The sequence below is a fragment of the Myotis myotis genome, unplaced genomic scaffold (genome assembly GCF_014108235.1).
Source record: "Myotis myotis isolate mMyoMyo1 unplaced genomic scaffold, mMyoMyo1.p scaffold_m19_p_1, whole genome shotgun sequence".
Lineage (NCBI taxonomy): Eukaryota > Metazoa > Chordata > Mammalia > Chiroptera > Vespertilionidae > Myotis > Myotis myotis.
In genome coordinates, this window is record NW_023416313.1 from 192,993,495 (window position 1) to 193,137,673 (window position 144,179).

General features: G+C 41.8%; 2 protein-coding genes across 4 annotated transcripts; one reads left to right on the forward strand and one right to left on the reverse strand.

Annotated features, from left to right (window-relative positions):
* Nucleotides 1–4,376: 4,376 nt before the first annotated feature.
* Nucleotides 4,377–13,161, reverse strand: TRMT5 (tRNA methyltransferase 5). Its single transcript, XM_036309224.1, has 5 exons — nucleotides 13,039–13,161; nucleotides 10,782–11,437; nucleotides 8,729–8,853; nucleotides 5,340–5,994; nucleotides 4,377–4,666 (listed from the first exon to the last, which is right to left on the reverse strand). The coding sequence occupies exons 1-5, from the start codon at nucleotides 13,128–13,130 to the stop codon at nucleotides 4,587–4,589; spliced, it is 1,608 nt and encodes a 535-aa protein (XP_036165117.1). The 5' UTR covers nucleotides 13,131–13,161; the 3' UTR covers nucleotides 4,377–4,586.
* A 44-nt stretch (nucleotides 13,162–13,205) lies between these two features.
* SLC38A6 (solute carrier family 38 member 6) lies at nucleotides 13,206–81,086 on the forward strand. Of its 3 annotated transcripts, none has more exons than XM_036309210.1 (17): nucleotides 13,206–13,324; nucleotides 14,719–14,849; nucleotides 16,457–16,530; nucleotides 31,444–31,496; nucleotides 36,415–36,454; nucleotides 36,615–36,662; nucleotides 53,304–53,382; nucleotides 63,859–63,941; nucleotides 64,417–64,475; nucleotides 68,652–68,717; nucleotides 68,954–69,007; nucleotides 71,075–71,154; nucleotides 71,502–71,602; nucleotides 77,759–77,883; nucleotides 79,052–79,196; nucleotides 79,303–79,397; nucleotides 79,578–81,086. In XM_036309210.1, exons 2-17 carry the CDS (start codon nucleotides 14,776–14,778, stop codon nucleotides 79,659–79,661), a joined length of 1,260 nt encoding a protein of 419 aa, XP_036165103.1. In that variant the 5' UTR covers nucleotides 13,206–13,324; nucleotides 14,719–14,775; the 3' UTR covers nucleotides 79,662–81,086. The 3 variants fall into 3 exon arrangements, with proteins under 3 accessions (XP_036165103.1, XP_036165083.1, XP_036165093.1); XM_036309190.1 differs by having other exon boundaries at nucleotides 13,251–13,394; XM_036309200.1 differs by lacking the exon at nucleotides 36,615–36,662 and having other exon boundaries at nucleotides 13,251–13,394.
* The last annotated feature ends 63,093 nt before the right edge of the window (nucleotides 81,087–144,179 follow it).

The window sequence follows — 144,179 nt, forward strand, 5'->3', positions numbered from 1 at the left end:
ACTAGGTATGGGACATAGTTTCTCAAGCAAATTAAGGGATTTCCTATCAAATCCCCATTATAGCAGATGTTAATTTTATGAGTGGGAAGTTGTGTGAAATATCCTTATGTAACAACTCCATCTTACTTGACTAAGCAAGTATTAATTTCAGGAGTACATCTTTATCTTTACAGTACTTCTAACCATCTTTGATGGTGAACACCAAGGCATCAAATAATTGAGTAGGGCAAGATCATATACACAGGTTAGTAAAAAGCCAGAATTAGAAAACAGGTTTTTTGTTTTGAAGTCTAGTTTTATCTATACTCTATGAGGCTGCATCCTGTTTCTCTTATCAGTAATCCCCAACTGAGAATTAGCATTTTCGATAAAATCTATAAATCTATTCAAAGAACAGTGAGAACTTTGGACCTATAGTTAAGGCTTTGCTCTGTCGACTCTGCTGACAAAGCTAGGTATTGTCTTTCAAAAAGAAGCACTATTACTAGTTCTCAGTACCTTGCATCATGTATTTAAATGGAATTAACTAATAGAACATTTCAAAAACTTTTGGAACTTTTTTTGAGCCTATCTTATTATTGTGGGAATTGCCTGCACTTGATTTGGCAAATAAATTCCAAAACTTCTGTGTCTTTCTAAATATTTTGCCCTTACTATTGCCATGTTTTGTTCAATAGGCAGAATGTAGGAGTTGTTAAATGATCCTATTAGATCAAAGGGAATGGTGAAAGCTAACCTAATGACAATAATTCACTAAATAACAGAAATATTCTAAATTGATTGTTATTCCCTATCCTTCCAGTGATTTCCTCTTGGAGACAAAAGGTTGTATAAGTCTTTTATCTACATGAATTACTTCTTTTTTTAAAAAAAATGTTTTTATTTATTTTTAGAGAGGGAGAGATAGAAACATTGATGAGGGAGAAACATCATCCATCTGCTGCCTCCTGCACGCCCCCTACTGGGGATCAAGCCAGCAACCTGGGCATGTGCCCTGACTGGAATCAAACCAGTGACCTCTTTGTTCATGGGTAGATGCTCAACCATTGGCATGAATTACTACTTTTAACATTTTACTAGCACAGAAGTAATAGCTAACAACTACTGAGCATGTGCCAAGTATGATGCTTCCTGCTTTGTGCATTTTCTAATCCTTAGAAAGGGCAAATAACTTCACAAAGGTCAACACAACCTAAAAGTAGCAGAATTTGGATTTGAATCCAAGTGGTCAAACTCCAGAGTCCATGCTCTTGAGATGACTGTCAGGTTCAAACTTACAAACAACAGCTGTGTAAAATTATCTGAGTAGAAATCTTCTTAAGATTTCAAAGAAATTTTATATATCAAGTACCTAGTTTTTTTATGAGATATAAATGACATAATCTAAATAACCTTCTTGATATCCTGAGAGAAGTTAAGAAATTCATGACATAGAATATGATTGACCATTAATTACTCTCCTCCTTTTAAGCAGATATTAGTGGTATTGAATACATTTATATCATAGTTGGGATGCATTATTCCTTAATTTCATTCAATAAATATTTGATCTATGCTTTTTTTAGAAGTTATCTTTAGGCTGTCAACAGGTGATGAGATAATCATTTCAATTTAAGGTGGCACAAAACTTGTCAAAAATTAACAAAATTAAAAATTTTATCTAATGAGCTGTCAGTTTCTAGTGGATTCATCAAGAGTTTAGTTATTATCAGCCATCACCATCAGAAAGTTTAGGGAGGGCCTAGATTTAAATAATGAAATAATCACACATTCATTTATCCATGCTGAGGGAAAAGGGCAGGGGGTGTTAAAATGTTAATAGAAGCATTTAAGGATTATGTTTTCTTTACAACTACATACTGCATATTTTGTCTAAGGCATGACTAAATGGAGGCAGGAATCTTACCTCTTTACATGTACAAATAACATCATTTTTACCCATATTTAATATTCATAACTAGCACATACAATACTAGAAAATTTTATTCCTACTTGCAATTAATTTTCTTCACCTAGACTAGATCAAGAGGAGGCGAACTATTGACCCCTGGCCAAATCCAACTACTGCCTGCTTTTGTATGCTCTGTAAGCTAAGATTGGTATCTACATTCTTTTCAAGTTTGAAAAATGCCTAAAGATTAATATACTTTTTAATACATGGGAAGCATATGAAAGTCAAATTTCAGTGTCCATAAATAGAGTTTTTTGGGAACACAGTGTTTATGTATTGTCTATGGCTACGTTTGGGCTACTATGGCAGAGTTGAGAAGCTACAGACCTTATTATGACTTATAAAGCCTAAAATACTATCTGGCCCATTATAGAAAGTTTGCTGACCCCTGACCTACATACTTCTCCCTGGGAGGAAAAGGAGGGTAATAAAATTAGAAGTCCCAAACTAGTAATCCCTGGCTGAATTAGCCCTCAAGTTCTTGCTTGAGGTTGGGTTGAGTTTCAAAATGATTTTTTAAAGTGCCATTAGATAAGGAAAAAAGGCTCCAATTCATTACTTTTCTACACTTCTTATCATTGATTGTCTTCATCTACTTATATTACCTGTCTGGCTTCTGAAGGCATTTGAGTTTGTAATTAATGACTTGGATCAGGGGTCCTCAAAGCTTTTTCTGTAGGGCTAGATTGTAAATATATTAGGCTTTGTGGACTAAGCAAAATTGAGGACATTAAAGTAGGTACTTATATAACAATAGATAAATTGGCACAATTTTTTAATTAACAAAATTCCAGATATAATTATTTTTTGTAATGCCTTTTTTGGGAGGAATAACATTTCCTTTAATGGGAATTCTAAGTGTTTCTTATCATTAAAATCAATTGTAAATGATCACCTGTTAATGGTTATCTGTAATGAGATTTTATACATTTCACCTTTAAAACAAAACGTCTTTTTGTTATAGAATAGTAAAAAGCTAGGAAAGCTCCAGGACAAACGGAATAGGGAAACTTAAAGATAGTTAGAACAGCAGCTTGCAGCCACCTAGTAAGTCCTATCTTCCCCAAACAAAGGGTACTAAGGGTAAGTGATTTGCACTTCTCTCCAACCAGAGGGTTAATAGCTTACATCACCCTACTCAGGGAGACATAACAGAAATCTAATTAAGTGCCATTTGCCAACCACACCCAAGGACAGACAGTAAGAGAATTAATCTCATTTTGGTACATTAACATAAAGCTGATGAATATTCTTTTGATCTGCCCCTAAGACCTCCTCCCCTAAATGCCCAGCCTTTAAAAACCCTTAAAAATGAAGGTCCCAGTGCACTCTCTCTCCAAGGAGTATACCTGTGCCATTCCCTTCCTCCAACTGCATGCATCCCCTAACCTAAGAGATCCCTTGAGACTTCCAACTTAGGGTGCAATGGGCAGCTTCAGCTCATCCCAGGATAACCCCGGAACCTGTCTCCAAGGTCTCCTTTTCTCTGACTTCTGAGTGAGCCAAAGCAGCCCAGCCTAGGCTCTCCTGTTGCTTCTTCTCTGCCCTTCCTTGTTTCACTGCCCCAAGAATGTTTTTGCTGCAGTCAATAAATTCTTGCTTGCTTCTCTACATTTTGTCTCTTGATTGAAATCCTTCCCTCTAGAAAATAAGAGCTGAGGTCTCATCTCTTCGGTAACATTTTCACACAGATAGAGGCTGCCTAATACAGATAGCAATCCAGAAGCATATGATTCTGAGCATATTCATCACTTGGAAGGCATTTGTAAGACTCTATTAGATTCTTCCCTTGATATCTGCCTTTTAGTATGTCATTACACAGCACATTATTCACTTTCAATTGAAGATTAGGTGGAAGCTCAATTGTAGTTAAATGGATTTTGAAAGACAGAAATTTCCTTTGCATTTGCACCAAGGACCCAAAAATGCTGAACTCTGAAAATATCTACTGCTAATCTGTGTGTGAAGGGAAATCTTGTTTTAACTTTTTTAAAACATGTTTTCTTTTATTATTATTTTTTTTAGAGAGAGAGAGGAAGGGAGAAACATCAATTTGTTGTTCTACTTATGTATGCATTCATTGGTTGATTCTTGTATGTGCCCCTCCACTTCGCATCTGTGTCCCCCCAAATCTTATTATTTTGATTATTTATCAACCATTTTAAAATGTAAGAACCATTCTCAAATTACTTGCCATACAAAAACTGGTGGCAGGCCAGATTTGGCTGCCAGACATGGGTTGCATATTCCTGATCTAAATAATCTCATTTTTATTACTTTAAGTGATAGTATAAGAGTACTATAAAAAACTTAGCAACAGTCTTCAGCTAAGGATGTCTGCAAAGTGGTATTAGTGCTTTCCCAGTTAGTATGCAAGAGACAGACATATTTAAATGTATTTAAATAATTTAGATAATAAACTTATATAGTATAATTTAGGTAATAAAATGTTTAATAGACATTTCATTTTCATTTAAACTTTTGATAATCCTCAATTTACAATACAACATGGGCAAAATATAACAGTTTAATACTAAAGTAACTAAATGCCAAAATTTTATGAAATCATACAAATTATATTTCACTACGTAACAATCTAGTGGGGAGATGGAGAAAATAGTTCCAATTAAGTCATTTAAGCAATTGTTGTTTTTTCTTCTGAGAAGGCTTTATCAGTCCTCTGGCGTTTAAGAGGTGGAGGATCTTCATGATTCTCTGTAACAGATCCAGAAAACTTATATTAGATAATAAAAGGCTAATAATATGCAAATCGACCAAACAGCAGAATGATTGGTCGCTATAACAGGCACTGACCACCAGGGTGCAGACGCTCAACACAGGAGCTGCCTCCTATTGGTCAGTGTGCCAGAAGCTGGGCTCATGGCTGGCAACTGCAGCAGCGGTGAAGGGAGCCTTTACTGCCTCCACAACAGTGCTAAGTATGCCCCCGGGGAGTAGGCCTAAGCTGTCAGTTGGACATCCCCCGAGGGCTCCCAGACTGGGAGAGGTCACAGGCCAGACTGAGGGAAGCCCCTCTGAGTGCACACATTGTGTGCACCGGGCCTCTAGTATTAGATAAGATACTTAACATTTGAAAATATGTTTAAAAGGCAAATAATATAGGCTTTTTAATCTATTCAACTTATATGAATTCCTGTGGAGTTATTATTTAATGAAATAGCCTTCTACTATATTGAACAGTGTGACTTAATAAAATTTGTTAAATTGGGAGAAACCAATCACAAATGACAAGGGGACTTAAACTGAAATATCTAACTAGAATTAGTTTAACCCACTCCAAATTTAATAAATAATATGAAATATATAGTCTAAGAAAACTACATGAAAAGTATAATAGCTTACATTTAATTTCCCAGAAATTGCTCACCTAGATCAAGGGTCTGGTTCTTGTAGAGTATAACAGCAGGAATCCGAAAGGTGATGCATAACATTTCCTTGTTAGGGGCCACGTTTCTTACTAGATGAACTGAACTGCGTGGATCCAAGGAAATGCCTAACACAGCTTCAGCTTGTTGCTGAACATCCTTAGCAGGATTAGCATCTTTGGAAAAGCTGTAACAGTGTACTATGGGAAGGAGCTCACTGCCACATGGCTGCCCATCCAAAAGAGACTTGAAAGCACTGAGAAACTCAATTGCCTTTGCTGGTAAGTTCATGACAATGTGCACAGCGTGCTTGCTTTCTTTTGACAGTGGCCCCAGCTGCTGCATTAATTCTTCTCTGACTGGTCCTTGGAGGAAGTCTTTCCCATCCAAGTTAAAGACTTTTACTTTATTGTCCACTTTATTTAATTTACAGTTGTGCAATAGCCATTTATAGGATTCAGGATTGAGATCATTGGCAAATACAGTGCAGTTTTTCTTTGCTGCTGGAATGGCAAAGGGCCCAACCCCAGCAAAAACATCAAATAGAACATCTCCAGGTTTGAGAAGTTCTGTGATACGGCTGTGTTCTGTAGAGAGACGGGGATTCCAATAGACTTTTGAAAAATCAAATTCATAGGTATAGTTGTTTTCCCGAACCTGAAAAAGGTATTAAGTTTTTGGTTAATTTGCTTAGTCTTGAATTTCAGTTATTGATATGGATAGATGCACCCATGCACATATACATATTTCAGTATACTACTACTAGGAGCAAATAGCAGTGCATTTAAAGGCATTTTGATTAGAATTCTGGTGTTCATGCTAAACTTGAGACCAGTTAAAATCCTGCTTTAGACTTTTTCATGAGAAATGATCTCTTCAAAGTCAAATGGCTCCCTATCTCATTCATCATAAAGGGCCATAAAATGGTTCTCAAACCACATGGGGAATTTTTCAGATAGACCAATTGACTGGCTGACCTGATAGAGGGAAAAAAAAAATCTATAATCTGAAACAACACACTACCTGTATCTTCATGGTGAGTAGCTAAGTTGCAAACAGCACTTCCACATAGCACTTCCCTCCTTACTTAGTTTTCAGTTTGTAGGAGGAAGGCATGATAAGTCATGTGTTATTCATGTTCAAGTATTTTGCTATGTTTGTAGATAGTTACTTGGACTTTGCAAGCTTCATATTTATAAATTAGAACTGGTGTATAGAACAAATCATTCTATTTTCTTCTTTCCCAATTTGAATTCATAAAGAATCAAAGGCCAGAAAGTTCTATAAATCTGATAGAGATATGTCTTTTATATACTGCTTTCATGGGCTTTACTTCCAAATTTGTACATATTTTTTCCCCTCACAACCACATCAAATGCTCTGGCTATATTAGTAAGGTTCCAGAGTTGGAAATATTTCTTCATGATTCTGCCCAATTAAAAGCCTTTCTGGGTATACAACCTGGAAGGTTTAACTATGTCTATGACTACTTTTCCTGAAATCTCCTTTCTACTCCTCCTTTTCAGTTCTTAATGTGAGGCACAGATCTAGTTTAAAAATTAGATTCTAAATATCCCTCTGGTTTTCTTCATGCTGCCTTTGATACCTCACTCCCTTAGTCAGCATTAATTTCAGTCAAATTCACTCTCAGGAATCTTTTTACTTAAAATATACACACATAGTACTTAAATGTTGTATGAACTCCTAAAGTTTATCTTAAATGTGACTCTTTTGGAGCACAGAAATTATACTGACTTTTAACATATATTTTATGGTAAAAGTATTAGGTATAACATATGGCCTAAGAACAAACTTCATGAATTAGGAAATCAATTACAAAGCATTTATTACATTACAGAAGTTTCTTAGAACGTTTAGATCTCTTGAGAAGGATGATGTTGTTACCTGTTACCCTAAGAGTCAGTACCAAGTGAAGAACATGCACAATGTTCAATTAAGTGTATGCCTTAATTTCGACTGAAATAAACACTGTTATTATCAAAGGATTCACATTCAGATTTTACTTGCCATAACAGACCTCATACATTATACACAAGTAGTAGGCAGTGGAGGTTTGCTGTACAGGGAAAGACCATGCATGGCCTCTGGAGTCAGAAGCCTGGCTCCAAACACCCTGCTCAGTCATTCCTTGTTACTTTACCTGCATAAAGAACATATTAATAACCATCATTATCTTGTGGGCTTCTTAGGATTTGCTACATTTCAAGCATTTAACTCAGGGCCCAACAGTAAGTGTGTAGTAAATGGTATTTTAATATTCTGATATTAAATTATGGAGAGATAATATTATACTTAAAATAATATTCACCTAAGATTATGTGTCCTAGAATCTTAAAAAATAATTATTTTGCACAAATTCTGTCCTGAGTTTTATAAAGTCCTGTTTGAAAAATATGTTTAACATTTTAAGAGTGGCCTCTGTTATTAAAATTTTTGTCAACTTATAGAGTTTAGCCTATTTTCTAGCTTGGGTACAAAATTTCACATTAACATATCATACTGTAAGACTTTTGGACAAAAATAGTTTATTACATCCAGCACTCCTGAGGATTTTGGGGGTGGAGAATTATAAATTATTTTATATCAGGAATCTATTCCTACATATTTTAAATTATGTTTTTCTTTGAAATAGATTTTTCTTATAAAAGAAATATTTGGGCAGTAGAAAAGTATAAAGATGATAACAAAGGTCACCAATAACACATAAAAAATATGCCCCCTGTTAAACATTCTGATATATGTGCATATTTACATAGATATTTAGTTAAAATTGAACTAACTATGTTATATACTTGCTTCACCTGTCAGTGGGCAATTTATTTTAATAAGTATGGAGCTAAATAACCTTTAATGATGGAATATTCCATTGTATTGTTATACCAGAATTTAATGAGTACTCTACTGATGAACATTCAGGTTGTCCTCATTCATTTACTTACTTTGTTACTATAAAAATAACGATGAAGAACCTAGTGCATACATCATTATAATTTTGTTTACTTACACCCTTGGAATAACTTCCTATAAATGGAATGCCAGGTCAAAAGACATACCTATTCAAAATTGCTATACAGTGTGAGGCAAAAGTAGGTTTATAATTGTGATTATGTGAAGCACAGTTTATTCTTGTATTTTTATTTATTAATTATTGTATTATTTTCTGTATAAACAACTATAATCCTACTTTTGCCCCACCCTGTGTATTATCATACACTTGTCCTGAATGTATCAAATTTGGACTCCCATCAATAGTATATGGAAATGCTCACATTCTCACATACTCATACTGAGTATTAAAAATATTTTAATTTTTTCCATCTCTCATTCTAAACATTAAATTTTATATAACACAACACTACGACAGAAATACCTTGGTCATCATGTTCTCCTCTCCATATAGCACTTCCATTTGGAAATTTCGGTAAGTGTTATCTATATGGTTGACTTTATTTACTGCTGAGGTGATTCCTGGATTTTTGTCAATCATAACTTGGCCTAAGAGAAAAGATTAAAATTCATAAGAAATGTTGCCTATTGAATTAAAAAAAGAAAAACTAAAACTGCATGAAATGGAAATGAAATGTATTTTCTTTGGTTTTATAGATAAAAACTGCATATAATGTGTGTGAAGTGACATGCAATTCTAAAAATTCAACAGATTACTAAAAATTAACACCCAGCAGCCTCCAATATAAACACACAATAACTGTATGGGTACATTTTTAAGGAAACAATTTTGAAGAGTTTGGGTCTACCTACTATTTTTCTATGTTTTTTGCTAAATCTCAAATGTACCAATACTGCAATAACTAAAAAGGTAGATCATAGGGAATTTGTAAAGTATAGAAAAAAGAGATGTAAGGCCTGAGGCAACATCTCAGAAAACACCAGCCCTGTAGCCATTGGCCTCAAATCAAATGTTTGTTTTACTGTATATTTGAAATACATGCCTCCACTTTGGAAATATATACCAGCAAAATAATGTTTTCAAATAAAGGAAACAGATTCTTCAGTCTCAGCTAAATAAAATTTTCATTTAAATTGTTCCTTTTGTCAAATATTTGCTACAGCAGAAAAAGCTACCAAAATACATAAAATTCACCAGAAATGTATATTGATACCCTTTAATCAAAGCCTACTTTTTTTTTGTCAGCAGTTAAGAAATTTATAAGAATCTGCATTCTATCTCATTGCATAAGGAAAAATAATTTGATTTTTAAGTTAGTTAAAAGTACTCAATAATACAAATATGCTGAAATACAATCAGAATTTGTCCAGTTTCTCTCTGATAACTAGATACCTGATTTTGAATATGATAATATCAATAAATTCTAGTCAATCACTGTTCTTATCCTGTTCTGCTTCAGGTATCAGAACTCAATCATAGGAAAGCCTGGACTTGACATTTGCACCCAGTCATAATTATAAGGGTCTACTTAAGTATTTATTATGCTATTATTATGCATTATCAGCCCTTTTCATCAGAAAAACAAAGGAAGTGCATAACAGCATATTTCTCAAATCCTACCCATGCAAAATACCAAGCACTATATTTTAAAGATGAAAATAATTCCCGGAAGTTCTGACTATTATTCTACATTAAAATAATCTGGAGAATGCATGGGCATCAAATACTCATATAATGACAAGTGCAAAAGTAACATACACAAGCCATATATATACATATACATATATATATATGTATATATATATATATATATATTTTTTCTTCTTTTTTTTTTGAGAAGGAGGAGGGGATGGGAGGCAGCTAGGGAAGGAAGGGGAAGGAGGAGGCAGAGGGCCGGTGCTTCACGTGAAGCCAGTGGGCATGGGAGCGCGAGTGACCCGAATGTGCAAAAATGTGCACTGCTGGCCAGCCCCCCCTCCCAGTTCCCCACTTCTCCCCCCCTCTTCCTCCCTCCCCCCCTCCTGGCCCCCATCTCCAGCCTCTCGCCCACATTTCTAAAAGACTAGGAGCACTAAAAACCAAAGTATGATGCTGACATACAGAAGAGGCTCAATTAGTTGAATCCATGAAAGTATGAGTAAATAGTGTTTTGCAATTGTGACTATAAAAATACTCAATTTCATGAAAACTAGCATTCAACACAGTCCCAAGGCCTACTAAAGCCTGTGTACCAAAGTGATGAGTTGCCAAAGAATTCTGCCAAAGCAAGTCATATAAGTGTTATCTAAGCTTATGTACTATGTACACAAAAGCTTGAACTGATATTTAAAGCTTGCTATGACTCTGGAATGGGGATTCCAAATTGGCCCTCAAAAGAGAATGTAGTTTAAGATCCAGATGAAAATTAAAAAGATAAAATGGCTTGCTTCTGCAATTTGGCATTTAAAAAAATAATTTATAAAATTAGAACTTTGTAATTGTTTTCTAGCACAGGAATATTCTTAGACATACCTACCAATTAAATGCTTGAAAGGTAGTTGATGATCTCGAAGGTTCAGGTGCGCAATATGTCCAACTCTGCTAAACCCTGAAGTCACATCTTGACCTTCAGGAAGCACAGCTCTCAAGATTTCTTCTGACTTAAAGTTTTCATAAGTTAGTTCCAAATTATATTTAGATATCTGTGGACTGACATTAAGCTGCTTTAAAATACTGAGTTCTGCTTCCTCAAAGGAATCATTAGTCAATATTTTATAGGGATCCAACATAATTAGCCTACTTTCTTCATCTTCTGGATCTTCAATCACACGTTTTATGCCTGGTCGCTGCAGTGCTGCCCTTTTAAGGGATCGCATCAATTTATTGACAATTTCTTTCCTCACTTTAAGCACTGGGATAGTGACTATCTTGTTAAAAGCTGTTCTATCAAGTGTTGTCATTCCTCGAACATCAGAGGGTGGTGAAAACAATTCTGAGTCACTTTGACTTGTTTCTATTTCAGGCATGGTTGAGAATCTTTTTCTTTGATCCAGCAAGAAAATACCAGGTGCTTTGCTAAGTTTCTGTATCAGTGATGTCCAAGCTAATGGGATCAATGATTCTGATTCAGTTATTCTACAGCTTTCCACTTTGAGAAGTCGTCTTAAGAATCCAAATGGCCTCCAGAAGATCCTAAAAAAGTATTCATTTAAAAATCATAAAGCTACAAACCAACTTACATGTGCACAATAGATTTTCAGAATGAAAATCTAAATTCTGTTTTACATAACCTGCTAAATGCTATTAATTAAAACTTTTAGTGGTGTGTGAGTATATGTACCATCTTTTCCAGGGAAGAATGACTTTTATTAGTGGTAAATAACAAATTTGCACCTTCACCCCACCTGTTGCCAGGATGAGGGCTTAGTGATCTATCCACCTCCTATACTTAATGAACCTCTCCACCCACAGTTTGCTACAGAATAGATTTAAGACTGAGATTTGAATTAAGGAATCATCTCTAAATGAAATGGTCATTATATTCATGGCTTTACCAATAGCAATATTTCCTAGGATATTATTGTGATTGCTTATTGTGTCAGATGCTAAGCTAAATGCTTTACACACATCAAACTTGGGAGGCTTGTGGTATTGCATCTTCATTTTTTAAAAAGTACGTTTTATTGATTTTTTACAGAGAGGAAGGGAGAGGGATAGAGAGAAACATCAATGAAAGAGAAACATCGATCAGCTGCCTCCTGCACACCTCCTACCGGGAATGTGCCCGCAACCAAGGTACATGCCTTTGACCGGAATGGAACTTGGGACCCTTTAGTCCGCAGGCCAACGCTCTGTCCACCGAGCCAAACTGGTTAGGGCGTGCATTTTCATTTTATAAATGAGTAAACTAAAGCTCAGAAGTAGGTTAATTCACTCAGGTTCCTTGTCGGTAAATGGCTGAGCAAGGATTAAAACCCAGGTCTGAGTTTAGTGCCTGTTATTAATATACTGCAATGTTACTTTTGATGCTTTATTGCCCCAAGCCCTGCCTATAACGAGGTTTTGGTATTTTGAGGACAGGGTTCTTTACTGAGTGTTACATACACATGCCATTAAGAGTATGGGTTACTGTCATGCGTGGAGTGGCTCAGTGGTTGAATGCTGACCAATGAGTCAGGAGGTCACACAGTTGATTCCCGGTCAGGGCACACGATGGCTCCATCCCCAGTGTGGGGCATGCCTGAGGCAGCTGATCAACGATTCTCTCTCATCACTGATGTTTCTATCTCTTTCTCCCCTTCCCTTCCTCTCTGAAATCATATATATATATGATATATATATATATATAGATTTTTTTTTTTCCACTTTGCCTTCTTGAATACTAAAGAAGTAATTGTAAGAGGAACGGGTCCTGCCCCCAACCCTGTAAAGCAAATGTCAGACTTCACAGCCAGGGTTCAAATTGGGTTGATCCGGCAGTTAACCAGCTGTGTGGTCCTGCGTCAATTACTTAATAAGTCTGGCTTCCCCTATATAAAATGTGGCTACAGGGCCTATCAGAAAGCTTTTGAAAAGAATAAACCGTTCCTCACTACCCGGCACTCGAACCTGGGCTCAGCACTAGGGCTGAAAATGGGTGACCTCGCGACGTTTAGGCGCCCGGCAGACAGGTACCGCAGGCGGACCCTCAGCCCCTAAGAACTAAAAAAGGTCCCGCGGCGGCCACCTCCCCAAGGTCACCACCTAATTCGTGGTGTCGCTCCGCATCTGGCTCCGCGACCCAGGTCCCTCACCTCATGCTCTGGTGCAGCTCGGAAATGGGTCGCGGGTGGGTGGGTTGGCTCTGGATGACATCATCACAGCGCGCCGCGAGGAGAAACGTCATCAGATCGCGCCGATTCCCTCCTATCTCGGGGGCCTTGTGGAGGTCCGGGAACCCGGAAGGGCCGGGCCTAAAGCTCCGCCTCTGGCGCGACTGACGACGGCAGGGCAGGGGTAGTAGCTCCCAGATGGACCTGGTCGTTGGCCAGCGAACATCATGGAGGCGCCCTGGGGAGTCATCAACGTCCAGCCGGGCTGGTACGTCTCTTCCCAGCAGCCCGAGGAGGCGGAGGCGCAGGCAGAAGAGTTGAGCCCGTTGCTAAGCAACGTAAGTTGGCTCCGCTACCCTCTTGGCGCTGCCTGCCACCCGGCTCCCCTGAAGTGCCGGCCAAATAAGACCGGGAAAAGAAGGGGGTTTGCACGGGGAGAGGGGCGTGGGCCGTGGGGCCAGAGGCAGAAGTAGAGATTCAGATTGGGCGGGGTGCATCCACGTGAGAGCACCCTAAGTGCCCTGGAAGAAAAGCTGACTCCAGGCGCAGGTGGGACAGGTACCGCGGGATACGCGACCGCAGGAGCAGCCCTTGGGTTAGGCAGCTCACTGCTGTTCCTGGTTGTCTTTGTCAGCTTCCCGTTTCCCCCACCAGTCTTGTGAGGTTTTTGCAAGAGTCACAAGATTTTTCTTTTTTTGACTTAGTCATTGGTGGCCTGTAAACATCTTAATACAGAGATCCTTAACTGTAAAGGAGTGGAGGCGGTCCGGTAATAAGTACCTAACACTTTCCTGACCCTGAGGCCTGTGCCATGGGTACTCGGCATTTTAACTCAAGTCCCTGAATTAACAGATTCTAGGACTTTGTTCCCAAAGGCTATTTTGGGGGTGGGTGTTTTCAGAAATATCCTCAAGAGCAAAATGAATTGCTGATTCTACCGTCATTGCAAGGTATTCTTGACCATACTTCCAGTTGGGTGGACTTCATTCATTAAGCAATACAAATAAAAATTAGCCCTAGCCGGTTTGGCTCACGGGGTAGAACGTCAGCCTGCGGACTGAAGGAAGGGTCGCAGGTTAGATTAGGGTCAAGGGCTCCTACTTGGTTGGAGGCTCTATCCCCAACTCTGTTCAGGGCGCATGCGGGAGGCAACCAATCGATGTGTCTCTGATGTTTCTTTTCTCTCTTTCTTCTCTCTTCCACTCTCTCTAAAAAAAAATCAATGAAAAATATCCTCTTGTGAGGATTAACAAAACAAAACAGAACTTAGTGTTGCCCTGCTAGTAATTGGGGAACAACAGTTGTGTACAGCAGCCTCAAGACTCAGGAAGTCTTCAGTAATCACGAGCTAAGGCCATCAGCCTGCTCTCCCTCCCCGCTCGATTCCAATCCTATCGCAATCTTTTGCAATCAGATTAATCACGCTCTTCCTGAAGCCTACCTGGCTTCTGTAGCGGTGGAGATGATTCTCCCAGGAAACTAGATTCCTGGAGCTGCTGGTGGGAGGTGAGAAGGGAAGGAAAGGAAAGCAACTAGTCCTGACGCGGCAGCTAGTGTGTCACACAATGCTTGTGGTCCTGCAGATAACCTGTCAGTCATTTCTCGATGAAACTTGAATTCACCATGCAAACATTTAACACTATTAAATTTGGGTGCTTACAGGAACTTCACAGACAAGGATCCCCAGGTGTTTCATATGGTTTCTCAGTGTTTAATTTGATGAATGCCATCATGGGAAGTGGCATCCTTGGCTTAGCTTTTGTTATGGCTCATACTGGTATCCTTGGATTTAGGTGAGTTTTTTCTTATTTTACCATTACTTTCCCCACCCTTCCCCCTCCATTTGGATAGTACAGTAAGACAAATGAGATAGACTCCAGAAGCTGGTGTTATCCAATTTCTAATTAAGTTATTTCTGGGATTTTAGCATTTGTTGTTGTTGTTAGTCTGTAGCTTGGAGGAATGCTATATAATTTGCATTTTTTAAATCCAAAAGTGTGGCTAATTTAAAAAAATGGGAGACTTGATCTACACTAATTTATGACCTTAAGAAGTGAATTATTTGTTGTGTCATGTTGGCCAAAGTGAATCAAGATTTATCAGCCATGCAGATTACTTATAAATAGCAATTTTGTGAGTGTAAGTAAAGCACATAATCTTTTCATTGCTGTCTAACTCCTCCGTCCTCCCACTGTTAAGTAGTTTTTTTTCCTTTCCGAGGCCAGATGTGGTCTGTGCCTATTTCTTTTCATCTTTCAAGACTCTGCTCATACGCCAGTTTGCCCAAAATAAAAGACATTCATAGCTTTTCTGTGCTCCCATAGTACTTTGTATATTCATTTTGTTATTATCATTTAATACAATGATTTGTTTGCAAATTAGTTTCACCACTAAACTCTTAAATCCTGTAGAACTGAACCTTATCTTTAGCATCTAGCACCAGGGTTGGTAGAATGAACATACTTGTCAGTAGAAGATCTATTTTACTAGTAAATTTAAAATATTCAGTGTCATTTAGGTGTTTTAAATTATTTTTTATTTCATTTTTTATTTTTCAAATAATAAAAGTAAGTTTATTTAGCCCAGCCAGTGTAGCTCAGTGTTTGAATGTTGACCTATGCACCAGGAGGTCATCGTTTGATTCCTGGTTGGGCACGTGCCCAGTGTGGGAGTGTAGGAGACAGCTGATCAATGATTCTCTCTCATCATTAATGTTTCTATCTCTCTCTCCCTCTCCCTTCCTCTCTGAAATCAATATATATATATATATATATATATATATATATATATGTATGTATATATATAAAAGAAAGTTACAGAGGAAGAAGTAGTGAGCCAGATGGGCTGTGTAGGCTCAGGAAACAAGTTACAGAGACAAAAGAGGGCCCCTTGGAGCTTAGGAGAGAGAAAGGCAAAGGTAATGCACCCGGGGAAAGAAGAGGGGAAGAAAACCCCTCCTCCCCGAGTGTTCCCTAGGTTATTTTTATTTTGAATTTCTTGATAAGCAAACCAACTTTTAAGTAACTCAACTTGTTTTTATTATGGGAAGTATTCATCGCAAACTTTATAACTTTAAAACTTCAAAATAGGAAAAATAGTCATAAAAGGGAAATATTAAAAGATTATTGAGTGGCTGCACCATCCGTCAGTAAACAAGAGTGCTAAAATAGGAAATTTGTTTTTACTTTAAATAAAGCTTGTTTCTTTCTGATTTTTTTCATAGTTTAAAAGCAGTATATTTTCACTTAAATAAAATTTGGTAAATACAGAAAAGTATCTTCTTACTTTCTTCAGTGACCATAACCCAACTACTCAAAGATAGTCTCTGTGAGACTTAAAAAAAAATTATTGTTGTAAGAGATACGGTAAAAAACCTTTTTTGTACCCTTTTGTATTTTAGTTTTTTGCTGCTGATAGTTGCTCTTCTGGCTTCTTTCTCAGTTCATCTCCTGCTTAGTATGTGTATTCAGACAGGTGAGTAAAAACATTATGCTGATCCATTTGATGAAGCAGCCCTTGAGATTGTATTCACGTATAAGATTTGCTGTCTCACATCTAATTTCCACTGGGCATACATTATGGAGGATTTCAAAAGGCCAGGATATATAGAGACAGTTCTGTTGGGCAATATCCAAGGACAGGATGGGAGGAGGAAACTAGCATTCTTACCTGCCTTTCACCACAACACAACATAGTTTTCTGGGTTAGAGGACATTGTGGGAAGGACCACAAATGAGTTCAAAGGATCCAAACCTCATGCTAGTGGGGAAGCAATAGACAAGGGTTCATTCTGATCACATTTCTAGGGTGATCATTTCCTCAAGGAGCACACCTTTCAGATCTACTACTGCCTTCCCTGCCTCCTCTCTGTCTGCCGGAATTAAGATTGTAGGAGAAAAGGTCACTAAGCTTTGGATTTATTTACATGGTTTGTATTTTTACTTGCAGTCTAGAATAAGGTAGTTTTTATAAGTGACAGCTGCATATGCAATTAATACAATATGTTTATGTGTGTTTTTTCCATTTAGAGAACTTTATCATGCAATTCAGTATTGAATGAGTTATTTTAAGTTGTAATAAAAAATACAGTAAATGAATTACAGAACTTCTTTTATAAGATTTTTCTTTTGGCCTTAACAGATATTCTATGCTCATCAATCCTGGTCTTTTTATCTGTCTAGTCTCTTTGTCTTTGGATTAGGTCAATTATGATGCCAAAATCATGAGTTTAATATCTATGTGGGTGAGTTCACTTTGTTCTAGCTGGTCTTGTAGTTTTCAGATTTTAAGGAGCATAAGAGATACATAAAGTAAATAAAAATGGAATTATTCTGACTGGAATATGTGAGAACTACCCAAAGGTATTTTGTGAGAATTTTAAGACTCTTTAGAACACAGTTCTAAACCCATAGCTCTAGCCTATTTTCCTAAAATCTGTCAATGCCTCAGACACACCTGCAGATCTTTGTATAAACAGACATTTCTAAGAATCTGAGGTGGATTTCAGAAGTACATTTTTAAGAAGTTCTCCAGGTAATTCTTATGCAAAACTGGTTCAGGATCCATAGTTCATAGCAGTAACTGTGCCAATGCCTTTGACCATCCAGCCTACAAGTGTACAAGGGGATTGGGCAAAAGTACACACAGATAAAAAGGCTAGGAAACAATGCAAATGTTAATTTCAAAGTAACAAGTTGTTCATAACAGCATCTCAAATTCAGGCATAATAGCATTAAAAGAAGTATATTTGTAAATCCTCCTGCAACCTGACTAGAATTTTAATGACTTATTTTGAAATTGTTATTCTTCTTCTGAAAAACTTATTTTTACTTGATTGTGGTAGTTACCTAATACCTTCATATTTTATTATGGATTGTACTAAAAGAAGAATACCTTTAAAAATATATTTTTATTGATTTCAGAGAGGATGGGAGAGGGAGAGAGATAGAAACATCAATAATGAAAGAGAATCATTGATTGGCTGCCTCCTGTCCACACCCTACTGGGGATCGAGCCTGCAGCCCAGGCATGTGCCCTGACTGGGAATTGAACCATGACCTCCTGGTTCATAGGTCAACGCTCAACCACTGAGCCAGACCAGCTGGGCAAAGATAAGTATCTTAATCAACTATCTGACAATTATGTTTTCACTAACTAAAATTTTTTGTTTTATTAATTTCACTTACTTGGGAGTAATATTCAGTTTATGAAGATTTCCAAGTAAGGCTAAATATGCTGTTAATCAATATTTAACTTTAAAATTCTGATACTGTTCTTTTCTATAACTTTGGGGCATATAAAGTGAAAACCTCTGTTTTTCTTTCTTTTTCTTTGATTTTTTTGTAGCTTTCTTGGTCTGTGAACTAACTTCATGGTTCTTCATATACACTGATGCACCTTGCACCTGTCTTCTGTTGATTGAATTCCTTCAGTCATTGTAAAATTCTCTGTGGAGGTAGGCTTTAAAAATATATACATATATACTAGAGAATAACATGTAGATAAATTTTCCCCTCAGTTTACTATAAAGGAGTATTGTGCTTAGATAGAACTCATTGGTCAGAGAAAGCATTATGGTAAGTCTTTACAAAATAACTTCTTTATGTATTTGCATGGAGGTAAAAGGTGAAGAGAAATTTTTATCTTTACAAAAGTAAAGGACTCCTTCATATGAAATTCTGCTATTTTAGGTTTTATATAAGGTTTGGGTTCCATCAGGACTTTTCTTGTGAGCTAAGGTAGCAGCATATAAGACACTTTAATCTCTTTAGCCTTAGTTTGTCATCTATAAAATGGTAATGATAAAACTTTCCTCTTGGGATTATTGTGAGAATGAAATAAAATGACATATATAAAATGCCAGGTCCTTGGTAAATACTAACTTTTATTATTACTATTATTATTATTATTATTTATTTTATTTTATTTTTTTATTGCTTAAAGTATTACAAAGAGTATTACATATGTCTCCTTTTTTTTCCCCCCCACCCTTGACAATCCCCTGGCCTCCCCTACCCCCCAGTGTCTTATGTCCATTGGTTATGCTTATATGCATGCATACAAGTCCTTCAGTTGATCTCTTACCCCCCCCCCCCTCCTGCCCTCCCACCCTCCCTGGCCTTCCTGCTGTAGTTTGACAATCTGTTTGAGGCAGCTCTGCCTCTGTATCTATTTTTGTTCATAAGTTTATAATGGTCTTTATTATCCAGAAATGAGTGAGATCATGTGGTATTTTCCTTCATTGACTGGCTTATTTCACTTAGCATAATGCTCTCCAGTTCCATCCATGCTGTTGCAAATGGTAAGAGTTCCTTCTTTTTTACAGCAGCATAGTATTCCATTGTGTAGATGTACCACAGTTTTCTAATCCACTCATCTGCTGATGGACACTTAGGCTGTTTCCAGATCTTAGTTATGGTGAATTGTGCTGCTATGAACATAGGGGTGCATACATCCTTTCTGACTGGTGTTTCTGATTTCTTAGGATATATTCCTAGAAGTGGGATCACAGGGTCAAATGGGAGTTCCATTTTTAGTTTTTTGAGGAAACTCCATACTGTCTTCCATATTGGCTGCACCAGTCTGCATTCCCACCAGCAGTGCACAAGTGTTCCTTTTTCTCCACATCCTCTCCAGCACTTGTCGTTTGTTGAATTGTTGATGATAGCCATTCTGACAGGTGTGAGATGGTACCTCATTGTTGTTTTGATTTGCATCTCTCGGATGATTAGCGACTTTGAGCATGTTTTCATATGTCTCTTGGCTTTCTGAATGTCCTCTTTTGAAAGGTGTCTATTTAGGTCCTTTGCCCATTTTTTGATTGGATTGTTTATCTTCCTTTTGTTGAGTTGTATGAGTTCCCTATAAATGTTGGAGGTTAAACCCTTATCGGTGATAGCATTGGCAAATATGTTCTCCCATGTAGTGGGCTTTCTTGTTGTTTTGTTGATGGTTTCTTTTGCTGTGCAGAAGCTTTTTATTTTGATGTAGTCCCATTTGTTTATTTTCTCTTTAGTTTCCAATGCCCTAGTATCTGTATTGGTGAAGAAATTGCTTCGGCATATGTCTGAGATTTTGTTGCCTTTGGATTCTTCTAGTATTTTTATGGTTTCCACACTCCTCTATCACTTCCTTGCGCTCTCACACTCTCTCCCTCCCTACCTTCCTGCTGGTCGCCATTTTTACCAGTTCCTAACTTTTATTATTATGAGTTCTCATTGGAGCAGAACCCTTAAGGATTTTTAACTGTGCTGAGAAACAGTTGGCTTATTGTGATTCTTTGGAAAATTTCTATGCTCTGGGAATAAACTCATAGTCCCCCCTCTTCTGGCTTCCATATCCTTATCACCTGCAGGGAATGAGAGTTTTAGAACTCTGCAAGCTTTTGGTCAAATCCCTACTCCCTAGTCCTCAATCCCCACTATTCATTTAATTATTACCAATATTTGCCTTGACATCATTTGGATAATTACCTTATACCATTTATCTCAATTTCTAATCAGTCACCACAAGAATCCTAGGTTAGCCTGGCCGATGTGCCTCAGTGGTTGAGCATCAACCCATGAACCAGGAGGTCATGGTTTGATTCCCAGTCAGGATTTGATTCCCAGTCAGGGCACATGCCTGGTTTGCTGCTCTATGCCCAGTTGGGGGTGTACAGAAGGCAGCTGATTGATAATTCTCTCTCCCTCTCCCTTCCTCTCTCTGAATCAATAAAAACACATTTTTAAAAAAAGAATCCTAGTTTATCCTTCATTTCCCAGACTAATCCCATATGGCTCTGTTAACCATATTCTAACCTCATCTCCCACTCCTCCCAAACTCCTGAAACCCTTCCACTTTGCTCTCAAGAATTCATGATCAGTCAGCAGCAAAACTGTGTTCTCAGTTTTTCTCTAAACATTTCCTTCACTTTCTTACTCTGAGAGGACCTAAGTCTTTTTTGAGGACACTGTAGTTCTCTCAGGTAGCCACTCTCTTCTCTCCCATGTCCCTCATACTAACCTGGAGATGACCCTCCAAAATCTTGGGGAAAATGATTTCATTATAGAATTCTGTACCCAGCCAAATTATTATTTAAATATGATGATAGAATAATGACATTTTTTATACGTGAAAGGACTCAAAAATTATCTATCACGCATCCTTACTTAGTGAGCAATGAAAGATGCCATTTACCAAAGTTAGGGAATAAAAAAGAAACGGAATCTAGCACAGGAGAGAAGTAAAGGTAATTTCCAGGACAACAATTGAACAGCACATCTAAGAGCCACCCCCAGATGGGAGTAGTTCTTTTTACATAGGCACCGTCAGCTCTCCAGGCTTGCCTTCAGGATGTGTTCAGGATAGAAACCCTTTTATTTTTCGTCTTCCTGAAGGGAATGCCCTTCTCATTTATCTGCCTAGCTCCAATTTGGCTCACAGTACCTGAGTAAGTTAACTTCAGGCCTGACCATTTCAAAGGAGTGAGAATCAAATAGTGGGAGATAGAGACAAGGTATCAGGAATAAAAGAAAGAAGCGGGCTAAGCAATGTGGGAGTTAGAATTGAGAGGAGCTGAAGTTTGACTGAATGTGGAAAGTAATGGAGAAAGAGATGTCTAAGGATATCTCTCAGATTTCTGGCATGGGCCACTGGCTCATTTATAGTATCATTTATGAAGATAAGAACTCAGCAGAAGGTGTTGGTTCAAAATAAAAATGAATTCCATTTTGGATATGTGGACTTTGAAGTATATCTAGATGGACATTTCCTAGAACATAAGCTCAGCATAGAGGTTAATTTATTCATTCAATACTCTTATCTACAGAGGTAAATAAGACTCACTTCCCTGTAAAAGCTCATCTAGAATAATAAAAGTGTAATATGGTAATTAGACCAGACGTCCTTCTAGACGACCTTCCGGATGAAGCCAGGGCTACGAGGGCAAATTTTGTGCATTGGGCCTACTAGAGTAGTCTTATAATAGGGGAGACAAATGCTTATAGTCTAATAATAGGGGAACAAATAATTTATAATGTAGTATGATAAATGTAACAATTCAACTATGTGCACAGTGCAGTGATAACTCAGAGGAGGGAGTGATCTGCCTTGTCAGGTGGGGAGTGAGGGTCAGTAAATATTACTGGAGGACTGAGCTAACAAGGAATTTGAATTGGCAGACAAGGCAAGAGAGAATACAAAGGTACAAAGGCATATACTGCATATTTTACTTAAGGTACAAAAAATAGCTTACTATTATTCATGCATAAAGTACACAGAAGAAAATGAAACTGAAGAGACAGGCAAGTGTCAGATCCTAAAGAATTTGGAGTTGTAGTTGAGGCAGTGAGAAGGCACTGAGGTTAAAAGAGTCAAGGTAGTCCTGCCGGGGGGGCTCAGTGGTTGAGTGTTGACCTATGAACCAGGAGGTCATGGTTTGATTCCTGGTTGGGGCACATGCCTGGGTTGTGGGCTTGATCCCCAGTGTGGGGCGTGCAGGAGGCAGCCAATCAATGATTCTCATCATTGGTGTTTCTATTTCTCTTTCCCTCTCCCTTCCTCTCTGAAATCAATAAAAATATATAAATTTAAAAAAGAAAAGAGTCAAAGAATAAAATGGTCCCTTATGCTCTGGATATTGTTTTTTTACTTACCCCCTCTAGAACAGTAATTCTCAATATCATCCATTACAACCCTCTCCCCTTTTATACATAAAAAAATTCTAGATGCTCCCTTTACTATCTGAAATGAAATTCCTAGAGGTACTATGACCTACCTGTGATGGGCTGTATAATGGTTCCCCCAAATATGTCTATATCCTAATCCTTGGAACCTGTGAGTGTTAATTTAAATGGCAAAAAGGACTTTGCAGATGTGATTAAGTTAAGAATATTGAGATGGGTAGATTATCCTGGTGGACATGTGTCATGGAGGCAATGAGGTACCATCTCACACCTGTCAGAATGGCTGTCGTCAACAAACCAACAAAGGACAAATGCTGGAGAGGATGCAGAGAAAAAGGAACCCTCGTGCACTGCTGGTGGGAATGCAGATTGGTGCAGCCACTGTGGAGAACAGTATGGAGTTTTCTCAAAAAACTAAAAATGGAACTCCCATTTGACCCAGTGATCCCACTTCTAGGAATATATCCCAAGAAACTAGAAACACCAATCAGAAAGGATATGTGCACCCCTTTGTTCATAGCAGCTCAATTCACCATAGCGAAGATCTGGAAACAGCCTAAAAAACTGTGGTACATCTACACAATGGAATAATATGCTGCGGTAAAAAAGAAGGAATTCTTACCATTTGCAACAGCATGGATGGAACTGGAGAGCATTATGCTAAGTGAAATAAGCCAGTCAGAGAAAAATAAATGCCACATGATCTCACTCATTTATGGGATATAATGAGCAACATAAACTGATGAACAAAAACAGATCCGGAGACAGAAGCATCGATCAGACTGTCAAACCGCAGAGGAAAGGTACGGGAGGGGAGGGGTAAGGGGGAGAGATCAACCAAAGAACTTGTATGCAGGCATATAAGCCTAACCAATGGACACAGACACCAGGGGGATCAGGGCATAAGTGGGGAGGGTAGGGGGGAATGGAGCGATAAGGACACATAGGTAAAACCTTAATTAATAAAGGAAAAAAATTAACTGTAAGGTTTTACAGACATTCTATACGAAAATATAAAATAAAAGAATGAATGAATGAACGAACGAATGAATGAATGAATGAATGAATGAATAAATAAATAAATAAATAAATAAATAAATAAATAAATAAATATGTCGTGGAGGGAGACTGCAGACAGAAGAGAAGAAGGCATTGTGACCACAGAGGCAGAGATATGGCCACAGGTTAAGGCAGGCTAGCAGCCACCAGAAACTGGAAAAGGCAAGGAGTGGGTTCTCTCTGGAGCCTCTGAGGGACCATGGCCCTGTTGACACTTTTGATTTTGACCCACTGACACTAGGCCTCCAGAATTGTTAGTTAATTTCTGTTGTTTGTGACAATATGTTCCAGCAGTCCTGGGAAACTAAATCTACTTATACATAAATAATATTGTACAGTAGAAAAAAGGAGACCCAAAACCAAAGTAAATGCTGTTGGTTATATGATTTTTCTAAATGGTGAACAATTTTTGACAAAGTTCCAAACAAAACAAAATATACATGTACATGGTAGTTACATTCCTTGAAAATTTAGTGTATATTTAAACAACCATTGTTTTCTTAGCATCTACCAAACTGTGCTTGACACACAGGGTATTTAATAAAAGCTGGATGCATGGGCTATGAATGGATGGATGTATTAGAGCTACAGAGAGATTCTGTTTTAAAAGTTCCTAAATAGCCCTAACTGGTTTGGCTCAGTGGATAGAGCATCATTCTGTGGACTGAAAGGTCCCAGGTTCAATTCCGGTCAAGGGCATGTACCTTGGTTGCGGCACATCCCCAGTAGGGAGTGTGCAGGAGGCAGCTGAATCGATGTTTCTCTCTCATTGATGTTTCTAACTCTCTATCCCTCTCCCCTCCTCTCTGTAAAAAAATCAATAAAAATATATTAAAAAAAAAACACAAAAAAATAATTTAAAAAAATGTTTTTAAAAAGTTCCTAAATAAATAAATAAATGTTCCAAATTCAACACACAAGGCAAAAATTATGTATAGTCAAAATTACCTTTGAAAGTTTCTTATATAGGCCCTGGCTGGTTTCTCAGTGGTTAGAGCTTTAGCCCAAGGACCAAAGGGTCTCAAGTTCGATTCTTGGTTAAGGGCATGTAACTTGGTTGCAGGTTCCACAGCCCCAGTAAGAGCTGGTGCGGAAGGCAACCAGTTGATCTCTCTCTCTCTCACATTGACGTTTCTCTCGCTCTCTTTCCCCCTCCTACTTCCCTTCCACTCTTTCTAGAAATCAATGGAAAAAATATCCTCGGGTGAGGATTAAAAATTTTTTTCCCCTACATAGTTTATAAAATAGTGTTCAACATTTACATGACCTGTTGGATGTCACTAACATACCATTTCTCAATAAAGCTGAGAGCCTTTTTAAATTTTTTTTATTTTTATTTTTATTTTTTTGGTCAAGCCTTAGTCTGGGCACCATATAAATGATACGATTGCTTCACGGTCATGATGAATCTCATTCAGCCCTACAAGATGCTCTCACTGAGAGCACACAAGAACGGAACTGATCAAAAGAATATAGAATCCTTTTACATCTCATGTGCAATATGAGCACTTTTCATCTCTGTTTCTTCTTGTTATTAGTGAGCATGGTTCAGTAGACCCACAATTAATTAAGTGGGCTGATTATGTGACCCCATCTTCAGTGGACTGGTGTTCTTGTCACATCCTTTTGCTAATGAGTAGTTCTCAGTTGAGCTTGATTTTTCTCTTCCAAGTGCATTTGGCAGTCTAGACACATTTCTGGTTGTCACAGGTCCACTGGCAGCTAGAGGATAAAGGCCAAGGATGCTGCTGACCATCCCACAACGCACAGGACAGCCCTGCACTACAAAGAATGATCCAATCCAAAAATGTTAGTAGTGGCAAGGCTGAGAAACCTGGGGTCAGGTTATGTGTGTGCTTTGCTCATGGAGTGACTCCTTCATACTGTTGGCCTTGACGTTAGAGAAGTGCTTCCTTGAGCAGAAATTGAACATGATGTTATTGAACTACAGGGAATGGGTGAGTGTGAATCTCTGTAGGTTAAACATATTTTTAAAGTAACCTGCTATTTTATTTAATCAAAAGTAATCTCTAGGCACACACGTATGCATAAATGTGTACGTGTGTGTGTACTTGTGCAGGAGGGTGTGGAGCATTTCCCATCTATTCTCTCCACTTCTAGTCTCATTTCCCAGCGCTAGCAATGTAAAACGTTTTTGTTTTTAATTCTTTCGGTGTTATCTTCCTAAGTCTAAATAATATTCTTCTACTTTTGTTTATTGATTTAACAGAGTATCTGTTGACACTTCATTACTAAAGGTCAGGATTTAGCTTGAGTATACTAATTCTGCTTTCTCCTTTCTAATTTTCATTTGTTTGTATTTAATTTCATTGATTATTTTGTAATTCTAAATAATACATTTAAATCTTTATTTTTCTTCCATGTTCTTGAGATCGTACCTCTCGATGCTCTGCTATATGTGGTTATGAGTGCTCCCATCATTTCTTTCACCTGTCTTCCTATTTTCCACAGTCTTTCTGCTGTACTCTTACACTGACAAGGTCTCTATTCTCTAATCATATGTAAGTTGTTCTTGTTTTATCTATAAGTTGAGTCTGAAACTTGAAAACTAATGAATAATATTTATAGGATCTGATTATATAAATATTGTTCACTTCAGAGCCAAGCAGTAGATTGGGATCCCAGAACCCCTTATGTATGAGTTATCACGGCCTCTGTGCCATTTGAAAGGAGGACATTCCTAGTAGTCCAGTATTCTTTTTCTTTTTTCTACATTGAGTTCTCTAAAAATATGCCACATTTAGCTGATAAACTAACATTTAAGTACCTATTAAGAAAGATGAAAAGTGGCAATATAATTGCATAATAGACATTCAATAAATGAATGACCTGCATGACACTCTTAGCGAGAAAAAAGGTGAGAGAAAAATGATGGAAAACACAAGAAAGAAAAGAATTTCGAAAAAATAAGAGTGCATTCCAAATGGCCAACTTTCTGAGAGTTGAACTGTATTTGACTAACTCATGCCCCTCAGTCCAGATCCAAAGATAATATTGCTGCTGCTGAAGCTTGGGCTTTGTACTGTAACCACAGTTTATTAATTGTCCTGTTTCATTGAGGGGAAAATGCAAAGCAGACAGAACACTGGAGTAACTAGCTGGAAATATTCCACTACTTCATGGGAAGCAGCTTTCCAAACGATTCCTGTAGAGGCCAAAGTCTTGGTCTAGCCAAAATAGCATTAAAGTGTACCTTGATGGTACATTAAAGAAGAAATTTTCCTCCAATTTACTTCATTAGGATTTATAGCCTTTCTGCCGCCTCAAAAGCATAACATTGATTTCTTAAATATAAAAAAATTATTTCCTAAAATAGATCGCTATGACTGCTTTCAGTTATTTATTTAAGGGGAATTGTGCCAGGTATTGCTTATATGAATTCCTGTAAAAGACTGAATTCATTTCATAATTTTCATAATTAATGTTATTCCTAATCTGTAGGAATATGCTATTAATGTGATTGATCATTACCACATCTTATTCTAATATCAAAACATCTTTCACTTTAAGATATTAAAACGATCATGTGAACGAGCAGCAAAAGTATCCCTTATTAGTAGACAAACTGATACTTAAATTACTAAACACCAGAGAAATTAAAAACTGCAGCTTAAATAAGCCCTATCAGATATTTGGTGGAGGAAACCAAACTGTTCAAGTGATATTGTTTTTAAAAGTAAAGTTTTACCACTCTGTTATACTCATTATAGAGTATTTGAATCCCCCCCTAAAAAAAGGAAGACAAAGAAGACTACATAATTGTTTGTTTATAATCTATTCCACTGTTTTTGTGTTTTGCTTTATAAATCATATTTGAATCCTATTTCTTTACTTTATATTGACATTTTTATGTTATTATAAACATAGTTTTTAATAGCTACATATTATTTAATCAGATATACCTATCATAATTTACTTAAATACCTTACCATTGTTTAGCACTTAAGTAGTTTTTTATTGTCAATATAAATAATGCATGATGAGCATCTTTGCATATAATGATTTCTCTGGTTTTTGTCTTGTTTCCTCAAGATGCATGCTCCTAGTGGTCAAATGTTATAAATATTTTAAAGGCTCCTTGTTCAAATTGAAGTCCAAAAATCAGTACCAATTGATACTGTTTCCAGTATCTTAAGTGTCCAAATGACAGAATTTTAAAAGTATTTCACTGGTGTTGATTTGGTTTTTATGTTGAGATGATTCAGAAAACCATTAAAAAGTGAATATGTAGAGATAAAGCATTTGACTGACTGTACATATTTTGGTTCAGCCTCATTGTTAAACCAGAAGCCATTGTTCATATTCACAATGTCTCAGATGTGGAAAAGGGTGTCTGATTTTTGCAACATAGAAGTATGATGCCAGGGACAGAACTGAATGACTAGCCAGACATGCTGAGTTGAAAGATAGAGTTAGGATTTGAACATTGTACTCAGTCTCCACTTTATAGTCAAAGCCCTTTTCACTGTAAATTTGGGAGTGTGCTGCATTTAGAGATATTTTCATAAAACTAGAAAAGAGAGAAATATGAGGTTGCTAAAATGTATGCCACTATTGTCAGAAGTTGCAGTTACAGCTGTCTTATTGTGCTGTTTTTTTAAATTATATTTTCTGCAATAATAAAGGTTGTGTTCTAATTAAAAAATTAAGAATATACCTTTCATTTACTTAAATTTTGATAGCTGAAATACAAGTTCTTTTGGGATCTTTTAAGATGATTTTTGCTTTGGGGAAAGTTATTTGCTTTTTATGTTTATTAAATCTATAATCTATACTTGTTTATGCTGTTTAAAAATAAATAAAATAAACCCTACTTAAACTTTTTGATGAGTATTATCTTTTTTTAAAATACGTTTTTAGTGCTTTCAGAGAGAGAAAGGGAGAGGGAGAGACAGAGACATTCATGAGAGAGACATTGCACGCCTCCTGCTGGGTATCCAGCCTGCAACCAGGGTATGTGCCCTGATCGGGAATCGAACCCAGGACCTCCTGGTGCATGAGTCAATGCTCAACTACTGAGCCACACTGGCCGGGTATAATGAGTATTATCTTGATAACATGCTCACCAACTGAGAAACTGATGCAAAGTAGGTCATCTTAAAAGCAAGTTATTTGAACAAAACAGAAATAGACTCATAGATACAAATAACAAACTGGTGGTTGCCAGAGGAGTGGAGAATGGCAGGGTGGGTGAAACAGGTGAAGGAGAATAAGAGGTAGAAACTTCAGTTATAAAATAAATAAGTCATGGGGATGTAACGTACAGCATGAGAAATGTTGACAATAATATTGTAATAACTTTATATGGTGACAGATGGAAACTAGACATACCGTAGTGATAATTTTGTAATGTACAAAAATAGTGAATCGCTGCATTGTATACCTGAAACTAATATAATAGTGGATGTCAACTCTAATTTAATCAAAATAAATTGCATTAAATATAAAAATAAAACTAAGCTATTTGATATAACACTGAAAATTCTTCTTGCTTAAAATTCTTGGAAGGAAAGTTTTTCTTAAGAAAGACTATATTTAATTATACTATAAAAGAAGGATGTTGCCCTGGCCAGGTGGTGCAATTGGTCAGAGTCTTCTGGTATAGCAAAAGGTTGTGGATTCGATTCCCTGTCAGGGCATGTATGGAAGGCAACAGATCAATGTTTCTCTCTCACATCGATGTCTGTCTCTCTCTCCCGCCCCTCCTCCCCACTTCCTCTCTTTAAAAAAACAAACAATAAAACATCCTTGGGTGAGGATTTTTAAAAAAGGATATAAAAAATAAGCAATGATGTTTCTTTAATCTCATGCCTTGTAGTGACAGATCAGAGATCTTCTGGACACTTGGATCACATACACATATTATATAATAAAACTAGAGGCCCGGTGCACGACATTTGTGCACTCGGTGGTGGGGGATGGTCCCTCAACCCAGCCTGCATCCTCTCACAGTCCAGGAGTCCTTGGGGGATGTCCGACTGATGGTTTAGGCATGCAGCGAGTGGCCTAAGCCGGCAGTCGGACATCCTTAGCATTGCTGCGGAGTCAGGAGAGGATCCTGCCACCACCACTGCACTCCCCAGCTGTAAGCCCGGCTTCTGACTGAGTGGCGCTCTCCCGTTCAAGGGCTAACTGTATAGTACTTAAAATCAACCCCTGTAAAATGATTACTGAAGTCTTTCCTTGTTAAAGCATGAAGTTTCCTACTTAAAATCAACTTATATATCCCCAATTCAAAACTAATTTGTCTTTGCCTGTTATGTTTGGTAGGATGTAAATAGCTGTACCATCTAAAAAGTTTGTAAATTCTTTGATCAACTCTGATAATAAAGTTAAAATCTTAAATGTATACTTGGCAAGAAAGGTTAGTATTTTTGTTCTTAATTATTAAAACTTACTTTTTTCAGCATTTCACTGTTTTCTCTTAGACCAGTGATGGCGAACCTTTTGAGCTCGGCCTGTCAGCATTTTGAAAAACCCTAACTTAACTCTGGTGTCGTGTCACATATAGAAATTTTTTGATATTTGCAACCATAGTAAAACAAAGACTTATATTTTTGATATTTATTTTATATATTTAAATGCCATTTAACAAAGAAAAATCAACCAAAACAATGAGTTCGCGTGTCACCTCTGACACACGCGTCATAGGTTCGCCATCACTGTCTTAGACCATGTTGTTATAACATGTAGAGGCCATAGATGGTATTTAAAGTCCTTATTTTTACATACCTGGAAGTCTTACTTATGAAATAATAGAAGAATTTTTTTTGCTAATTTAGTGGCAATTTAAAGAAAACCCATATATAGCTTGAGGGGATGTATGAAAACTTGCTTTAAGAAATGATGAGCCATATCTCTGACTCAATAGGAGATGTGTGTTCCCACCAAGCCTTGGGATTTGGTAGTGTGCTCCTTTTTAGTATAAGAAGTATGAGGTTAAGCACTTGTCCACACTGTAGGATTATACAAATGTTTTTACTTTTCTTATTTTTACCAGTGGTGTCACTAGTTAGCTATATGGGTTGAGGAAAAATGTAGTGCTTTCATGAGCCATTGAATTTTCATCTGTGTTCACATTTTTTGAACATATGAAATGAGAATGTATGAAATGAGATGAGAGTAATTTTATACTCTTTTATGATGAAAAAAGAAAATATATGCCTTACTAATTGTGGGATAAGGGTATTATTTTTTTCTATCATGAACACAGTGTCATTATCCTAGGTAGCTGGAAAAGTAAATGTTTCTGAAAGTATGATACAACTTTCATACTTGAACTTTATTTACATATGCAGTTTTCAGAAACTTGCCAACAAAAACTTACATTTGGACGGTGCAGTAGGCAAGTAACTGTTTAGTGAGAAATGGGGTTTGTTCTTGAGTAATTATTCCATTTGGATTAATGCAGCCTGGGTGGTGGTTAGACAACCTTGGGGTTTGCTAAGCTCTACTTCTAAGAGGACTCTATCCTTGAAGACCATAAGTCTTCAAAAGTGTCCCAAAAAGTGGTTACTTCTACTTTAAATTTAGTGTGACCATCCAATAGCTATAAGGTCGTAGTGGAACAATTTTCTTCCCTTTAAGACTTGGCACACAAATAGTTTTGTGTAAAAATGAAAATTACAATTTCTCTTAACAGCTGTGACATCTTATGAAGACCTTGGACTCTTTGCATTTGGATTATGTGGAAAGGTAAGTTTTTCTTCTTGCTATGTCCAAAATCCAGAGAGGCATATTTTCCTTCTCTTTCCAGTTAGAAAAGACAAGAATATATCAGGGAAAGAAATTAGAGAGATAAAAGGAAATTAAAGTAAAGACAGAATGATGGGAACAGGAAGTGGAAGAAAAGAAATCTCTTTATGCCCTTTCTAAAAATGCATCAATAAATTTAATTTAACACTTAAATCTTTTAGTACTTTTCACCCTAATGAAGGACAGCAATGACTTGGATAATTTTAAAATAGTAGCAGTGGTCTATTTTAAGTTTTCCTTATTAATTTTGATTATATTCTCTGAGTATATCCCCCAAAAGACAGGAGAGTAGAGAAGCATTGGATTAAAATTATACCATAACTAGCACTAGCCAGTTTTGCTCAGTGTATAGAGTGTCAGCCTGTGGACTGAAGGGTCCTGGGTTCAATTCTGGTCAAGGGCACATGCCTGGGTTGCGGGCTCAATCCCCAGTAGGGGGCGTGCAGGAGGCAACGGTCAATGATTCTCATCATTGATGTTTCTATCTCTCCCTCTCCCTTCCTCTCTGAAATTAATCCTATCTAGTAAAAGAGAAACATGCTAATTAGCGTATGACCGCCACCCTTCCCATTGGCTAATCAGGGCAATATGCACATTAACTGCCAGCCAAGATGGCGGCCAGCAGCCAGGAAGCTTCAAGCTAACATGGGGCTTGCTTGCTTCAGTGATGGAGGACTCCAACGTTCCCCGCCTGCCTTGCTGGTCTCTGAGCTTGCAGTTTGAAACATTGTAACAAATATAGAAGCTAAACAAAACCCCAGAAACCTGCTTTCAGTGAGCTGGGATCTCAGAGCTGGAGTTATACATTGTTTCGATTATAGAACCCAAACAAACCAGATACCTGCTTTCAGCAGCAGAGGCCTCAGAGCTGGAGCCAGAGCTAAAGCTGGCCTAGAATAAAAAAAGAAAAAAGAAAAAAAGGAGCGGTTGGGAGCTTCAGTCACCCGCCAGCCTGAAAAGAGCCCTCAGCCCCTCACCCAGACTGGCCAGGCACCCCAGTGGGGACCCCCAACCTGAAGGGTGTGTGATCAGCTGCAAACAGCCATCATCCCCTCACTCAGGCTGGCCAGGCACCCCAGTGGGGATCCCCACCCTGATCCAGGACACCCTTCAGGGCAAACCAGCCAGCCCCACCCATGCACCAGGCCTCTATCCTATATAGTAAAAGGGTAATATGCCTCCCAGCACCGGGATCAGCGGAGCCGAGAGGCCTCCTGGCACCGGGATCAGCGTGATAGGGAGCAGCGCCCAAACCCCCTGATCGCCCTGCTGCTCTGTGTGTGACAGGGGGCGGGGCCACAACCTCCCTATCCGCCTTGCTCTGTTCATGACAGGGGAAGGCGCCCCAACCTCCTGATCAGCCCTGCTCTGTGCCTGATACGGGGGAGCTCCCCAACCCCCTGATCGCCCTGCGGCTCTGTGTGTGACAGGGTGCGGCGCCCCATCCCCCTGATCGGCCCTGCTCTGTGTGTGATGGGGTAGAGCCATAACCTCCCCATCGGCCCTGCCCTGAGTGTGACAGGGGCGGCGCCCCAACCCCCGATCGGCCCTGCTCTGTGGGTGATAGAGGGTGGCACCCCAACCCCCTGATCTGCCCTGCTCTGTGTGTGACAAGGGGGAGCTCCCCAACCCCCTGATGGACCCTGCTCTGTGCATGACAGGGGGCGGCACCTCAACGCCCCAATCGGCCCTGCTCTGAGCCCGACCAGGGGCTGCACCTAGGGATTGGGCCTGCCCTCTGCCACCCGGGAGCAGGCCTAAGCCAGCAGGGCGTTATCTCCCAAGGGGTCCCAGACTGCGAGAGGGCACAGGCCGGGCTGAGGGACCCCCTCTTCCCCCCCAACCCCCGAGTGTACAAATTTTTGTGCACCGGGCCTCTAGTAAAAATATATAACTTTAAAAAGTTATACCATGACTATTTACAAAACGGCTAATTAGAAGATCATATTATTTAAGAGCTTAACAGTGCTGCAAGATTTTGTAGCTATCTCCTCATTTATAGGTGAGGAAATTAAGACCCAGAGAAATAGAGGGGCCTATTTGTCCACAGTTACTTAAAGGACTCTAGACTCTAACTGCTTTTTTTCTCCTCAGAATAAGGGAACTAACAGCAATATTTGTTGGGCATTCATTTGTGATAGGCATACTAAACTAATTTAGCAGGTAGGGGAAACACTGTCTTCTTCCACAGGTGATCAGGAGGTAAATATTGTTAGTGCCATAGTACTTTTTTTTTTTTTAATTTCTCAAGAGCTATCATACTTATAAAACCTATTTTCATATTGATTTCAAACAGGCCTTTTTCTTTTTATTTGTAAATCTGTTTTTTATGGTTTTGCTTGTTTATTTTGTTTTTAAATCTAAAAGAATACTATATTTTTAGATGGCTGAACTAATTTCTAAGGCAAGTCTGGAAGGAAAAAGATCTGTGTAATAGGAAAAACACTTATATTTACATTCAAATTTACTTGGTTGTTAAAGTACTAAAGGGATAAAGTACAAAAGTGCAAAATGGAGAATAGTTACTTAAGGGTAAAGGGTTTTGTTACTACCCCAGTAACAGTTTCTCTTTCCTAAAGGTCAGAATGTTCGGTAGAATCATGGTCAGTTTCCTGCATTCAGTTTAACCAAGGAGGAAGAAAATGTTACTTACATAAGAAAACTCTCCAATTAATTGAATATGTTCTATAACATGACTCTAAGTATCATCAGTGTTATTTCCCATTAGTATTTCCTGAATTCCTTGTATAGCAGGAGGGTCCAAATGAGGAGCATGGATTATTGAATCCCCTTTCCTAGAACTCTAGAATAGTTGCATTATCATTTTAATGTATGCACCTGATATGTAGTAGGCAGGTACACAGATAGAGGGCACTCCAAATAGGAGTTGTTTGTCTGCCTTTTAAATATTTCCTCTTCATTTTCACAATTGGGTTGAAACTGTTCTGTTACCTGCTTTCCAGATATAATATGGATAGTGATATTATATATGATAGGATAACATTGTTCTGAGAATTAAAGAATATTTTTGAAATGTTTTTTGAAAATTTTAAGGAAGATTTTTTGAATTGTCTCTAAATTGATTTATTTACTAACCAAACAAATATGTCTTGAGCAAATACCACATCATGCACTGTGGTAGATAAGAAGATAGATAGATAGATAGATAGATAGATAGATAGATAGATAGCCTTTCTAGATCTTAAATGTTAAAAAAAAGAAAACAACAGAAAAAATAATCACCAATAAGTTGATATTATTACTTTTTGCAAGATATTAATAGAAAAAAAAATCCATTATTATATATGACTGAAAAGAAATCCAGTTATGTATGACTGATGAAAGGTAGTGTTAAAAAAAAGTTCAAAATAGTCTTTTCACAAATAACTGAATTTTGAAACTAATTTTTAAATGGGTTGATATGCAAAGTTTTTTATTTTTATTTTCTGGAAAATGTTAGAGAGACGATGACCACATTTTCAAAGACGTGTCTAAATTTTCCTGTCATTAGTCCTGCTCTGGAGACTCCAAGGCCTCTAGGCCTCAGTAACTTAGATTGTTCCCAGGATCGGTAAATGCTGTGCCACTGATGGGATTCCTGGAAGGGTGATCTGTTTCCAATCTGTGTAAGACTGCATGACCCTAGGTAGTTAGTCAGCTCCAACATACATTGGGGGTGCAGATCCACCAAGATTTGTTTGAGTGATCGGAATGCCCAAGTGGAAGGAGAATGTCTTTCTTCCTAGAACATCTGGTTACCAAGAATGGATCAACTGCTGTCTTGAGTTTCCCAGGAGTCTCATCAAAGATCACAAGCTAGCAGCCTGCAGGCTGAACTTAGTCCTCAAGCATATTTTGTTCAGTTCAAATCCTTTTTATTTTTAACTGATTGCTAACTAAGAGTTACGAAATTTTAAAGAATTCAATTTTTGACTTTCACGAACTGGAAGATCTAGCAGCATTGGGTCCAAATGCCCATATGCCAGCAACTAACCAGAGCTGAGTAGCAGCTGCCCCATTTTGAGAGGGGAGGAGTTCACCAATTCTATATATTACCGATTCCAGAGAGGAAGGGAGAGAGAGACAGACAGAAACATCAATGATGAGAGAATCATTGATCAGCTGCTTCCTGCATACCCCCCACTGGGGATCGAGCTTGCAACCCAGGCATGACCGGAATCTAACCTGGGATCCTTCAGTCCACAGGCCGACGCTCTATCCACTGTGTCAAACCAGCCAGGGCAGATACTACAGTCTTTGTAACCTCCCATTGTCTTACACTCAGCCCACTGCATATTATTAAGTTTGAAATGTCGCTAAATTTTCAGGTTTGAGGATATATGGATTCTAAAGTTTCCTGCTCTAGATTATTATTCCCTGGGACAAGAGATGTAGAAAGCCTTGATGTATGAGGGGTAATATATTCAGAGGACTATATCATTTCCTTTTAGATAGTACAGCATTGGCAGAGCACACCTCAAGCTGTCTCAGTCTACCTACTAAAGCAGTGTGGTAAACCAGTAAAAATGGAGAATGAGACCAGATAGATCCAATTTCATTTTTTTGGTACTTTGATAACCACTGATTACTAGCTTTTTAACACTTTTAACTGTTAAAAATGACTGCCAAGAAAACTTTCAAAAGTGTTCTTTATAGTAACCATGGAACTATTAAAGAAAGGCTTTTTATGTAATGATTATTAGTTTTATGTATTACAAATGGCTGGCAAAGTTTATTCTTTCCAATTTTTCTGGATTTCTGCATCTGTTTTTTAGTAGTAGTTATTGGATTTTAATAAAATACCAATTTTTTATATTATTTCCTCTTTCATCTTCTAAATACATTTGTTCTTTTATAGGTGGTGGTGGCAGGCACCATAATAATCCAGAATATTGGAGGTAAGCAGTGGAAAGTACATGGTTTATGTATAGATGTGATGGAAATGATTTCCTCTTTTGGTTTCTTGCCGTACCACAGATCTAGCTGGAACCTGAACCCCTTTAGACACAGGTATCCTCAGAAACCTTGTGTGTTGTCCTCATTACTCTTTTTTTGTAGGTTTTTTTAAGCAGCCCTCCTGGACAATAACTTCTAAATCAGTTCCAGGTAAACCCTTGATTTCAGTCTTGCTATTAGGCCCACAACACACCTCTAAAACATTTGCGTTCTGTAGTTGTGATAGTGGTGAGGTATTATTTAGAACAGCGGTTGCCAACCGGTGGTCTGTGGACCACTGATGGTCCATGAGGTCCAAAAGGTTGGCGACCGCTGCTTTAGAAAACTCTCCAGGTGATTCTGAAATACTTCCCCTCCACTTTTGTCCTACTCACCCCCATTAGTGGGGACTGCTTTAGTGGGAGTGATAGTCTATGAGCTGTGAACATTCAGGTGTAGATAAACAGTGTCCTCTTATAGCAGAGAAAAATGACCAAGTGGTTTAAAAAATAGACCTGAGAAAAACATTGTCACATTTATCTGTTATCATGTTCCCATCAAAAAATCCCATTATCAAGAACCAAAATTAGTGTTAATTAGAGATAGCTACACATTTAAATACAAAATATGGGAATTATATATGTTGTAAAGAAGTTACATAGTGCTGAATATGTTTTCTGCATTGACTGGAGTATTAAGTTAATGCTATTAGTTTAAAAGCAGCAATTTTCAACCTGTACGCTGTGTTTAAATTCTTGAATTTAAAAATTCAGGAATTTTTAAAGCATGCAGTACCTGGCTATTTAGTCAGGGCACTGACCTCTTTTCCCTTAAATTGTCAACTTAAAAAAAAAATGACAACAGTCAACACAATAGCTGTCCAGTGTGAATGAATCAAAATTATACCTATTTTTTGTCAGATCAGCAAAAATTATATTTTTTGGTGTGCCTCAGAATTTTAGTAATTAGTTTGTGTGTGCCATGAGATAAAAAAAAAAGGCTGAAAATGGCTGGTTTAAAGGAATATACACAGAGAAGGTTGACATGCACTTTGGGTCTTACACAAGATTGTATAGTCAAAGGAAATTTTAATCTTATATGTAACAGTTCAAAATAATTGAAAGATGACAGTTTTAATAAAGTTCAATTCTGATACTCAAGATCTGAACTATTGCACTTTAAGTATTATTCAACTGAAGTCTATCTTTAATGGGTTTCTTGGTCAAGGAAAATGTTAACATTCCCTTGGCTACATTTAGTGAGAGCTAAGCAAATTACCCAGGTTATCTTATCCTCCCCCGAACTCTTTATTATTCCATTTTACTGATGTGGTAACTGAGAGTTAGAAGAGATAAACCAAAGAAATTATGTGCTTACTAGAGGCCTGGTGCACAGATTCATGCACCGATGGGGTCCCTCAGCCTGGCCTGTGCCCTCTCGCAATCCAGGACCCATTGGGGGATTTCAGACTGCTGGTTTCGACCTGATCCCCATGGGCCGAAACCGGCAGTCCGACATCTCCTGAGGGATGTAGTAGTGGCAGGCGGCTGGGGAGGAGTCTGAGCCTGGCACTGAGCCGCTCCCACACATCCCGGCCCTGCTGCTCCTGCAGCCACTGCCACTCAATAGCACTGCTGTGGAGGCGGGAGAGGCTTGCGCCCCCACAGCTGCGCTTGCCAGCGTGAGCCTGACGCCTGGCACCCGTTGGTCAGCTGAGCAGCACTCCTGCAGTGGGAGTGCACTGACCACCGGGGGGCAACTCCTGTGTTTAGCGTCTGCCCCCTGGTGGTCAGTGCACGTCATAGTGACTGCTTATTTGGCCGTTCGGTCGCTTAGGCTTTTATATATATAGATATGCATAACCCATAGACACAGTAGTGTGGTGTAGGCCTGGCAGGGGGTGGAGGAATGGGGAGGGAGAGGGGCTGAGTGCAGAGGGTAAAAGGGGGGGGGAATATCTGTAATATCAACAATAAAAAATATATTTTCAAAAGAGTTAGTGGCATCGAAGAACTTGTTCATGATCCACATAGCTAAGTGGTAGAGCTAAAGATTTGAATTGAGCTGAAGAGCCCAGTATTTCATCTCAGCTCTATATGATCAGGAGTCTTGCTTCTACTTATCCTTTGTAACTAATTTTAAGTCATTCCTTGAGGCACATTATTTTCTCACTCCAAATCTTAGTTTCCCCGCCCATTCAAAAGGAGGCTTGGTCCAGTTGAGTTCCAAGAGAATCTTGGAGGGAATGGCTGAGCCTATGAAGACCAGGCATTTGGGTATGTTGGAGGAATTGCCTTTTCCAACCTAATTTTGTATTTGTGGCTTATTTTTGTGACTGTCTGGATCAGACAGCGACTCTCCATTGCCCTACAAATAAAATACTTCACTATGGCTTAAAAAAATATTAACATTCCAACAATAAATTATAGTTGCCATTGCTCTGGAAATCCTGAACATTCATGTTTTTATTCTTTCAATGTTCATGGAAACAGATATTATTGAATGAGAGGAATGCTTTCTTGGATGTCATACAAAATAATTTCTGTCTAACAAACACTACTCTTCAGACTAGAATTCATTAAAATAAGTCTCTTCCTTTAGGAATCTATATAACGTCATTGATTTTAAGATCTTCTTTGGAATAATTTATTTTATTTTAGCAAATACTTATTGCTTAACTGTACACTTGGTCTCTAATATGAATGTATACTTTGTTATTTTCAGTCCATCATTTTCCTCTCTATGTAATTAGTAAGCACCATCACATTTTTTCTTAGATTAGGTTGAGCTATTTTTTTTAAAAATCATTTTATGTAGAATTTCATTCCAGGAATTTGGATCCAATTTTGTGACCCCGGCACAATGCCTGCCTGCTGTTGTATTCTCTATATCCTTTACCCTAATCCCTGTTCTCTAATCTTGTATGTAACTGTTATTGAACAGGATTCTATTTTAGCCCTTGCTGTTATTAAAGTTATCTCTGTATGTGCTTTTCTCCCCCACTACATTTAAGCTCTTCCAGGGCAAGGATTATGTCTCATTTCTCTTTGTATTCCCAGAACCTAGCACAATACCTGAGGCTTGATGAACCTTTGTTGAACTGATTGGAGCTGGATATGATTTTTATGGGCTATTTCCAAGTACTTTTAAGTGTTTTAGGTATATTTATCAAGAAGAGAAAAGGGGCCAAGCTGGTATTGCTCAGTGGTTGAGTGTCAACCTATGAACCAGGAGGTCATGGTTTCATTCCCAGTCAGGGCACATGCTTGGGTTTCGGGCTTGATCCCCAGTGTGGGGTATGCAGGAGGCAGCCGATCAATGATTCTTTCATCATTGATGCCTCTCTCTCTCTCTCTCTCTCTCTCTCTCTCTCCCCCCCTTCCTTTTTGAAATCAGTAAAAAATATGTATTAAAAAAAAAAGAGAAAAGGGGATTGCTAGACTGATTGCTCATTTTAAATATATGAAAAGCTGAACATGAAAAAAAATAAAAAGATGCTATACTAATTCAGTATTGTTCCAGAGAGCAGAGCTGGTCCACAGTGAAGCTAGTTTGGGTGCATTTGGAATACCTTTGTAAGTAAGCTGTGTAATAATGGGAACGACCCACACTCTTTGAAAATGCTCCTTATCCCTGAAAACATTCAAACAGAGCTGGTTGGTCAAATGTCCGAATGTTCTAGGAAGGATTCCTCCATTAGGTGGCAGATAAATAATCAGTTCTCCCAACTCCAAGTTTGTTGATTTGCTTGCTTGCTTTGTTTTAGAACCTTTAAAAAAATGACTTAGAAGCAATCACAGCAACTTTTAATGTCCCCCAAATTCAGAAAAGCAGGTGAGGCTTACTTAGTTTTAAAAGAATGTCTCTATGATTTTCTTTACATTGGTTAAAAGTTTATTTATTGACAGTTCACTAAGTAATAATTGAAACACATTGGAGAGCTTTTTGTCTTAGCCAGGTATACACAAATCATTCCCTAATTTCAATTGAATTGGAAGCTTGTTCTTGTGAGCAGAACACTGGACTGGAAGTTACACACCTTGAGTTCTATCTACTCCAGTCTTTGTCATTGGGTAGCCATGTGTCTTAAGGAAGTCCCTCCCTCACTCTCTTTGCCTCAGTTTTCTCTTTGTTAAATTGCTGAGGGTAGGATGGGAGGCAGGGAGCTTAAGGTAACTTCTTACCTCAAAATTCGATTTCTACTTTGGTACTTTGGGAGACATATTAATTCTTTCAGAACATTAAAATATTTTTATTATAGGAAAGTTCAGTGGGAGGGTTATGCTTGGTTTAAAAGATGATTTGGTGCCCTAGCCAGTTTGGCTCAGTGGATAGAGCATCAGCCTGGGGACTGAAGCGCCTGGGTTCGGTTCCTGTCAAGGGCACATGCCCAGGTTGCGGGCTTGATCCCTAGTAGGAGGCGTGCAGGAGGCAGCTGATCAATGATTCTTTCTCATCATTGATGTTTCTATCTTTCTCTATACCTCTCCCTTCTTCTCTGAAATCAATTTATATATATAAAATTTGGGAAGGAGACAACCAAGATGGCGGCATAGGTAAACACCTGAATTTGCTGCCACACACAACCACATTAAAACTACAACTAAAAGACAAAACGAGTATCATCCAGAACTATGGGAAGGCTGGCTGAGTGAAATTCTACAACTAGAAGGAAAGAGAAAAGCGCATTGAGTCCGGTAGGAGGTGCAGAGGTGTGGAAGTGCGGAGGTATGGAGGCGCGCGCGTACACTGGCAGCTGGGTACACTGTTGTCTTTTTCAACTGGGAGGGAGATATAAGCTCCCGACTGCTCTGAACTCCAGTTCCGGGCGAGAATTTGGGGACCCAGACTCATACAGAGAGAAACTGGACTGTCTGGCATCGGGCCGGAACGTGAGGGCGGCTTTCTCTCAGAGGTGCTTGCAGCATTCACTGTTCCTGCACAGGGCTGCTGGACACAGACCCCGGGACTGCTCTGAGGCAGAGCAGACTGGCAGCCATTGTGGTTTGCTCCACCCTGGTGATTCCCTGAGACCCCAACCAATTTACAACCCCACCCAAGCTGTGTGCAGAGGCTTGTGCATATGAATGGCCTGGCCTTTCTCTGCCTAAAAACCTGGGCAGACTCAGTGAGCGCCAAAGCCCCACTGAAGCAAGTCCTGCCCCATAAGGATGTCTCCAGCAGAGAAGTTCTCCCATTGCAGACACAACTGGTCCTCACAGCCAACTGGCCTGGAGGTCAATTCCTCCTAGAGATACCAAAAGCAGTCAAGGCTTAACTACAACAGGACTGTGCACAAAGCCCACAAAGGTGTGCACCAAGAGTGTCCACCTCAGGTAATTAACACATTGTATGCGGGAAACGTATTTATACGTTTTACGTATTTATACATTCTACCAGTGTAGTAGAGCGCGGGACACGTATTAATATGTTTTTTATAGACTAGCGGTAGAATGTGGGTAACGTATAAATACGTAAACTAAAGTTATCATAATTTTACTGAACATTGCCATTTGTGCAAAAAATTAGCAAAAATGGCCCACGCCACCTGTTAGCACGTGATAAAAACTACCCGCAAACAATGTGTTAAGAAGGCTGAGCCACTGGGCCTTATAGGACACCTAGCACACAAAGCCATTCTATTAACACAGGGAAGCAGCCAAAATGCAGAGACAAAGAAACAGGTCACAAATGAAAGAAATGGAGGAAAGCAAACTACTGGATATAGAGTTCAAAACCACGGTTATAAGGTTACTCAAGAATCTTCTAGAAACCTCCGAGAAATATAGTGAGACCCTCAAGGGTATGAAAAAGGACCAATTAGAAATTAAGCATACACTGACTGAAATAAAGAATAATATACAGAGATCCAACAGCATACGAGAGGATCCAAAGAATCAGTCAAAGATTTGAAATACGAAGCAGCAGAAAACACCCAACTGGAAAAGCAAAAGGCAAAAAGAATACAAAAGTATGAAAATAGAGCTAGGAGCCTCTGGGACAATTTCAAGCATACCAACATCTGAATTATAGGGATGCCAGAAGAAGAGAGAGAGCAAGATATTGAAAACCTATTTGAAGAAATAATGACAGAAAACTTCCTCTCCCTGGTGAAAGAAGTAGACTTACAAGTCCAGGAAGCGCAGAGAACCCCAAACAAAAGGAACCAAAGAGGACCACACCAAGACACATCATAATTAAAATGCCAAGAGCAAAAGACAAAGAGAGCAGCAAGAGAAAAACAGTTACCTACAAGGGAGTACCCATACGACTGTTAGCTGATTTCTCAACAAAAATTATGCAGGCCAGAAGGGAGTGGCAAGAAATATTCAAAGTAATGAATAGCAAGAACCTACAACCAAGATTACTCTACCCAGCAAAGCTATCATTTAGAATTGAAGGTCAGATAAAGAGATTCACAGATAAGAAAAAGCTAAAGGAGTTCATCACTGCCAAACCAGTATTGTATGAAATGCTGAAGGGTATTCTTTAAGAAGAGTGTGCTGAGCCAGCTCAGCCAAGGGTTCCAGAAGCCTGAGTGAGGGCAATGAAGGATGGAGAAATGACAAAGAGAATTAAGCTGGGTCTAGGTGGATCTTCCTGTGCCTGGCTGAGGCCACAGAGAGCGATCCAGAGGCAAGCTGAGCCTTTATTTTATAGCCAGAGGTAAACAAGGTAGTAGTCACCATAGTTAGATGTTCTTGTGAGTTTCACTTGTTTTGGCAGCACTTGCTGCACCTCCCGGAGCCCATTAGCTACCTAGGAAGGACGGAGGGAGCATCATAAGGTCAAGCCTAATTATGCTAAGAGGACTGTGCCCTCTAAGCTGGGACTTGTTTGTGGCTTTGCCAACAGGTCAGTCCCAGGCTTAACCCTATAGCCGCGCCCTACAGAAGAGGAAGAAGAAGAGAAAGGTAAAGATAAAAATTATGAACAATGCTGGGGTCCAACCCCAGCTGGTCCAGGGGTCCCCAAAGGTGTGGACGGAGTTGGCGAAGAAGGAAGGACACGGAGACAGCGTTCAGCTGATCAGCAGCCCATCCAGGATCTCCAGCCAGGATCTCCAGCCAAGTTCTGGTCTGGATCTCCAGAGAGGTTCTGCCTAGGATCTCCAGCCAGGTTCTGTGTCCATGTTCTCTTGCTAGGTTCTCCAGCCAGGTTCTGTCCAGGTTCTCCAGCCAGGTTCAGTCACCAGGTTCTAGTCAGGTTCTCTTGCCAATTTCTGTAGTCAGGTTCAGTCCAGGATCTTTTGCCATGTTCTCTCACTAGGTTCTGTCTCTAGGTTCTGAGGCCAGTTTCTGTCCAGGAACTTTTGCCATGTTCTCTCCAGCGAAGTTCTTCTGTCTCTAGAGAATGTTCTGTGTAGGTTCTGTGCCTAGGTTCCGTCTCTCTTGGTTCTGTCTGCTAAGTTCTGTGTTCTAAGTTCTGTGTTCTAAGTTCTGTGTCTTGCTGTCTTATTACATCTGTATTTATACCAGTTGATTCAATCCTATCAATCTCTATTACAAAGGTTAGGGCGTTTCTTATCTCCATTCCAGGGAGTAAAGATTATGTAGCTTAAGCATGATTGTTCATAGTTAAAGTGATTAATTACCCGCCTGGCACTTAGTTAAGAGGTTTTATTCCCTCCCTAACTTCAGGGGAAAATCCCTACCTGGGGAAACACCCTTTCTCAGAGACCTTGGTTAAAACACATAGTGCCAAGAAGGTGAGCAAACATATTAAGAACGGTATGCCATATATGCCAGGTCCCTTGAAACAGCAAGGATGGACTGGCTCCCGGCAGAACAACAAAGTGACAATAAATACATGACTATCAACAAGTGAATCTAAAAATCAAGTGAATAAAAAATCTGACGAACAGAATAAACTGGTGAATATAATAGAATCAGGGACATAGAAAGGGAGTGGACTGACAATTCTCAGGGGGAAGGGGGTGTGGGGGGGTGCGGGAAGAGACTGGACAAAAATCATATACCTATGGATGAGGACAGTGAAGGGGTAAGGGCAGGGGATGGGGTGGGAACCAGGTGGAGGGGAGCTATGGGGGAAAAAAAGAGGAACAACTGTAATAATCTGAACAATAAAGATTTATTTTAAAAAATAATAAATAAAAGAAAAAAAAAGATTCTTTAAAAAAATAAGTTGGTGTTTTGTTAGGTATCTTTAACAAATCAGCAACTATTGGTCTAAAACAGGGGTGGGCAAACTTTTTGACTCGAGGGCCACAATGGGTTCTTAAACTGGACCAGAGGACTGGAACAAAAGCATGGATGGAATGTTTGTGTGAACTAATATAAATTCAAAGTAAACATTACATAAAAGGGTACGGTCTTTTTTTTTTTTTAGTTTTATTCATTTCAAACGGGCCGGATCCGGCCCGCGGGCCATAGTTTGCCCATGGCTGGTCTAAAAGCTTTCATAGATGCTATTTCTTGTCAGAAAAGGGGAATCTCAGTTCTTGGAACTTTAGGGGAGCCATTGAGCCTTGGAGGTTAATGACTAGGAGCTCCAGCTTTAAGAAGTAGTTCCTTGATTGATATACTCTGGGTCTTTGTAAGTCCTCAGCAGCTAGACTAGGGGTCCTCAAACTACGGCCCGTGGGCCACATGCGGCCTGCCGAAAACATTTATCTGGCCCGCCGGGTGTTTTTGCCGCTGCTGCCTGTTGCTTAGCAGCCGACTTGTCCCGGGCCGCAGTGCACATGTGTGGAATGTGCGCCACACTCTACGACTCCCCTCCTTCTCTCTGTCTCTTGACTCCTCCTCTCAGTCTCGGGTGTGATCGGACGAGTCACGAGCTTGCCTGTGCAGAGCCTGCTGCTGCCTGAGGACCGAGGTAAGAACAAGTTAGGATTTATTTTTTTTTGAAGTTGGGAGGTCTATTTTTTTTTATTTTGCAGTTAGTAGGGCCTTTTTTTTTGAAGTTTTGTTTTTTTTACTTCAAAATAAGATATGTGCAGTGTGCACAGGAATTTGTTCATAGTTTTTTTTTAAACTATAGTCCAGCCCTCCAACGGTCTGAGGGACAGTGAACTGGCCCCCTGTTTAAAAAGTTTGAGGACCCCTGAGCTAGACCATATATGCATGAGAAGAAACACTTATTTAGGAGGATCTTTAATATGTTGTGCATATGACTTATTTAATGTTATTTCTACAAAGTGGATTTTTTGTTATTAATTAGAAATTCATTGGATACTTACAAAGTGTGTAGCATCAGATTGAATTTGTATACTTCTTCCATGCCTATCGGCATATAATATAATTCAGATAGCATTTTTTTTGAAAGATAGGATGTTCTGTTATAGCCTGTTAGTGTAAATGGTCTGAGTTTTTGCAGTGATTGTTTAGAACTGAAAAATAATATAATAGCTTCTACCTCGGTCAAGCGTTCCACTAGTCACTTTAATTATACTTACCGCAACTCTTCAAGGTAGATGATCTGATCCTTGTTTTATAGAGGCAGAGATCAGTGCTCAGGGGGTATAAGTAACTTGCTTACCTTTACCCCTTAATCAAGCCAGGACTCAAACGCCATTCTGTCTGTCTATTCTAAAGCCTTAATTCTTTCTGCTATGATATAGTAAATGTTTGAAAAGCTGTGAAAAGATTAAATGTCGAGGATTTTAAAATCTCCTTGGGGACAGGAACTATGTGTTTTCATAACCTGACCTAGTTTCTGGTAAAGGAACTCAATAAATAATATTTGTTGAGTGAATGAGACAGTTAAAAAAAAAGTTCTACTTAAAAGCCTAAGATTTTGCCTCAAAGAGACAATTTTATATATTATATAAATGATATAAAGAGACCTGAAAGCCCGTTGAATGATTTGTAATTTAGAATTATTTAAACATTAAAAGGTCAAATGTATTGAGGAGAGTTAGCTCTTATGTGAAATAGAAAATAAGGTATTTTGAAATCTGTTTTCAGATTAGGTAATTATGTCTTAGGTTAATGCTGCCTGACTCTTTTATTCTTTGTAACATTTAAACATGTCTCAGTTTTCTTGGGATTCTATGCCCCGGATGAATCTATGAGGTAAATGGAACAAAAAGACCCTTACCAGCAAAATGAAGACCCAGTTTATTCCCTACATCTCCAGATTCCATAACTCTAGGTAACTTGCTCATTGACTTACATCCTTAGTATCTAGCACATAGTAGGCATTTAGTAAGTAAGACTCATTATAGGAAGAAAGGAAGGCATAAGACATGGAGGACAAGAAGGAAAAGTCATTGACCTGGCGTGATACTCCTTTAGGAGGAAAAGAGTGTTGATCAACTGGGAAGAGAAGACCACAGAATATATTAGTGAACATATAGTTTCTTTAGGAAAGAATCTACTTTCAGAACTTCACAGAAAATCTTGTTTCCCCCAAGATCAATCAGGCACCAAGTATGTTATTGGGCACTAATGTGTCCTAACAAATTTTGTGGAAAAAATCTGTTTTTGAATAATCTCTAAACTTTATGATAGAAAAAAATGTGACTCACTAAACTTAGGGCTTTTATTCTAAGGTTATTGGAACCCTTGCCTTTGGAAAATGGAGAGCCATATAGTAAAATACTACTGAAAAGCAATTCCTGATCTCTTTTTAATATTAATGAATTAGGGGCCTGAAATAGGCTAGAGCCAGAGATAGCGCCCCCAGCTGCCCATTTCCTCAGGAGCCTGAGTGGTGTTTGCCGAGAGTCATTGCTGTTGGGACACAAAGTCAGAAAAGCGTCTGGAAGTTTTCATATTTAATGCTGTTATGGGCAAGAGAACTCTGGCTTAGAGTTTGAATTTAGTATACTACTAGTAAAAGGATTAAGAACTGTAATAGCAAATAAGTATAGGTACTTTCCACATAGTTCCTCTAACTGTGTTGCATAATGAAGTTCTTTTCTTAAGAACCAAGGTAAGTAGTTACATGGTTTCAATTCATTTGAACTCCTGAGATAGACCACCCGGAAGGCTAAAATATCCCTGCAAATCAAACGGTAAACCCCAAATCATCGTTAGTCAAGCTAGAGAAAGTCTATTAACTATGAACTCTTACAAGTACGTGATAAAAGTTAATTGATGTTATTACTGGTTTCATACCTTGCCCAACTCAAAATGTGGAAAGGTGAGTGGCTCCTAGGCGTATGTTAAATTCTTATTTTGCTCTTAAAAATGTGAAGGACCACTATGGATAGCATATTCTTTCCTTAGTTCTCTAAAGCCCCAAACCTTTAAAGGAGATTAAAGGTTGAATTGCTGCTACATATTGTGAAAGGAAAACGCTAAGCATTCGTAATCTTACCGAGACCTCCGGAAATAGGTAGAGTGACCCAGCTTCTCTAGTCTGGCACGAATCCCACTAACCTTATTCTAGCGGCCTCAATTAACACCTCAGTTTGGGAATCTAAGTTTTAAGAGAAACTCAGCAGCCCTTTTATTCCTCAGGCAGCCTAGTTCCTAAATCTCATTCATAAACAGAAAGGTATAAATAAGGTCATTTTCAGTCAAGAACTATAAACGCTTTAAATTCTCAGTGTTTTTCAAATTTATGATTTAATATTAGATAATTCTGAAACTATTTGGTCTTTTTTTTCCTTTTCTTTTTTTCTTTTGGTAAGATAGTGAAGTTTTTTAGATGTACTAGTTTGTATTGTCTCATGGGAAACAAGGATTGGGTGCGCTGTTACAATGCCATCTGCTGGTAACATCATCTGTAGTCAAACTGCAGCTTTATTGAGCCTCAATATTGTTCAGAAATTCTAGGAAGCACTTAGGGGAAGAGAGGAAATTTGGAAGGAGTCTTTTGCACAAGTACTTCCTGTAGCAATATTTACTGGTAACATGTCACTTTAAAAAGGTTTAATAATAATGCATTTCTTAGTACTAATTTTTATTTATAGGGGTTTCGAATAGTGAATATTCCGGTCACTTTTTATTCAAATTTAAGATCTTGATAATGGTAAAACAAAGTTATAAATTTTTTAGGGTTATGGGGGGAAAAGTTCCTCCATATATTGTGATTTTCATTTGTACACAAATTAGGGAAATGACATTGCTGTCAGGGTTTAAAAAAAAATAAAAAATCCTTGCCTTGGCTGATTTGGCTCAGTTGGTTGAGCGTCAGGAGTCTTGTGCACTGAAGGGTCACTGGTCTGACTCCCAGTCAGGGCACATACCAGGTTGCAGGTTCCATCCCCATCAGGGTGCATGCGCAGAAGGCAACTGATTGATATTTCTCTCTCACATAGATGTTTCTCTCTCTCTCCCTCTCCCTTCTTCTCTCTAAAATCAATTAAAAATATTTTAAAAAAACAATTGAGGAAAGATACATCATCAGCATTTTTTAAAAAGTCCTTTTTAAAAAAGAGATTGTGTTTGTGTACTATTTTGAGTAGGGATAGATTTTCAGTGGTATTTGAACATTTAATAGAAACACCTGGTTAATAAGAAAGACATGTTGAATATAATAAACTAGTTGCAATCTGTGACTAAAAACATGTTTGAAGTAAAAATTGAACCTCTTTTAGACATAAGCAAAGTTATTATTTCCTCCCATAGTACATCTGTTTAGGGCTGGCTGACTAATCCTTTAAGAAGTTGCTGAACTTCCTCCAAGCTGAAAACCTAATTCTGTTTTAAAAATAGCTATGTGTAATTTTATCTTCATATGTGTATTTTAAGTGTTTAACAAAAAGGTAATTATTTTTGTAAACTAATGATTTCTTAGACCCAAACTCCAACTGAGGCCTTTTGTGTGTGTGTGTGTGTGTGTGTGTGTGTGTGTGTATATATATATATATATATATATATATATATATATATATATATATATATATAAAGGAGTCCTGGGAAAAATAGTCCATAAGAGTACAAAGTTTGCGGGAAGAGGGGTTGGTTTTCATTTTAATTTTTTTAAATTTCAGTATAGTGTTAATAGTGTTTATATCTCAGACATGTGAAATAGGAAACTTCCTTTTCTGAACTATAACAATAGTTGTTGATACAGTAGAATCATAGTGGCAGAGTCCTATCCATAGTGTCCTATTAGGTAGAGTCCTACCATGAAACTCATTAGCTTGTCTGAGGAATCTTGTACTAATTACTTCACTAAACCAGCTCACAAAAATGAAATGAATTATGCTGAAAATACATTTCAATGTGAAATGAACATTATAAGTGATCTTACTAGTAAAGTTCTAATTAATTTTCTATGCTGTTTAAATTCTTTAATTTCTTTGAACCCAAATGTTAAACACAACATTCAGACACAATTTATTGTAAGTGCTGATGATAAAAGAAAAAAGAACAGCCCTGGGGAGTGGTTCTCTTGATAGACTTTCTTTTTCTTTGCTGTGGTGGATTTCTTCACTTGGTGCCCGCACTTTCCCATAGCAGAGTAGTTAAGTGCAAGTTTCTCAAGCCAGACTGGCTTCTCTCACCATCCCTAGCTTGGGCAAGTTACTCCTTTGTGCCTTCATTTCTTCGTCTGTGAAATAAATAATATCTGCGTTTCAGGTCTGTGGTGAAGGTTAAGCAAGGAAATAACTTAGAGATCACTGAGAACACAGTCAGGCATACACTAGGCACCCCAAACCAAAAGTGTCTGCTGTTCTCACACTTCTCCCTTCCCCCTTCCCTCTGTTTCGGACGTCGCTCCCCTCCACCTCCATGCTGCCAACTCATGTGTTTCTCTTTATGATTAGACAACCAATATTAATACCTTCCCACTTGCTATGGCCTAATCAAATTTTACCCTATTTTAGTCATTTCTTAATATAAGAGTTGCTTTTCCCACATGGTTTTTAAAGAATACTTTCAACTTCTGTGTTTTGATTAGGTTCACAGATTTTTTGAATTTTCTTCCCAGGATAGTTTCCATGAAATGAATTCTATTAGTTATGTTTAAAATGAATGAGAAAAGAATACCTATTTAGTTAATGTGGTGAAACGAAATGATTTGTAATGGTTGAATACCTGTCATCAAGGTATGTCTTCTAGCACTAATTCTGGCTTTGGTAGTGTGTAGGCCAGAACCACTTAACTATAACCATGGCACTTATGGATGACCCTGTTTCAGCTATTAATTTAGATTACAATATTGGTGTGTCTTGTATTAGGAGTGTATGCTATGTATCAGTGTCAGCAAATATCACTTACAAATTCTTGCTTATGACCTGTCTCTAAGATGTCTTTAAACACTTCCTTATGCCATTAATAGAAGACATGAGACAAAAGGTGTGACAGGCAGCTTTTTGATCGAGTGAACCTTTTGGTTAAAAATCAATGGATATGTGAACTTTCTTATTGATATCATATCTTTACTAGTAAAATTTTTTCCAGTTTACTTTACTGAGCTGATTGTTCTTTTCATGTGAATCTAATGAAGATGTATTTCCTAACTTAATGTATATTCTTGTTTCCTTTCTGTATTATATATAATATATTAAGGTGCTAGTCCTTGCATGAAAGTTTACTTGTAGTTAAAAAAAATAATTTAGTGGAAACTATAGTGTCTTTCTTTGTTTTACTTGCTTAGTCATGAGTTCTGTGGTTCTGTAGCTCTTAAAACAAGCACCAGCAGTCTCTAAGAAGCAGTATTTTGCTTGTCTTATCATATATTTATATCTTGTATGCTGAGATATTTTTTGAGAGAGAAATGTTTATATTTCTTGAAATATACATGATTCTTCAGACTGGATTCTAATGAAATAGGACACCCATTTGAAAACCAAAGAGTTAAAGCTACAACAGAGGATAAAAGTGATCAAATGATTAGCCAGAGGCTAGTAGAAATTCTGGGAAGAATGACAGATTGTATATTAGAAAGAAATATGATCTCATATTCATTGAAGCTTTTTACAGCTAAAGATCTAAAAGAAATAAAAGAAAATTACTGAAATAGATGAATGTCTGAAACTTTAGAAATCCATAGAGTGTTGGATTAATCCAAGCAAGAAAGACTGATGGGCAGATAATAAATTACATTGTGTAGGAAGTCTGCATTCCTTGTTTTCAAGGTTGTTTTTTTTTTTTTTTTTTTCCTGGCAAGATATATTTAAGTAGCTCTAGGCCAGTTTCAGAAAATTCCGTTCATGATTTTTATTATCACACCATATGTGTATGATTTTTTGGAATAGATAAAGTATTATAAACAGAGCCCTCAAATCCTTGAGTGGAAAAAATTAAACCTTCCTTCAGTACCAGATTAATAGCAAGTGTATCCTTATGAGAGTGTAAGCAATATAGAACACTTTTTCTTATACAATCTCATAAGTAAAGGAGAGTTTGAAGAAATGTACTGTACTGCTGCCTGGAAAAAGCTGTACTTCAACAGCTGTCCTTCTGCTGGAGAAAACAAATGGTCATAAACTGGGAAAAGGTGTATATGTACATTTTCATTACAAAGAAGTGGTTACTTACTTAACTGTTCCAAATTTTACTTTGCCATAGGTACATGTTATTTTACTTAAAAAATTGAGTGTATGTTTGTGTGTGTAATTATTGCCTATTTCATATAAATTTATACACAAAGTAGTATAGAGTCTTTTTTTTCTCTCCAGGGTTAAGTGATCACACAGCATTATAATAATTGTTCAGGAGTTCAGCTACTTTTAAATATGTTGATTGAGAAATATATATTCTTCCTTTTAATCAATTTCGCCCCTGATTTTTGCCATGAAGGCCTGGCATTCATTTGTGTTCTCAGTTTTTGTAGGTTTAGGGAGAAAGTGAAGTGTTTCCTGAAATAGCTATATTATAAAAGGCCAGGGGCCTTAACGCTGTAACGACCAAACGACCAGTCATCAGAAGGTGCATGGTGCACCTCTCGGGCCCTCCCTCCACGCTGTCCCCCGCATACCCCACCCCCGGGTGCCAGCAGCGTCGGCAGAGCATTGGGGGGGCCCTGGCAGTGTCCATGGAGCTTCGCGGGGCACCAGCAGCATCTGCAGAGTCGCGGGGCAGCGGACATGGCCCTGATGGCAGGCGAGGCCTAGGGGACCCTACACATGCACGATTTAATCATGCACTGGGCCTCTAGTATATAAATAATAAAATTAATGTACACTCTTTATTCTTCATGGACATATTCTTATTGGCTCTTTTTTCTTCCTTTCTTTTCTTTTTTTTCTTTTCTTTTCTTTTTTTTTTTGGTTAATCCTTACCTGAAGATATCTTTTCCATTTTTTTTTTTTTTTTTTTTTTTTATGAGCAAGTGGAAGGGAGGGAGGAAGAGAAAGAGAGAGAAACATCAATGTGAGGGAGACACATCGATTGGTTGACTCCCGCACCCACCCAACCAGGGCTGGGATCCTGCAATCCAGGTACATGCCCTTGACCTGGAATCGAACCCATGACCCTTCAGTGCGCGGACTGACACTTCAACCACTGAGGCACACTGGTCAGGGCTCTTTCTCAATATATACTTAACCTATGGGGGAAAGAGATTATTTCTCTGTGAAACTAATTTTGACTCCAGATCACCTGGGTTTCTATGTACTTAAGCATTTAAGCTTAATTATTTGCCTTGAACTTGAAATATAAGCAAAGGATACTTAATGAATTTACAATTATTATTCTCTACAGAGTTATTTATCTGCATTCCCAGTATGTAGATCTCTTTCTCCATATGTGTGTGTGTGTGTGTGTGTGTGTGTGTGTCTGTGTGTGTCTGTGTGTCTGTCTGTGTATCTTTGAGGACAGTGCAGTATAAGTTAATCTTCCACATAGCCCTAATAGATACCTGTGTTTCTGGATACATTCTTCTTTAAGTGATAGAATCTTAAAGATGATAGAATTCTAACAGGAATTCTTTTTGTTCTTTTTGCAGCTATGTCATCTTATCTTTTAATTATTAAGACAGAGCTTCCTGCAACTATTTCAGAATTTTTGTCTGGAGACTATAGTGGGTAAGAAAAAATACTTCACATGTGTCCACTTATTTACTAGTTCAGTAAGTATTTATTAAGCTAGTGGGAAGTAAAACAAATGTAGTCCCTGCCCACAAGACACTTACAGATTAGGCAGGGGCAGAGCAGTCATGGAGGAGAAAACACTCAGCAGACGTTCATTGGTGATCCATTATGTATGAAGCACTGAGCCATGAGCCCTTTGAAAGGCCAGATGTAACCCTTACAGTCTGTGAGGGTGGGATAGGGCAGGACAGGTTTGAGCTAGATCTGAGAGAAGGGTAAAGGAGAAATTTCTGGGGATATGCAAGATTGTGATGGGGGAATGGAGAAAAAGACTAAAAGTACTGATAGTAAAGGCCAGCAAAGAATGGAGTGGATAAAACCACTGTCACTTTTCAGCCAGCTATCATGATAAAGATAAATCATATTGATAAAGTTACAGCCATACTTATGTGAGATTCCTATTATAAAGCATGATTTAAAAAATTATTTTCAAAGATTGTTTTTTAACGGTGTTATAAACAGTACTAAACTACATCATACCCCCTTTCTCCTTATTTTAAAAACAGTGCTCTAAAGACTGTTGACTCATTTCTTTTTATAGGGGAAAAAACAAATTAATTATACTTTTCCTTTCACTACATAGAACAAGAAATTTTGAGAAAGATAAACTTAAAAAAGACAGAATACATTGTTTTGCCATCAAGTTATTTTACATAATTTATAAACAACAACAACAACCTGTCAGACTTTTAGATTTAAGTATTTGGTTGTTTTGCTCTAATATATGAACTTGATCTGGATTAAAGAGCAAGTTTTCAAAATGTAGTTTTTAGCTTTTACAACTTGGCTTATATGAAAGAATTCTTAGATAACTGTAAATACGTATTTATAAGGAAAGCATGCTTTATTTTTTCATCAAATTTATTGGGGTAACATTGGTTAATAAAAAGTATGGTATATTTTACATCTAACTAAGAACTGTCAAGAAAATGTGGTTGAAAAAAGTCCTTAATGATGTTTCATTATCAGAAATATTATGCCTTAATATAGTACTTTATTAGTTCACAAGGTTTCCTCATTCATTATCACATTTGATGCTCACCAGTACCTTTTTTTATCTACAGCTTTATACAGTTACTTTTAATTTTTATGATCTTACTTTGATAAATAATTCCCATAATAAATAGCTATGTGGAAATCACTTTTGTACTTGCAGTAAAAATATTGCAGACAACTTTTATTACTCAAAAAGTACTATGTGATAAATTTCTTTTATAATTCAGGGCTAAGAACTCTAGGCAATATGAGGTACAATGAAGAATGTTAAACCAAGAATAAGGAGGTGTGTGTCCTGCCCATTTCATATTAAGAAGCCTCAGGAAATTACTTTAACTTCTTTTCACCATAAAAGACTTAGGTTTCTTCATTTGCTATAATACTGGCAGTACTATATTGCCTTCTTAAAAAAGTTGTTGGGAAAATCAAATAAAATATTGTACGTATATGTGCTTTTGTAAGTTGATAGCATAGTGTAAATATGCAGAATTAGAAGAAAAGAAATTTCAATAGTGACTATATTAAAGATGATTTTTTCCTTATTTGCTCTGCTTGCCAGGGAGGTCAGAGTCAAATTTGAATGTTAATCCTGATAGTTGTCATACATGTGTTTTCTTTCTTTTCCTTGGTCCTGAATTGGGTCACTTCTATACACATTTTAAAAAATGTTTTTTATTGATTTCAGAGAGAGAGAGATATAAATATCAATGATGAGAGAGAATCATTGATTGGCTGCCTTCTACATGCCTCCTACTGGGAATTGAGCCTGCAACTCGGGTATGTGCCCTGACTGGGAATCAAACTGGGACCTCCTGGTTTATAGGCTGAAGCTCAACCACTAAGCCAAACCAGCCAGGTATATTCACAGTTTTTTATTGTTATATGTGTTTGTGCAAAGAGGAAGAATAAAAATACGTATAAAATTAAGGTAGTATATGACAGAACTGATATTAAAACGTAGGTCTTCTTTCTCTAAAAGTGGTACTTATACCATAGCTTCAGTTTAAATCAGTTGCCATTTAATTTTTTTTTCTGGCTTGTTTAAAAAAATAAAAATTAACTCCCATCTCACTTATATTAATAGAAAATTGATAAAAATGTTACTTTTACATGTCAGACATGAACTTTTAAAATTATATACTTCAAAATACTGTGTCCAATTTTCATAATCTCTGTTATGATGTTTTAAAATTGCATATTTAACAGCTTTAATGTTTAAAATCTAATATATATTTGCTTATTTTGGATTTCAAATTTTTGAAAAAATTAATACAACTAATTATATTGGTTAGCATGCAGATAAATCATTAGTCTTTAAAGCTTAAAGCTGTAAGTAATTAAGAAACAAATGATATGGTAACTTAACTATCTAGGGTAGTTTATTTCTGGATAGAGTTACATAGCACTATTTCTTCTATGAGATCAATATGATATTGACATGCTTTTATTTTAGAGTTTGACTTACAGTGACTTGCAGTTAAGATCTTTTAAGTGAGCTTATTTTCTGGGTTGTCTGTGAGATGTGATGTACCTTGGTGAAACATAAACCTTTACAAAGATGTTATTAAAAAGAAACTTTATGTTCATAATATTCCACTTTCAAAAATTACTTTTAGAAGTCAAAAGCTATAATACTTATACCAAACTATTATGAGACATCTATATTTTTCATAGAATAGTTTCTATTTTAAAAATCTATGTCTGTTAAAATGTGGAAGCTCTCTGTTAACATTTAATGATCTTGTCAGGGGAATATGATTGACACAATTAAGTTGTCTTGCATTTGAGTTACAAAATTGATATGGGATGTGAGTCAGATCCTAATTCAGAACATATGATACTCTTGTTCCATTCCATTCGAGAATGAAATTAAAGCAACTTATAAATAAATCTGGTTTTCATTAAAATATGGGGGAAAAAAGTCTGCATGCCAAAGCATTTGAAATATAGTTTAGGATTTATACTCTATATTTCATAGTTGGAACATTTTTATCATACAGGATTAAATCCACAGATCAAACAAGTTTTCCAGGAGGTATAAAACTTTTTACTCTAATTCTGTTAGCTTAAAGAGAAAGTATATTTATATATCACAGTAGGAAAACAGGAGTTCTGTTAGATAATTCTTTGTTCTCCCTCTCAGATTTAAGATTGGGTAAATCTAAAATCTTGATTTATAAAATATATTTATTTAATGTGTGCTTTTTGAGATTTCTTTTCACTGGTTTGTATTTTATAAGTTTAATCACTTCTGTTCTTTGGCAATATCCCTTGGAAAGAAAATTCAGTTGACTGACATGCATGTAAAATGTAAACTAACTTTACTGAGCATTACTGTATTGCCTTTATTGTTAGCATTATTAATATAACTTAATAAGGGTAAGAAATAATTAATAACCAGCAGCCAAGCAGGGATAGAGAAATTATATTTTGAATACAGTTTTTTACATTAGGAATTTGAAGTCAATCTGGTAAAGAGGTGAATAAAGGAAGCACAATGTTGAGAAGAATGAAGCAATATCTGGAAAATACAATAAACTCACAGTGACTCCTCAAGAGTAGGGAGTATTTCCATTACTCTATCCCTAAGATCAGCATCATCCGTTTGCTGATTCTAATGACATATGAGATGAAGTTGTTGAGCCAGGTGATCTGTGAGGTGCTGTGACTGATTCTGAGTTACTGCTGGGAGGGGTGAAGTTATCTCAGACCTCAGTTCAGTGCTGTGGGCAGTCATGTGGCTTCTATGATGAGTGAAATTGTGATTTGAAATAGTATAACATTATACAGTATAATATAATGGTATAAATTATAAAGTTCAGGATTCCAAAGTGCTCCTTTATGCAACAGAACAGAGTCTGGTCCTGAGGATTAAGGTGCTCCCTTCGCTGCTCTGCCCTCCTGACGGCAGGGGCCGCAGGACTAACCGCGGGATCTGCCTTGGTGCTGCTCTGGCCTCTCCTCCTGGCGCTGCCGCTGTCGGGGCCTGATTGAGTCCCAGACGAAGGAGATTTCAGGCCCAGAGCCCTGGGCTCTTTGCCAGCTTAAGAAGTTCAGTTGCCAGGTGTTCTTCAGTGAGGGATATTTTGAAGTTTCCACTCTGATACTACCTATTTAAGAGTGGCGAGAAGATGAATGTGCCAAGTATCATTTGTATTGTTAATATGTGTCCTCTCTTGGGACCTCCTGCATACCAGGAATTGAGGGGCATGTGAATGAAAATGCAGAGAGCACAGCTTCAAGTCCATTAGACATAGAAATACGTGTACATAGGCTTTAGTTTCTGGCACTTGCATTTTCTAAAGACATGAATTAGGGTGGAGAAGGGAAAATTATGTTCACAGTGCTATTTTTTATTTTTATTAATTTCAGAGAGGCAGGGAGAAGGAGAGAGATAGAAACATCAATGATGAGAGGGAATCATCAATTGGCTGCTTCCTGCACACCTCCCCCCCCCCCACACACACACTGGGGATCAAGCCTGAAACCCAGGCATGTGCCCTGATCAGGAATCAGACTGGGACCCGCTAGTTCATAGGTCGTCAAACCACTGAGCCACACTGGCCAGGCTTCACAGTGTTATTTCTGCTATTGCTCCTTTTCCAGTCCTATTAAAGAGGAAGTTGTCAGCACCCAACAGTACCCATTAAAGATACATAGAGAGGACTTCCTCATAAATCAGGGTGTAAAAAGAGACACAGTGAATGAATCATGAAGTCCATGTTAGAAGCTAGGGGTTGAAACCATGCAGAGGAACACCTTTTCTCCTATTTTCTTTCTTTCATTGATTCATTCTTAATTGAGATAAATTGATATATAACATTGTGTAAGTTTAAAGTATACAGTGTGTTGATTTGATACAATTATATATTGCAAGTAGAGGCCCGGTGCATGAATTCGTGCATGGGTGGAGTCCCTCTGGGTGGCCTGGAGGGATCAGGCTGAAACCCTCAGTCCAACGCTGCCTGCAGCTCCTACTGCCATTCCCGCTCATCCTGGCCCCACTGTGCCTGCCGCAGGCTCGTGCCCAATCAGTCCCGATTGTGAGAGGCTCACACTGCGGCAGCAGCGCTCACCAGCCATGAGCCTTGCACCTGACACCCTCCTAAGGGGAGTGGCGTGTGGGATCAGGCTGAAACCGGCTCTCCAACATCCCCTGAGGGGTCCTGGATTGCGAGAGGGTGCAGGTCAGGCTGAAGGACCTCACCGGTGCACGATCGAGCCAGGGAGGGACCATGGGAGGGCTCCAGGGCATGTCAGGCCCATCTCACTCAGTTCCGATAGGCCGGACCCCAGCAGCAAGTTAACCTACTGGTCAGAGCATCTGCCCCCTGGTGATCAGTGCACGTCATAGCAACTGGTCGACCAATTGACTTTCTGCCCCCTAGTGGTCAGAGCACATCATAGCAAGTGGTTGAGCAGCCTTAGCATATTACGCTTTGATTGGTTGTTTGGTCTCTTTGCATATTACCCTTTTATTATATAGGACTAGAGGCCCGGTGCATGAAATTTGTGCACAGTTGGGGTCCCTTAGCTCAGCCTGCACCCTCTCCAATCTGGGACCCCTGTTTAAACCAGCAGTCAGACATCCCTCTCACAACTCAGGACCTCTGGTTCCTAACCACTCACCTGCCTGCCTGCCTGATCGCCCTTAACCGCCTCTGCCTGCCTGCCTGATTGCCCCTAACTGCCCTCCCCTGCCGGCCTTGTCGCCACCAACTACCCTCCCCTGCCAGCCTGGTTGCCCCCAGCTGCCCTCCCCTGGTGGCCTGGTCACCTCCAACTGCCCTCCTCTGCCAGCCTGGTGCCCCCAACTGCCCTCCCCTGCCGGTCTGGTTGCCCCTAACTTTTCTCCACTGCTGGCATGATTGCTCCTAACTGCCTCTGCCTCGGCACCCGCCACCATGGCTTTGTCCAGAAGGATGTCCGGTCTAATTAGCATATTACCCTTTTATTAGTATAGACTAGAGGCCCAGTGCACAAAAATTTGTGCACTTGGGGGGGAGGAGGGGGTCCCTCAGCCCGGCCTGTGCCCTCTCGCAGTCTGGGACCCCTTGGGAGATAACGACCTGCTGGCTTAGGCCTGCTCCTGGGTGGCAGAGGGCAGGCCCAATCCCTAGGTGCAGCCCCTGGTTGGGCTCAGAGCAGGGCCGATTGGGGAGTTGGGGCGCCGCCCCCTGCCATGCACAGAGCAGGGTGGATTGGGAGGTTGCGATGCCACCCTCAGTCACGCTCAGGGTAGGGCCGATTGGGGGATTGGGGCACCTCCCCCTGTCACACTCAAGGCAGAGTCAATGGGGAGGTTGTGGCGCCACCCCGTCACGCACAGAGCAGGGCCAATCAGGGGGTTGGGACGCTGCCCCCTGTCACGCACAGAGCAGGGTCAATCAGGGTTGGGGAGCTCCCCCCTGTCACGCACAGAGCAGGGCCCATCAGGGGGTTGGGGAGCTCCCTCCTCTCATGCACAGAGCAGGGCCCATCAGGGGGTTGAGGAGCTCCCCCCGTCACTCACAGAGTAGGGCCTATAGGGGAGTTGGTGCACCGCCCCTTGTCACACACAGAGCAGGGCGGATCAGGGGGTTGGGGCGCCGCCCTCTATCACCCACAGAGCAGGGCCGATCAGGGGGTTGGGGTGCCGCCACTCTCACACTCAGGGCAGGGCCGATGGGGAGGTTATGGCTCTACCCCATCACACACAGAGCAGGGCCCGTGGGGTGAGGGGGTTGGGGTGCCGCACCCTGTCACACACAGAGCCACAGTGTGATCAGGGGTTTGGGGAGCTTCCCCCTATCAGGCACAGAGCGGGGCCGATCAGGGGGTTGGGGCGCCTTCACCTGTCACGAACAGAGCAGGGCCTATAAGGAGGTTGTGGCCCCGCCCCCTGTCACAGAGCTGCAGGGTGATCAGGGGGTTTGGGCGCTGCCCCCTGTCACGCTGATCCCGGTGCCAGGAGGCCTCTCAGCTCCGCTGATCCCAGTGCTGGGAGGCATATTACCCTTTTACTATATAGAATAGAGGCCTGGTGCATGGGTGGGGGCTGGCTGGTTTGCCCTGAAGGGTGTCCTGGATCAGGGTGGGGGTCCCCACTGGGGTGCCTGGCCAGCCTAGATGAGGGGATGATGGCTGTTTGCAGCTGGTCACACACCCTTCAGGGTGGGGGTCCCCACTGGGGTGCCTGGCCAGTCTGGGTGAGGGGCTGAGGGCTGTTTTCAGGCTGGGACTGAAGCTCCCAACCACTCCTTTTTTTCTTTTTCTTTTTTATTCTGGGCCAGCTTTAGCTCTGAGGCTCCAGCTCTTAGGCCTCCGCTGCTGAAAGCAGGTATCTGGTTTGTTTTGGTTCTATAATCGAAACTCTGTATCAACTCCAGCTCTGAGATCCCGGGCTCACTGAAAGCTGGTTTCTGGGGTTTTGTTTATCGTCTATATTTGTTACAATGTTTGAAACTGCAGGCTCAAAGGCCTGCAGCGGCAGGTGGGGAACGTTGGAGTCCTCCGTCACTGAAGCAAGCAAGCCTCATGTTAGTTTCAAGCTGCCTGGCTGCCGGCCGCCATCTTGGCTGGCAGTTAATTTGCATATCTCGCTGATTAGCCAATGGGAAGGGTAGCGGTCGTACACCAATTACCATGTTTCTCTTTTATTAGATAGGATATGATTACCACAGTGGTGTTATTTAATGCCTCCATCATGTCACATCATTATCATTGTGTTTTGTGGTGAGAGCATTTAAGAGTTAGCCTCTTAGCAGCTTTCAAGTACATAATGCAGTACTGTTAACTGTAATCATAGTGTTGTGCATTAGACCCCCAGAACTTACTCATCTCTAACTGCAAGTTTGTACCCTTGACCAACATCTCCTTGGTTCCCCTAACCCCCAGCCTCTAGGAATCACCATTCTTCTCTGTTTCTATGAGTTTAGGATGTTTTAGATTCCACATATAAGTGATATACAATATTTGTCTTTTTCTTTCTTACTCATCTTAGTATAATGTCCCTAAGGTCCATCCATGTTGTCACAAATAATAGGTTTCCTTCTTTCTCCTGGCTCAATAATATTTCATTATATATATCACATCTTCTTTATCCATCATCCATTGACAGACACTTAGGCTGTTTCCATATCTTGGCTATTGTGAATAATGCTGCAATAAACATGGGAGTGCAGATATCTTTTCATTTCCTTTGGATATATGCCCAGAAGTGGGATTGTGGGATCATATGGTAGTTCAATTTTTAGTTTTTTGAGGAGCTTCCATATTATTTTCCATAGTGGCTGAACCAATTTACAATCCCACCAACAGTACACAGGGTCCCTTTTCTCCACATCCTGGCCAACAATTATCTCTTGTCTTTTTGATGATTCCTATTCTAACAGGTGTGAAGTGTTGTCTTATTGTTTTGATTCTTATTTCCCTGATGATTAGTGATGTTGAACACCTTTTTATGTACCCATTGGCTATTGGTATGTCTTTGGAAAAATGTTCATTTTTTTCTGCCCATTTTTAAATCAGATTGTTTTTTATTTTTATTTTTGTAATTGAATTGTGTGACTTCTTTATATATTTTGGATATTAATTCCTTGTCAGATATATGGTTTGCAAATATTTTCTCCCATTCTGTAGGTCGCTCTTCATTTTGTTGTTTCTTTTGCTATATAGGTTTTTAGTTCTATGTATTCCCACTTAATTTTGCTTTTGTTGTTTGTGCTTCTGGTGTCATATCCAAAAAATTGTTGCTAAGACATCAAGGAGCTTTCCTTCTATGTTTTCTTCTAGAAGTTTTATGGTTTCAGATCTTACACTTAAGTCATTAATCTATTTTGAGTTAATTTTTGTGAGTGGGAATTGAACTGTCACCTCCTGATTCATAGGTTGATGTTCAACCATTGAGCAGCCACATCGGCCGGGCTACTAAATTGTCTTTTTAAAAAAGCTGCTTAATATCCCATTGAGTATGCTGTTATCGATATGTTTCTATTGTTGGATATATAGGATTTCCCCCAGCTTTTTAATACTATAATGATGTATTCATAGCTTCATGCACATAGAATTCTCTATATTTAAGATTATTTTTGAGAATAAATTAGCACATTTGCTTTGTTCTTGCTACATATTATCAATGTTTTTCCAGGAGATAGTACTAGATTGACAAAGTCACTGGCAACATATGAAGGACCAATTATGCTACATCCTCAAATTTTATGTTTACAATAATTTTAGTGCCCAGCCAGTGTGGCTCAGTGGTAGAGCATTCATCTATGAACCTGGAGGTCACAGTTCGAGTCCTGGCCAGACCACATGCCTAGGTTGTGAGTTTAATCCCAGTGTGGGGTGTGCAGGAGACAGCCAATTTTCTCTCATTGTTGTTTCTATCTCTCTCTCTCTTCCTCCCTGAAATCAATAAAAATACATTTTAAAAATAAATAAAAAATAAATTTACTAGTTTAATTTCAACAGCCTCATTATTTCTTTAATTGCATTGGATTTTTCTTCATGTGTATTTACTAGGTGTACTTCTTTCATAAGTTGTTTGTCCTTTACATATTAAAGTCTCTAGTAATAAAGTCTTGGGAAATTCGTTCTAACTTTTTAAAACTTCTATAAGACATTTTATATTGAAAAAGTAAAAGAACATATATGCAAACAAGGAGAAAATAAAATTGCTCATATTGTTACCACACAGAAATATCTACTTTTTTATTTTGAGTATGTCCTTCTGATTTTTAAAAAATGTGCATCCACTTTTAAAAATAATTAAATATACCATTCCACTTTTTAACCTACCTTTTCTAATTCAACATTCTAATGACTTAATATGAAAATTTTAATACTTTTTTTCTGGTAATCCATGTCCTTTCCTGAAATTTTGAAAAATATAAACTATAAAGAAGAAAAATTACTCATTTTTCTACCGCCTAGAGATAATGTCTATTGATTTATTGCAATTCCTTTCCATTTTTAATGAATCTGTATTTTTCCTCAAAATTATAATCATGCTGTAAATATTTATTATGTTTACTGAATATTCATTATATTATTATATCTATGAAGTCATCTTTTATGAGTATCCCATAGTTCCATAATTTATTTTTAAATTGTCATGGTATTAGGTGTTTGTTTCCAATATTTATTATTATTTTCACCAGTTTTGTACACTCATTACTCCTCACCAACATTTCCTATCTTATTTTTTTTAATTATTTGCTAATTTGGTACTTTGAAATGGCATCTCATTATTTTGATACATTTCTTAATGTAAATTCATTAATAATAATATTAGGATCCCACAAGAACATATCTTAACAAAAGGAAGTAGGCTTTTTGTAAGTGTGTGTGTGTGTGTGTGTGTGTGTGTGTGTGTGTACACAAACACTGGAGTACTGCGCCTAAAATAGAACTATTTTTTTTTTCTAATAGGTCTTGGTATCTTGATGAACAAACACTACTAATAATCATTTGTGTTGTCATTGTGTTTCCTCTTGCTCTTCTTCCTAAAATAGGTAAGTCTTTGTTGAAGAGAACATTATTTATTTAAAATAAAGTAAAAAGAAATAAAATAATATTAAGGGGCTTTGGAAGTTCACAGTACCACATTTTTAGCAGAAGGGTGGTGGCTGTGCATAGTTTTGAACTTGGACTTATTTTAGGTTGTTCAGCCTTCAGCCCTGTCTAGTTAACCTTTTACTTGGTTTGCAGTAGTATTTTGTCTGCCCCACTAAAATAAAATCTTTACAGTGGAACATTAAAGGGCAGCCTTTCCTTACAGTGTACCATTAGTGGTAAGCCAGTTCCAATTCTGCCGTACAGAGCTACATAAATGATCTGTGACAGATAGTTGGAATGTTTTTATTCTCAGTCCTAAGCCCCAGATACCAAGCACCGTAATAGAAAACATGCCCAAGATGTATAGCTTTAGCTGTACATTGGGATCATTTTCCTTATAAATTGTTTTTTATTTTTACTGTTATTTTACAGGCTTTCTTGGCTACACAAGTAGTTTATCATTTTTCTTTATGGTGTTCTTTGCTCTTGTGGTAAGTTTAAAATAATAGTGTATTGCTTATCTCCTCACTAAAACTGAACTCATTGTCTTAATGCCTTTTATTCTTTTAACTCTGTTTTGGGGAGATATCCCATTTTATTTCAGTGTGTTATTCAAAGCACTTTTGTTTCACAAAATTATTTCCTCCATTTTATCTATTTTAAAGAGGCATGGCTGGACCAGCATTTCAAGTTCAGTATCACTTGTGGTTAATTAGAAAGGAGAGCACACCATTCTGTTAAAAACTTAGATGGAGTGTAATTCTTTGTGTAGGTTGTGTAATCACTTTATTTCTGTACAATACTGTGTGTGTGTGTGTGTGTTGGGAATATTCAATTATGAGAATCAAGCTGGTTCTAATCTGTAAGATGGTTTGATACTAGTTATCTAAATTATGAAACTTTGTTCCATTAATGACACAAAAGCTTCTGGGGCTTAACTGTTGAGATTTAGTAAGAACTGGGGTGTCTGAATTGTATCTGGTCTGGTTTATTCAGCATAGTTAGGTTCTCATAAAAATACTACTGCAAAGAAATTTTTTTCACTTGTGTAATACTTTTTTTCTTATATTTAAAAATTAGGAAAAATATTAGACGGTAAACTTACTATTTATAAAATAATCTTTTTAAAAGATACATGCTTAAATGACTTGATTAAACTTTTGAAATCATAAGCTTCATTAAACTCTCCCTTACTAATGAGAAATGAATAAAAGAAAAATGCCACTCAAAAGAGCAAGATAATACATCAGTAGTTAAATCATATTGCATAGCCAGATTTCCGTGCGGTCAAACAATCTAAGATGCATTTAACTTAGTCTAAACTGATCTTCTGGGGCACAAAGATAAAACAACTTCAGATTATTTTAAAGAGTGGAAGTGACGCTGGTTTCTGTGTACAGAAACAATTATACTTTAACGAATGCTCTTAAAACCAAAATACTTAACAGTGTTTACATTTAATCATTTGTTGAACTTATCAAAATTGTCTTCCCCCCTCAAACTGTATGATTTATATCTTACAAGTAAGTGAATTGAACATACACTTTCTTTTAGACTTTTTCTTTCAGTTATAGTGAGATATAATTGCATACAGCACTGTATAAATTTAAGATGCCCAGCATAATGTCTTGACTTACATATATTGTAAAATGATTACCACAATAAGTTTAGTTAGCATCCATGAACACACACTTTTTAGACCCCTCAATGAAGAGGGAAACAATAAATATTTTCATCTTAATTTGATTGTTGAGAAGCATCTACGTGGTTAGGAGTAGCCTGTGTATGCAAATAAACATATGGATATTAAGAGAGAATTAGCATAGATAACAATGAATTTTCCCTCGCAGATGATTGGCATTCCAAACTTTTCATCAGTAGGATTCGTTTGATTTTTCTAGCCAGTAGTTTGAAGCAGGTGAAATGTATTCATATGATATGTCTGTTGTACATAGTTTTCACAGTACTCATTTGTCATTGCAGATACTCTTTAATTCGATGCAGGTTTCTACTGTAGCAGTCATACGGAAAAATACCCTTATTCTGCATTTACTGTACTGCTTTATAAACCATCTGCTCAATTTTTACTTGTGAGCACAATTACAATTTTGTCTACAATGGGATGATGAAGACACTGTATTTTTTAAGAAATACCCTTTTTAATTGGCATATTTATTTTAGAGTCTCTAAATATTAAGTTTTGGATACATAGTGGTTAGGGAAAAGGCACATGTTTATAATTCCCCCAAAATTTTTAAAAGATGCCAATTTTTCATTAATTGTTTTTGTCTGTATGTGTTTGCAAATCTGTATACCATTTATATTACACTAAAAAAAATCAAGAAAACACTTATCCTCTTAAATTACACTCTTCAAAAAAGCAGATCAAAACCTATAATTTTATCTGTTGTCCCACATCCATATTTTTCATAAAAATTTTAACAAAATTTTGCTCCCTCTGAAATACCTAAAAATTTTAAAAATATTTATTTTAGCAGTGGCTTAGAATGACAGTAACCAGATGGTTTACCTTTTTTGGTCCATTTTAGAACACAAATGTATTTCCAGTCTTTCTAAAAGTTCTGTCTGGAGTACAGATTAGTATTCTAAGAAATATTTTAATAAGCAATAAGTCAAAATAGTGAACTATTTGAAAGGATTTTAGTCAGATGCTTTCCTTCTGCTGAGCACTGTGTTAGGCATGTGGGAGTTTAACCTGGACACAGCTCTAAGGGTCAGTCAATTGTGTAGAGGAGATAAGATAAATTTATTAGAAAACAAGTAGATAGAGAACAGTATAGGCAAGACATAAGGATTGATTGATTTGCTTCAGAGTAATTGTAAGAGTTAAAGATCCCTGAGAGCTAGAGTATAGGAGGAGGTGGGAGGGAATAAATGAGCTGAGCATTGAAAGATGGGGAGACTGGGAGACGAGTGAAAGAAGGGCCTTCTGTGCAATGGAAAGTATTTTAAATACTTAGTCATCTTTCCCTGCCTTTCTAACTCCTGGGATTATCTTCTGACCATGTTCTGTCTTCGCTGAGCAAGGACTGCCTGTCACTCTTGGCTGTCGGGCATTTCCCCATTCCTGTCCTTACTTCTGGTGTGTAGGACATCACTTCTAACAACCCCAGCCCACTGCGCAGGCCTGGGGTTGGGATGGATCTCTGCAGAGATATTAGCTCTAGTAACTAATTTTATATTAATGTAAAATCAGGTTGCTAATGATATTTCCTAATTAATGAAAAAATAGTGATTATATTGCATTTTGGAGCATTGCTTTCAATATTTTGAATTGCAAGCCTTGTGATAACAGCTGAGAAAGTAAATGAGGTAGCTCACACATCAACTTATTGCAGTACTGGTACACAACAAATGCACCATAATGGTTGTTGCTGCCATCACCACCACTGGAGCAAGGCTAAAGAGACTAGCTTCTACCCTACCCATCCTTACCCTTTTAAACATACCAAGAAAAAGATGGTGAGATTGTTTGCTTTTGATTTTTTTCTTCTCTCTTGGTAAGTTGACCATTCACATTTATTACATATGGAAAACATATCTGGAAATGTCAAAGCAATTTTCCTAGGTTACCCATATAATTCTCCCCCTCCCACCCCCTTGGGGAGGGTTTTAATTAAGAGTCATTCTTTAGTTTACTCATTAACTTAATCCTAAAGGTATATGTTTTCCTTAGATTTGTTTTATCACTATATAAAATCTTGGTTGAATTAGTTTAAATCCAAAGCTAGATAAATACCAAATAGGAATAGGAATAGGAGCAGTATTTACTTATTGGTCTCCGGCAAAGGACAAACGCTTCCTTTATTCTCCCTTGCCCCTTTGTATGCTGGGTTTCAGCCCAGAGCAAATATTTACAGAGTAATTATGTGCCCTGAAACAAGGGCAACAATGGCAATGTTGACACAACCACAACCTTAGGTCTAGGAACAGGATGGCCACAATTAAGAGTAAAATCTTGAGGGGGAAAAAGAAAGAAAGAAAGAAAAGTAAAATTATGAAACATTTTTATGGATTATTTCTGGAAATTGGCATCCCTCTGGATTTTTTATTTTTATTTTTTAAATTTAAATTTTAACAGCGGAATTCCCTAGCTCTGTGCTTTTATTCTTAGCCAGTTTTTTTCCACATTCACTGAAAGTAATATAAGTTTGAAAAAAGCAAGGAGGGATAGTACTTATATATCAGAAATCTCCAAGTTCACCCTTTGCATAAGGTCTCTACTCACTTCTGCCTGTGGCCATTTCTAAAACAGCTGTTACTATTTCTCCATCTGCCACTGATGCCAGGTCCACAAATAACCGTATTCTTGTACCATTGTCACTAAAAACATTGTGTTCCCATTTTAAGTTGCACTTTTTTTAAATGCCTTGATGCTATTGGAGTTTTGAAAGTTTACTTGAGAGTACTCTGAGTCTTTAATGGGGGAGATCCCCACTACACAGATAGGCAGCTCCCAACCTCACCCCCACCGTAGGCGACCCCACCCTAAGGGAAAATTATACGATCCAAGAATCTTCTGTTGGCTAGCATATGGTTTGGCATGGTGTTAGATTAATTGAAATAATGCTGACCTATTTGAAATAATTTCTTTTCATGAATTTTAGAAGAAATAATCTGATTGTTGATTCTACTTATTCTTACAGATAGTCATTAAAAAATGGTCCATCCCTTGTCCTCTGACATTAAATTGTATAGAGCAGTACTTCCAGGTAATATTTTATATTTTCTTTTTAGTTTCTTTTTATTTTAAGCTAAAAAGAAAAAATCAGGCTAATATATTTTTTCCCCCTTAATGGAAAAGTAATGACTAGTTTGCATTTTGGAACTTTATTTTGAAATGTTTTTATTTGAAAGCCTAGTTATAATAAATTCATCATGTTTGTTGATGCTTTCTGACTTTTAATGACTGTTGGTTTCTCTTTTTCCCCTCAATTCTCTTAAACAGATTTCAAATGCTACAGATGATTGTAAACCAAAGCTCTTTCATTTCTCCAAAGAGGTGTGTAAGTTATTAACAGATACTTTTGGTTGATTTTTCACATTTCAAGTTTTAAGAGATTTGTGTAACAGGGTCTCTTAGGTCTTTGTACCTGTAACTAATTAATTTTCATGAAAGTGCTAAGTATAGGGTTGCCTACCAGAAGAATAATATTATTTAACACAGGGTGGCCTATTATGAAACAGCCACCTTTTTTTGGCATGCCTTTAAATGGAGCCTGTTTTAAATGGGCAACTGCCTAAAAGAACAGATTTACTAAAAGTCTGGTCTGGCCAGTAAGGTCCTCTGTGGATACAGACTTCCTGTTGCCCTCTGGACTTGTAAAGCTAAATAGCCAATTATATAAAAACTCCTCCCTCGTGAGTAAAACCTTGGTCTGCAGCTAAACAGCCTCATCATTGGACCAGCAACTGAGCACTGCCAGTATGTCTTCTGGCAGACATTCCACAGTTGAAATTTATGATGCCTTTAGTGGAGACTGGAAAACCAGGGCCCCTTGCCTTCTCTGAGAGCCTCCGATACTGACAATGCCTGCAAGAACCCTTGGCACCTTCTGGGGAGACCAGTGATCTCTAGCATTCTGGAAGAACTTAGACTTCCCTGTGGCTATAAGTTGTTTTTTGTTGTTTTTTAATCTACACTTTTAGATTCTGCTGAAATGCAGGTTCCAGATGCTAGAAACCCCCCACTCATGTACAACTTGTCAGTGTACTATTTCAGCGCAGTAACTCCTCCATGCAGAACTTTCCCTTTTATCCGCAATTTTTACACGAGAAATGTCTCTCTGGCCCCCCAAGGGAGGTTACCACATCTTATGTGGTAAAGGCCCCTGTGTGCCTTAAAGATCTAGGTAGGGTAATTGACAAGCCAGGAAATTGAGCAATATATGAAAGAGAATTTGTGAATTAAAGTCTCATTCCCCTAATCCAGTCTCAGGAAACACTACAGCTTTCCTTCCTCTCAATTCCCTTCAAATATTTGAGGAGGCATTATGTCCCAAGATAGGTCTTCAGTCATCTGGAACTTCTTTTGCTGAAGAGCCTGAAGTTAGTAAGGGGAAAATTATTTTAGAGTAGAGAAAAGAAAGTAAATCATCACCATCATTTTGTAGAGACAGTATTTTCATTTAGCTGGTAACTTTTGTTTGCTTTGTAATGACCTCTGGCTCTTAAATATTCTAATTTTTTTTAAAGTTATATTTGTGTATTCCAGTGGATCTCCAAAAATTTGCCTGTCTAGAATAAATCATGTTCATTCCCATTGAAAGAGAACATAGGCAAAGATGCTGAGGTGTGACTAATATTTGCAATATTCCCTTAGATTAAATTGGTGATATTACCTTGGATTGAGTTGGTAAAAGCAGGTTCAAAAGCATTAATGATTATTCCTGCTTACAGAAGAAAGCTGTATTTAAATTTTCTAATGCATACATTAGAATTAAGATTATTTCTAAATGTTATTATTTTGAATCTTACCTAAATATTGCTTATTTCACATAAGTCATTTTTATCTTATCCAAAATGATAAACGAGCAACAGCAGTTGTAGTAAAAGTAACATGGTATAGAAGCCAGCCAAGAAATATCTGGCTAGTACAGGCTTCCATCTACCAGAGAAAAGATTTGCTGATGACCATAATTGTGTCTCTCTTAAAACAAAACAAAACAAAAAAACACAATCTTATTTTATAGAGACAATTTATGAAAAATGAAGTGAATGTAACCAAATTGATTTTTTTTTTTTTTTTAAGAACTAAGCTTATTGCCCTAACTGGTTTGGCTCAGTGGATTGAGCATCGACCTGTGGGCTGAAGGGTCCTGGGTTTGATTCCAGTCAAGGGTATGTGCCTTGGTTGCGGGCACATCCATGCTGGGAGGGAGGGGGGGTGCAGGAGGCAGCTGATCAATGTTTCTCTCTCATCGATGTTTCTGGCTCTCTATCCCTCTCCCTTCCTCTCTGTAAAAAATTAATAAAATATATTTTAAAAAAAAGAACTAAGCTATTGTCGAATGAAGTAGTGGTTTCAACAGAGTAGCATTTAGTAATTTTGTCCTTTTTTTCTTTTCAGAGTGCTTATGCGATACCAACCATGGCTTTTTCATTTCTCTGCCATACCTCGGTATTGCCCATATACTGTGAACTTCACAGGTACCATAGGATCCTGGATTCTCTTAAATGTATTAAATATGATCTTTTACTTCTAGGCCTTTCAGGTTGAATGACATTCTCCTTTAAGAATTCTTTCTTCCCATCACTGGATTCTAAGTGTTAGTTTAAAACAAAATGAAACAACTGAGAGTTAGTTTTGTCCAAATTGAGAATGTTTCCTGGAAGCATAATCTTTGTGCGGCAATTTTAAATCAGGAATTCTAGTGTATAATCACTAATGAACTAGGTCTTAAATGATTAAGGAACCCTTTTGTCTAGCTTGGGAGAGTGTTTCTATAGATATAAATCATTTCACTGATTCTACTTTTGCCATTTTTGTCTTTTAGCCCTTCAAAGAAAAGAATGCAGAACGTAACTAATACCGCAATTGCTTTAAGTTTCCTCATTTATTTTATATCGGCACTCTTTGGGTACCTCACTTTTTATGGTAAGTATATCATTTAATTGTAGGTGAAAAAAATAGATTGTCCTCTCGTTCAGTGGTTGCCAACCGGTGGTCCGTGGACCACTTGTGGTCCATGAGGTCCAAAAGGTTGGTGACCTCTGCTCTAGTTGATCTCACACTTGAATCTGAACTTTGTTTCTGCCTTTCATTAGTAAGCTAATTTATTCAGGGTACCAGAATTCACTGCAGTACTGTGTGGCTCTATGGGCCTAAAGAATTGATTTTCTTTCTCTTATAAAGAATCAGGTTCGGGATTAATAACTTTATATGAAAATTTTCTTAAACACCTGAATAAAACCTCGGGATTAATGTCTTTCTACAAGAAAAAATGTACAATAATGATTTATTTAAAAAATATTTTAGAATCTTATTTTCGATACATTAGACTAGTTCAGCAGTTTGGGAGAATCACTATTTTAACTGCAGAAGAACAAATTGAGAAGGGAAAGGGTTTTACACTGAACTATAGTTGTATGCTTACATGTCAGACATTTCTGCCTTCAGCCTCAAGTCATATGACTCAAGACATTCATAATTTTTTAAAAGGATTCTTTTAAATTCATAAATTAAAATTAAATACTTCTTGTATTTATTTTTGAAAAATTGCCTGCTTGATATGTGTTTTTTTCTCTTCTGATGAGAACCTCAAGAAAAAGTAAAACTTAAAAGTCTAGAATAAGATCTTAAAATCTGTAAGCTCTCTAATTTGCAAACGTGATTCTTGTTTAATTTGCAAACAAACACATTATAACAAATTATACTTAGTTTGTCAGACACTTCAGTACACTTGTCAGTTTATGAATGCTTTTGTAACAACTCTCCAAGTAAATGACTGTTATTACTTTGGTGATAGTTAGCTGTTATGACTCTGATTTCACAGTTGATAGCCTTGTGCGCATGCTTCAGTTTTTAGCCATCCATGATGACTTGTAGTGGGCCTTTGCTTCTCTCTCAGAGTTTGTCCACATCTGACAAGATTTTGGAGAACATTTACTTGCATAGCTACCTTTCCTAAGCCTGGTGGAAAGAGTATGGATTTCTAAATCCAACAAATATTATCTAAATGACTACTCTGCTCTAGCTAGCTATGTGACCTTGAGCAGGGTACTTCATCTTACAGTATCTTATCTCCTAATCCCATGGTCAGCAAACTGCGGCTTGAGATCCACATGCGGCTCTTTGGCCCCTTGAGTGTGGCTCTTCGTAAGCCTTAGGAGTACCCTAATTAAGTTAATAACAATGTACCTACCTATATAGTTTAAGTTTAAAACATTTGGCTCTCAAAAGAAATTTCAATCGTTGTACTGTTGATATTTGGCTCTGTTGACTAATGAGTTTGCCGACCGCTGTCCTAATCTGTTACAAGGGATAGTTGCAAAGAGTGCCTATTATTGTGTCTGGCACACAACAGTCTTCCACAAAGGGAAGCTCCTGCTGATGGTGTGTTATTATCATTACTAGTGTAATTATTGCATATTTATAGGTGCTCTGTTTTTCAACATGGTACTTCTTACTGACTTTAATGACATTTAATTTAAATATGGTAGCTTTTCAGTATATGTTGTGAGTATTATTTTGGATTTTCAGGGTGTGAGAAAATTATATTTGCTCTATATAGTCCTTTCTTTGCTATCTCTTTGTTATTTCAACAGTTGTAAAGGTCAGTCATTAATCTAAAGCTGCTCTTGCGTTTTTGTACTGATGTAGATAAGCACTATTTCCAGCTTGAGCATGGTACCCTGCTGTATACACCACAAATAAAGTTAAAGCAGGCTGTTAAGCTTTTTGATCATTGCTAATGAAACAAAATTCTTGAAATACATAAGCTCTATTTTTGATGTGGTTTCTTGTATGTATATGTATATATGTGTGTGTGTGTGTGTGTGTGTATATGTACACACATACGCATACACACACACATACTTACTAGAGGCCTGATGCACGAATTCGTGCAAGAGTAGGCCTTCCTTCCCCTGGCTGCCAGCAGGCACCTGGGACCCAGGCTTCCCTTGCAACCGTCCGGAAGGTCATCTGGAAGGACGTCTGGTCTAATTAGCTTATTATGCTTTTATTATTATAGATATATTAATTGATTTTGGAGAGGTAGAGAGAGCTAGAGACATCAATGACGAGAGAGAATCATTGATTGGCCACCTCTGCATGCCCCCTACTGGGGATCAAGCCCGCAAACTGGGCACATGCCCTTGACTGTAATCAAACCTGGGACCCTTCAGTCCGCAGGCCGATATTGTATCTACTGAGCCAAACCAGCTAGGGCTGGTTTGTTAGTTTTTAAATATATTTTTATTGATTTCAGAGAGGAAGGGAGAGGGAGAGATAGAAACATTAATGATGAGAGAGAATCATTGATGGCTGTCTCCTGCACGCCCCCTACTGGGGATCGAGCTTACAACCCAGACATGTGCCCTTGTCTGGAATCGAACCTGGGACCTTTCAGTCCGCAGGCCAAAGCTCTATCCACTGAGCAAAACCAGCTAGGGCTGGTTTATTAGTTTTTACACAGACTTTAGCTCAGTAAGACTTTTTTTAACATAAGATATGATAACAGGGTCTCTATTGAGATTCAGCAAAAACAGTATATCAGAATAGTTGTATATTTTTCTAAATTAAAATTGAAACTTGGCACAAATACTATTATATTTAGGGCTCTTCAACATTGAAAAGAAAATCTAAAAAATGGACCTCCTTCTTCTCCCTATGGACAAATAGAGCTATTGGAAGAAACCTCAGATGGGCTACACATCTCCAGGATAGCTTGAGAAGTAGTTACATAAATTACCACGAGATGCTTAGGAGCTGTATGATCATCATGTAAATGTAATGTTTACTACCCAGGGGTTTTCCTGATTATCAAGTAACACTGTTATGTTGTCTTGGACTTAATCCTTCTCCACCAGTGAGATTTCTCAGAGTATCCACGTTTTATATTATGGAGAAATGCACATCTACGAAAAATAACATGGTACGTAGGTAGGTAGGTAGGTATATAGATAGGGGAAGGAAGGAAGGAAGGAAGGAAGGAAGGAAGGAAGGAAGGAAGGAAGGAAGGAAGGAAGGAAGGAAGGAAGGAAGGGAAGGGAAGGAGGGAGGGAGGGAGAAAGAGAGAGGGAGGGGGAGAGAGAGAGAGCGAGCGAGCGAGTGAGAGAGGAGAGAGAGAAAGAAGGAAGGAAGGAAGGGAAAGAAAGAAAGAAAGAAGAAAGGAAGGAAGGAAGGAAGGAAGGAAGGAAGGAAGGAAGGAAGGAAGGAAGGAAGGAAGGGAGGGAGGAGGGAAGGCAGGAATAAATCAAGAAAGAAAGAAATCAAGAAAGAAAGAAATCAAGAAAGAAATCCTAACCAGTTTGGCTGATGGGTTACGGGTTCAATTCTGGTCATGGTCATGTACCTTGGTTTCAGGCTTAATCCCGAGCCCTGGTCAGGGTATGTGCAGGAGGCAACCAATCGATGTATCTCTCTCACATAGATGTTTCTCTCTGTCTCTTCCCCTCCCTTTTACTCTTTCTTAAAATCAATGAAAAAATATCTTTGGGTGAGGATTAACAAAAAAGCGTGTGTGCGCGCGCGCACGCATGTGCACACACACACACACACACACACACAATAATAAAAGAAAGAGAATTAAAGAAAAATAATTTTTCCAAAGACAGAGGAAGATTCAGATACTGATTTGCTAGTCAGTGTTTCATTAATCATAACCAGGGAAAATCTTGTATATTTCTATCTGGACAACAATAGCTCTCAGTCTTATGGAAATAAATTGCTAATAGAGTCTGAGGCCTTAATCAAAAGGGCTTATCACAAGTTAAGGCTTCAACTCATTTTATAGATGAGCATCTAAAGCCCAAAGAGGCGAAGTGACCTGTCACGCGATTAGTGATTAGTGGCAGGCCTCCTGAATCCTAATCCCGTGGTCTTTCCGTTGCTCTGTAGTGATCTTTAGAAACTTCATACCAGTTTGACAATGTGTATTAAACAGGACAGCCTCCTGACTTCAGTAGCATACACAACTCGCAGAGACCACCACCGGTTCTTATTGAGATTTGTAGAGATTTGTCTGAATCCAGAGAAGCATGTCATGCTCTATTCCTTACATATGGTAAAGCTCAGCTAAGAACACAGAACTGACTGGCTCAGAAGCTAGGGCTTCGTCCTCAGAAAGTAGAAAGTGGACATGTAACCGCTATTTTCAGTATATAATAAATCTAGTTCTTCAGGCTTCTAGAGCTGCTTGGGGTTCTGTCACAGCGCTCCCCAGGCTTAGTTAATACTTAACTTTTGTCAGATTAAAGAGACCTATAAGTATGTACCTAGATTACTAATATTGGCTCTGATTGCAGATGGTAAAGCATTTTAAGTTGAGGGGGAAAAAGTGTTCCTTTGGTAAGCCAGGCCAATATCCAAATGTTGCATAATAACCAGACCATGTAAAAAGTCTATGAGGTTGTTAAGCAATAAGTGTTAATAGCTCATTTTTATGATTCAGAAAAGGGAGGGCGGGGACAGTTTGCCATTTTTCTCCAAAACTCACAAGTATCTCACAGATTTGGGAGTAGAATTCAACTTTAATCTCCTACTTAGTCCATAGGTCCACACTGTGTAAAGTACATCTTTGATAATTTAGACAATTAGTTCCTCTCCACTTTCCATTATCACTGGTCTAGTCCAGTCCTCATTACTCTCAGTGATTATGACCATTGCTTTTGTTATCCCTGTTTCGGGTCTCTTTTTCTCCCAATCTGTCCTCCTGCTTAGTTCAGATCAAAATACACCATTCTTCGTAAGTCACGGCATCTCTGTTCTACCAGAGTGAGGCCTAACCCTTGAAGAAAGAGTTCCGTTGCTGAGCCTGCCCACTATATCATGGTGACGCTCCCTAAGCCTTCCTGGATTTCTTTCTTGCTCATTCCAAGGCCATAGTTATGTTCTCTGTTCAGAATCACCATAGCTATTTGTTTGGACCTTCTTCTGTCACTTATGTGTGTATCTGTGCTTAGACACTATTATATATGTGTGTATATTCACCTTATCTGCCCTTTAAATTTTAAGATCCTTGAAAACGGAGGTATGTTTGATTTGTCTCTTATTTCCTCCAAAGCACCTTTCCAAAACGTATATGCTCAAATTTGTACTTATTCTTTCATAAGTACAAATAAATCTGTCTTTGCCTACAAGGCAGTGATATGCAATGTTCTGAATACCTTCACTTGGGTACACCTTGTCTGGCTTGGGGTGCGGAAAACGTGGGAGTGGAAGAACACCGTGGAATAAGGCATGGTTACCATGTACAAATTCTGTCACTGACTACCACACTGGCTAGCTAAGTAAGCCAGTTCCCTAAAGCTTGTATGAAAGAGTATCTGCAGATGAGATGTTGAGGAAGCTGGTCAGATGCGCACAACTCAGTGAGACTCTAGAACAGCTGTGGGCAAACTACAGCCCGCGGGCCGAATTCGGCCCGTTTGAAATGAATAAAACTAAAAAAAAAAAAAGACCATACCCTTTTATGTAATGATGTTTACTTTGAATTTATATTAGTTCACACAAACACTCCATCCATGCTTTTGTTCCAGCCCTCTGGTCCAGTTTAAGAACCCATTGTGGCCCTCAAGTCAAAAAGTATGCCCACCCCTGCTCTAGAAAAATTGCAGTATTGAGGAAAAGGTATTGGCTTTGGTACAAAAAAAAAAAAAAAAAAAAAAAAAAAAGGTGTACAGCTGTGCTAGCTCTGCCCCAATGAGCTACTAATCTTATATTATTATCACACGGACCAAATTCAGTAGTATGTACACGTGAAAGCACTTTACAAAGCAAACAACATACATGTTCAAAACCTTCAGATTGTGGGAAAGTTCTAATGAGATATTTTTATATATATTGTCATAATTTAAGTTCTGCCTGTCCTGATCTCTAGTATCATTAAAAGAAGAGATCGTGGGCTTCAAGAAGATATTTAACTAATGTCTCTGTGTTTCATAGGAGAGAAAAAGGCCAGAGATGGGTTGGGGACTGGGAATCCAAAATCTGTTAAGATTCCTTTGAGCAAAGGCAAACAATTTTGCTGTTATTGACATCTTAGTAGTTTTTATTGTGATCCTTATTGTTATTTCTTTAAATTTACAGACAAAGTGGCATCTGATATACTTGAAGATTATAGTAAATACTTGCCTCATGACGTTGTTGTGAGGGCTGTGAAGTTATGCATACTGTTTGCTGTGCTTTTGACAGTCCCTCTAATCCACTTCCCTGTAAGTACTCTTAAAGGTTTTGCTGTTGGTGTAGCAGCTCCCTAATGTGGCAACACTAATTCTTTGCAGACTAGAATGTTTGAATCACATCTAGTCTTGTGTATCTTATTTATTTGTTAAGTAATTGATCAAAGACCCCATACTTGCGTATAACCCATGAATGCACAAAAATAACAGTGAGCCCCTAAAATTTGTGCTTTTTGAGATTTAGTTTAGATTTATGCTTTCCCACAGCATTGTTTCCAATTTAGAGACTATAGTTCTTCTAAGGTTTTGGATGTGTGTGTGTTTTTTTTTTTCCCTTTTTAATTCTGTATTCTGTTTTTTTCAAAAGAATGTGCATGAAGAGGAAAAAGTCAAGTCAGCAAAAATAAGCTCCTTCTGGTTTATTGTAAATTTATCTTCATGTAGACATTCTAGTTTAATCTAAGTCCAACTATTTTATTTGCTCTAGAATTATAGTTTAAGGGCAGAACAGATTTTCATTCTGCATTTAGTTGCCATACTTAAGAATCTTAAGAATTTCTGAGAAAATGGAAACAAAGGCTTTGGGTATAAATGCTTCTGCATGGAAGTCCTGAATTCCTGAACAGTGAGTTCCTTAAGACCTGGGCCTTCAGGAGTTCTGCCCCCTCCCTGTGCAGACTGCAGGGCCAGGAGTGCAGCAGGGGCTGTGTAAACATTTGTGGACGTGACCGCCTGCTGCCTGCCTTAGCAGTGGGAAGTGTCATGAATTAGTTTTCATATTTACATGCTGTGAAACAGATAATATAAAATAAAATAGTAAGTGGTGTTTCTTCCACATGGCATGATTTCTTTTCTCGTTTTAAACCTTTTGTTCTTCTGTTGAAATTAATGATTCTCCGAGATTTCATCACACAGTGTTATTGTTGATACTTTTGAAAATTATGCAACTTAAAGAAATTGTATGTGAACATTTTTTCAAGAATTAGAGCAAAATAATTTTGATGAAGATCACACAGAAATATGTATTTCTTAGTTTGTGAATAATAAACACGATAATGGTGTATGTTATATTTTTGAAAACTAAGTGGTGTTGGAGACAGGAATATCATGGTTACGGTACTGTACATGTGTTTCCCCAAGCGAGTATTTTGGCTTTCACACTTTCTCTTTGCTTAAATCTCTTTCTCTTTATGCTATACAGGCAAGGAAAGCTTTAATGATGATGTTTTTCTCCAATTTTCCATTCTCATGGATTCACCATTTTGTGATCACGCTAGCACTCAATATTATCATTGTTTTACTTGCAATATATGTTCCTGACATTAAGAATGTATTTGGTGTAGTTGGTAAGTTTTATATTTCAAAAAGATCCACATAATAAAATGGGTAAACTTGTTATCCAGCCTAACATCTGAGTCTGGCAATCATTCTCTCTCTTTCTCCTGCTTAAAGGTTCCAGCACATCCACATGTTTGATTTTTGTATTCCCAGGACTATTTTATCTTAAACTTAGCAGAGAGGATTTCCTCTCATGGAAAAAGCTTGGGGTAGGTTGATTTTTGTTTTGTTTCTTTTAAGAATCCTATTTTAAGAAATAATTTGTCATTTTCTAATTATTTTATCTACATAAAAAATAATGTATTTTGAGTGATAACAAACATTATTGGAAAGGGTGGAGATTTAAAGAAATACCCTAATTGTTTTTATCTCTTTTCTTATTTCCACAGGCCTTTGTTTTGCTCATCTTTGGAATTTTGGTTGGGACTTTTAGTTTAGCCCTCATCATTTTTAATTGGATTAATAACAAATGAAAGATATCTTTTCTCATTTCTTGTGAAGAATAATTTACCTCCATATGCAAAAAAACTCCCACCCAATTCTGGAAGGTACCTTAGATGAATGCTCTCTATATGGGTTAACATTTCTGTAAACATTATTAACTGAAAAGTGGAACAACATGGGAGTGGGCAAGGGAAAGTGGACTCATAGCAGTTTTAATCAAAATAAGAAACAAACTCAGAATACTCTTAAATGTATTAGGTCAATCTTTTCTTTGGCTATTTGTGGGTCTGTTGCTTTTTTTAGATTAATAGACTTAGTTTTTTAGGGTAGTTTTAATTTTCACAAATGTTGAGCAGAAAGTATATTCCCATATGTGGCTTCACCCCCAAAACATCCATAGTTTCCCATATTATTAACATCTTGAATTATTGTGGTATATTTATTATACTTGTTGAGCCAAATATTATTATTAACTGCAGTCCATAGTTCACATTGGGGTTCACTCTTGATGTAAGCATTGGAAATCACTAATAATTTCACTACCTTTGTAAAAACTCTGAGCCTTTTCTAGCATGTCGTATAGTTGGAATTAAAAATAGTATCTAACCTTTCAAACTGGCTTCTTTCACTAAGCAATATGCAATTAAGTTTTCTACATGTCTTGGCATGGCTTGGTAGCTCATTTATTGGATGTACCACAGTTTTGTTTTCCATTCACCTATTGAAGGACCTCTTGGTTGCTTCCAAATTTTGGCAGTTTTGAATAAAACTGTGCAGTTTTTTGTGTGGACATAGATTTTCAGCTTATTTGAGTTAATACCAAAGGACACAATTGCCACATCTTGTGGTAAGAATATGTTTAGTCCTGTAAGAAATTGCCAAACTGCCTTCCAAAGTGGCTGTAACATTTTTCATTCCCACCAGCAGTGATTGAGAATTCCTTTTATTCTATATCCTCACCAGCATTTGGTGTTGACAGTACTTTGTATTTTTACCAATATAATAGGTGTGTAGTTGTACCTCTGTTGTTTTAATTTGTATTTCCCTAATGACATACGATGTTGATCATCTTTTCATGTGCTTATTTGTCATCTGTGTATTTTCTTTGGTAAGGTTCAGATCTTACGCCTGTTTTTTAAATTAGGTTGTTCTCTCATTGTTGAGTTTTAAGCATTTGTATATTTTAGATACCAGTTCTTTATCAGATATGTATTTTGCAAAGATTTTCTCCCAGTCTGTTTCTCTTTTCATTCTCTTTAACAGTGTAATTCACAGAGCAGAAGTGTTTAATGTTATTATATATATTAAGTCAATCTTTTGTTTATTTTTTAAAGAAATCAATGTGTTAAGCTTATATACAAAATTGAACCTTAGCTTGTGGGCTAATGTTGTCAGTGTCAATCACCAATAAAACTGTGGGATTATTCCATTTGGTACTTTGCCCTGACTCCAAATCCTCTCCGAGAAACTTTTGTGATTTTTCTCTGTTGTGCATTATGAGACAGAATTGTGATGCTTGGCTGTGGACTTGAAAGTTCTCTGAGCTTTCTTGTTTGTCACTAAAACATGTGACTTTCTACTTGGCAATATGACAAATATTGATGCTTTATGTCATATTTTGTTTGGAGGTTATAAATCATTCCAGTCTTCCCAGTGATGTGGCTTGTTTCTGGTTGGAAACCAGAAGCTGGGTCTCTCCTCCCCGTGAATATTCTATGTAAAGGGCACCTTAGCAGCTTACCAAAGTCAGGGTGTATCAGCGAAAATGTAATCCCATCCCTGTGCACATGTAAAGTAGGGAATTATATGCAAAATGCCAATTTGCATGTATGGAAATCCACACTTTTGCAGGTGCCTCTTGCTTCCCACTTAGGAAATTGGCTGAAAAATTGACAACTGAGCTTTTCTTTTGAGTTAAGATACTTCTTGGCAAATCTGAGATCTGCATGGTATAATGGAAGAAGTCCAAGTTTGGGGGTTAGAAAGACTTAGATTCAAATCTCAGTGAGTTTAGGGAAACTACTTAACCTCTCAAAGCCTCCACTTTCACATAGGTATTAAATGGAGTTAATACCAATTATACAGGGTTGTGCTGAGAGGATTAAGTGACCTTGTATAAATTAGGTACAGTTTGAAATAGGCTCCCTTCATAGATTAGCTATTTATCCCCTTTCTTCCATCCCTTTATCTAGAGCAATAAAACAAATTTGCTTTCAATCAGGGACATGGAATTTCTTCATCTTGCATCTTGCACAACTGTAGTGCTTTCCCACAGTTCTACCCCAGCTGGACTCCTACTAATGCCTTCCTGAAACTGGGCACTTAGCCTGGTCCCAGAGGCACCGCCAGGCATGGCCTTCCATGTGGCTTCAGGTCAGCCAGAGTCTATCAACCTGAAGAGCTCATTCTTGTACCCTCTTTTTCTGTTTATGAAATTATAGATCCAAATACAAATAGAGGTTCAGCTGCTTAAATAAATTTAACTGCAGTAATACCAAAATAACCCTAAGTCTGCAACAGATGCAAGGATGCCCCCTGGGGCAAATGTTAAGTGTGATGACAGCTGGGCATCAATTATTACATTTGTCACCCGCTCATGGGATAGGATCATGTGAGGTTTGGCAAAGGGACAAGTAACCTATTGAACACTCTGCACAAAACTCTGTTAATATCAAGAGAAATTATTTGTGGAGGTGTTTTTATTTTACGTTAATATTCTGCCTTATCTAGTTGCCTGTTTAGAGTCACAGCTTTCCCTATGAGTTTGGAAGAAGCTAATAAGATGGCTGGTATGAGCAGTGCCCCCTTCACGGGCATTACCCAAAAACCTTCAAGTACTCCTCAGCGTTTTTCCTGCGAAATATAGGCCTTCTCATTATGGGCTTAATGTTCATAATTTATTAGGTAATAACTATTTAAAATAAAACGAAGTTAAGCACAAAATGTATACTTCTCCAACACTTGGAGACTTGTTTGCTAAATTAAAAGACGAAGTGCTGAGAATATAAAATTACTTTCATATGTTGAGGGTGAATGTTTAAATTGTAGTCTTTTTTAACGGAATGTTTACTCATGAGCTTAGCATTTAAATGGTTAAAAGAAGCCTTTGAAGTTAACACTCCATTAAGATGAATGGGGGTAATTCACACCTCTGCTGGTGCTGTATTATTTCAGTCTGGCTGCGGAGAAAACAAGACAGCAGTGGGTTGATTTACTGTGTGAAGGCCCTTTAAACACCCAAGGTCTGGAAATCTTTGTTGTTTTTTTTCTTTTTCACCTAGAAGCAGAATCTGAAATTCAGCACTATTTAGGTATAGAATTGAAGTCTTGAAAGTACCATAGATTCTCTGTTATCTGCAAGTTCCTACCTGGCTTTATTTGTTCCTTTATTTGTTTCTTCCTACCATGGCACCATCTATATTAAAGTTCCACTAGTAATTCACCAGTGGAAAAGCAGAAAGAAACCATCCATTTTCAGGTAAACTTTGCACATGCCTTTAAATGGTTTATGAAATAATCCTCGCATTATCATCTTCAGAACTCTCAAGTTCTGCCTTTGCCTAACATAAGGTATGCATCTTTAACAGCTATTTTCTTCCCCATTTGGGGGTATGGCATGTGGTTGAAGTGAGCAGGGATCCAATGGGAGAGGCGTTTGTCAGTGTGTTCTTTGTGGTAGTAATGTTGTATATTTGAAATGTGCATTCCACCCATTGATGGAAGTCTTCTAGCCAATCGATTCTGAAATAATTAGTTTTAGAGGCTAAGAATAAGGCTGTATGAGCATTTTATGAGCAGTGCCCCCTTCACCATGTCAATGAATTTTTCTTGTGTCCAGTCTCTGCCCGTGTATTTGCAGGATCAAGTTGCTAGATAATCTGTGGGCAGCTGGGTGTGGACAGTATTTCCATTTGGGCTGCCTCTCATGTTGACATTGCCAGTACAGTATATAGAAATGGAAAGTAGATGCTAGATAGAAACACAAGGGCCCAACCAATTCATCTAAACCTGTATTGGGCTGTGTTAGAATTAGCCCAATTGAAAACAGTTTGTTTCCTGCAAATTACTCTGCCTAAATTTCAGGTGCCATAATTTTTGGTCTTAGAACTTCTCAGAACCTTCTGTAGTAAAATTTGTTTTTCTAATTTAAACACAAAATTTATCCTTTTTTCTCCTGTCATAATCCTTCGATAGTCTCTCTGTATGAAGTAGGAAATTTAAGAAAACAAAATTTTGATAAAGGATGAATAAAGATATTGTGGGAGTGTTTTCCTCATTGCGATCAGAACTCTTTCTGTCTCTCACCCTTCCTAAACAATCTGATAAATGTCCTACTGTCATCATGATCCACTGACCTAGTTTGCCAGGCTGTCAATTAAGGTGAGCAATTATGAGGTGCAGGAAGACTCATCTTGGCTGACGGCCAGGTGGACAGGTGGGAATGAGAGGTTCATTCACCTGTAGTACAGAGTAAATGGGTGCAAAGGGAAATGGAGTTGCCAGGAAAAAACCCCACACAAAACAGATGGATTAAAAGACATTCTAATATGGGATGGAGCCTAGGCACCGATACATATTTTTAAAGCTTCCCAGATGACTGTAATGGGCAACCACTGGATTGCTACATCAGCCTTCTCACAGATGTCTGCCTTCCAGTCCATTTTGTCTGTTGCTGTCCACTTGGAATCCTGCTTTCATAGGATGATTTTCCTGCTCAAGAGCCTCAGGTGGCTCCCTACTTCTTTGAAGGTTTGGTCTTTTGTTGTTAACTTTATGTCACATCACACAACTGGGCTTAATTCCACATTCCCCTGTCTCATCTACTAAACTGTATTTTATCCTTTTCTTGCCTACATTCTACAATACACTGAAATTGTTTCACTGGTACTTGATTTGCCTTTGGTTACCATGTTTCAACATTTTTACTTCCACTATCCTCCTTTCCCCAGTCCCACTTCCACATACACACCCACAATGCCCTCCTTGCTTTCCTCTGCCTCGCCACATACTTCCCGTTCTCCAGGAACCAGCTCAGATACCACCTTGTAAAATAAATGCTTCCTCCTCCACTCCACCTTACCCCTTAAGATCTGTGTGGTTCTTTTGGTACATGCCATTAGTACCTTGTAATATATTTTCTGTTTCTTCATAAATTGCTTTTGCATTTCATTTTTAATAGTTAATATACATGTGGTACAAATTCAAAATTTACAGAATTGCTTCTCTCTCACTTCTGCCCCAAGCACCTAGCTTTCCTCCTTGGAAGCAACCACTCTTGCAACTTTCTGTGTCCTTGCAGATACATTCTAAGCCTAGCTAACTGTAGAGTTCTACAGAACACACACACACACACACACACACACACACACACACACACACACACGAATGTTTGCAAACTACATGAATCCTCTGCACTTTGACTTCTTTTCACTGAGAGAGATATACTAATAAATATATTTAAAGATATAGATAAGTTATTTTCAAATTGTGGTGAAACACGCCTAACAGGAAATCTGCCCTCTTAAACTTTTAAGTGTATAATACTATTGTTAATTATATGTACATATTTGTACAGCAGATCTCTAGAACGTTTTCATCATGTATGACAAAACTCTATGCCTTTTGGACAGCAGCTCCCCACTTCCCCCTGTTTTCTTCCCTGGCAGCTACCATTTTACTTTGTGTTTGACTACTTCAGCTACCTCATACAGTGGAAACATGCAGTATTTGTGACTGGCTTGTTTCACTTAGCGTAATATCTTCAAGTTTCATTCATATTGTAGCACGTGACAGGAGTCCTTCTTGAAAGGCTGAATAATACTCCATTGTATGTATGCACCACGATTTCTTTATCCATTCATCTGTCAATGGAAATTTAGATTGTTTCTACCTCTTGGCTGTTGTGAGTAATGCTGTAATCAATGAACTTGGTGCAAATATCTCTTTCAGTTCTTTAGGATATATACCCAGAAGTGGAATTACTGGATCGTATGGAAATTCTATTTTTTATTTTATGAGGAACCTCTACACATTTTCAATAATGGCTGTACCATTTTACATTTCCACCAACAATGCACAAGGTTTCCATTTTACCTACATCCTCACCAGCATTTGTTGTTTTCTGTTTTTTGGTTGTCTTTCTTTATAATGACCATCCTGACAGATGTGAGATGTTATCTCATTATGGCTTTGATTTGCATTTCCCCCATAATTAATGATGTTGAACATCTTTTCATATACTAGCTAACTTTCATTTCTGTGTCTTTTCATTTCATCTTTTCATTTCTGTGTCTTCTCTGAAGAAACGTCTATTTAAGTCCTTTACCCATTTTAAAATAAGGCTATTTTTTATTAATGTTGTTATTAAGTTGTAGGAGTTATTATATATTTTAGTTCTTATATATTTCAGTTATTACATATTTCAGATATATGGGTTGTGAATATTTTCTCCCATTCTGTAGGTTGCATTTTCAAAACATATAAATCTGTCTAACTCTAACAGCTCATAGTATTCCATTAATGCAAATACCCTAATTCACCGGTTTCCTATCAATGCATTTTAAGAGTTTTAGTTTTTTTTAAATTTTGCTATTTTATTATAATGCTTCAATTATTAAATTTATGCCTACATCATTTAGCCCATATATGAGTATATCTGTAGGTTAAATTCCCACCCATTTAACTGGAATTCTGAGTCAAAGGGTATGTGGTTTTGAGTTTTGATAGATATTACTAAATTGCCCTTTGTTATAGGTTTTACTAACTTACATTCCCACCCACAATGTAGTAATTGCTCTTTAAACTTTGTGAGGTCATTTGTCTTTTCACATTTAAACACCTTTCCCTGACTCGGTTGTTATTAACACAAAGACACACATATATGTCCTGTGCTTATACATAATGCCTATCACCATGAATTTATTTAACTGGTGTCAGCAAATATTTGTTTAATCTCACTTCATTGTATGTCTAGGGTAGTGGTTCTCAACCTTGGCTGCACATTAGAATCACCTGGGAATCTTTTTAAAATCCTGATTTCTGGGCCTCCTGAGGCTAATGTACAGCCAAGGTTGAGAACCACTGGTCTAGGGCCATGGTCGGCAAACCGTGGCTCGCGAGCCACATGCAGCTCTTTGGCCCCTTGAGTGTGGGTCTTCCACAAAATACTGCCACACTCAAGGGGCCAAAGAGCCACATGTGGCTCGCGAGCTGCGGTTTGCCGAGCTGCAGGTTTGCTGACCACTGGTCTAGGGAGTTTTCTTAAGGCTGTGATGAATGCCACGTGAGAGTTGTCCCCTTCATACATGTGCTGTTCCCAGGAGAGGACGTTCCTATGTGTGATATTCGTAGGAGAAATGCCATTTATTGTCATTTCTTCCCAGGATTCTGTGTTATCATTGTCTCTGAAAGATCAGCCGGTCCTTAGACCTCCTATCAGGTTTAGTTAGTTGGAATATTTCAGTATAAGGACTGCAGTGATATCAAACATGTGCCTAGAATGCTTCATATCCTGAAATTTTGTGGATAACACATTTTTCTCCCATTTACTATAAATTATCTAAACAGAAATACTTCTTGAGTTTTTTCCAACTTTTTATAATGAAAAATCTCAAACATATATATAAAGTGAGAATAATATGTCCATATACCCACCACTGACATTTAACCTTTGTTCAGATTTATTTTGCTACCTACATATAAACATGAATATATGTATCTGCTGAATGACTTGCAAGCAATTCTTGCCGATATTCTATTGGGTAGTAAATAAAGCTGAAAATTAATTTTGTAAATATCTCCTTCTGTGAACAAATCTAGTTAAATGTTTCACAACATTTTTTTTTATTTTTTTATTTTTTTACAAATTATATTCCTTTCTCTGAAAGGATAAGAAGCCTGTTTGATGGCATCTTTTCCTCAAATGCCAAAGACCTGTATCCAGGACACAACAAGGTTTAAGTGGGGGAAGCAGCAGGCACCACAATTTCTTCTAGTAAAGGAACTATCTATGTCTTTGTTTAGGAAAATATTTTGATAGGTCATTTGGGATGAAAGGTGGGACCCCACCCATTTTCACAACAATGTGAATCCATATACTTTAAAATGGTTAATTTTATGTGATGTGACATAAAATTAACAACAAAAGACCAACTTTCAAAGAAGTGGATCTCTGGTATTGGGGATAGCTCTACACTTCCTAATACTTCCCCCTAGAGCAGTGGTTCTCAACCTTCTGGCCCTTTAAATACAGTTCCTCATGTTGTGACCCAACCATAAAATTATTTTCGTTGCTACTTCATAACTGTAATGTTGCTACTGTTATGAATTGTAATGTAAATATCTGATATGCAGGATGGAAAGGGTCGTTTGACCACCAAAGGGGTCGCGACCCCCAGGTTGAGAACCGCTGCCCTAGAGTCATTAGTCTCTAGGTTCTCTAGAACCAAGCCTAGGAGTTTAGAAACTGGGCTCCCAGAACGTGCCTTGTATCAACCCGAGGTGTCGTGTGTTTGGGATCACAACTCGACCCCACTTCTAGTTGGATGGTGGTAGTAGGACTCAAAGGGAGTTGGGCCCCTAGGGAAGGGACTATTCCCTTAGGGAAATAGTGAAGACCATTTTCATAGCTCCTGATTCTCTTACTCAGTTCTCTGTTCAAAAGAATTTGGTATTTTAAATGAATGGAAGGTTGTCAGGAGCATAAAATAATATGATGAGCAAGCACTTGTATGTATGGACTAGGCACTATGGCAACCACATTATCTCATGTAACCTGAGGTAGGTACAGGTATATCCCCTCATTTAATAGGTTACAAGTTAAAGTTTAGAGAGGTTATGGAGTTCAAGTGACTTGTCCAAGATCACACATTCAGAATTTTGACTTAAGTTTGGCTATAAAACATGTGTGCTTAACTATTATGCTAACAATAGTGTATCCAGCTGTTGGAGTTTTCCCACAGAATAATTCTGCTCATAGTAGATTCATAGATGATACTGACTGTGCTGAGAGGGCTTTATTCATTTAAATTGTTGCGTGTCTAAGTTTGTTCCTCACATCAGCCAGACGGCATTGACTGCTTCGCGTCTCCGTCCTGAGTCACGGTCTACTTACACAGCATGTTGTTTCCTCTTTGTGAAGTATTTCAGAGGAAATTCTAGGCAAAGGAGAGGTATGTGGGCTTGTATATAGACCAAGAATGTGTCCCAATACTTGTCAATCAGACTTTGAAAAATCTTGGATCCCTTGAAAAAGGAATAAATCCATTTTTGTGTTCTATGACTCTCTGCAAATACAATTATTTAAAAAAAAATTGAAATATAGCTCAAATACCAACAGTCTAATTCAGAGTTTCCTAGAACTTGGATATCTTGTGGATCCTTAGAACTTCAAATGAATTTTTGGGGACATTCATAAGATAATCAACTTTTTATTTTTCAAATTGATTGAGGATATTTAAAAAACTTGCCACCGATCAGCACCATCCTTTCATATAAAAAGTAAGGAAGGTCATTATATAACAAAATATAGTTCTTTAAATTTAGGCCTACATTTGTTAAAAACTTGCTATGTATTTTTTTTATTTTTCCCAAGGACCAATGAAAACTTTTCCATGGGCCAGCATTTGAAACCTTCTGATCTAAATAAACAGTCTATATTTGAAAATTCAGTAAAAATTTTCTCACCTCTAATGCTCATGAACATCAATCATCTTATGTTTGGAAATATATATATATATATATATATATATATATATATATATATATATTGGTTATAAAAATGGATTAATTATTTAGTTGGCTTTCTCCCCAATAATTGCTGATTCTAAATTTTGGAAGGGAAAATATCTAAATAATAGATTCCTAGTTTACAACTTTACAAAATTTTGTCAACATTTCAGGATTTAGGAAATAAACACTATTTTTACTGTAACACTTCATAGGTTTAAATGCTATATAGAAAGTCAGTCAGTAATGTATTTACATTTCACAGTAGTACTTACACTTCACAGGGAAGTATAATACTTGGAGACTTGGGCCCCCATGTCTCTGTCTAAAGATTAGTCATTAAGAAAAAAAAAAAAAAGATTAGTCATTCATTTGCATTCATACAAATTCCCCTCATCCCCCCACACTCATCCAGAATAGTTCTCAACTTATTAGTTAACCAGACTAAAAAGAGTTGCATTCGTGCATTTTAATGTCAATGTAAAAATGAGTTCCCAGATATTTTTTTCTTTTCAATCAAATCTCCCAAAAGATGTCTTATCACTCCCAGACTATCACTTAAACATTTCACAACATTGTCACGTCTATAGTAAAACAAAAACTTGCTTTTAGTAAATCAGAAAGCCATACTTTAGCAACTTAGAACTTTATTCGGATGAGAGAAAATTATTGAACTCCATTCCCAATCTCATTTGTGAAAGGATGATTTTTGCCTGTCACATAGGTATATGGCATCGTTCAGCATATATAGTATTTGTTCTCTAGTTGGTAAACCACTCCTAGGGATTACAATGTAATAGAGACAACCTCTGTGCAATAACTAAGATTGTAATATACTGCAGAACAGGGTTTGGCCATAGCGTGTGCCATGTGCATGCTAGACCATCAGTGGGCTCTTGCTGAAAGAATGACATAGCTTGATGAGTAATATGAACATTGCAAGCTCTGCCAGACAATTTCATTGGGGTGGGGCTCACTGCCTTCTGGGGGAGTGGGGATAATTTTGTGGAGGAAGTAATAGCTGAATAAAATCACAGAAATGAGAGTGGGAGGAAGGTATTCCCATTTGGAAAGAAAATAGAAATAAATGTACAAGTAAATGGTATATTTTTGAAATGACAACAATTTTTCCAGGAGCAAAGATGTAATGGTAGTTTGAGAAATAAAGCTGAAGAGTAGGATCCTGGTTGTAAAAGATGCTGGGAGCCAGGCTGAGTTTGGACTTTATATCAAACAAAAATTAAGGTCTTGGTTGAAGGCCTTTGAGGAAGGCAGGATAGAAGAATGTCAGGTGCCTCTCTGCACTATCGCCATCACTGCCTTCCAAAAGCTGTATGAAAAGAAGAACCTCCAGCCTTCAGGAGCTGGTCATCTAATACCCACACATAATTTGTTGCAAAGTTTTAGCGCCAGGGGTCCTGAGGAACTTTTTCAGGAGTTTTGGGAAATCCCTCATGCCCTCAGATTCTGTTAAGAATAGGAGGTCTTACTCTGGTATCTCAAAGGACTCCCCATGAGTTCCTGCCCCCACACTTTTGCAGAGCCATCCATGCTGTGCTGTTTCCTCTCCCAAGCTCCTCCTCTTCCTCAAAACCTAACTAAATGCTACCTCCGCTTGAAGGACTTCTAAGACTGCGACTTCATGTAACATCTAGAGACCCATCCCCAACATCTTGGTGCTACATTCACTTTTTGTTTTAAAAAATACACAAATTCTTACATATTTACATCTAAGCACACTATAATAGCTTTTAGGAAAGACTACATCTACCAGCCCCTTTATATCCTCCATCCAAGACCTGCCTCCTATCCCACCCCATCCCGTTCCACTTCACAGTACAGCGCAGTGGCTGTTAGCGGTGTAGGCGCTTGCCTGAACAGCACAGGCCTTCGTTGGAGCTGAAGTCCTATGGGATCCATGGAGTGTGGGTTTTCACCCCTCTGGCTCCAGCTTCTTTTCACTAGCATGTGTAGAGCTACCAGAACAGTCCCCTCCAAGAGAGAATCACTTTGTATGCCTCCTTCCTATGCTCACTGGCTCCAGTTTGTGTGGGCCTGCTAGTGATGATCAGAATACAGGACATTAACATGGCCATGCTGTTCATAACCTGGGATTGGGCACCATAAACAGTAAGCATTAAAAAAACCCCCACACAACTCCCTTAATTTTATCCAGGCTTAATTTCTTGTTAACTCACTTTTACCTGTCTTCATCTGCTCTCTCATGCCTACAGCCCACCCCGCATATATACCTGGTTCCAATCCCTCCAAATTTTATTTAGTGGTCTCTAGAGCCTGTCTGTCATGGGACCTCCCATGGGCCATTGGTGATGCTAGGTGGGCAGAGGCATAGTTTTATCTCCAGGTAGCAGCCTGGTAGAAATCATAGCACCTAAGGATTAAAGCTGGCTCTCTTCCTTGAAAAGGGAGCCGTCCAAGAATATCTTAGGCTGCCTGTCTTGCATGCATCAGCGTTGACTGTCACCAACTGCCAAGCTTTAGCCTGAACTTCAGAGCCCCACCTCACGGATGCAAATTAAAACAGAGCTCAGAATCCAGTTGGGAAGCAAGTCCCAGTGATTTGATTTGCATGGAAGAGCTTTTGTTGGTTGAGTGAAGCCAGCCAAATTCCCTGGGTTCCCCAGCCCTCCGGAAACAAGCCTTACAGGGCCCCGGGCCCTGGGCTCAACAGGGTGGGCGTGATTTGAATGTTCACTGCACAGCTGCTGCGTCCAGGGCTGGTCACCGCCATCGTTTCACTCCATTTTACTGCCTCAATCCCCCTGTGCATGTTAGTGGTTAATACAGCAGCCAGGAGACGCCAGACAGCTCTCGGCACCTGGTTCAAATTTAAGGCTCATTTACACATGATGTCACACACGCATTGTCAGCGCGAGGGAGGTCAGGATGGTTCATTTTGGGAAGGTTCGCATTGTTGAGTCTTTACAACACTCACTGCTATTAATGCCTTAACCATCTGACTTGGATTTCGATTTTCTGGCATGAGGTAATCCCAGGCACTAGATTTATATGCTGAATGGGAAGCCAGCAGTGGTGGCTAATCATGCTGGTTTGCAGATCCGCACCTCTGGAGCCTTCGGATGGAATTAGAGGGCCGCATGGCATGTAGCAAATCATGGGGGTTTGGAGCAGGAGGGGAATTAGCCAGACCTGGAAACGGGCTGTGGAGGGGGTGGTGCCAGAGGCCAGAGTCTTGATTGAAAAATAGAAACCAAAGTAAGTTGGACCAGGGTCTAAGCCCCGAAGCCACAGGAATTATTCTCATTAGGCCAGTGTTTTGGGTCATTACTTGACCCCTCCTTTTGCACATCATCCATAGAAATTTCAAACCCACCTTCCCAGGCCTAATTCAAGTCTCTCAAGTTCCATGAAGCCTTCCTGGCCACCCAGGCCACAGTGATTTCTCTCCTGTATACTCTTGTCAATAAGACAGCTCACAGTTCCTGAGTGCTTCATTCGTGCTACCAGCACGTTTTACCCTCACAACAGTCTATGCGGAGGGCACTCTTATTTCCGTCGTACAGATGATACCACTTCAGAAAGATTAAATAATGTGTCCAGTGTCAGAGCCAGTAAGAGTCAGCGTGGAAGGCTGACTCCAAGCCTGTGTTCGGCACCGGGAGTTGGCTACTTAGTGCCACTTTGCCTGTGTACTGAGGAGAGACCGTCTGTGGCCCCGGGAAGTGCGCGGTGCTGCTGTCTAAGGCCGCACATGCACAGAGCTGGCTCGCCTGCCCGGCTGTAAGGACCTGCAGGGCAGGCACCGTCACCACTGCCTCTCTGGACGCCCTGACCTCCGAGCGCAGATGATGGATGGATGGGTGAATGGGTGGAAGGATACCCGGCCCCCTCCCCCTCACCTATGCTATACCTTGCCAATACCTTGCTCTTGGACTTCTAGCCTCCAGAACTGTGAGAAAGTTAACTTGGGGTGTTTCAGCCACCCAGGCTGTGGTACTGGGCTGTGGTGGCTCCAGCAAACGAATGCACAGTACTTGACTATCCCCTGGCAATTTCCACCCTGCATATTACATTGCATAAGTAAGTCCCTTTGCTAATCTTTCCTTTTGAGCATGACATCTGTTTCTTACTGGGACCCAGACTGATATACAAGCCTAGACTTTAACAGGAGCGCTTAGTGGCAAAGGCAAGAATATACATCACTGAAAGCAGCCCCCTTAAAGGTGTCCGCCACCCAACACCCCTCCTGCGGGCCCTCCTGGGTACTCTGGTGCTGTCCCAGGTGTTCACTCTCCTTAGGAGCTGAGTGACTGGGTTAGTCATTCCCTGTGGGTTTCAGTTTTCCTGTGTGTAAAGCATAGAAAGCAAAAGCTACCTCTTCGGGGGTATTTTGAGGTACATATTGGATGCAAATGTGAATTAACTGAGAGAACCCTGCAAAGAAAGAAAGTGCTTTCATGTAGCATATCCATAAGCAATTTCATTGATGAGTACGCACAAAGCATGCTTTGAAGGCAAGAGAATGGAGATCTTTGCTAGATTTTTACTGCCCTGAGTGTAGTTCAGGCCTTTGCTCAGATGCTCCCTATTAGCTCTTCCTTAAAAAGTAAGAAACCAGTTTTCTTTCATACAGACACAGGCCCCATATGCACAGCAGGTGAATGTGCCCACCTCTTTGCCTTGTCCCCTTTAACCAGCTGGAGGCCAGAGCAGCTCAGACTCCAAAACGGTGTGGCGTGTGGAGAGGAACAGACTGTGTTCTGCGTCCTGTTTTCTATTGCCAATAAACGAGGCTTCTCAACCATGTCATCTCCACCTGCAAACGCTGAAACAATCGTTACTGCCCCCCACACTGCGAAGCGGGACATCCTGACATGACACAGGGATGGTGCTAGGATGGGGCAGGCCCAGCCTCCCTGGTTGCCATTGGGAGGGACTGACAGGTGCTGGAGACGGAGATGGGGCCTGGAAAGAGAAGGGGCTTGGGCAGGCGGCAGCTTCTTGAATCCTTGTTCTCTCTGCAACTCTACTCTCTACAGGCCCCTCCCAGCGTCTGCAGGAGCGCCAGGCTGCCCTTCTGTCGGCCTCTGGCTCCCTCCAGGGAAGAGCTGCTCCTGGAAGAAGGCTGCCTCTGGGGATGGGAGCACCTCTTTGCGAGTGTACGAGTGTACCGTGTACCGCTATCTCCAGTTGCCATCAGCTATGGCTGTGACTCAGGCATTCTTGTGGGTGTGGAAGCATATTGAGGAATGAAATGGTCTTGTGGGTTAGCCAGGTGACAAGAGAATAAAATGCTCAAGATGTAGAGATTCACTTCCACCCTCATTAAAAAATACAAATTCCAGACAAAGGGCAAGTTGACTACTTTTTTTGGATCTGCCAGAAAGCTGAGGTCACAGGGCAGTCAACTAGCCTGAGATCTGAGGGTGCACGGGGGCCGGTGGAGGAGCAGGGACAGAGCCCTGCTTAACTGGGTTCAGATGCAGCCAATAGAACTCACCTGGGACAGGTGAGCAGTAGTGGAGAATGAGTGTGGGCTGGGGAGGGAGTGCGGAGTCTCGGGGTTCCACATACACAGAGGGCATTTGCATCTTCCTGCGGGCTTTCTCCACAGAAAGCATCAGGCACTTGCAGCAAAGACTGGCTGAAGTCCTGAGCAAGAGTCCCTGCATGGCACCGGGAGTACAAATGAAGGTACAGTACAAGACGTTTTTTAAATTTTTTATTGTTCTGAAAGATAAACGACTCTCGAGTAAAAGATAGTAGCAATGTATTATACGTGCATGAACTGTATATGTCACATGTAGGACATTGTACAAATGTTGGAGAGAGCAATTGGCACTATACAGTGGTAAGGTTCTTACATATGTTAAAGGCTGAAATTCAACGGAGTAAATTTTAAAGATCTTACCTGGCTTTATGCCACAACAGTCCATGAGTTGGGCAGCACCCATTTCTAGGAGAAGCGAAGTTAAGCCTTGTTTTGGTGGTGTGGAACTTAGCATGAGTGGCTCCATTTTGGGGTGTTGTCCTGTTGTCACCTGGCCGGCACCAGGGCGGGAAGGTTCTATCTGGCCTGTCCTGCTTTCAGTCCTTTCTCAAGCCCTGGGTGGAGGCCCATGGATGAGAGCCTGCAAGTGGGTGTGAATTCCTCTTGCATTTGCACATGTGGGGAGGGGTGATGTATTCTCATGCTCCTTGGCTTTTGGCCTTTAGCAGTTTAAAACTTTTAGGTGAATTCTCTTTATTCTTTCTTGCATGGTACCCCGTGTTTCTTCTTCCTATATTCAACACAAGTAAGTCCTTGCTTATGTCCCCTTTCTCCTTGGAGGTGCTGTATTTCCTGAGATTTCAGGCTTTTTGATTCTGCATGACCTTGGCTTTCTGATGCATTTAAGCAAATGTATGGTTCTGTAGTTTACCTGACTTCTCTCTGTTGTTGTTACGATGGGAGAGGCACTGTTTTCAGTTTTCTACATATTAGGCAGCAGTGGAACTCATGTTTTCATATCAAATCAAGCGTGTATACCCTCCTTATTATTCATTTCAGAATTTTTCTTGGCTAGTCTTATGTATTTATTGCCTTAAATACACTTTAGAATCATTTTTTGTCAAGCTTTTCATCTTCCAACCCCTCAAAAAATATTTCCTGATTAAAATGGTGTTAAAATATATAGATGAATTGGGGTCTCAGATAGTTTCAAACCTCCCATCCCCAAGATCAGAACACAACAGCGGAGCAGGTGTTGTGATTGGAAGAATCCTCAAAGGCCAGCCTGCCTCGAAGTCTTCACTGTTTGCCCTGCTGCTCGGAACTGTCTGCCTTGGAGGTAGGAGAAACCTTTCCAGAACCTTGGGGGATCAACAATGCACGCAGTTTGCCTCCGAAGGACCAGTGTAGTAATACTTCCCAACCATCACTCCACTAAAAATGCGTGCCACGGAACTTGACAAAGCCTTACATAATCGAATGAGTGGCCGTGTGAATGTGTGGGTGAATAAGCACGAGGAATTCTGTTAAGAACATGGAAGCTAGAGCCCAGCCGGTGTTTCTCAGTGGTTAAGCATCAACCTATGAACCAGGAGATCACAGTTCGATTCCTGGTCCAGGCACATGCCCGGGTTGTGGGCTCGATCCCCAGTAGGGGCTGTGCAGGATGCAGCTGATCAATAATTCTCTCTTATCCTTGATATTTCTCTCTCCCTCTCTCCCTCTCTCCCTCTCCCTTCCACTCTGAAATCAATCAAAATAAAATAATAATAAAAAGAACATGGAAGCTGAGGGGAAATCACTGGATCTGAACTGAGAGCACCTGAGTAGTGGAGCATGCAGACTCTGAGCCACCTGGCGGAGAGGGGCAGCGGGAGTGAAAGCCCCACCACCTCTGTGGTCATGGTGCTTGAATCTGGCCCCTAGAGGAAAGCTGGAGCCAGACTCTTCAGAGCCACTGGTGCGAATGGGGTAGGCCTAGCTAGGGTGTGTGTTGGAGGAAAAAGTTCTCCAAGAAACCAGCACTCATTACATCCATTGGTTGGTATCCCATAGCTCTTGCAACTTTGAATCTCTTGGAATCAAATGAAAAAACAAACAAAACAAAACACACCCATCAGTAGTTTCTGAAAGATTTTCCAGTAGGGGAAACAGAAAGGACAAAATTCTGAGAAAGAAAAAGAAAAGTAACAAAACTTCTTGATGTCTTCCCCAGCCTGCTTTAGAAAGAAAGGAGTTACGCAATTCAATAAAAGACGGTGATCCTTGGTTGACCCAGGACATTTCACAGACGCAAAGCCAGAGGCACGCAGGAGGCGCAGACGCCCACATGCAGGCCTCAAGTTTGATTTTCAAGATGCAACAATTTTTTTTTTGTAAATTAATATTTAATTTTCAACCAACTCCGGCACCTCATTAAGGAGGGGCCTGTTCTTAGCCAAGCTCTTCCAAGGGAACCTGCTGGGGTTGAGTGTAGGTGTCAGCAAACATTTCCCAGTGTGCTCTAATGGGGAAATATTTATTTTGTAACACTCCTCCCTGACAAAATATATAATTATATGATGTTTTATATGACCAAGAGGATTTGGACGAAGATTTCATATCCATAATGCACCCTAATATTGGGAAACACAGTTTTCCAAGTGCCTTTTCCTTGGCATGGCCACGGTGCTGCCTCCTGGAAGAAGGGGTTCCTGGGAATTTCTCGTTAGCCAGAGTGGGGTCTGGGATCTTGAATCCTGGAAGGCTGCTGACGGAGGTGAACGGGTGTGTGAAATAGTTACTAGTGGCTGCAAGTTTGTTTCATAATGGCCCATAAAAGTACACATATTCCATTTCTGGAGTTGCTTTGCCTTTACTAAAGCTTTTTTTTTTTTTTTTTTTTTAAACAAGAAAGACTTTCCACAAAGTCATTTTCTGCTTTTGGAAGGATAACATTTAGAGCAAGGTATAAAGGACCTTTGCCAGAATAATTACCATTTAAAGCAAAGGTCTCCAAGATTTTACTTGGAGCAGAAGATGCTGGCGCTGCCCCAGATCTGTGGACACACACCACACTCGTCCAGCCGCCATGGGAAAGTGGGCCGCCCTGCTGGGCAATGCTGCACCATTAATACGAATCACATGTGCTGCAGAGTGAACTGTGATTATCTGCTACGTGAAGGCTGTGTCAGGAGAAGCCAGGAGAATGGCAACTTCATGCGGAACCAAAACCCAGGAAGGGCTCCCAACCCTTTTTCATCATCCTCTGTTATGTGTTAGAACATGTCCCCGTGGGCATCTCGATGGCAGGGGTGCCAGGACTCAGTGTCCTGAGTCAAAGGCGAGTTTATGAGCAGAAGGAGCATTGATTGACATGGCTGTTGCATCTGGAACACATGGTAATTTAGTGATTGGATTCGCTAGGATGAGGGATAGAGACGTCTCCTGGCCAAAGGCAGAACTTGGATGAATGTTCAAGAGAGCAGCCGAACAGCCTGGCATTATAGTGGCCTGCTGGTACTTCTGTTGGGAAGGACTATCGTTCGTCACTAAAACAAGACCTGTTATTAGAAGATAATTGTTTTTACGGGTAGTGATGCTCTGAAACTGGCCAAAGGAAGATAACATACATACTAGAGAAGATCAGATTCGTCATCTGATACACAAGCACGACAGGAAATGCATGCATTGATTCATGGCTCGCTCAGCGTGTTTGGTTTGAGGTGTGACTGGTAGAGGGCATTTAATTTTAATTCCAGTTTGGTTTTGGGAGGAGGTGCGAGAAACATCCTTCGCCATCTTAACCCTGGCCTGCCCCACTCCCCCACTAGTATTTTCTTCTGCATTCCTCAATTTACCTTGATCTCCAAGGTAGAGAAGAAAAGTAACTCTGCTGTTCTGGAATTTGGAACCAACTCTCCATGTTTGTCTTCTCTGTACCTTTCACAAGTTTATAGCTTTTTATTACATTTTCTCTCATCTTTCCAGGAAAAAGAGATTCTTTTTTTTGGCTGTGTAATACCATTTTCTTGACCATATTATTGCATTTCTCTGGATCTCCTCCAGCTCCATTTTGCCTTCCCAGCAAAGAGATGTTTTTAAAAAGCAGTGATTGGGGGGAATAATGTCAATATGGTTTATTATTTTTCCTGCTTCATTAAATACCAGTTTGCTGTACTAACAGCTGTTAGTAAAGCCAAAAGTTAGTTAAGTAAGTAAATAGTGTAGTTTAAAAATAGAAGTGTTGACACAGGCATAATGTACTAATTTGCTAATCCTCTGGGACACACACTCATAACTTCAGAACATCCAAGGTGGAGATAGAATTATGCACCCACCCAGAACTGCCCGTCAGTCATCAATAAATTGGCAAATGATGAGTGTACGGATACACTTATATTCTCAATGAGACTGTAGATGTGCAAGTTAATTACGGGTTTCCACAATTAAACAGCTGCGGAAAGTTTCCAAACATCATAGACCAGCCTCGTAGTCCTCAATTTCGCAACACCTGAAATATCCAAATCAAACTGTTCTCTTTCTTGTAAACACAAAGACCTTTTATTAGGCTTTGGCTGTGGCCAGCACTGTGTCAAACACCAGCGGCAGAAAGAGCAACGGGACCTGGTTCTGGCTCGGAAAGGAGGGTGACCCCGGGCATGCTGAGCCATTGGGGTATTGAGAGGATTAACGTGGTTGACATCTGGAAACTGCTTACAAGAGGGCCAGGCTCCTAGCAAGCTTTGCAGAAGTTTGTTATTATTTCAAAGGTTCAACATTTTAACTTTTATGTTTTCATAATCAGAAGGAAGTGGCCTATTTAAAAATACCTAATGAGAGGGGCTGTGCTAGAAGTATAGATAAAGCACCGTGGGGGCCCAGAGAGAAGGGCTCGGGCTGCCTGGGAAGGGCTGGGACGGGATCAGGAAGAAGTTTCATTTGGGCCTTGAAGATGGAGACGGTGGGGGAAGAGCTTTCGCGGCCAGGGAAGAGCAAGTCCTAACGAGACCCGTTCTTGTTTCATTTTGAGGCAATTTCCTCTTGTTCAGGACTTTGGGAGATAGAGAACACTGATAAGAGATGTCCTGACAATAATCTGTCTCTTTTGATGGGAGGTAAATCATCCATAATATAAACTCCCTTCCAGGCCGTAATCTGCCCGTTTTCCTTTTGTTTCCTTGGGGGATTTATTTGCATCTCCTCCCCTCACCCCTCTCTGGTGAAGAGGCAGCTAGGAAGAGCTTTGGCAAAAATTATAAAGTAAACACCACGTGCCTTTGCCTGACACCCTGCCAGTGTGAAGTCTCCCCATCTAGGCTCCCTGTGCTCACTGAACTCGGGCCCCCCTGTCAGAGAAGAAGGGACCTGCAAGCTCACTCCCAGGGACTGGCCTGGGCTTACCTGGCACTGTCAGCCCCCTGAAGGCAGCTTTCTGAGAATGTTCGAATGCAGCGGTTCCTAGATCAGTAAAATACTCAAAATTTGGCAAACCCTGACAAAGTGCTGACTTTTACTCTTGCTATGTGACAACATTAAAAAATCACAAATTCCCACCTAACATCACCAATGCTTCCGAAAAGCATATTTTAATGAGAAATAACGAGAAGGGTAGACTTTTAGCATAAAGGATAGCCTTTTACATGGAATATATTCAGCTTATGGAAATCTACCTTCATCTTGCTGCTGGCCGGTGATGGTCTTTTGAGAAGTCCTGTGTTAACTAGAAGAGATGAATCAATACCGAATGGTGGGAAGTCAGGCGCCAGCAGGGCCGAGTGGGAACTGACCAGAAAATACCGGGTTTCCTTGCTGTTTGCCTTGCCTTTCCCCCTTGGCTCTCTGCAAACATGCCTCAGTAGCTCACTTTCTCAGCCTCCGGCTCACAACTGTTATGGGAACAGAGCCTTGGTTGCTAGGATCAACTGTCCAAACCATCAGGGTCAGGAATGAACCTAAATGGATGTGTTGTTAGTTAGGCCATATCAAATCACCTTAGTTAGTCGTCCTCGCTGTTTCAAAACATAAAGTCAAACCCATGCTTGACCATGGCCCAAGCCTTGAAGAACACATTCCTTCTCAGTACCTATTAAAGTTTCAAAAGTTTGCTTCAAGGGAGGTCAATGTGCTGACACTATTAAACTTTGACATAAGTGCTCATCTGAAAGTAACTGTCACCTTTGAGGCACCTGGCACTTCAGCCAACTTGGGACACACCAAGTGTCAATAAAGTTTGATGAATCACAGCAGCCATCCCGGTCCACGGTGGCCAGGGTCAAAGGGGGAATGACATTTGCAAAACCCGCATTTCTATTTTTGGTCACGCTCTGCCGGGCGGTTCCTAGACTAAACTGCCCCCGCACGGCGGGCTCCCGGGGACAGCGCTGACGGCCTCACTCTTCTTGCACTGTGGTGCCCGAGAACGAGCGGACGCTGCTGGCTTGTGTCCTGAGTGAAGAATGGATTCCAGGTAGAACTGTGGCTCCGTACAATTTACTGGATCTTGCTCAAGAGAAACACACATGAGTATTTATTTATAGCCGGTTGACTCCCTCTCAGACGCACTCCCAATTTATTATTCTTGACATCAAATTAGTCGTGATCACTGTGGAAACAGTGAACAATTTTGAGGCAGGCTGGGAGGAAGCCTTTGTCATCAGACTCTTCTGCATTCAACCCTGCCTCCAGCTCTGTGCCCTTGGCAAGGATTTCATCTTGTCATTGTATTTTCACATCTATAAGATAGGGAGATACCACTTACATTGCAGAATTATTGTGAAGTTTGAAAAGAGTAACCGCACAGAGCCTGACTCATACCCTCAACAAAGAGTTCTGGTTATTGTTGCAAAGAATGTTTAGGGTGGGAAAGCCAGCTAGCTCCTTTGTGATGCTTTGGCGTTTGGGACAGGGGTAGGGGTAGGGGGTGCTGGGAGAATATGGTCTTTTTTACTGTGCTCCTTTCTGAAAAGGTTTTCTCCTTCTGACATCATGGAGGGGTCGTTTGAGGGTGCCTTGAGGAAGTGGTTGAGCATAGGGGTCCCCGCCCACAGTGCCGGTGCTGTGAGTGGTAGCTCACACGCACATTTCTCCTTGTAGGCGTGTGCTCCAACCGGAACTGCTTTGGACCTCCCTCAGCAGCACACACAGCAAATGTTCATGGACTTCGGAAGCCAGGTTGGCGCAAAGCAAATAGGGCTTGGATGGGCTTGGGGACAGCTAAAGCAGTTGGACAAATAGCTCTTTTTTCTGTGACCATTCCTGCTTCTTTCTTCCATTGAAAGAAGGAGCAGGAGGATGTAGGATGCCTCTGTGCATCTAGACCAGTGATGGCGAACCTATGACACGTGTGTCAGACGTGACACGCGAACTCATTTTTTTGGTTGATTTTTCTTTATTAAATGGCATTTAAATATATAAAATAAATATCAAAAATATAAATCTTTCTTTTACTATGGTTGCAAATATCAAAAAATTTCTATATGTGACACGGCACCAGAGTTAAGTTAGGGTTTTTCAAAATGCTGACATGCCGAGCTCAAAAGGTTCGCCATCACTGATGTAGACAAGTTCAAAGACAGGGACACCATAGGATAACCTCCTATTTGTCAAGTTCTCTGCTGTTAGTATGCACTAGTAAACACTCGGCACTCAATAAATGCTAGCAGACAGACAGAAGCACCAACGCCAATCAGCTGGCCTGAAAGTACCAACAGTCCAGCCCGCAGAGCGCTGGCTGCTGGCGAGGAGAGGTTCTCCCAGCTTCTACGTCTTGGTGGGTGGCAGAGCCCTGGCTGAGCCTCACACCCCAAACTTAGCACCTGTCAATCTCCTGTCCTCTATGAAAGAGCTTGTTTTTCTCCCTGCTGGGCCCCCCACTTCTCTGGGATTTCCTCAGTGCTGTCTGTCCAAGTCTTTCTGCTGCCGGGGGTGTTGCTCAGGTCCAGAAGCACTGGGAATGGAAAATCTAGGAGCTCTACGCCTGGCTACAAACACTTCACTTTCTCAGCAGCCTCGGGGGTTTCTTCTTACCAGGACAACAGGGAGTTTCATTCTCGGACTCTGTGAAGTCTGGCCAAGCAAGACCCCTGTTCTCCTACTGGCCCAGGCCAGCCCTGATGATGTCCCCACCCAAGGGGCAGACACCCATGAGGTTTCAAGGGACCTGAGGCCTGGGAAGGAACAGATGGGTGTGAGCCTTTTCTGGAGAGGCTCCAAGTCTCCCTGCCCTGGCTGCAGGCCCCGCACCCACTTGTGCCCAGCCTGAGCCAGGCACTGAGCTCACCCTGCCCCCACTGCTTGTGCGTTAGGTCATGGCAGCTGCGGTCACAAATAGGATCAAATCTGCAGTTTTAATTCTGTGTGATGCGGCCATGAAAATGGCCTAACTGCTTTTCAGTATGGTCATTACGACTCTCTTCACTTCCTTCCCCATGAAGCCTGCATGAGTCATGGCTACAGAATCTCACCCCACCCCACTGCCCCCAGAGCAGGAAGGCTGCTTCCTGGGGTTTCTCTTCCTGGCAGTAAACCCAGTGGTCCCTGCAGGACTGTTATGACTGATCCAAGGGCAGGACATCAGGGAGCCCATAACCTGGCAGGGGTGGGCGTTCTCAACCTCATCCGCTCGCTCCCCAGGAGGAAAGACAGGTGTCTGCTGCAGATTTCCCATTTGGGGGGCTGGGGGATGGAGGAGAACCATGAGGCCTGCGGGGCACAAGGGGCTGCCCTGTGAAGTCCCCCGGCCCAGCCAGGATCCTCCCCAAACTCAAGTCTGTTTGCTCCCAGGGTCAGTGGGCTCTTTAACTGTAGAGGACAAACACTCGCCCCGGCCTCTGCATTCGTTTGCTAGAGCTGCCGTAATGAAGCTACCGGAGCGGGGGCACAACAGAAATGGACGGTCTCCGTTTTGGAGTCTGGAAGTCCGAAACCATGGTCTCGACAGGTTTGCTTCCTCCTGAGGGCTGTGAGGGGGGGCTCTGTTCTGGCCTCTCTCCTTGGCTTGTAGATGTTCGTCTTCTCCCTCCGTCTTCCCATCATCTACGCATGCCCCCCGCCCGCCTCGCCCCACCAGCCAGACTGGACTGGGCCCCACCCTAATGACCTCATTTTGAGTTAGTTATCCCTTAAAGATCCTGACTCCAAGTACAGTGGCTGAGGTGTCTGAGGTCCTGGGGGTTAGGACTTCAACATGCAAAAGTGTTAAGGGGCACCATTCAGCCTGAACGGCCTCTGAGCACGGGTTTACTCCCAGGGTGCTCATGGCCTGGAGCGGCGCTGGGTGGGGTGGGTGGCAGCTCCAGGGAGTTTTCCTTCTCGGCCTCTGTCGCGGCTTTCCCTTTCCTTGCGCTGAGGGCGGGTCTTCCTGGCGTGTGGGATTTGTCTTCCACGCAGAGTTTGCCAGCACTGGGACGACAGCATGTGTTGTGAAGTTATCTGGTCGCCAGCCACCTCCCTGCTAGCTGGGGAGCACCGGGACAGCAGGGCAAATCAGTGCTCTGTTCTTTGCTGCATCCCCTGGACGTGGCCCAGGCTTGGCACATAGAGGCACTTGACTCGTGGCTGCTGAGTTGAAGGTCTCTCCCTGTCGGTGACTCTGCTCCCTTCTCCCCTCTCTCCTGACTGGCCCATTCCTCAGGAGCCTCTAATCCGATCCGCCCACGTTTCAGAGTCACGTGCTGTTTACCATATTTCACTGTGCGCACTTGTACCAGCACTTACCTAATGTTCTCCTTTAAAATAATTCACGTTTTTACACACACAGATTTATTTTAAGAAGAAACACTGTGTGGGTTGATCGTCTACTTACCATGTTTAAGTCTATTGATGTTAAAGCCGACATTAGCTGTTAAATGCTTGTGTAACAGCCAAATCCATCTCCTGCGCTCCTGGTGGGCGACCTGTCCTGGAGTAGTAGACCCACTTAGCCGACCCCTCTCAGGTGATAACAGAGAGCGTGCTCGCAGCTCCAAGGAGCAGAAACTCCCCTGGAGCTGACTCAGTAATAAGGACAGTCATCATTACCTCACACCCTGGGGTATTAGAATGGCGAGATATGAAGACTGGTTGTGTTAGGGGCTCATCAAAGGTTGAATCCTTTCCACCCCCATGTCCCAGTGGCCTCGGTGGTGCTGCTGCTGGTGGCAAGATGGCAGCAGTGGTCTTAGCATCCCACTGACACAGCGTCCAGAGAAATAGGAGAGATGGCTTCGTCTCTTCTGCTAAAAGTCCTCAACAGACTTCTTTATCAATGTCATTGGCGAGAATTGAGTGCCATGCTCCTTTTATGGAAAGGGAAATGAAAGGACCAGGAAGGTCCTCTCGGGTGGAAAGGGTGTCACGGTGAGAACCACAATGGCCATCATGTGTCCATGACTAGCCTATGGACAGGTTGTCATCGAGGCAGGTGCCCCCTGCTGGTCCATTCAGGGGCTGGCCCCAAACCAGCCTAGGTCAAGGGCAGACAGTTTCAATCACAGGGGGGCCTGGGGCAAGACAAGTACCACAACTGGTCCATCAGTGGCCTCCCTTCAGGAGACAATTTCTACGCCCTTAAGCTCTGTCAGACCTCAGGCTGAGCCACCGCTTCCAAAAATATGATGCTGCCTCTTCCCCGAGACTGCCGCCGCCTCCCGACTCCCCACACTCTGGCTCACAGCAGACCTGAGCAAACAGAGCCAGCCCCCACCCCACTTCGGCCCCACTCTGGGAAGAGACTCTGCCTTGAGTCTGCTTTTGATGGGGCTGGGCCAGACCCGCAGGGCTCATTTTCTCTGTCTCCTGCTAAATTCCCTGGCTGCTCCTCAGCTGTCAGGTTGCCAAGCCCTGAGCGTCTCCTGGCTCCATCTGCAGCAGGAAATGGGCCTGACAATTGTTCTTCCAGAGCCGGTGATTTTGCAGGATGCATTTGGATGATCCCACCCACGCTCCATCTCTCAAACCCCAGCTCGTGGTCAACACTGATTTACTAAGCACATACTACAAGCCCAGCTCTGTCCTCAGGGCTAGGATGGAGGTGGGTGGGGCCAGGGATGTGGCGGGGGGGGGGGGGGGGGGGGCGCGGGGGGGGGGGCAAGACAGGAGGAAGGTGGGGAGTAGGGAGGGCACAGAGGACGCATCTGACACGCTCTCTGCTGTTGGTAAGCCATAATGACAGCCATACACTTGGAAAGTGAGGTCACCAGCCAGGGGGCTCTGTTTGGCTCCCGGCCACATAAGTGGAGTTAGATAATACAGTGTGGGCTCAGAGGAGGGCATAACAGACAGGGGCAGCACGTGCGCCGATGATCTGCTTGCCTGCTATGCAGCCCCTGAGCCCCCCTCTTTCCTGCTGGGTGCCCTGGGACCACTTTAGACCACATCCACTGGTCCCTGCCCCCAGCTCTAGTTGGGCTTGCCAATAGAGCCACCAGCAGGAGATGGGAGGGCAGGAGGAGAGTGAGGCTGCCTGCATTCCCTCACTGCTTCCTCCTTGTCTTGTTGCCATTCTGGTTTGGCTGGATCCTCAGGGCTCCTTTAGAGGCACAGGGCGGTGTGGCGTCCTGCGGTGGCTGGTCCCCGCTGCCAGCCACAGCAGGAATAGTGTGCCAGTCGCTCGCTGGTAAACCAGCTTGGAAAATACCCTCTGAAGGAGCGAGCCTGGAGCTGGGCTTCTGAGGGGGTGTTGAAGTTGGGTAAACAGAGAAGAGACAAAAGGGCTTCCCGGAGGAGCCCAGCCTAGCAGAGGTGCCAGAGAGACCGAGTGCAGGCTAAGAGGCTTTGCCTAGACGGGAGGGAAAGCTGGAAAACAAGAGAAAGACTCAGCATGGCCGTTCCAACGGCCTGGCCCCGGGACCTCCTCTTCATCTCTTGGGCTACATGGAGCTATGGACAGAGTTTGAACTAATGAGGCAAATGTTTCGACTTTATTATCAGTGGCTTTGTTTTGTCTTGTGTTTCTACTTTTTCCTTTTTATTGACCTTACTGCCATCGTTAGTAACGTCATCGATAATATTTATGGAACAGTATGGGTTGAATTGCATCCACCCCAAAATTCACATGATGAAGCCCTAACCCCAGTATCTCAGGGTGTGGCCTTATGTGGAGACGGGATCTTTATCAAAGTAACTAAGCTAAAATGAAATCTTTTGGGTGGGCCCTTGTCTAGTATACCTGGTGTCCTTATAAGGAGAAAATTGGACACCGAAACACGTATAGAGGGAAGACAGTGTGCACAGACACAGGGAGAAGATGGCCATCTATGAGCCAAGGAGAGAGGCCTGGAAAAATTTTCCCTCAGAGCCTTAGAAGGAAGCAACCCTGCCGACACCCTGACCTTGGACCTCTAGCCTCCCAGTCTGCAGTACTTCGCCACTGCAGTTCGAGCTCTTACCACCTAAGGGCCATGTGTAGTCAGTCATGAATGGTGAGCAGTGAGTGATCAGATTCATTCTCACGGCAGCTGCGCTTTGCCGGTGATGCCCCTGGACCCTCTCTAGCTCGGCACACCGTCATGCTTGCCATCACACATGCGACTCTGACGCTTTTCCATGGTCAGTAACATATTCATTTGTTGAGCACCTATTATGTGCCAAGTACTCCTCGGGAGTCAGGGGAGACAAAATGGAAAAAATTTCTCCCTGTCGTGGAGCTGCCATTTGAGGTTTCTGGGTTTGTTTTGTATCTGTCTCCCCCAGAGAAAAGCACCCCCAGGAGAGCAGGATTGTGTGTGTTCACAACACACGTTTGCCCAATGAATGAGAACGAAACACTGAAGTCCCCTACCTAAGGTCAGTGAGTGACCGGGACAGGACCCGGGTGCTGCAAATTAAACAAGCTAGGCCATTGGATTGCTGAAGGGACAAGGGACTTGCACCACAAAAAAAGGAGCAAGCAGTTTCCAAGTTATTACGAATGCCTACAGCTCCCCGTTTTTTATTTGGTATACATACGCCATGACTTGTGCTCAGAGGACTGGAGGGGTTTTTAAAAGAGAGGGACACATATTTAGACTTTCTGTGGAATGTCCACTTTGGTTTCAATCACATCTAAAGGCCCAATTAGCTCGAAAGAACTCTGGGCCTGCCCGTAGGCCCACAGCAGCCTACGACGGGTGTGGGCAGCTGCCTCCCAAGAGATCATTCGTCCAAGAACCTCTGGCTCCGGTGTGAGAAATGGCTCCGTGGTGTGTGGCGTGGCTGCTGCTCGTTTGAGTCACTGCCCTGAAATACACGCTTCTGGCTGCTTTCTCTGTTGGAGGCACACAGGACGGAAAGAAGGTACCAGCTGGCTGGAGGCCAAGACGTAGAACAAAGACAGCAGATTCTAGAAGCTGAGAGAGCCCTTCTACCCAGTTCCTGGGAATGCTGCTCACGGGGTCATTTCCCCACATTTTCCTCTCTGGTTCCTCTCAAAGTCCGAAGGCCCCCATTGCCAGCCCGCCTTCCTCGGCCTCATCTATCTTCTCAAATGGCCCAGGGCCCGGGTCTCATGCCTTTTGGGGGGCCATGGCTCATAGCTTGATCATCTTGACCATGTAATTATATTTTAATTACCCTAACCCCTGCCAGACATGGACATTCTCAGTCTACAACAGCGGGGGTGCAGACAGCTAAAGTGCTCCTGTAGGGGCGGCACCAGCCCTGGGCTACTGCTTCAGAGAGAATGGGGGTCACGGCCTGGAACAATGGCCAGTCCCCCACACCAGACCCTGAAACGGGGGCAGCCAGGTCTGCTGCCCAGGGGCCAGACACAAACCCTCAGGAGGCTCACTGCCGCTCAGCTCTCCCCTTCATCACGGTCCCAATGACACTGCCCGTGGACAGCCATTCGTCTGCCCCTTCCAGTAAAGTGTCAGAGTGTGCGAATGGCTTGTTCACTAATTAAAAAACAACAACAACAAAAAAACCAGAGTAGCTTCTAGATTAGCCCATAATGAAGCCCCCACACTCACTTTTATGGCGATTTGCTTCCCCGGGTAGGCGAGGAAGGGCGGCGGATAGCTCGTATGCTGGGGATTGGGCATAAGTGTGGGCTGGTCCCTGGGGTGTGTTGCCCATATAAATGTCATCATCTTGTATGTTGTGGCAGAAAAATGTCGGGAACTAAACCTCGTCCAGGTTGTTAAGCGATGGGCTTTCTGGAAGACCCATTAAGAGGATGCTTTGGAAACCAGCTCGGAAAACCTGACACGTCGTCACTTTCATCTGCTGAGCAGCTTACAAACATCCTCCCGTTCCTTCCCGGGGCTCCCCCAGCCTCTTTGCTTCAGCCGGACCCTGAATTTTTCAAGTGAGATCACAGGCCCAGTGGGGGAGGATGTCTGGGAGGTATGAGGTTTTGTGATGGGGGCCATCAGTCTCCGGAGAGTCCCTCATTTCATGCTATTTTTGTGTGATATCAGAACCCATCGCAAGGCCACTAAGCCCTGAGTTCCTCAGAGCTCCAACCTCATCCGTGGGAGCCATCCCAGGACCTCACGCGCACACCACGCCCACCGACAGGCCGCCTGGCTCCCCCGGCTGGTAGGGTGGCCACCTTCCCCGGGCTGCTCCCGGGGCCTCAGGAATGGAGATGAGCTCAGGCCACTTGCAAGATCAGGGACCAGGGACCCGAGGGCTTGTATGACATTGAAGAATGTGCACCGTGACAGGCCAAGCCCAACCTTGTCCGATTTTTCTAGGAACTCTCAGCCTCTCCCCCTGAGGCTCCTCTCCTTTGACATCTGTTGCAAAGGCCCAGAGGGGAGTCCCAGGGGTGCCCACCTCCCGACCAGAAGCGGGGACTCTGCCAGGCTCTGGGATGGAGAGGCAGGCGCAGCTTTTTCATCTGTGTCTCTGCGGCGCCCTGCGAGAGGCCAGATGGATGCCCTGAGCTCCCGGGGAGCGAGGATGCGCGGAGGCGGGAAGGAAAAGCAGGCTGGTAAATAAACAAGAGCAGAGTGAGACCCAGGGCCTCGCTCCGCGGCTTTCCGGGCTTCTGACGAGGGCAGCTCCTGAGGCTCCCCCCGGAGCGGCCGGGGAGCCCGTTATTGTTTTTGGATTTCACTGAGATGAACTCCAGATGATTTTCCAAGGGCTGATTTCACAGCACATTTGCTCCATCTGAGTAATCACTCTCTGCAGCAGTTGGATTTCCACTCAGCGTTCACCTCGTGTGCCCGGAATCAGGACTGTCCGCCTCCTTGGGGTTGAATCGTTTTATTTTCTTTGGGACTTGGCCAAACCCTTTCGCTCCATCTAGGCCTTGGCAGTTGCCTGCGGGCAGGTCTAGACCAAGTTCACAGAGGTTTCCCGAGCACAAGGACAATGCCCACTCCTAGGAGAATGTAAAAAGTGGGGAGAGCACCCACCAAATCATTGAATTTCAGAGAGACATTTAGCTACAAGGGAAGACACCCAAAGCCAGAATGATACCCAACTTAGGCAACACCAGGGCACTGCCTGAGGAGCCAGACTGGGCATCAGGAGGGTATGTGACAGGGCCAGGAGTGTGCAGCAGGAGGACCCCAGAGATGTGCAGGGGTAGGGCCACGCGTAGCCTGGCAGAGCTGTTCTGGGGACTAATGCCTGGGACGCAGCAGACCCTGCGTTAGAAGCTTCACGACCTTGTGTGCTGAGTTGCATCAGAGGCTCACTGTGTTTATCGTAATTTGCTGTCTGAGAAATGTTCTGATATTTATACTTTTGTAGAACAAATAAAACCAGCCCAGGAAGTCCGACTGGCCATATTTTTCACTCAAGAGAAGAACTCTGTGCCCCAGCCTGGGCACAAGGGCCACTCACTGCCCACACTGTTTGTTAAGGGGAACAGCAGCTTGTTTCCTGTGAAGTGTGCTGACCACGGCGTGCCCAGAGTTAACCCCGACCAGGCCCTTCCTCACCAGGCTGCACCCCCACAAAGCTGAGTCCTAAGATTCCCCTTCTCAACCCCACAGTGACTGCCTTGTTATCTACCCTCTGACCTCACCTGCCCTCCCTGATGTGGCTAAGGGTCCGCCTCCTTTGGTTCCTTGGCGCCCTCCCCAGCATTTGGCCTGGGGACAGGGCCACAGAGGGCGCCTGCCATTGGCTCACTGGTTGAACACACTCCTTTGCGGTGGCTCATGACCTTCCCAACCTCATGGCTTCCTCCAGCCCCTTGGCATCTGTCTGCTGTCCTCCCCTTCACACCCCCAAGGATATCCAAGGAGGGTGCTTGAGGCACCTTCATAAGAATGAGTCCGGCCTCCGCAATCAGAGCTGAATGCCAGGCCTGCCTCTGCCACTTATTACCTGAGTTTTGTTTTGTTTTATTTTTATCCTGGAAAGAGGGAACAGGCTGAGGGACATGAGCTGTGGGGACTCCCGCCAGGCCTAAACTGGCCACAGTCAAAAAACGTGAAGGCACCATCCAGAGAAAGAACGCCGCAAATAATTTTTCCCAGCTTCCTCTCTTTTTCGTCAAAATGGTTTGAGAATTCATGGCAAGGCAGTAAAGCATTTTCAGGGCCCTCCATAGGCGATGGTGGAAAAACTCTAAATATGAATTTTTATTTAGGGGCAATGGGTATATGGTCTCTCCGTCTCTTTTTGCTACTAATATGTGCAGAATTTCCCTTCAATAAAAGAAAAGGAAAAGAGAAGTAGTTCAGCAGTTGTAGGCTTCTGCTCTATTATAAGAAGGGGAAAGATACTCAAAGACAAAACTCAGCATGGGATAATGTTTTACTTACAGCCTTTAGGACATACATATAACCAGAAATCAAAGGAAGGCAAAGAAATCAGGAGACAGTGGTCGAGTATATCCTTCCAACAACTGTAGCTGTGCCTCAATTTGCAGGGAAATAGGTTCCCTTTCACAGACCCGATTCGTGAGCTGCAGAAGGTCCTGGGCTGCACACGAGGACAGAACATGTCCGGCAAGTCCCAGAGCACCAGCTTGGGGGTTCCCTGGGGTCACTGGTGTGTTAGTGGGCAGGGCCCGGCCCCCAGGGCTGCCCGGGTTAAACACAGAATCAGTGTCCATGGTGGGATCTGGACCCACCAGACCTCATTAGCCCCGAGGCAGAGTACCTGCAGACACTCAAGTGTTCCACAAGCCACAAGGAATGGCAGTAATTAATACTTATATTTAAAGTTTAAAAAAAATTAATGTATTATTATAAAAGAGTTGGAACACTCCATATAAAAAGAAACAAATCGTAATCCCACGACCCACGTGTAACACCACTGTTGAACTCCTGGCAGTGCTCCTTCAGTCCTATGTGCACATGTATGTACAGATACTTACATGCAAGTCGGACATCAGCCAGGACGTCCCAGCCCCTGGCACACCTGGAGAGGCTCGACCGCATTGCCTACTCTCCAGAAATCCAAAGTCCTCCCCAGTGTTGCTGGAAACTCCGGGGCGTCTTATGTCCTCAGGATCACCTCTGCCTCCGGCATCTGGGTCTACAGCCACTTTAATTGTGCTGTTCTGCATTTCATGAACGTAGGTGGATAAGTCTTCCTCTGGGTTTCCACCCCAAATGTCCACTCACACGGCACACGTATCGATGAAGTGGGCTTTACTGAGAATTTCAGGTGGGGACCGAGTTGGGCTTTAGCTTGTGGCCACAGTAGCATCTTCAAATGGAACCCTAGGTACCTCAATGACTGTAGGCCCCCCTCCCCCTACCATGTAGAATTTCTCTGACTGCCTCGCTCTGGCCGGCCCCAGACTCACCACTCCTGGCTCTTTGGCCCTCTTGTGGTTCTGTACCCCGTCCTTCGCACCCTCACCACTGTAGCTCCACAGCTTCTCCTGTTGCTTTGCACCTGTCAACCCCCAACCTTCAAGGTCTTCCTTCTAAGACAGCGGTTCTCAATCTGTGGGTCGCAACCCCTTTGGAGGTCAAACGACCCTTTCATAGGGGTCGCCTAAGACCATCCTGCATATCAGATATTTACATTACGATTCATAACAGTAGCAACATTACAGTTATGAAGTAGCAATGAAAATAATTTTATGGCTGGGTCACAACATGAGGAACTGTATTTAAAGGGCCAGAAGGTTGAGAACCACTGTTCTAAGACAAGTGGCTGATGAAGGGCTTTTATTTTGAAGGACTTTTCTTAAACAGGGGCTTTTCTTCTGTCACAATAATAAAAATCTCGGGATTATACTCTATAAACAGCCTTTATTATATTCTGACCTTCTTAATTGAACATTACATTTTAGCACTTTCCCATATCATTAAATATGTAACGCCGCAGTGTTTCATTAAGGAGACACACTGTTATTCATTTCACTATTCCGCTATTGTTGGGCATTCTTTGCTTTGGGGAAATATATAAAGCAGAAATGATTAGTTCAAGGGGTGTGAATATTTTTAAGGGCCAATACTAATTGCCAAAATGTCCTTCAGAGAAGTTATGTCAATTTACACACTCCAAGCTGTGAGAGTGTCAGGTGACTTTATTCTTTAAATGATTTGCTAATGTGGTGGTGGCTGTGGGAGAGACTCCTCCAGGGCAGTGGAGTGTCTGGTCAGTTACAGCCACGGGGAGAGCCCGGGGCACTGAGCGAGTTCTTGGCCTGGCTGGATGCCAGGGCCTTGGGGTCACTCAGTCCACAAACCTCTGAGGACCTCTGGCCCTGCTGCCCTCCCAGGCAAGGATGCCCACTGACCCCTGGAATCCAAGTGGGTCCTCGCCCCCGCCTCCTGCTCTGGAGATGCAGGATTCCCTGGGGTAGCTCTCACTCCACCTTGGATACGCCTCCCTCGGCCACTCCTCCCAGCCATTCCGCAACAGACCCGGTGACCCTGGGCACACCAGCCTCTTCTCCAGCTCAGAAGGGAACTCACTGCTTTCTCCCTCATTGGAGCTTGGATGGGATCATGGGCCTCAGCTACCACACCCTCTCCTCCCTCCAGTAGACAATTTCAAGGGTCTGCTCTCCCTCTCCCTAAAACTACAAGAGGACATGCACGCAATCTTAGAGCGCCTCTTTCCTCTCCAGACCCCCTTCTCTCCTTCCGGGAGGTGAGAGAGAGTGGAACCCCAGACTCCCCACCCTGCGCTCTGTGAGCAAAGCACGCATCTGCACATACCGCCGAGATGGGCCATCCAGACTATTTTTAAACAGACTAAAAATACTGACTTACCTCAGGGGATTGTGCTGAAGGAACTTGTGTAGGGTATCGGATGGACCTTTACAAATATAAACGCTTTGCGTCACCTGCTCTTACACCACACAGGTTGCTCCCCTGGGAACCAAACAGGAAGATGGTTGTAAACGCAGGCGAAGGACCTGGGGGGACAGGCAGGCTGGGAAGCAAGGGGGCCCTCATGGGTTTTTTCGATGGTCGGTTTCCTTTGGCCTCTCTAGACTCTGGACAAACCCAGGGCAGGCCCCAGGGCCCTCAGGCCCAGTCCAGGGCCTGGCACATACAAGGTGGCCACAAACGTTGGTTGTTGATGGGCACGCAGCGAGCTGGGCGTTCCCTGGCTGGGATGTGCAGGTGATGGAGGCCAGCTGCTCGGTGTGTTTCAGTGTCTGACAGCCCTGTGTGCACAGGAGAAGCCCAGGCACATGCACTCTCCTGTGCACCCGATTGTTCGCTCTCTCCCACCCCGAGTCCTTCCGCAGTGCCCCTGGCCCCTGCCCCTCCTTGGGACATCTGGGGGCTTTCGCTGCTGAGAGCAGAGGAAGGTCACGTGCTCCTGTTCCAGGTCAGGCACTCCGGCTTTAACCTTGAGGCAGAGGCTCAGCTGCCCTGACAACCCGCAGCTCATTTCTACAGCAACACCTCCCGTGAAGGTAGCCCAGCACGTCCTTGGCCACCGGCTTCCTGGGGTGATAAAAATAACCGAGGCCCCGCAGCTGCTGAAGGATGAGTTCTGGAAGGAGATGATTGATTCTCACAGCTGAGCCTCAGGGTCAGTGAGCGCCCTGCAGGCGCAGAGGCCGGTGCAGGCTGGGCCCGCTATAGATAGAGCTGTTGACAGAGGGATCCTGGGCTCGCCCACCTGAGAGGAGCACAAAACAAGCCAATTCCGGGGAACTGCAAGGGGCTCCTGGGAACGCAGTCTGAGCACCCTTTTCTTTCAGGCCATACTTGACCTTCTTTGAATCGCACAGTCATTTCCTCTCCTTCCTCTGGGACGCTATTCGAAATGGGGGGAGAGTGTTCAGTTCCAGGGAAGTAATGGGGTGGGGAAGCGAGAGGAACCCCCTCTCGCTTCCCCTGAAACAATGGTGAGGAGCTGTGGAGGCTAATGAAACACCATGGGGACACCGATGTCAGGCAGCTCCTGACGGACTGGAATTAATATCTGCTCCCGCCGTGGCTGGTGCGGTGCTTCTGCTTGGCTCGCCAGGGGCCTGGGTTGGGGTGATCTACCAGGGCTGCGCTCGATTCATCACGGTGATCTAAGGTTAACCGTGCTCGGGAAACTCCTGAGCAGCGCCAGGGTAGCTTCTAAGCCTGTCCCCACATCACAAAGCTGTTGGGCTGTGCACAAGTAAACAGCTGGGCTTGTGCAGTTGCACAGCTGGACTAGATCTGAATAATGCAGGCACACCATATGCGTTTACTTTACAGTGCATGTTTCTTAGGCTATCTATCCCCCAGTGTTCTATAAGGTAATAATAATAAGGTTTCAAGAGAGAAAGTGAGAGAGAAGAAGAACATGCTGGAGGAGGGAGAAATTAGGAGGCATATGTTTTCAGATGAGATTATTAAAAAGATGATGAGATGATGAGCGGGCCAGACACAGAGAAGATAATCCAGATGGCTGTTGCTCCCTGGGAGACGCTGCATTGTAATTGGAGCAGAGGGGAGGAGGGAGGGGGGAGACCTACGGGTTTGCATGAAGGGGACAAAAGGAAGACTTTGAGGAGGCTGGGTGAGGAGTACAGGCTTGAAAGAGATGCGGACCCTGCCCTTGTCTTCGATGGCACTTGCAGGACATTTAGGTGTGTCTTTGTCTTTTCTGGAGTCCCATGAGATGCTTGCACTCAGCTTCCCTTCCTCTCTGTTCTTGGCTCATCATCTGCTCCTCTGAGTTATAGGTTGGCAGCTCCAAACCCGCCCCAGGTAGCACCCCCTTCCCACCCACTGACATAATCCCTGAGTCACCTCTATCCACATCCATCAATGTTTGGGGGATTTAGGATAGGTAACTGAATCCATATTCCCTGGTTGTCCCCAATTATGGAGCTTATTTATGCAACAGTTATCTGAATTCCTAGTTATGTAAAATACAGAGTTAATTCAAAAAAGGTAACCAAGATGATGGGGGAGGGGGGCTCTGGTAACTGAGTCAGAGCAATTTGGGTGGGGAGGTATTACAGATATTGGAACTAGTCTAGAACAGATGTTGTAACTAGTCTAGAAAAGAGAAGACTCCAGAACACTAAAAAATAGCCTGTAGGTTACCTGCATGCCTGTCTTTAATATTGGTGAGAGATAAAAGGAGACTGTTTCTCTTCCAAACCACTCCCTTGTCCCACACACATGTGCTTACACACATGTGTGTGTATGGCCAGCCCATATCCAAGCTACATCTCTCTACCCCACCAAAGGAGCAGCAGTGTGCACATTGGCTACCCTTGGGAGGAAGGATCTGGGCGAGGTCCCAGGCTGGGACTATTTGGACAGGGAATTCCAGGTTCTAGTTATGCGGAGCAAGGTCTAGAAGGAGCCCTCACTGGGTCTAAGTGGACATATTCCCTTGGTCCTGCTGGCTTCTCATCGCCTTGTGGGAAGTGGTGTCCCTCAGGAAGGGCTAGGATGGGTTCCCAAAGTGTGGGGCCCAGGGCAGGAACCCAGGTGCCCAAGTCTAAGTCTTGACTTGAGTATGTCAAACTCAGCCTGTTTAAGACAGGATGACTTTCCCACCAAATCTACTCCCCCCTCTTTATTCTGCCTCCAGGAAAGGTGCCATCATCCACCTCTGAGAGGGGAAGGACTTCCTCATCACCAAAGCAGCATTCAGTTCTAGTGACCCAACTCCTTCTTACTTCCAGAATCTTCCTACATCATCACAATTAATGTATTTTCTAGCATTGAATACCACTGAATCACTTACAGGTCTTTTTTCCCCCCCTCACCAACTGCACGCTCTCTGAAGGCAAGCGCTATATTGTTCTTAGCATGTCTGTACCTGACATGGAAACACATGTTGGATTGAACTAGGAAAGTGTACATATGTCATATATTCAGGGCTTGTTGCCACAGATTGGATCATGTGTTGGTGAGCATATATTACTTGATATGTTTTTATCAGGTGTTGTGTATAGTAACAGTTCCCAAACAATGGGTGTGTGTGTGTGGCGGGGAGACGGGGACAGACCATGAGTTTCAGGCATGCATTCGAGACATGGATGAGCCCATAAAAGGTGCTCAGTCTTACTGAGAACCCTGAGATCGCCCGCAGCTGGAAAAGCACCCAGAGTCTGCAGCAGTTCCAGGCCGGGACTTTGTGTCTCAGTTGCCAGGGTCATCTCAGGACAAAGGTCAGGTCAGTTACTCCAGCCACTGGGCTCTGCATCCCCTTCCTCCAAAAGGAGGAGCCAACAAGGGCTTCTTTGTCACCTTTGAAAGGGGAGGAAAAGGGGAAGGGGCAGACAGGTATGACATCTCTCCGGGTGGTCATCCACGATGCACTAAATGGTGCCAAAGACAAAATCATGAACAAATGCAACCCTGCCCAGAAGCACTCATACCCCGCTTGGAAGTGGGGAAGCGACCCAATAGGACCAATGCAGCAGAACATCTGCTAAATAGGGTGAGAGGCCAAAGGATCGAAGGACCCCAAGAATGGACCGCACCCGACTCCTTCCCGTGACCCCGGGCCCCTGGGATCTGAGCCTGCCTGCTCTCCCATTGCACGAGCCTCTGCCAGAGCACTCTTCCTCTGGTTATGTACCGCCAGCTCCCTTTCACCGTCCAGCTTCCACTGAACATCGTTTCCTCAAAGAGGCCTTCCTCCATCGCCCCCTGTGTGGTAACCTCTCCACTTTAATCCTCATTATTTGCTCTCAGCTACTTGTTTATTTCCTTTAAAGCACCTGTCAAGTGTGACCATCTTATTTATTTATATTTACTATCTCTCTAATCTATAACAGTAACCTCCATGAAGGCAGAGATTGCATCCGTAGTGCTTTCTCCTGTATTGACAACACCTAGCACATAGTAGGGACTTAATCACCATTTATTAAGCAAATAAAGGAAAGAAGGGCTCTTATTGGTTCTCCAGTATTTGGTGGTGTGAGGTTGGAGAGATGTCATGGAAGGCTTCCAGAAGACAGGACAGTTGAGAAGAGCCTTGTAGTGTTAAGTGTTTGCCAGATGGAAGGGTCATTGCAGGTGTATGAGCATGGATGTGATTCTGATGGTGGTGAGGGCTGGGGCAGGGCTACAGGTAGCCCACCTGGAGTGGTGGGGAGGGGGCACAACCGCTATTGGTAATCTGCCCCTTTTTGTATAAGCCCCTCCTTGATGGATGGGACAAAAAGGTAAACTATTAAGTCTACTTTGACACATCTACCTCTTGGTCTAGCACATCCAAGCTAAACAAATTCAGTACAAGCTGAACAATTAAAACTCAGAGAGCTACCCGGGGGATCCAACAAGGACTGCAAGGACACTCAAGTGACCTCAGATGATTCTGAAACCTGGGGAAAATACTCCAGCAAGCCTAAGTCATCTGATCATGAGACTCATCTCCTGACCATCTCTGACTGCTCACAAAGAGCTGGCCAAGGACATTCCATCTCTGCCAGGCCCCCGGGCCAAGTTCCCAGGACAGCTACCCACTCTGCTCCCCTCCCCGTGCCACCCAAGGGAAACACAGAATAGGCTTGTGTCCATGGGCAGGCAGACACCTGCTCCAGTGCCAGCAAAACAACCACCACCTTTGCGCCAGGCCAGGGGGCGGGGCTGTTGTTGGCAGAGCTCTGGTGATTTATGATACCTGGGTTCACCATCAGGGTAGTGCCAGGTAGAATCTCCAACTTCACAGGGCAAGGTCTCTTCCTTCCAGTGATTTATGGATCCAGAGTGAGCAGTCATCTTTTTCCAGCTCCTCTTTCTCTTCCCTGCAACCAGGACAAATGGGGTTCACAGCACTGTGGGCATGATGGGTGCGGTGACAAAGACAAAGAGGCTCCATTTGCCCATCTCCCCTCTGCACCTGCTCTGGGGGAATGATGGCTGTTGGTCAGTGGCCACATCCATTTTGCTGGCATTCTTGGCTCTTGGTTTAGTGCTTGCACCAGCCATCACGCTCTTGCTATGGCTTGGTTGGTTGCCAGGATCTTCTGCCCAGCTATATATAGCAGGTCTGTTTCAAGACTATGAGATCAAGTTTTTCCCTCTGTCTTCCCCTCCTTTCTTCCTTCTATAAGTCCCCATAAATCTCAGCTTGCTTTCTTGGCATGAAAACCAAGGGGTGGGGTTTCTGTCCATAAGGTAGAGCAGTCACGAAAGCTGCCTCTCTGTGCTGCCACCAAGCAGCTGGTGCCCCGGACCTGCTATGTTTGTTCTGGGCCATGAACTGAACTTGAGCTTTCCCCAAAATCACCCCTTTGCTCCAGAAGGTCAAAGAGAGAACCAGAAATGGCATCCACCTCTCTCTCTCTTGTTCTCAGATGCCCCGAATTATTCTGTGGCCCATCAGGGCAGTGGTGTCCTCTGGTTCTGGGACATGACAAAGGCACAGTCAAGAGAGAGCAGGAGGGAGGTTGGGAAGTGCCCCCCAGCCTCACCAGCTTTGGAAGCCAAGTTCCTTGGCAAAGATCTTCACTCAAACCCACAGGGGGCGCTTGGGAATTTACCAGGTTGCTGGCATCTACGGAAAATCACAAGCAAAAAGCCAAGAGCAACCACCCAATGGGGTCAGACTCCTTCCCCTCTGCTCTGCCCGGAGGGAAGTTTGGGGTGGGGAGGGGAGAAGGGTAGACAAGCCAGCATCAAAATCCCCCTTCTCACCCCATAGCAGCCCCTCTGCACTCTGCTCAGGAGAACTGACATAAACCAGGCTGACTGGGTTTCAGCTCCAAATGCGGCAGCCAGCAGCGGGACATGTCAGGGCTCAGGGAGGCCAGGGCTGGTTCTCTGACTTTGCCAGACTGCTGCATGCGGCTGCCATCCCTCTCTCCCTGGCGGCTTCTGTGGCCTGCACCAGCCTGCCTGAGCCTCCTCCATCAGCAGAGCTAAGCACAAGGGGGCTGGAGACTCTGAGATGCTTTGCAGCCTCGTGGGGTGTGGGGAGTTCCAGGTGCCCTGCTCTCCAATGGTGGCATTTTGTGGGTGATTAGTAACGTATGCTACCACTTTGGAGCACTTCCTCTGTCAGGCACAGAGCTAAGTCCTTGACATCATCTCACTGAGTCCTCTCAACAACCTGTCAGGAATGCATTGTTTTCCAACTTTTGCAGATGAGGAAACTGAATTTCATGAGAAGCTTGATAATTATGGACAATCACATGACCAGTAATTGGGAGAGCCACGACCCCAATGCTCATGTGCTTAATAAGTAAATTACACTGCCTTCTTCCATGAGGGTTCTTGGGAATTCAGATATTTAAAGAGCACTAGGTAAATGAGTCAAAATTACAAATAATAGTCAAATTGAGGCTGTTCAGATAAAGCAGTTCACTCCAGAACAGAATTCCGGCTGGGACAAAGCAAATCCATGACCTACCTCTCTGCCCCCCAGGGTGATTCCAAGGCAGCCAGCAGCTGTGATGGTTCCTCTGCTCCTGGGGGCTCAGAACACACCTCTCAGTCCCACCTGGACTTAACGTGACTGGGATGAGGCTTTGACAGCAAGATCTCAAGGACATGGACATTTTTTGGGGGCACTATTATTCTGCCCACCACACATGGATTTTCCCAGTTAGTCCTCATGGAGGCCATGCGAAGTATATATTCTATTATACCCATTTTGAAGATGGGAAAGTGAAGCTTTCAGAATTTGCATGACTTGCCCAAGGTCTTGTCTTAATCAGCTTGAGCTGCTATGACAAAATACCAGAGACCGGGTGGCTTAAACAACAAACATTTATTTTTCACATTCTGGAGGCTGGGAGTCCAAGAGCAAGATAGTAGTAGATCTGTTGAGAACCACTTCTTAGTTTGCAGACAGCTGCCTTCTTACTATATCCTCACACAGGAGGGGGTAGAGAGGAGGGGAGCGATATCTCATATTTCTTTCTCTCTTTATAAGGACATTAACCTCATCATGAAGACCCCACCCTCATGACCTCATCTAATCCTAATTGCCTGCCCAAGACCCCACTTCCAAATACTGCTGCATTGGGGATTATGGCTTCAATGTATGAATTCTGGGGGGACATGATTATTCAGTCACATGGCCAGTAAATGTCAGAGCCAGGGTTTGAACGCAGATGATCTGACTCTAGTGTATTCTACTACCTCGTGATATTTTCATACGTGATATGTACTATATGACTGTCCTGGAGCCTCTTTTTTTAAACTCCATAATATATTTCGACCATGTTTCTATGTGAATAAACATGTATCTACAATATCATTTTAATGACTGCACCATTAATGAAATGAGGGTACAAAGGGTAGCATCTGAATTCTACTTAATCCTCACACAACCTTATTGCTTTATGCCTTTGTGACACAAGGACAGTAGCAATAATGTCTATCACATAATTTTGGAGACTTAACTTATGCATGTACACATGATTTATAAATCATAACATTCTCTGTAAAGGTAAGTCATATTGATCATTGTTACTATTAATTATCTACCAGGATGGGGAGACTTCCTACAGATCTGGGTATTGCAGGGGATAGAACTACTAGTTACCTGCATATGTTCCCTTTATGAAAATTCACTTGTGATTTGTGACTTGCCCAAGGTCCTACCTAAATCAGCTTGACTTTGTATATGCTGTACTTCAGTGTAAAATTTACATTAAAAATACCGTCCCCCTTTTCTGCGGAATTAAAATGCCAATTTCTGACTGGCATCCTGCACTATGACCTGCCTCCTCCACCTAACCACGCTAGTCCAACCCACCAAGAGAGTCACAATTCTTTTCACCCACCGACACTTTCTTGCTTTTATGTCTTTTGTCAGATGCTATGCCTTCCCCTTTAAGACCTTCTCAAATATCACTTTTCTCTGTGTGTTCTTTGGTGATCCCTGTCTAGCCCCCTCTTCTAAATTCCCTTCTTTCTTGGGTTCATAGTCTGTGTCCTACTCATGGGGACATCCTGCCAGCAAGTACTCGTTGAATGAAACTGTCTAGACGCCCTAGTCACAGGCCTGTGGCCCTGGAAGCTCTCCTCTGTGAGTCCCTCTCTCAGGGAGGACATGGGCTTCTTTGAGCCTTGACCTGGGATGGCTAACGGGTAAGTACACTTCTGACTTTGCTTGAGAAAAGCCCCTGAAATGAAACCCCTGTGGCTTTTGCTCTACCTGGAGGTTCTCTGTATTTCCTTTCAGCAGAAGCCATGCGCCATATGTGTTTGTATCCACTCCCCACTGACCCGACCGCGGGCAAGCAAATGGTGTGGAGAGTAGAGGCCCATGGGCATGAGGGTTACTGATTTTGTATGCGGTAGAGCATCTTACTAAGAAAGACACGACTGCCTGCTCTCCACACCACCTAGGGCTCTCTACCGGCCGGAGGGAGAGGCACCTGGCCATTGTTAGTGGTCCTTGAGAAAAGGAAGTGGAGCGCAGGCTGGCTCCCAGGCTGACTGATGTGTCTGGCGGCTTGTGCTTAGACCAGTTGGGGAGCCTTCTGCGGGGGGAGTGACAGTCTTTCCCCTTCCATTGGTCTCCTGCTGAATGGATCGCCTTAGGCCAGGAGTTGGCAAACACTTTTCTGTGAAGGGCCAGATAGTAAATATTTTAGGCTTTGCGGGTCATAGCATCTCCATCGTAACTCCTCAACTCTGCCTTAGAGTGCGAAGGCAGCCACAGACAACACATAAACAAACGCGTGACTGTGTTCCAATAAAACTATTATGGACACTAAAATTTTAATTTGACATTATTTTAACATCGCAAAACAGTATTCTTCTTTTGATATATTTTTTAACTATTTAAAAATATAAAAACCTTTCTGTTTGCCAACCTCCGAGTTAGACCACCAAGCAGAAGACGTTTTTTTGGCTTTCATGGAAATGCTTTCCAGGCAACTTGCATTTAGAATCACCGAGGGGTGGAGGAAAATGGCTGTTAAAAGTGTAGCTTCCTGGTCCCCGCACCGGACCCACTGAACCAGATTCCTGGGGAAACTGTCCAGGAATCTGCCATTTTAGCAGATTTTTCCAGGTGGTTGTGAAACTCATACTAAGTGTGGAGAACCATTTTAGCCAAGAGGAAACTAAGACCTTTCTTAGAGAATCTTTTCAATTTTGGCCCCAAAATGAGGCCAACCAACAAAACAAGTGCTTCTTACCTGAGCAGGTTCTTTTAGGACATAAGCCACTTTGGGTTCTCCCCCCACTTTTACACGGCGTTTCACTCTTGCTCAGCCTCCAAGTGCTGTGTTTTCCAGAGAGTAAGAGTGGACAACTGAGCCCTTCTCACACAGGTACTGTTCATTGCTCATTCCCTATATCTTTTTTCCAGCTGAAAGAATCCCAGTTTTGTTCTGGCACCCGGCCTTAAGGAAGGTGACGGTGCTGCAGGGATGCACTGATAAACTGGCATCTTCAGTTACCAACTGGCTCTTCAGAGGGGGGAAAGCCTGGGTGTAGTATTTGCCAATTCCTAGGTGTAAATATGCTCATGATGGCCAATTTCAGGCTACCACTACCAGGTGACTAAATGGAGGGCTGGGAAGCCATGTACGCTATCTGGGTTTGCAGGCTGGTTTGTGCTGGCTCCAGCCTGCCATTACCCTATCAACGCTTTGGGATCAATAGTCTAAGCCAGTGGTCGGCAAACTGCGGCTCGCGAGCCACATGCGGCTCTCTGGTCCCTTGAGTGTGGCCACGAAGTTTCAGTCGCACTGTACGTGTGCTCCTGCCCATGGTATTTTGTGGAAGAGCCACACTCAAGGGGCCGCAGTTTGCTGACCATTGGTCTAAGCCAGCCGTGGGCAAACTACGGCCTGCGGGCTGGATCCGGCCCGTTTGAAATGAATAAAGCTAAAAAAAAAAAAAAGACCGTACTCTTCTATGTAATGATGTTTACTTTGAATTTATATTAGTTCACACAAACACTCCATCCATGCTTTTGTTCCGGCCCTCCGGTCCAGTTTAAGAACCCATTGTGGCCCTCGAGTCAAAAAGTTTGCCCAACTTTTGGTTAAGCCAATCATGGTGATCCCATCCCTCTGTCAGTAATTGGCTTGTGACCAAAAAACATTCTGAGATGGGATTAGGTACTTGAAGAAAAGTTCTCTTTATCCATAAAGGAATGAGTGGTTTCTCTCCTCCCCCCCCCCCCCCCCCCTTCGCGCCTGACAGGGCTGCAATAACTCATACTGCCCTGCGATGCGGTGCTGGCAGCTGTCTTGTGGTCATGAGGACAGCCGGCCTGTAGAGCACATGGTGGATTGCAGAACAGAGGCAGGGAAAGGACTTGGGTCGTTGGTGATGCAATCAAGTGGCTGGATTAACCAGGTCTGACAGGCCCGTGTATCAGGACGCTGGCTACATGCATTCGGAAAAATTCCAGATTGTGTCATCTGGTTGAGTTATGTGTTTCATTACTAGCAGCAGAGAGCTTCCCAACGGATATATCTTCTCTGCATTTGGTCACTCAGAAATCAAGAAGAGAGGACACATGAGTCATCACCCAGTCTGCAGCACCTCACCACGGGCGGATGCAGAATAGAACTTGCAGGCCTCAGATGCAGTGGGCTACACATCAGTTTCTCGTGGCTCATTATCCCGCCCCCTGCACCGCCCTCCAAAGCCGTTTACCATGTGAAATGTCACCAGCTTTCTGTCTCGCCTATCTTGCTCCGGCATTGCTAGTTCGAGTGCCGTGAGGTATTATCAGGGCTTCGGCAACAGCGTGTGTGGCTGAGGTTTAAATGAATTTCATCAGCATGATTAAATACTTATTACATGAGTTAAACATACGGGCTTCATTAAGCCAGTGAACTCCCAGGAACCTCCTCTTCTGTTTATACAACCCATCTGGACTCTCGGATTACTTTGAAGAAATGGGATAAATGGAGTTTTCTATGACAGCCAGGTCGTCTTTCAGCATTCTGCTCTCAGAGGAAACTCATCTTCCATTGCTAACTCTGGCTTCCATACAATTGGGTGCAGAGGTTTTTTCCATCTGCTCCTGGCCTCCGTTAAAGCCTGACATGATGCTGAAATTGAGACTTTACGTGTAACTTGCCAGGACATGACAGACATACTTTTCTCATTGAAGCATGGAACATTGTCTAAAGTCATTTGCAAGCTCAAACCTTGGGCCTTTTACAAGGAGGGCACACCTTGGAAGCAAAATAAAGGACAAGGTTTAATTAACTTACTGGGGCTCTGTTAGTCGTTAATAGAAGCTCTTTATCAAATTAAAGGCCTGCTGGGAAGGCAGCCGAGGGCCGAGAAACAGTGACATGCGTTAAGTGCCAAAGTGGGTTTTAATTGGCTGTTTAAATGAGGAAAAGCTCCCTGCAGTGTGACAGACACACATAGCGGGTATGTGCAAACACATGCACACGTGCACACACACATACGGAGCCCCGGGCAGTCTGGGAAATCACGGGAATCACATTTTTTGAAAGCTGACATCCCCAGATCAGGACCACAAACCTTGCAGGAGAGAAACCCTAACGCATGTGGCGTTCCATGCTCGGTAAACGCCACAGTTACTGTTTCTGATAATAACAAATAACAGCATTGGAGCAATGGCGCGTTTGAATGCTGCCAACTTTATAGTGTACGGAGCCCAGCTGCACTGACAAGGTCCTCTAACTCCAGGCTCAAGCTCAGGTTTTTGCTTTGCCTTCTCATGTCTATCAAACTACTGACATATAAAATGGGGACACCATACCTACTCTGCAGGAATGCTACAAGAGTCCCACAAAGCTCCTAGCAGTGCCTGGCATGTACGGAGAGCCCAGTGAAATGATAGTGGTTTTGACCCAAGTGTTCTCTTCTATACTCTTTCAAAAGATTATTGGGGATTATTTATTTCCAGTAGTTAAGATGAGAAGCACTGCCCAATGGTGGCTTAGAGCATGAGCTTTGCTGTCAGATTTATGTGGGTTTGTGTGCGGGTTCCACCACATGGGGGGCGAGGGGGCTCTCTGATCCTCAGGCGCTCTGTCTATGACATGGAATAAATCATATCTACTTCACTGAGTGGTAGGGAAGGCATTTGGCCATGCTAAGTAAGCGCTTGGCACATGTGTGCACATGGTAGTTGTGACCTACTATGCTTATTAGGGTTGTGTGTGTGTTCCTCAGTGAGAGATGGAGACCCAGTGACAGAGTGGCGGTGGGACAGTCCCCAAGGACACCTTGCCCTTTTCACAGAGGCTGCTAGCAAACGTTCATTGAGTCAAACCATTGGTAGAGCTTATGGGATGGAGTCTTCACAACCGAATGTGGAAGAGACAGGGCTTCTAGGGGTTGGGGACACACCTAGGACACAAGGTAGCCAAAGGAAGAGCTTGGTAGTCAGTCTCTTGCTGGTGCCCATGGCGCCATTGGAGCCCCCTGGGGCCGGGGTTTGAGCACATGTTGACCCAGAAGAACTCCACGGCATAGCCAGGACCAGAGGCCAGAACCTTGGTTTCCAGGCTGTGCTTCCTTTTACTGAAAATCTTGTCAGGGTGAGGGTTTCGACTGGTAGGGAGAATTATTTGAAAATGACTGTTTTTTAAATCCTTTAAACAAGTTTATGATCCCCCCTTTTTAAAAAAATTAAATTTATTGGTACTCTGAGTTTGCTATTTAACAGAAGCATTTAAATGAACTTATAAGATCAAGTTCTCCCATGTTGGCTTACAGGGTGACGCGCAGTAGACACCATACCTTTTTAAGAAATATACTTTGTTATTGATTTCAGAGGGAGAGAGAAATAGAAACATCAATGATGAGAGAGAATCACTGGTCAGCTGCCTCCTGGGGATCGAGCCCCTGTCCTGATGGGGAATCGAACTGTAGCCTCCTGGTTCATAGGTTGATGCTCAACCACTGACCCACACCGGCCGGTGCCACTATGCCTTTTAGCTTCCTGTCAGCATCACAGTGTAGAATTATGGGGAAGGAGGTGGGTTAGAGAGAAGGGAAAAAAACATCACAAGACTAGAGAGGGCTACAGAGCTGGTAGTGACAGTCTTTTAAGGAAGTGAGAGATGTTCAGAAACCTCAGCCTACAGCTGTTGATGGGGAACTTAACACACAGGCCTGCGGGTCCTTGGAGCCATTTTGAGTTGGGGGATGTTTTCACAAAGGCTGCAAAAGCAAACGTTCCCGGCTGAACGCCTGTGGCTACGTGCATTTAAACACACACCCTCTGTTCTCATAACACCGCAGCTCTGAGCCCACCGTGGCTCTGAGCGATCCCTGACATATCAGCAAGAAGAGAACACACTCCTTCATTCCCCAGCAACCTCGCTGGGCTTGGAGGGACAGCTCTCACTCAGCTCTCTGGCCCAGCAAGGCTTCCAACATGAAACAGAAGCGTCCTAGGGCTTTTACAAATGAGCCGCAGCAGGCTGGCCGTCAGGGCCTGGATTCATGGGCTGCCGGGGGTGAATATCTCCTGCAATTCCCAATCAGCAGAAAGCCTGCATTCTTCTCCACCCGCCTGTTCCACACACCCTGGCAGCTGGGCTGCCCGATGCTTCATTGAGGCCAATGCCCGTGAAGGGACGGATCAGCAGGCGCGGGCCACCAGGCGGCCATCGTAAGCCCTTGGCCTGGGTCCCTGCTCCCTGCGCTGGGACGAGACAGACAGGCCTTTGTGTGCCCGGAGCCGGCTAAGCCAGGATGTGACCTTTCGTGGGCTCCAGCACCTGTCAGAAAAACGAACAGGCTCGGGTGTTTTTCCGCTCCGGACTTAAATGCCAGTTCTGTGACTCCCTCACGGTGGAACTGGGCCAAGGCAGTTGTGGTCAGCTCGGGCTCTCCGAGGAGCGAACCTGAGACATGAGTGATGGACGGCCCTGGGCTTCTGAGGCCTGGCCAGCTCCCGGCTCAGAATGAGCGCAAGCCGAGCGGAGGACTCCGGGCTCTGTGTCTAGCTCAGAGCAGAACACAACAGCCAGACTCCTCTGGCACCCTGCAGTGTGCGTGTGCGGGTGTGCGCATTCAGCACTAGAACAAAGACCCAGTCACGGTGACCCTGACACAGGTGGCCGCTGGGGGACAGTTTGGGCACCCCTTCTCCTGGCCTGCGGCAGCGGTCTGATTCTGAGCACAGTGGGCAGATGGGGTTGGACTTTGCCACTTCTGATCTGTAGGACCTCAGGCAAGCAATTTAACCTCCCTGACCTTCAACTTCCTCCGCTGTGACATGGGCGGGAAAATGGTTTGTTCCAAAGGTGGTTGTGGATAAAATGAGACAATGTTCACAAATCACCGAGCACCTGGTCTAGGCACCTTAAACGCACTGAGTCAATGGCCACCCTTTTCTCCCCCGCTGCAGAGCACGCATGGGCTGGAGGAGAAGGGAGGACGGCACCACTGGCATGGCCCATTGTGACGTCAGGTGTGGGAGGACAGCTCTTCTAAGTGTGGATGGAAATGTCAGTTCTGCAGATGCCGGACCTGGAGCTTGAGACATGCAGGAGATGTCAGTGAGAAAACAGAAGTCTAGTCATCATTCTCAAGGTTACTCATGCTTTAAGAATACACACACATCTATCACATCACATCCGTTTGGGGAATTGGATCATAAATGAACAAAATTGTATGTTAGAAATGAAGTTTCTGTTTTTTTGTTTGACTTTCCCACATTTTAGGTAGATTTTACCAAGTCTGGAGAGCACGGTAGAGTGGTCTGGCAGACCTGGAGGCGCTGCCCTGGGGGAATCTCCGAGAGATGAGCCATCATTCTTTGGAGGGCATGAAACTGGAATATGGTGACAGGTAGCCGTGCCTGGCAGCTGGGAGGACTGGCGCCAGAACCGAGATGCTGGGCCAGCAAAGCGAATGGCTGCGTCTGAGCCCTACGCTGGAATGCGGTTGTGGATTTGCAACAAGCTGCTGCTCACATGGGCCACTCCAGGTAGCTGGCTCCCATGTGAGTGGAGCAGAGATTTATTTAACCATCTCCTGAGGAGCATAGGGGAGGCCAGTTAGTAAACACACAAATAGCCTGCCACCCCAGCCACGGCCTGTATATAATTTAAGTTAAAGATGACATTGTGACTTGTCTAGACTATACGCTGTGCAGCCTTTTGGTTCCTCATGTTGGAAACATAGAGCCTGCGGTGTGCCAAACGTTTTCCTTCTCGTGTGTTACATTTAATCCTCACGGGAACTCCCTTACAAGGAAGCGTCTCTGATCCCCATTTCAAAGATAAGGACAGGGGCTTAGGGCGGTTGATGAATTGCCCGGCATCGTCCAGAGCGTAAATGGCAAAGCCAGGGCACAAACTCAGGTCTGTCCATTCCAGGGCCCGCATTCTTTCCGAAAACACCATGTTGCCTCTTCCTGTGGTTTCGTAGTGTCATTCCTTTACTGCTGAGATATTCAGATGGTCATAATTTGATTTTGTTGACTTAAAGGGTTGCTTTAATCAATCAAGTCGCATGCTGACAATATGTTCCTCAATACCAGTGGGTCTCAACCTTCTGGCCCTTTAAATACAGTCCCTCATGTTGTGACCCAGCCATAACATTATTTTCGTTGCTATTTCATAACTGTCATGTTGCTACTGTTATGAATCGTCATGTAAATATCTGATATGCAGGATGGTTTTAGGCGACCCCGGTGAAAGGGTCGTTCGACCGCCAAAGGGGTCGCGACCCACAGGTTGAGAACTGCTGCTCTATGCCTTTAAAAAGCATTTGGGTTAAAGAAAATCCAAATGAAAATGTTAAAATGCTCTAAATTAGATTTTCACTGGTAACTACACATTATCTGATCAGGTTATTATTTGATGTCTGATAAATATTCACTGCTACTGTTTGGTACTCAGTCGCACAGTTAAAAGGTGGCTTGTTTTAGTCTTAATCTGAAATACATTAAGAAGGGCCCGTCAAACCCAGGCAAGCTTTGCTCAAGGTTTTTTGCATTGGTCACAGTTTTGACTTATAGATCATCAATTAGTTGCAGATGTCGACAGTAATATGGAGTGTATGAAGGGTCAGGAGAACACTTCGTTCCCATTCGAGAGGAATTTAGAACTTAAAAAAATACTCTGTTCATTCCGAGCTGCCAACATATACACATCCATGCGTGTGTATAACTCCCTGGAAAAACAATCAGATTTTTGGAAGCCATAGGCCATAATTCTATAGACTTTAAAACTCGATTCATAAATACTTGGGTTTTAAAAACGTAATTGTGACAACAAGAAAAATAACAAGAATCATTTTTATGTTTCTCTCATCTCTATAACTGAAGCACTTAAGTTTAATAATGATAGTACTCACTCACGGAAAAATACTAACGAGAAGCACAGTTCCGTTTGTCTAGTATTCCTCGTGCTCATCCCCTGAGTTGGGGTCTGCCTTTAGCGCCACTTGGAGCTAAGGAAAAGGGAAAGTCCTGGGGGTCACTGGAACCGGCTGTGGGTTGGGGGCCTCACTCCCTGGTGGGCCCCTGCCTGGTATGAGGCAGCTAGCCAGTCTCTCTGGAGGATCTGTGTTTGGGAAAGCGAGTGTCCACTCTGTAGGAGCCAATAGGTTTGGAAAGGGCTGAGATGCAGGCGCAAGCATTTATGGGAGGAAGGTGCTTCTGAAGCTCATTGATCTCCAGGGGTTGGCCCATAGGCTAAATCTAAAACAAGGCCTGTTTTTCTACAGCCCCAGAGCCAGGAATGGTTTTTATATTTTTAAAAAGTTGGAGGAAGAAGAGGAAGAGGAGGAAAAAGGGGAGATGGAAGAGAAGGAGAGGAAGGAAATACGTGACAGATGATACGTGGTCCTTAAAGCTTAAAATATTTACTATCTGGCCCTTTATGGAAAAGGTTTGCCAATCCCTGGTCTAGATCAATGTTCATAGAAATATGGTGCAGCCCAGTCAGTGTTGCTTAGTTGGTTGAGCATCAACCCATGAACCAGGAGGTCATGGTTTGATTCCCAGTCAGGGCACATGCCCGGGTTGCAGGCTCGATCCCCAGTAGGGGACATGCAGGTGGCAGCCAGATGATTCTCTGTCATCATTGATGTTTCTGTCTTTCTCTTTCCCTCTCTGTTCTCTGAAATCAATAAAAACATATATATTTTAAAAAAAGAAATGTAGTTCAGCCACATATGTAATTTAATATTTTCAGTTAGCCACATCAATAAAGTAAAAGTAAACAGGTAAAATTAATTTTAATAATGTATTTTATTTAACCCAGAATGTCCAACATGTTATCATTTCAACATGCAATCAGTGTAAACATGTTTAATGAAACATTTAACATCCCATTTTTCACACTGGTCTTTGAAAGTCGAGACAACACATCTTAGTTGAGACCAGTCACATTTCCAGGTTCAATAGCTACATGTGGTATGTGGCTACTCCACTGGACAATGTAGCTCTAGATGTTAACCAATGGATGGGATTTCTGTGTGGGCAGTGAGAGGACATCCAGGAACAGCCTCGACCAGGGTTTCTCAACCCGGCACCATTGACATTTGGGGCTGCCTAACTCCTTGTTGTGGGAGGCTGTCCTGTTCACTGTAAGATGTTCAGCAATATCTCTAGACTCTACCCACTCAATGCCAGTGGTACCCCTCCCCCCCCTAAGTTGGGATAACCAAAAATGTCTGCAGATATTGCCAAATGATACTGGCAAACTGCTCTGGGTTGAGAGAACCACTGGCCTGAAGCATGTGTGTGGGAACACACCTGGAATTGCCCAGAAAATATCCTGGGACTCACTCACTTTGACGGGAGAAGGGTACGTGAAGCAGAGTCATGAGAGTTTGGGTAGAAAGAGCTGGGCAGAGCTCAGGCAAAGGCATGTGAAATGGATTCCCTCGGCAACGATAGCCATCAAAGAATCTCGAGCAGGGGAATGAAATTAGCAGAGTTACAAATTAAAAACATTTTTTCTTCCCTTTTTGTGTAACTCGATTCTTTCTCTTCTTCCTTTTACTGGCACAGATAGATATTTCCCCCCTTAAAGAAAAGCATCATTTAAACAGCAAATACCCCCACCCTGTGTCTGGTGGGTGGTTTTTATTAAATTCCAGTAGAGGGATGGGTTTCCAAAGCAATCATCCAGCCCCTTGGTGAGCAGGCTCCCTGCCACTCAGCTGACATTCCACCCTGCAGGAGTTGGGGAGAGGAAAATCAACAGCGAGCAGGCAGAGGGACTGCAGCTCAGGCTGTTGGAATTTCCAGCGGGGCCACTTGGTGTTAAGATGGAGCCAAATGCAGCACATGGGTGGAGGCGGCCTGACAACACCTCCGCATCTTACAGTTGCTGATTTGCTTTGCTTGCTCTGCCCCGGACATCCAATGGCTGTCGAGTTGTCTAAGTCCTTTTTGAATAATAATAATAATAATAGTAATAATAATAATAATAATAATAGGAATATGTATAGATCTTTCTGGTTGACCATGGGCTTTTGCAATACATAGTCATGTTTAAGTCATGCATTATGAGACGACACTGAAGGAGATATTTCGGGATTTGTTCTTTCTGGGGCCTCTGGAGCTGTGTCCAGCTCTGTTGGATATTCTCTGTTTGCCCCTTGCATCCCCTCTACCCCCTCTCCACCCTGCTCTGTGCCCTGTATGGATTGTGCAGCTGGGTTCCTTTGCCCTCACGTCCTGCTGGGCTCAGCCAAAGGGAGTCCCAGCGGGAGATCACAAGGTGGGGGAGAGTGAGGTTGAGGGATTTACTCCCCCATCCCTCGCACTGGCTTGGCAGTGGCTGCATCCTCCCCTGAAGACCACATCTCCTGCCATGACAGGCCTCATCAGAGGCCGGGGCCCGCTTCCTCTCATCCTTTCAGCCCACAGAAGGGAAGGCACAGCTCTGCTCTTAGCCCCAGGGTGCTTTGTCAGGCTTTGCTGCACATGGCCCATTCATCAGCTCTGCTCAGCCACCCCTCCGAGTGCGCCGTCTGTTCCCTGCTGGAACCCTGACTGACGGGAGAGCCCACATCTTCCTGGATCATCCTAACATTCCATCAGGAAAGGTCAAGCGAGGCTAGCGTTAGGAACTTGGCCTTTGAAGTCAGCGTGTTGACCCCATTTAATAGCTAGAGAAGCTGGTCAGGGAGTTTCTGTGGCTTCTTCTGGGCTACCAAGTAACTGGGTATAAGAAACCTTTCATTGTAAACCCCAAACCCACACACCCAATTCTGTTCAAGAGAGGAATGTATGTAATGCTTAATTCAGTGTTTTTCTTTCTGGAATTTCTAACAATAATAATGGAGAAGGAACTTGGGGGAAAGTGTCAAAGAAAATCACCTGGGTGTTCCTTTCCTCTTGTGTGGATTGTTTGAAGGAGTCCAAGCTTTAGCTGGAGCAGCAGTGTCTGAGGCAGGCACGTCAGCCGGCGGCAGGCTGGCCGGTAACTGGACATCCACAGAGGGATGTGTGTGCTCTCATCTCATTCTGCTCCCAGCCGGACTCTCCCTGGGGGAATAGGCCTGGAAGTCACATCACCTGCACTTCCTCACTAATTACACAAAGAACAAGCCCCTCTCTGGGTTTTGTCTCAGCCAGTTAAGCAGAGGAAATGACTAAGGCCGATTAGCTGAAAAAGTCTGGGACTTTATTAAGATGCTTCCCAGCGATCAGTGAGCACACTGTAGGCTTTTGATGGTGTACAAGTTATTAAGAACCACTAGCAGCAGGGATAGTATTGGTCGGTGCAGGACCTGAACACTACAGCAGAAGAGAAGATGGGAATTCGTAGGACATGGCAGGAAGAGGCTGAGCTGCCTGTATACTCAGCCTTCTGTGGGCATGTGGGGGTGGGGGTGGGGTGGGGGTGGACATCAGGGCTCTAGACTTGACTCACTGGGTGATTTGGGGCTGATTTCTTCCATACTTTATTCGCAGTTTCTCAGGAAGGGAGTTGCAAGGACCTTAAACACTATTAGATTGAATGCCTCTCAACCCTGACTTTATATTAAAGTTACCAGGGCGCTTTAAAAATGGTGAGTTCTGCTCCACAATTGGGTTAGAGTAGCTGGGGATAAGGTCTTGGCATTGGTATACTATTCTGTTAATAGATACAGTACCACCCTCAAACTACGGGGGGGAGGGGGGAAGAGGAGGGAGGGAGAGAGAAGCAGAGGATAAAGAAGGGAGGTGAGCATGCACACTGGGTTTTGATGTAAAAATGACTCTATATGGGTCATGATCAAAAAATTTGAGAGCAACTGTACTACTGTACTTTATGCATAGCAGGTACTTGATAAATACCTGGTACATGTTTAAGACAGGGAGGAAAGAAATGGGGTACAAGAGGAGAGGAAAAGAAAAGGGGGAGGGAGGAAAGACAGAAACGCATTAGGACAATCTTTTGTCCTTGTTTGCAGAAGTCCTGGGCACAACCAGGCATGCTTTACATGAATCTGTGAGCAGTTTAGAAGAAACTGAGGGAGACAGAAGAGAGGAAAAGATAGGGAGTAACCAACAAGTTCATGAACCAAAACCTCACAAAGCAGCCCTGACATTTCATCATCTCATTTCTGACTCATTCTGATTCCTGAGCCTTGATATAGTAGGAGTTTTCAATAAATTTTAATTTCCTGTTGGTTTGAGGAGATTCAAGACTGTGATATTTGAAAATATTTTAAAGCAATCCAGTGCGTTCTTGCCAACTGGCTTTCTCCTTGGCTAGGCTCTGATCTGAAGGTAATTCCAGCATTGCTTTGTGGCCCCAGTCTGAGAAAACTAGGATAACCTGGATTTCAGTTCACTCCTCTGGGTGAAAGACCTGCCAGAAACCTCTGGCGCGTCTTAAGCAGACTGTTCCATGGACTCAGCACATTGGTCTATAGCAGAGGAAATAATACCAGAGACAAAGGGGGTCACTTCTTAATGAGAGAGGAGTAAATTTATTAGGAATACATAACCCTAAATGTGTATGTACCTAATAAAAGAGCTTTGAAAAGCATGAAGCTAAAACTGCTGCATATTTATCCAAGGTAAATGAAATCATATGTCTTTACAAAAAATGTTTATGGTACCTTTACTCACAATTGCCAAAGCTGGAAACCAACCAAATCTCTTTGACTAGGGAATACATAAATAACTAAATTATGGTACATCCATACAATGGAATACTACTCAGTAATGAAAAGAAATGGACAGTGGAGTTATATAATAGCATGCTAAGTTGAAAGAAGGTAGATTCATTTGTATGACAGTGTATAACAAGTAAATCTGTAGGGGTAGAAGTCAGATCATTGTTTGCGAGGGACCTGAACTTGGAGAGATGGAACTGTCTCCAAAGGAATATGAGAGAACTTTTTGGGAAGATGGATATGTTCTATGTCTTGAGTTTAGTGGTGGTTATATGCAGAATGTGAGTTTGTCAAAATTCATAGAGAAGTATACTAAAAAAGGTAAATTTTACTGTCATTTATTCATAATAAACCAAAAAAATCATATAGGGATATTATAAACAATGTTATGCCAATACAGTAAGCAATTTGGATAATAGACCAATTATTAGAAAGGCAAAAATTACCAAAACTCATTCCAGAAAAATAGGCAATGTGAATATTTCTATACCTATTAAAGAAATTGAAATTGCGCTTAAAATCCTTCCACAAAGAACACTTCAGGCATCAGTAGCTTCACTGGCAAACCTAATGTTAAGGGATAACTATTACCAATTCAACTGGATATACTTCCCAACTCATTTTATGAAACCAACTTTACCCTGATAACAAAACCAAAGACATTATAAAAAGAGAAAACAAAGACCAGTTTCCTTCATGGCACAATCCACAAAATATTTAACAGAATTTATGTAAATCAAATCCATCAATACATTAAAAAAGCTATGCATCATGATCAAGTGGTATTTATCATAATAATGCAAGATTGTGTTTAATATGAAGAAAAAATCAATGTAGTTGATCATATTATCAGACTGAACAATAAAAGTAAATGATCATCTCAATAGATACAGATAAAGCATTTGACAAAATTCAATACTCATTCAGTATAAAATCTCAGCAAACTGGGCATGGGTATAAGAAACCTTTCATTGTAAACCCCAAACCCACACACCCAATTCTGTTCAAGAGAGGAATGTATGTAATGCTTAATTCAGTGTTTTTCCTTCTGGAATTTCTAACAATAATAATGGAGAAGGAACTTGGGGGAAAGTGTCAAAGAAAATCACCTCAGTGTTCCTTTCCTCTTGTGTGGATGGGAGACTCTTTATCTCGATAAAAATAATATATGTACCCCTGTGTTCATTGCGATGTTATTTACAATAGTCAAGATTTGGAAGCAGCCTAAGTGCCCATCAGCAGACGAGTGGGTTAGAAAACTGTGGTACATCTACACAATGGAATACTATGCTGCTATAAAAAAGAAGGAATTCTTACCATTCACAACAGCATGGATGGACCCGGAGAGCATTATGCTAAGCAAAATAAGCCAGTCAGAGAAAGATAAATATCACATGATCTCAACCATTTGTGGAATATAATGAACAACATAAACTGATGAACAAAAATAGAACCAGAGACATAGAAGCATCTAACAGACTGTCCAACCTATGAGGAAAGGCAATGGATAGAACCCACTCATTTTTGGAGGGGATAAGAGATCAACCAAAGGACTTGTATGCATGCATATGAGTATAACCAATGGACACAGACATTAGGGGGGTGAGGGCATGTGCTGGAAGATAGTAGCGGCCACGGAGAGGTCACTGGGGGGGGGGGGGGGAAGGAGACTCGTAATACTTTAAGCAATAAAGAATTTTAAAAATTAAATTAAATGTACACTTATCATATGACCCAGCAGTTCAATTCTTAGATAGTTACATAAGAAAAATAAAAACATGTGTCTACACAAAGATATGTACATAAGTGTTCATAGCAACCTCATTTTCAGTAGCTAAAAGCTAAAAACTAACAATCTGTTAAGTGATTAATGGATAAAGAAATTGTAGTATTTCATTACAATGGAATATTTCTCAGCAACAAAAAGAGATGAACTACTGATACATGCAACAACCTGGTGATTCTCAAAGGCATTATGCTAGGTGAAAGAAGCCAGATGTGGAAGACTACATGCTGTATGATTGGATGTATATGAAATTTTAGAAAAAGCAAAGCTATAATAACAGAAACCAGATTACTTATTCCCTGAAGCTGGAGATGGTGAAATGACATTGACTGCACAGGGACATTGAGTGATGGAAATGTTCTATATCTCTCCCCACTCCCCCATTGCTTTTAGAGAGAGAGGAAGAGAGAGAGAGAGAGAGAGAGAGAGAGAGAGAGAGAGAGAGAGAGAGAGAGAGACATCAATTTGTTATTCCACCCATTCATGCATCCATTGGTTGATTCTTGTATGTTCCCTGACTGGGGATCGAACCCACAACCCTGGCATATCAGCATGATGCTCCAACCAACTGAGCTACCTGGCCAGGATGGAAATGTTCTATATCTTGATTGTAGTGGTGATTATACAATTGTGCATATTTTCACATTCATCACGCTATACATTTAAAAATGGGTGAGTTTTATTTTATATAAATTATAGCTCAATAAAGCTGATTTTTTAAACAGGGTCTAGGCATGGGGCTTTACTCCAGGGTGGCAAGGCCCTAGAAAGGTGCATGACAAATTAGGTGGGTGCAGGGGAAGGTGAAGAATTGGAGCCATTAACAAAATCAATCTGCTATCCTGGGTTTGATTATAATAGAACCCATCCATTGTTGGAGCTTAAAAAATAAACACTCTTGATAAAGAATCTGTTCCTTCACATTCATCTTTGTATCTCCTTCCCCTCCAGCCTTTCGGCTGGTCCTCTCTTGCTGTCATTTCTTACTGCCTCTTGAACTTATGTCTAATGTTTTTGTGCTTGCATCTCGTGTAGCTTCCAAGAGTCTAAGAATTCAAAGGTTTATGGTCATCTGGTCAATCTAAAAGTGATCTTTACTTCAACTCATTGGTATTTGCAATGCCAGCATTTCACATATTATCTTTCCCCAGTGGAAAAGCTGAACAACTAAAGAAAGAAAAAAATTAACGAGTTAGCTCTCATGAAAAACCATTTAGGGTTTTTAATATACTTTCTCTTTAAACGTAACAAGGCCGTTCACATAATCACTACAATTTATGACAAAATAAATTATTGCTGTTGCAGGCACTCTAGTCAATGAATAAAACCCTTCAGCATATCCCCATGAGAGTGACATGCTGAGACTCTCTTCCTCAAGAGACATGAACTCCAGCAAAATGATAAAAGTGGCTCAGTGCTGTGCACTCCCAAGAGAAGTTGAGATCCAAACCACAACAGAAAGAAAGAAAATTTTCATGCTTTTAAGGTCTCTACTCCTGTTTGATATGAACAAAGCTTAGTACACAAATCAAGGCTACATTTAAATGTTTTCTCCTGTACTGGTAAGCACCATATGGCTTTCTGCCTACAATAGAATAAGTCTGGTAGGGAGGGAGGGCTGTGTTTTGCCAAGTTTCCAATTCATTCAGTCTCTTTGGTCTAGGGTTAGGCAAATCCCACCAAATGAGAACATTTTGGTGTTTAAATTTGTTTACTCTTTGGAAAGTGGAACTTCTTGTTTTGGGTTCTGTAAAGATTTCTTGAAATGAAGTAGCATTTCAGTATGGTCTGGATATTCAATATGGGTTGAATGCAAATGGATCAGAAATTTATAGATACAATCTCCCCCAAATTTTAATAATTAAGAACTAACCAAACATACTTTAGGTTTGGAGCTAGATTTAAATATCTGACAAACCATTTGAAAACATTCAGGGAACTCAGACTACATTCCAAGCTGAAATGTTTTGTTTAAATTTTACATGGGAAACAAAACACTTGGATTTGTCACCACAAATGTGAATCTGTTTTCAGTATTTATACCTCAATCATCACACAAATGGGAAATTTTCATATTTTTTTCCTAGAAATGAAATCAGTTTTCAGAGAAATGAGAGATTTTGTTGACAGTTGAGAGCAGCTATTGCACAGGTCCCCAAGCCTTCTTTTTATAGGAGCCTAGTGTCCTCTGCTGAGGCAGCCGCTGTGGATGGACTTCCTTCACGTAAGGAGCAATATCTCTCATTTTCAGTTCCAAGTCTCCTCCTAGACCTCAGGGTTTCCATCTTCAGTTTCTGTTCTTTCTCTAGACTCTGCTCCCCTTTGCTTATCTGGCTCTTTCCACTTGGAGCTGCCTCAGTAGGATATCTCTAATGCTGGCTCTTTGGGACAAACCTCATGCTCTCCCCTCTTCCAACTCCCTGTGAGGGGGAGCTTCACTTTCAGTTTGGTCTGTGCTCACCATAGAAGGTAATGGAGACCATTGGAGACCCCAATGAACTTAACGAATTCTAGGTCAAGGTCTTGGGAGGAGAAATTCTTACTGGTCTGGGATGAATAGCTACAGAAATCTCTAGAGGCAGTTGTCAGTGAAACTGGAAAATTCTATTGGGGTGCCCTGGGCCAATGGGATTTCATTTCCTGGGAAAGGTGTTGGTAGGTATGAAAACTCCTCCATCGGTCTGGCCAAGGGCAGTCGCATACTGGCAAAGGACAGTTACTCGTAACCATGGTAATGATTCAAGGTGTTGATTAACCAAGTCTTCAGGTTTTAACTACTCTCTTCTGGTTTTCTTTGTAACTGTGACACATAGGGCCTTAAAGGGGAAAAGACAGGAAAAAGAGACACAACTCAAAGGAACTGTGCTACCTTTTAGTAATTAAAAAGTTTGAATTCATGTCTGAATCACTAGGTAAAATGAAAAGATTAATGACTAGGTGAATTATGCATATTGGGAGGATTGGTAATCTTTCTCTCCCCCTCCTTCCCACTCCAATCAGAGAGGAACCGTTGAATGAAAAGAATTTAACCAAGATCAATTTTTTTTTTTTTACGCTGGTAATCAAGAGAGTGCCTTGACATAAGACTGGAGCCCTTGGCACTGAGACCGACTTGCTGATCAGGAAACGGTCCTTCATCGTGGATTTGGACTGGTGGTTTCCACACTTGACTGCCCACTAGAGCAGTGATGGCGAACCTTTTGAGCTCGGCATATCAGCATTTTGAAAAACCCTAACTTAACTCTGGTGCTGTGTCACATATAGAAATTTTTTGATATTTGCAACCATAGTAATATAAAGATTTATATTTTTGATATTTATTTTATATATTTAAATGCCATTTAACAAAGAAAAATCAACCAAAAAAATGAGTTCGCGTGTCACCTCTGACACACGTGTCATAGGTTCGCCATCACTGCGATTCATCAGGTGAGCCTGAAAATAGAACCATGGCGGGGCCCAAACCCACCTCTGGGTGAAGCCCAGGCATAAATATTTTTCAGAAACTTTCCACATGATTCTAATGTACAACCAGAGTTAAGAACCACTGGTTTAGATTATATTGTTTCTGAGAAAATTAATATTTGTCAATTGGAGCAGTATGTGCTATAAGGGGTCAGTGAGTATGAACATTGGTAGTCCTGTTGCTTTTTTACTGTTGGGAATGTTGCAAAGGAAACTTGAATTCAAGGATTCACATCCACCCTCGTCCATGAGACTACAGATATCCCTTCATGTCTGCTGTCCCTCCAGCTGAGAGATGGCAATAAACACCCATGTCCGCTCTGCTGAAGGTGGTAGGGGAGGGATGCCATCCGACTGCAGCTCTCAGTAAGCACCGAGAGGGAGATCTGCTCTCATGGGGAGGCGCACACGCAGTTTGCCCAGGGGAGGGATGTAATTTTCCTCTGGGCTTGGGTGCTGGACCCATGGAGGAAGTCCAGGTTGACTTCAATTTCAGCTGTTGTTCCTCCTATGCTGTAATTTATTTCTAAAAGTGCATTAACCCGTTAGGAAAGAAATTCGCCTGTGTCTTTGCCGCTTGTCTGTTAGTATTGTGGTAGCTGAGGGGATAAAGTGATGAGAGAGTCATCCTCCTCCTCCTCTCCCCAGCAAAAGGCAGGCAGCCCATCAGAGGTGCAGAGCTGCACAGAGGGCCAGATGGTAATAGGTGCCCCCAGGGAAGCCAGCAGCTGGAGTGGCAGATGGTCCCTGGGCTTTGGAAGAGGCTCTCTGGAAAGAAGATTCATACACGAAGGAACAAAGTTTCTGGCACCATCATGCCATGTGTGTTAGTAAATACTTAACAAATGGCTGTCCAGAACAGAAATCTCAGATGTGCAGCATGGGCAAGTTTTTGAGAGCGGTGTAGACACTCTCCCCATCACCCTTTCAGCCTTCCCACTTGAACAGGGAAGGCGTCACTGAAGTAGGAGTTAGGAGGAAATGTGCAAAATCGACTCTGGCAGGCTGGGAGTGGGCCTAGCACACACTGCCCGCTGGGTCCCGCGTGCTGACCCCTGCAGAAGGCAGGGAGGGGCCCCGCAAACTCTTAGGGGAACCAGCATATTTTCTATAGATTTCTGCTCTGTGTGTGTTCCCCCTCCCCTTTCAACACAAACGCCAACATTCAACTGATTCCTGCAAGCATGATCTCATGAACTCAGGGTTTGAAGTAACTCATTTATCAGAACCAAAACCTGCATTTGGATCCAAATAGGCAGGACGGGCTGGGGGCCACACCTCTTGTAAAATATCAACAAATGTTTTTGAGTGTTCTTCCTGTTACCCTTGAGCTGGTCACATACCATTTGAGATGCTCAATAACAGTAACATTTATTGAGTGCCCACCATGTATTCACTCATTTAATCTTTATTATAACTTCATGAGACATGTACTATTATTAGGAGAAGCACACCTTTTAAACAAATAACCACAGTGAGTACTTTTGGAATAAAACTACACCTTATTCTGGACTGGTCACAGGGCAGTTCAAGATGGCTAAAAATAGCACACATTATTGAGTGCTTCCTATGTACCTGATATTTTTCTACATTGAGGTTTTTGTTTAAATTTGTTTTTATTAATTTTTAGAGAGGGAGGGAGAGGGAGAGACCTCCACATCTATTGGCTGTCTCCTCCATGCCTGCCACCGGGGACTGAGCCAGCAGGCCAGGCATGTGCCCTGACCAGGAATTGAACTGGTTCATAGGTCGATGCTCAACCACTGAGCCACACCAGCCGGGCTCCACTGAGTTTTTATAATAGCCTATGAGTCAAGTATTACTATCATGCTTACTGACAGTTAAGAAAGCAGAGGACAGAAAGTGACCTCCTGAAGGTCAGGGAGGCACGGATGGCAGAGTCCAGAATCAGACCCAGGCAGCACCACAGCCCACTCTTACCTTTAGGGCTCCACCCTCTTTCCCAGCAGGAATGGTCCTCGGCAAATCCCTGACCTTCGGTACAGATGTCTGACCTCGATTGAAAAGCAATGTGCTTATTAAATGTGTCTGTACAACCACCCTTCCCAACACACGCACTTCCTTCAGGCTGTGGGTGCCACCTTTTTCACTTTGGCGGAAGGTGCTGCTTGGCGTCACATTACTGTGGTCTGTGATTTGGAGCTGCAATACCCACAAGCCAAGAGGGCAGGAGATGAATTCGGAATCAAAGGCCATTCTCCTAATTGCTGATCAAGTTCCATGCTATGCCCTTGAAAACCACTCCTAAACCACACACAGCTCAGCTGAACTAAAGGGTTAAAGAAAGTCAGGTTTCAGGAGGATTCTATTGATCTCCACCTTCAGACTCTTTAGAACTAAAACAGTTTTGAAGTTTCCGCCTCATTGGAGTGACATAATTTACACCTTTCATTCTGGGGCGGTCTTAGCGGAGCTGCACAGTGGTGTTCTTGTGTAGACAAAGCTACTGGAGTTTAGAAACAGGAAGGGCTAGAAACTCACTTTTTAAAGTAAAATAAAGCTTACACAGTGGGGGATTTCCTTAACTCTCCAAACTCTGGCATGTGTTAGGTAGTCGGGAAAGAATAATAAAATTCCCCAGGAAAGGCAGTTCGCAAATGGCAGTGGTTAAGATGCGGTTTTCTAGGTGGCCGTGGGTCAGGTTTCCATCCCCTTCTCCTCGCCTCCTGCGGGGCTGGTCTCAGGTTGCTTTTGCAGAGACAGGGCTGCAGAGTCCTGCGGAAGAGCCAGGCCTTCCACCTCAGCCCAAGGACGGTCTGGAGGACGCCCAGCTCCTGACCCAGGCTCCTTCTGAGAATGAGATTGTCACAGGAGAGCTGCACTAGGTTTCCATGGCTGCTCCCGTGGGTACGCGGGAAAGGGCACACCTGCTGGGTCCTGCCGACTCAGCCAGCCCCACGCGATGATGGAGAAGGCGAGGAGGTGCTTGCACTGGGGAAAACAAGCAATAGGAACCACACAGATATACAGCCCTTCCAGCAGTAGCCTCAAGGAATAAAGGACAAGATTGATGAGATTGAAGGTGAAAGAACACGATGCTGAAGGACACGTGGGATTTCTGGGAATCCTTCAAAAAGTAGCTGGACAGTGTACAGTTGTCAAAACATTTAGTTCGGCCCCAAGGGCCTCAGGAAATGAAGAGGAGCTTGGGAGATTTTGGTCCTGGGGCTCAGAGAAACAGGTTTAGTTTAGTGGTTCACACCTGTAACCTGCAGTAGCAAAATAGGATTGAGGAAGAAACCTGGGAATGGAAAGATCCAAATAGTAATATCCTAGTATGTTTATATTTTTCACTAGAGGCCCGGTGCACAGATTTGTGCACCAGTGGGGTCCCTCAGCCTGGCCTGCACCCTCTCGCAATCCAGGACCCCTTAGGGGATGTTGGACTGCTGGGTTTCGGTCCGATCCCCGCAGGCCAGGAGATCAGGCTGAAACCGGCAGTCCAATATCCCCAGAAGGATCTAGTAGTGCGATAAGTGGCAGGCGGCCAAGGAGCCGGGTGCCGTGCTGTTCCTGCTCATCCCGGCCCTACTGTGCCTGCTGCCACCACTCCGTAGCGCTGCCACAGAGGCGGGAGAGGCTTGTGCCACTGCAGCTGTACTCGCCAGCCATTAGCCTGGCATCTGGCGCCCATCAGTCAGCTGAGTGGTGCTCCCACTGTGGGAGCGCACTGACCACCAGGGGGCGGCTCCTGCATTGAGCATCTGTCCCCTGGTGGTCAGTGCACATCATAGTGACCGGTCGCTTAGGCCTTTATATATATAGAATAGATTACAGTACAGTCAATTCTGCCATAATATCACATGTGTTC

Bases quoted from the DNA above. Each gene is read 5' to 3' on its own strand.
- SLC38A6 (XM_036309190.1), top strand. From the start codon at position 13,284: ATGGAGGCGCCCTGGGGAGTCATCAACGTCCAGCCGGGCTGGTACGTC. The intron at 36,663-53,303 runs GTAAACCCTTGA...TTCTTTTTGCAG, and splicing joins AACTTCTAAATCAGTTCCAG to CTATGTCATCTTATCTTTTA. The intron at 77,884-79,051 runs GTAAGTACTCTT...TATGCTATACAG, and splicing joins TCCCTCTAATCCACTTCCCT to GCAAGGAAAGCTTTAATGAT.
- TRMT5 (XM_036309224.1), bottom strand. From the start codon at position 13,130: ATGACGTTTCTCCTCGCGGCGCGCTGTGATGATGTCATCCAGAGCCAA. The intron at 11,438-13,038 runs GTGAGGGACCTG...ATACTTTTTTAG, and splicing joins GAGCTGCACCAGAGCATGAG to GATCTTCTGGAGGCCATTTG. The intron at 5,995-8,728 runs GTATTTCTGTCG...TACCTTTTTCAG, and splicing joins AGGAGAACATGATGACCAAG to GTTCGGGAAAACAACTATAC.